The sequence below is a fragment of the Ammospiza caudacuta genome, chromosome 26, assembly GCF_027887145.1.
Source record: "Ammospiza caudacuta isolate bAmmCau1 chromosome 26, bAmmCau1.pri, whole genome shotgun sequence".
NCBI classification, from domain to species: Eukaryota; Metazoa; Chordata; class Aves; order Passeriformes; family Passerellidae; genus Ammospiza; species Ammospiza caudacuta.
In genome coordinates, this window is record NC_080618.1 from 6,796,459 (window position 1) to 6,931,800 (window position 135,342).

Here is a 135,342-nt window from a genome sequence, read left to right on the forward strand (position 1 = left end):
CCCTGTGACGGGGACACTCCCAATGTCCCCAATGCTGTCCCCAATGTCCCCTCTTCCCCCCGGTACGAGGCTTTTTGGGGGGTCCCGCTCTGAGCTCCCCCGGGATTGGGAACAACTCAGGGAAATCCCCAAAATCCCAAAAATTCCCAATTTCCCATTCCCAGAATTCCCCAAAATCCCAAAAATTCCCAATTTCCCATTCCCAGAATTCCCCAAAATCCCAAAAATTCCCAATTTCCCATTCCCAGAATTCCCCAAAATCCCAAGCCCAATTTCCCGTTCCCAAAAATCCCCAAATTCCCCGTTCCCAAAAATCCCCCATTCCCAAAAAACCCCAATCCCAAAAATCCCATTCCCAGAAGAATCTGGGGATAAATCTGGGATTTCTGGGGGGAATTTGGGATCCCCTCGCTGCGGTTGTGCAATAAAGGTTCAGAATTCCAGAATTTTGGAGAATTTTGGGAATTTTAGGGGTGGAAGAGGGAGGAATTTTGGGAAGAGAGAAAATCCCTGAGGGTGACGACCCCAAAATCCCAAAAAACCACCACAAAATTCCCTTTTTTTCCAGCCCCAAGTCCTGGGAAATCTGACCCCAATCCCAAAAATTCCAACCCCAATCCTGGGAATTCCAACCCCAATCCCAAAAATTATGACCCCAATTCTGGGAATTCCAGCCCCAAATTTGGGAATTCTGACCCCAAATCCCAAAAATTCCCAAAATCTTGGGAATTCCATTTTCATTCCCAATTTATTCCCGGGATTTCTGGGCCAATTCCCATTTATTTCTCCCATTTCATTCCCATTGCTTTTACAACAATTCCCAAATTTACTCCCAATATTCCCAGGACAATTTTTAGGATTTTTTTCCCAGTTTATTTCCAGTGCTTCTGGGACAACCCCCCAGAGTTTGTTTTTTTTTTTTCCCCCAGTTTATTGCTGGCATTTCCCCATCCATTCCCAAAGTTTTCCTGGGGATTTTCCAGGAATTTTTTTCCGCCATTTTCCTTCCATTTCCCCGCCATTTTGTGGCCGTTTTCCCGCCATTTTCCTTCTTCCTTTCCGCCATTTTGTGGCCGTTTTCCCGCCATTTTCTGATCGTTTTTCCGCCATTTTGTGGTCATTTCCCCTTTGTTTTCCCACCGTTTTCCAGATGTTTCCCTGCTGTTTTCCCACCATTTTCCAGATGTTTTCCAGCTGTTTTCCGGCCGTTCCCTCAGGCGTACTCCAGGTGCTGGGCGGCCCCGCGGGGCTCGGGGCCCTTGGCCGGGCTCAGGTAATCCCTCAGCTCCAGCTCCATCTTCTTGGCCTTCAGCGCCGCCGAGTGCAGCTTCTCCAGGAACTCCGGCATCCCTGGAGACCCCAGAGGGTGGGAAACCCTTCTCCCAAAATTTCCCCCTTTCCCCCCAATTTTCTCCTTTTTTTCCCCAACTTTTCTCAAATTTTTCTCCATCTTTCTCCCAATTTTTTACCCTTTTCCCCCAATTTTTCCCCTTTTTTTTGCCATTTTCCCCCCAATTTTTCCTCAATTTCTCCCACTTTTTCCTCCCAATTTTTATCTTTTTTCCTCTTTCTTTCCCCTAATTTTTCCCTTTTTCCCCACAATTTTTTCCTTTTGCCTCCCCATTTTCCCCTTTTCCCAAGTGCAGCTTCTCCAGGAACTCCGGCATCCCTGTAGACCCCAAAGGCTGGGAAACCCTTCTCCCAAATTTTCCCCCAGTTTTCTCCTTTTTTCCCCCAGTTTTTCCCATTTTTCTCACAATTTTTTCTCCATTTTTCCCCCAATTTTTTACTATTCCCCCCCATTTTTTTCTCAATTTTCCCCTTCTTTCCCCAATTGTTTTCCCAATATTTCCCTATTTTCTCCCCATTTTTTACCCTCTTCCCCCAATTTTTTCCCATTTTTTCACCCCAAATTTTCCTCCATTTCTCCCACTTTTTCTCCCAATTTTTATATTTTTCCCCCATCTTTCCCAGGTTTTCTGATTTTTCTCTTTTTCCCCAGTGGAGCTTCTCCAGGAACTCTGGCATCCCTGGAGACCCCAAAGGGTGGGAAACCCTTCTCCCAAATTTTCCCCCTTTTCCCCCAATTTTCTCCTTGTTTTCCCCAATTTTTTCTCCATTTTTCTCCCAATTTTTTACCATTTTTTCGCCATTTCCCCCCCAATTTTTCCTCAATTTCTCCCACTTTTTCCTCTAATTTTTTTCCCTTTCTCACCATTTTTCCCCCCAATTTTTCCCCCTTTTCTCCCCCAGTTTTTCCTTCTCTTCCTCCCCTCTTTTCCTCAAGATTTCCCTGGAATTTTGGGGGTTTTTTTGGGAATTCTCACCGCTGGACACCATCCAGCTGAGGCAGTAGCGCGGGAACACGGTCTGGGGGTTGTCGCTGTACGTCAGCAGGTAATCGAAGCCGTTCTGGAAAACACCAAAATCACCCAAAATTCCCCAAAATCCCAACAATCCCTGGCGGGAATTGCCCCAGAAACCACCCCCAGATCCCAAATTCTCCAAATTATTTGGGGGCTTCCCCAATTTTTGGGCATTTTCCACCCCCTTTTCCGAATCCCACTCCCAAACCTGATCCCAACCCCCCCAAAATCCTGGGATTTCCTCAGATTTCCCAGTTTTTCTGTGATTTTTCCCAGGATATTCCCAAGTTTTTCCTGGTATTTTCCCAGGATTTTCCCCAGTTTTTCCAGGATGTTTTCCCAGAATTTTCACAGATTTTCCCCAGTTTTTCCAAGATTTCCCAGAATTTTCCTGGGATTTCCCCCCAATTTTCCTGGGATTTTTCTGTGATTTTTCCAGGATTTTCCCCAGATTTTTTTCCAAATTTTCTGTGATTTTCCTGGATTTTCCCTCAATTTTCTCACTATTTCCCCCCAGTTTTCCCAGGATTTTTCTTGTGATTTTCCCAGGGTTTCTCCCCAATTTTTCCTGTGATTTTCCCACTATTTCCCCCCAGTTTTTCCCATGATTTTCCCCAATTTCCCCCTGGATTTTTCCCAGTTTTTCCAGGATTTTGGGCATTCCCACCTCGTCGAAGCCGCGGTGGGGCCGGATCACCATGTGGGATTCGTAGCTCCGAACCCGGACGTGCTCAGGGTCCTCGGGAATCCCGGGATGCTCCACAGCCCTGTGGGGATTATTTGGGAATTTTTCAGGAATTCGGGACCATCCCAAAAAGAATCTGGGGTGGGGGAGAGGGAAAACCCAAAAAATTCCTGGGAAAACGATGAGAATTGGGATTTTGGGGTGGGAATTCCATGGGGGATTTTAGGGTGGGAATTCCATAGGGGATTTTTTTGGGAATTCTATGGGGGATTTCCAGGGATTCAATGGGGTTTTTTTGGGAATTCCATGGGGTTTTTTTTTTTTGGGAATTCTGTGGGGTTTTTTGGGATTTCCAGGAAGGATTTTTTGGAAATTCCATGGGGGATTTTTGGGAATTCCATGAGGTTTTTTCTGGGATTTCCCCGTGGGTTTTTTGGGGAATTTTGTGGGGTTTTTTTGGGGAATTGCAGGGGACTTTTTGGGGGGAATTCTGTGGGGTTTTTTTTGGGAATTCCACAGGTTTATTTGGGAATTCTGTGGGGTTTTTTGGCGGGATGCCCCACCTGGAGACGAGCACCATGAGGTTGCGGTCGCTGTCGACGCTGTAGCGCCGGACGTAAACGTAATCCCGGGAGTACATCGGGTACTGCAACGGGGTCAGTGGGGTCAGGATCCCAAAATGGACCCCAGACCCCGTCCCAGATCCCAAGGAATGGAATCAGCCACCATCCCAGTTCTAGATCCCAAATCCCGGATCCCAAAGGGATTCCAAGGAATGGAGTCAGTCCCAAATCCCAAGCGGCTCACTGGGAACTGTGTGACCCAGTGGATTACCTTGGATCCCAAATCCCAATCCCAACCCCCAAATCTCAAATCCCAAATTCCCTTTGCTCACCAGGAACTGGGTGACCCCATGGATCACCTCGGACCCCATGGCTGGATCCCAATCCCAGATCCCAAATGCCCAATCCCAAATCTTTCACCAGGAACTGCATGACCCCATGGATCCCCTCTGAGCCCGTGGCTGGGTCCCAATCCCAAATCCTAAACCCCAAATCCCTCAGTGCTCACTGGCAACTGTGTGACCCAGTGGATCACCTCCGATCCCAAACCCCAAACCCCAAATCCCCAAATCTCTCACTGGGAACTGTGTGACCCAGTGGATCCCAAATCCCCAATCCCAGACCCCAAACCCCAATCCCAAATCTCTCACTGGGAACTGTGTGACCCAGTGGATCCCAAATCCCAGACCCCAAACCCCAATCCCAAATCTCTCACTGGGAACTGTGTGACCCAGTGGATCCCCTCAGATCCCAAATCCCCAATTCCAAACCCCAAATCCCCAAATCTCTCACCGGGAACTGTGTGACCCAGTGGATCCCAAATCCCCAATTCCAGACCCCAAATCCCAAATCTCTCACCGGGAACTGTGTGACCCAGTGGATCCCAAATCCCAAATTCCCAAATCTCTCACCGGGAACTGTGTGACCCAGTGGATCCCAAATCCCAAATTCCAGACCCCAAATTCCCAAATCTCTCACCGGGAACTGTGTGACCCAGTGGATCCCAAATCTCTCACTGGGAACTGTGTGACCCAGTGGATCCCAAATCCCAACTCTCTCACCGGGAACTGTGTGACCCACTGGATCACCTCAGATCCCAAATCCCCAATCCCAAATCCCAAATCCCAAATCTCTCACTGGGAACTGTGTGACCCACTGGATCCCAAATCCCAAATCCCAGACCCCAAATCCCAACTCTCTCACCGGGAACTGTGTGACCCAGTGGATCCCAAACCCCAAATCCCAAATCTCTCACCGGGAACTGTGTGACCCACTGGATCCCAAATCCCAAATCCCAGACCCCAAACCCCAAATCTCTCACCGGGAACTGTGTGACCCAGTGGATCCCAAATCCCAAATCTCTCACCGGGAACTGTGTGACCCAGTGGATCCCAAATCCCAAATCTCTCACCGGGAACTGTGTGACCCAGTGGATCCCAAATCCCAACTCTCTCACCGGGAACTGTGTGACCCACTGGATCACCTCAGATCCCAAATCCCCAATCCCAAATCCCAAACCCCAAATCTCTCACTGGGAACTGTGTAACCCAGTGGATCCCAAACCCCAAACCCCCAAATCTCTCACCGGGAACTGTGTGACCCAGTGGATCCCAAACCCCAAATCTCTCACCGGGAACTGTGTGACCCAGTGGATCCCAAATCCCAAATCTCTCACCGGGAACTGTGTGACCCAGTGGATCCCAAACCCCAAATCCCAAATCTCTCACTGGGAACTGTGTGACCCACTGGATCCCAAATCCCAAATCCCAGACCCCAAATCCCAAATCTCTCACCGGGAACTGTGTGACCCAGTGGATCCCAAATCCCAAATCTCTCACCGGGAACTGTGTGACCCAGTGGATCACCTCCGAGCCCGTGGCCGGGTCCCGCTCCACCACGTCGAGCTTCAGCACCAGCGAATCCCACTGCTTGCGGTACTCGGTGTCCAGCTGGGAAATATCCCAAAAAAACCAGGAATTCCAGGGAAATCCCGGAAAAATGGGGACAGGGAAACCCCAGAAATAAACCCGGGATAATGGGGAAATCCTGGAATTCTAGGGAAAAATGGGGACAGGGAAACCCCAGAAATAAACCCGGGACAATGGGGAAACCCTGGGAAATTGGGATTGGGGAAAAACCCGAAAATAAATCCTGGAATTCCAGGAGAAATGGGATCAGGAATGACTGAATGAAATCCTGGAATTCCAGGGAAATCCCAGAATTCCAGGGGGAAATCCCAGAAACAAACCCAGGATAACGGGAAATCCTGGGAAAATGGGATCAGGGACAAACCCAGGAATAAATCCCAGAATTCCAGGAGAAATGGGATCGTGAATGACTGAAAGAAATCCCAGAATTCCAGGGAAAATTGGAATGGGGAAATCCCAGAAAAAAACCTGGGATAACGGGGAAATCCCAGGATAACAGGACTGGGGAAAAACCAGGGATAAAGCCTGGAATTCCAGGAAAAACAACGATCAGGAATGCCAAGAAAACCTGGAATGCCAGGGAAAAATGGGATCTGGAAAATCCCAGAATTCCAGGAAAAATGGAATGGGGAAAATCTGGAATTATGGGGGAAAACGAGGGCAGGAAAATCCCAGAAACAAACCCGGGATAACAGAAAATCCCAGGAAAATGGGATCAGGGGAAAACAGAATTATGGGGGAAAACAGAATTAGGAAATTCTGGAATTATGGGGAAAAATGGGATCAGGGAAAAACCCGGGAATAAATCCCAGAATTCCAGGAAAAACAAGAACCAGGAATGCCAAGAAAACCTGGAATGCCAGAGAAAAACGGGATCTGGAAAATCCCAGAATTCCAGGAAAAATAGGATGGGGAAAACCTGGAATTATGAGGAAAAATCAAGAGGGAGAAACCCCAGAGTTCCAGGGAAAATCACGAGCAGGAATGGCAGGAAAAATCCTGGAATTGCAGAGAAAATTGGGATGGGTTGGGAAAATTGGGAAACCCCCAGAATTCCAGGAAAAAACAGGGAAAAAATCCCTCCCCTACCCTGATCCCAAAAAACCTTCAGGGGAGGATCCGGAATTCCCAAACATTCCCAGCCCTGGAGTCAAATCCTGGCAAGAATTCCAAGAATTTCCAAGGAATTTTTGGGAATTTTGGGGAATTTTTGGGAATTCTGCTCACCTGGACGTTGAAGAATTGCCTGGGAGTGACGTCGGTGTAGGAGCCAAAAACTGCAGGAAAATCCCAAAAATCAGCAAATCCCAAAACCCCAAAAATCCACAAATCCTGGGAATTGAGGGACCACGGGAATCCCAAAATTTGAGAATTTCTGGGATTTTGGGGAAGTTGGGAATTGGGCGAGTTGGGAATTGGGGAATTTGGGATCTTGGGAATTTGAGAATGGAGGAATTTGTGAATTTGGGATTTTGGGAATTGGGGAATTGAGGATTTAGGGGATCCAGGGATTTGGGATTTTGGGAATTTAAGGGATTTAGGAAATTTGGGATTTGGGGAATTTGGGAATTGGGAATTTCAGGGATTTTAGGGAATCTGACAGTTTGGGATTTTGGGAATTGAGGATTTAGGGGATTCAGGGATTTGGGATTTTGGGAATTTAAGGGATTTAGGAAATTTGGGATTTGGGGAATTTGGGAATTGGGAATTTCAGGGATTTTAGGGAATCTGACAGTTTGGGATTTTGGGAATTGAGGATTTAGGGGATTCAGGGATTTGGGATTTTGGGAATTTAAGGGATTTAGGAAATTTGGGATTTGGGGAATTTGGGAATTGGGAATTTCAGGGATTTTAGGGAATCTGACAGTTTGGGATTTTGGGAATTGAGGATTTAGGGGATTCAGGGATTTGGGATTTTGGGAATTTCAGGAATTCGGGATTTGGGATTTTTAAATTTTGGGAATCTGAGAATTTTGGGAACTCAGGGTTTTGGGAATTTGGGGATTCTGGGATCTGGGGGAATTTGGGATGTCAAGATTTTGGGAATCCGGGGATTTTGGGAGCCCAGGATTTTGGGAATTGGGGAATCAGGGATTTTGGGGAATTGGGGATTTCAGGAATTCCCCACCTCGGTACTGGAACAGGGCCGAGCCGGGGATGGGGCGGCGCCAGAGGCGGAACCGCTCCCGCTGCATCACCGGCTCCCAGCCCCGCTCCTGCTCCGGGAACGCCCCGGGATCCTCGAGCTGCTGCAGCGCCTGCGCCGACCTGCGGGATTCCGGTTTTATGGGATACCGGGAGCCAAATCCCTGATTTTTATCCCCAGCGTCCCCTCTGTCCCATTCCCGGTATCCCGTTATCCCCCCGTTCCTGTTATTCCCGGCATTCCCCCATCCCCGTTATTCCATCACCCCAATATTCCCGTTTTTCCCAGTGTTTATCCCGTTTCTGTTATCCCCCCATTCCCGCTATGACCCCGGTGCTATTGCCGCCGTTATTCCCGGTGTTATTCTCGTTATTCCCGGTACTATTCCCGGTATTTTTCTCGGTATTCTTCCACCATTCCCGCCGTGATTCCCGGTATTATTCCCGGTATTCCCGCCATTATCCCGGAGTTATTGCCGCCGTTATTCCTGTATTAGCCCAGTCACTCCCGGTGTGGTTCCCAGTGTTATTCCCGGTGTTATCCCCATTATCCCCAGTATTATTCCCGCCGTTAATCCCGATGTTATTCCCGTAATTCCCGGTATTATTCCCGTTGTTATCCCCATTATCCCCGCCGTTATTCCCGGTGTTATTCCAGTCATTCCCGGTGTTATTCCCGCCGTTATTCCCGGTATTATGCCCAGTGTTATTCCCGGTGTTATCCCCATTATCCCCGCCATTATTCCTGTTATCCCTAGTATTATTCCCGCCGTTATTCCCGGTGTTATCCCCATTATCCCCAGTATTATTCCCGCCGTTAATCCCGATGTTATTCCCGTAATTCCCGGTATTATTCCCGTTGTTATCCCCATTATCCCCGCCGTTATTCCCGGTGTTATCCCCGCCACTATTCCCACTGTTATTTCCGCCGTTATTCCCGGTGTTATTTCCATTATTCCCACTGTTATTCCTGCCGTTATTGCCGGTGTTATTTCCATTATGCCCGGTATTATCCCCGCCGTTATTCCCGCTGTTATCCCCGTAATTCCCGCCGTGATTCCCGGTGTGTCGCGCTCACCGCCTCAGCTCCTCCTCCTCGATGCGCTGCCCGTCCCACACGAAGGCTCCGGCACCGATCGCGGCCATCAGGGCGCCCCGCGGCGCTCCCAGCCCGCACCGGCCCCGGGAACCTCCCCAGCGGCCGCGCCCGGAGCCGCCGCTCCCGGAGCCGCCGCTCCCGGTTCCTCTCCCGGTGCCGCGGGCCGCGTCTCCGGGCCCGCCGCGCTGCCGGGCCCGGCGCGCCGTCCCGCAGGCGCAGTGGCGGGCGAGCAGCGCCAGCAGCAGCGGCAGCGGCGCGGGGCCGGGGGCGGCTCCGGGGGAGGCCCCGCCGGTGCCTCCGGTGGCGCCGCGGGCGGCGAGCGCGGCCAGCGGCCGCCACATGCCGGCCCCGCCGCGCCGCGCGTCGCGCTCCAGCGCGTCATCGCCGCGCGCCGCGCCGCTATTGGCCGGCGCTGCACCGCCCCGCGAGCTGATTGGTTGGAGGGGATGAAGCCACGCCCAGCAGCGCGTGATACCGGAAGGGGGTGTGAGGGCCAGAGGGAATCGGGGGCGAAGCGGTGGGCGGGGCTTGTGCGTGACCACGCCCCCGATCTGCTATGGCGTCGGGGGTGTTTTAGGGGATATTTGGGCGTTTTGGGGGGTTTTGAGGCGTTCTTTGAGCTTGTTATGGGGCGCTGTGAGCTCTGGGCCTTCCCTGCGATCCCATTGGTCCGAGCAGTGCCGCCCCGCGCGGTGATTGGCTGGAGGCTATGAGGCCACGCCCACCCCGCGGGCGATACCGGAAGTGGGAGCCGCCAGGGCGAAAGGAAAGGGGCGGGGCTTGAACGGGCCGTGCAAAAGTGGGCGGAGCTTGTGTGTGGCCACGCCCCCTGCGGAGGGTCGGGTTAAGGGGGATTTAGGGGAGTTTTGGGGGAATTATTGGGGGTTTTGGGGTCATATTTGGGGCTTTGGGGTCGGGGATCTATAGGGGATTATGGAGGGTTATGGGGGATTATTGTGGATTATAGAATCTGGGGGTTTATAGGGGATTATTTGAATTATGGGGGATTATTGTGAGTTATAGGTTTGGGGGGTTTTAGGGGATTATTGGGGGTTATGGGGTCGGACAATATTTGGGATTATAGGTGTTATTGACAGTTTTGGCTCAGGAGATTATAGGGCCCATGGTTTATGGCTGCTTTTTGGGATCCAGCCCTGTTCTATACGATCCAGCCCATTATTTTTAGGATCCATCCCCAATTTTATGGGATCCATCCCCATTTTTTTGGGATCCATCCCCATTTTTGTGGGATCCATCCCCATTTTTCAGGCTCCACCCTCCCCATTCCCAACCACGCCCCCCGGTCTCTTTCCCCCCTTTATTCCCCCAAAAATCCAATCCCAAATCCCAAAATCCCCGAGCAACCCCTCCCATCCCTGTGGGATTTTTTTGGGAATTCTCTCAGAAAATCCCATTTTCCACAGATTTATTGGCGCCCTTTTTGCATATCCAGGGGGAATCCCGAAGCTTTTCCCGGCGGATCCCAAATCCCGGGATTTTCCCCCGAGGGTTTTTGGGTTAATTTGGCTCCTCCCGAGCCTTTCTCGGGATTTTTAATTTTTTTTTGTGGAATTTTTTATTTTTCCAGGATTTTTCTGGGATTTCCATCCCGGGGGAGCTCTTGCATAGCCAGGGGGAAGAAAAAATGGGAAAAAAAGGGGAAAAAAAGAGCAGGAAAATGGGGATAAAAGCAGGAAATTTGGGATAAAAGCAGGAAAATCGGGATAAAAGCATCAGGACCTGCAAGGAGTCGGATCCTGTGGTTAGAATTCCCTAAAAATTCAGGAGATTCCCTAAAAAATCCCCTCTGAGCCGAAGCATTCCAGGAATGGGAATTTTGTTGGGAATTTCAATCCTGGCGGGATTTTTTTCCTATTTTTTTGTTGTTTTGGCCCCAAAAATTTCTGGGAAAAATCAGAGCGGGGAAAAAATTGGGAATTTTATGGGGGAAAATGGGATGGGAGTGGAGGGGTTTGCATAAAGGCTCCGGGTTTTTCCAGCAGGGCTCATCCCGATTTCCCAGGGAGGCCAAAATTCCCAAATTTTGTGGGATGATCCCAAAAAAAAGCCAAAAAAAAAAAACCCAAAGGCGATCCCGGAATTCCCAGAGCCTGGAATAAAGTGCAGAATGTCCATGGGGGGGAAAAAGGGGCGAGCGGGGATGGGAATTCCCAAATTTTTAAATAGGGGGAGAAATGTGGGGAAAGGGGGGAGAGCCGGGAGAGGGGATGGGGTGGGGAATGGGGGACCCCAAAGTCGGGGATCTGGTGGGAATTGGGGATCCCAGAGTTCTCATTCCACGGGGAATTCCAGATCCCAAAGTTCTGGAGCCGTTGGAAATTGGGGATCCCAAAGTTCTGGATCCATGGAGATCCCAAAGTTCTGCATCCACTGGAAATTGGGGATCCCAAAGTTCTCATTCCAGGGGGAAGTGGGGATCCCAGAGTTCTCAATCTATTGGGAATTGGGGATCTCAAAGTTTTTGGTCCATTGGGAATTCCTGATCCCAAAGTCCTCGACCCATGGAGATCCCAGAGTTCTCATTCCAGGAGGATCCTAAAGTTCTCGACCTGCTGGGAATTGGGGATCCCAAAGTTCTCAGTTCATGGAGATCCCAAAGTTCCTGATCCGTTGGGAATTGGGGATCCCAAAGTTCTCACTCCAGGGGAATCCCAAAGTTCTGTATCCATTGGGAATTCCAGATCCCAAAGTTCTCAGTCCACGGGGAATGGTGGATCCCAAAGTTCTCAATCCACAGGGAATTGGGGATCCCAAGGCTCTCAGTGCATGGAGATCCCAAAGTTCTCACTCCATGGGGAATTGGGCATCCCGAAGTTCTCGATTCATTGGGAATTGGGGATCCCAAAGTTCTGGATCCATGGAGATCCCAAGGTTCTCACTCCATTGGGAATTGTGGATCCCACTCCCCTCATTCCAAGGAAAACCCACCTGGAGCAGGAGAGCCACGGAACCAACTCCGGGATCGAGGTCCCTGGAAGATCTCCTGGGATCCACCTGGAGAAATCCTCCCCTGGAGGAACTTCCAGGCTCTGCTCCAACAAGTCCTTCCCTGGGAGAACTCCCAGGATCCACCTGCAGAAATCCTTTGCTGGAAGAACTTCCAGGACCTGTCCAAAACGTCCTTCACTGGAAGAGTTCCTGGGATCCAACCTGGACAAATCCTCTCCTGGAAGAACTTCCTGTCTCCATCCAGACCAATCCTTTGCTGGAACATCTCCCGGGATCCACCTGGACAGATCCTCCCCTGGAAGACCTCTTGACATCTCCCCAGCCAGCCCTCCCACACCACGTCCCCCACCCCAGTGACGATCCGGCCTCTCTGTCCACTCGATCCAACACCATCATGGTGGCCACCAATGCGATGACCAGGATCAAGGTGACCACGATCATGGTGACCAGGATCAAGGTGACCAGAATCATGGTGGCCACCACCATGATGACTGGGATCACGGTGATCAGGATCATGGTGGCCACCATCACAATGACCATGATCGTGGCGTCCGGAATCACAATGGCCACAAGCATAGTGACCATTGGGATAAAGGTGGACACCATCATGATGACCACCCATCACGATGACCAGGATCAAGGTGACCAAAATCAAGGTGACCACCCATCATGATGACCATTATCATGGTGGCCACCATCGCACTGACCAGGATCATGGTGATCATGGTGACCAGGATCATGGTGGCCTCCATCACACTGACCGCCATCTTGGTGGCCACCATCACGATGACCGCCATCGCAATGACTGTGATCATGGTGGCCACCACCACAATGACCATGATGATGGTGACCAAAATCAAGGTGACCACCCATCACGATGACTGCCATCTTGGTGGCCACCATCACAACGACCATGATCATGGCGACCAGGATCAAGGTGACCACCCATCACAATGACCAGGATCATGGTGATTGGGATCACGGTGGCCACCATCACAATGACCAGGATCACGGTGACCGGGATCACGGTGGCCACCCATCATAATGACCGCGATCATGGTGATCATGGTGACTGTGATAATGGTGGCCACCACCACAGTGACCATGATGATGGTGACCACAATCAAGGTGACCACCCATTACAATGACTGCCATCTTGGTGGCCACCATCACAAGGACCATGATCATGGCGACCGGGATCAAGGTCACCACCCATCACGATGACCGCCATCTTGGCGGCCACCATCCCAATGACCAGGATCACGATGACTGGGATCACGGGGGCCACCATCATGATGACCACCATCACAATGACTCTGATCATGGTGGCCACCATCTCTATGACCAGGATCATGGTGACTGGGATCATGGGGGCCACCACCACAATGACCATGATCATGGTAACCAGGACCAAGGTGACCACCCATCACGATGACCGCCATCATGGTGCCCACCATCACGCTGACCAGGCTCACGATGACCAGCATCACGGTGGCCACCATCACGCTGACCACAATCATGGTGATCATGGTGACCGGCATCACGGTGGCCACCATCTCTATGACCAGGCTCAGGGCGTGTACGCGGGCGGCGGCTGGAACTGGTTGACCACCTCGTAGTCGGGCCCGTAGGGCTCGGCCTCCTCCATCTCGGAGAGCAGCTCCAGGGCCTGCTCCTCCTCCTCGCTGGGGTAGTGCCGCAGCAGGTTGGCGGCCGTGGCCAGGATGGAGGCGCCGCCCGCGCCCGCCACCAGGTAGAAGCTGACGGCGAAGGTGACGAACACCTGCGAGCCGTGGTACTTCTTGTGCTGCTGCTGCTGCGCCAGGAGCAGCTCCGAGGCCCAGTAGCAGAAGCCGATCACCGTGGCGCACTGCAGGACTGGAAAAATGGGGAAAAACGGGTTAGATTTAGGAAAAGTTGGGAAAATTGGGTTAGATTGGGGAAAAAAACAGAAAAACTGGGTAAAAATGGGTTAGATTAGGGAAAATTTGGTCTGGGGTCGCCAGGAGCAGCTCCAAGGCCCAGTAGCAGAAGCCGATCACCGTGGCGCACTGCAGCACTGCAAAATGGGGAAAACCGGGTTAGATTTGGGAAAAGTTGGGAAAATTGGGTTGGATTTGGGAAAAAAACGGGGGAAAAAACCAAGAAAAACTGGGTAAAAATGGGTTAGATTGGGGAAAATTGGGTCTGGGGTCGCCAGGAGCAGCTCTGAGGCCCAGTAGCAGAAGCCGATCACCGTGGCGCACTGCAGCACTGCAAAATGGGGAAAAACAGGTTAGATTTGGGAAAAAATGGGAAAAAACAAAACAAAAAAAAGGGGGAAAAATAGGTTGGATTGGGATAGGTCTGGGCTCTTCAGGAGCAGCTCCGAGGCCCAGGAGCAGAACCCGATCACCATGGCACACTGCAGGACTGGAAAATGGGGAAAATTGGGTTAGATTGGGGAAAAAAATCATTAATTTTTTTTTAAAAATGGGTTAGATTTGGGAAAAATTGGAAAAACTGGGCAACACATCCAAAAATGGGTTAAATTGGGGTGGGTTTGGGGTCTGGGGTCTCCAGGAGGAGCTCTGAGGCCCAGCAGAAGAACCCAACTGCTGTGGCACACTGCACGACTGGGGAAAAAACATGGAAAAAAATGGGTTAGATTGAGAGAAAATGAAAAAAAAAAAAAATTTGGGGGGGGATTTTTAGGGAGAATTTCATCCCTTCCATTTAATTTTTGGTGTTTTTCTGGGTGAAATTTCATCAATTTTTTTTTAAATTTTTGGGGGATTTTTGGGGTGCATTTAATTGCTTTTTTAAAAAAAATCTTTGCGGGATTTTGGGGTGTTTTTGGGGTGCCCCCACCTGTGAGGATGTGGGCGAAGGCGTAGCGCCGGGTGATTTTCAGGGCCGGGTGTTTGGGCCCGAAGACGTCGAGCAGGAAAGCGCCGAGGCTGCACAGGATGCCCAGGAAGCAGAAAGCAGCGATGACCCGCAGCAGCAGCACTGTCTGTGGGTTCATGCAGAAATCTGGGGGAAAAAAAGGGAAAAAGTGGGAAAAAACAGGATAAGAGCAAAGAAAATCTGGATTTTTTAACAAAAAAACCTGATTTTTCAGCAAAAAAAATCCAAGTTTCTGCACAAAATATCTGAATTTTTTTTTGCCCTAAAAAATTTGAATTTTCTGCCCAAAATTTGGATTTTCTGTGAAAAAAAAAAACAGATATTCCGCCTAAAAAAATCAGTTTTTCCACCTAAAAAATTCTCCCCAAAAATCTGCTTTTCCAACCAAAATATTTGGATTTTATGCCCCAAAATAATTCACTGTTCTGGTAAAGGGACCCAGCCCAGCTAGAATTTGGGGAGGAAAAGTGGATTTTTGGGGGATTTTTTTGGGGATTTTTGGGGGGATTTTGAGCAGATTTTTGGGGAATTTTTGGGGATTTTCGGGGAACAAATCCAAATGTTATTCCTTTAAATGCCAACACCCCTTTGAGCCAATCCCTGTAATTAGGGACGGCTCATTAATTAGGGGTGAGTTGTTAATTAGGGACAGGTCATTAATTAGGGGTGACTCTTTAATTAGGGGTGAGTTCCTGTGCCCGAGGGGGAGGAGCAAGGCTGGAAAAATGGGAACGGGAAATTCCACGGGAATGGGGAGGGAGGAGGGAGGAAGAGGAGGGAGGGAGATGGAGAGGGATGAAGGGAGATGGGTTTGGACAAGGACACGGGAGAATGGACGAGGATGAAGAGGATGGAAGGGATGGAAGGTTCTGGAAGGGACAGAAGGCCACAGAAGGTTCCAGAAGGGGACAGAAGGACACAGAAGGCTCTGGAAGGGACAGATGGACACAGAAGGGTCTGGAAGGCTCTGGAACGCCACGGAAGGTTCTGGAAGGGTTTGGAAGGGGACAGAAGGACACAGAAGGTTCTGGAGGGGTCTAGAAGAGGACAGAATGCCACAGAAGGCCATGGAAGGTTCTGGAAGGGGACAGAAGGGGCAGAAGGTTTTGGAGGGGTCTGGGAGGGACAGAAGGCTCTGGAGTGGACAGAAGGCCACAGAAGGTTCTGGAAGGGGGCAGAAGGAACAGAAGGCCATGGAAGGTTCCAGAATAGGACAGAAGGACACAGAAGGCCACGGAAGGTTCCGGAAGGGGACAGAGGGACACAGAAGGCTCAGGAAGGGATGGACAGAAGGGCCACAGAAGGTTCTGGAGTGGACAGAAGGACACAGAAGGCCACAGAAGGTTCCAGAATAGGACAGAAGGACACAGAAGGCCATGGAAGGTTCCAGAATAGGACAGAAGGACACAGAAGGCCATGGAAGGTTCTGGAAGGGGACAGAAGGACACAGAAGGCTCAGGAAGGGATGAAATGGACAGAAGGGCCATAGAAGGTTCTGGAGCAGACAGAAGGACACAGAAGGCCACAGAAGGTTCCAGAAGGAACAGAACAGAAGGGACAGAAGGCCACGGAAGGTTCTGGAAGGGGACAGAAGGACACAGAATGCCACAGAAGACCACAGAAGGTTCCAGAAGGGGACAGAAGACAACGGAAGGTTTCAGAAGGGACAGGAGGACACAGAAGGCCATGGAATGCTCCAGAAGGGACAGGAGGACACAGAACGTTCCAGAAGGAACAGAAGGGGCAGAGTGTTCCGGAAGGGGACAGGAGGCCACAGAAGGCCATGGAATGTTCCAGAAGGGACAGGAGGACACAGAACGTTCCGGAAGGCGACAGAAGGACACAGAATGCCACGGAAGGGACAGAACGTTCCGGAATCCCGCCGCCCCGCTCACCTCTGAGCAGCTCGGGCTGCACGAAGCCCAGCACGTCGGCCACGCCCAGCTCCTGGCGGGCGCAGGTGCCGCCGTGGATGCGCAGCCAGGCGGGCTCGGCCAGCGCGGTGCAGAGCGCGGTGATGGCCAGGGCCCCCGGCAGCGCCGACGCCAGGCTGCGCTCCGGCTGCTTGGGCAGCGCCGCGCCACGGCGCCGCGACGGAACCGCGCCCGCCGCGCCCGCCGAGTACATGGCGGGGAGGGGACGGGGTTACGGACACCGGTACCGGGTCACCCGCACCAGAACTGGCACCGGGAACGGAACCGGGAATGGAACCGGCACCGGGGTTATGGACGCTGGCCCTGGGTCACCAGAACGAGGGCTGGGACCGGGATCACAAATGGAACCGGTACCGGGGTTACGGGCACCGGTACTGGGTCACCGGAATCGGCACCGTAACTGGGACTGGAACTGAAACTGGAACCTAGACCGGCACTGGGACTGGAACCGGTACCGGGTTATTTACACCGGCCCTGGGTCACTGGAACTGGGACTGGCACCAGGAATGGGACCGGGAACGGAACCGGGACCGGTACCAGGGTTACGGACACCGGCCCTGGGTCACCAGGACTGGCACCGGGAATGGGACCAGGACCGGAACCAGGACTGGAACCGGTACCGGCACTGGGGTAAGGGACACCTGCTCTGGGTTACCAGACACCTGCTCCGGGCCCCGGTACCGGTCACTGACACCCACTCCGGATCACCAGGACCGGCTCCGGGTTACCAGCACCGGCTCCAGGTTCCGGGATACGCTGTACCGGCCCTGGGATCTCCGGTACCGGTTCCCGACTCGCGGCACCCTCCCCGCGTCACCGACACCCGCTCCGGGTCACCGCTACCGGCTCCGGGACGCCCGACACCCGCCCCGGGATAACCGGTACCGGTTCCGGGACGCCTGGCACTGCCCCGGGATAACCGGCACCGGTTCCCGACTCCCGGCACCCTCCCTGCGTCACCGACACCCGCCCAGGGATAACCGGTACCGGCTCCTGGACCCTGACACCCCTCCGGGATAACCGGCACTGGCCCTGGGATCACCGGTACAGGCTCCGGGACCCCCGACACCCGCCCCGGGTTCACCGGCAGTGGTTTCCGACACCGGTCCCGGTCGCTCCGAACGCGCTGAGCCCGGCCCCGGGACAGGCGGCGCCGGTGCCGATCCCGGGACAGGCGGTGCCGGTGCCGGTGCCGATCCCGACCCCGCCGGGCCCCGGCAGCGGCTCCGGGCCCTCCTCACGGCCCCGCCCCGCCCGGCCGCGCTTCCGCTTCCGCTTCCGTTCCGCTTCCTGTCCGCTCCGGCGTCGGTTCCGGTTCCGGTCCCGGTGTCGGTTCCGGTGCCGCCATGCCCGAGGCGCTGTCGCTGCTGTGCCGGGTGTCGGCGCACCCCGAGTCCCGCTGCTGGGCCCTGGCCTGGAGCCCCAGCGGGGCCCTGCTGGCGTCCTGCGGCGGGGACCGGACCGTGCGGGTGTGGGGCCGGGAGGGTGAGCGGGGAACGGGAACGGGAACGGGAACGGGAACGGGAATGGGAACGGGAATGGGACCGGCCCGTGCGGGTGTGGGGCCGGGAGGGTGAGCGGGGAACGGGAACGGGAACGGGAACGGGATTGGACAGTGCGGGTGTGGGAGGGTGAGCGGGGAAACCGGGAATAGGAGCGGGACCGAACCGTAAGGATTTGGGGCTGGGAGGGTGAGTGGGGAAAACGGGACCGGGACCGCACCGGGAGGGTGTGGGGAAACCGGGAACGGGAACGGGGCCGTGCGGGGGGAGCGGGACGGACACGGGGCTGAGCGGGACCTGTCCCGTGTCCGTCCCGGTGTGTCCCCGTGTCCGTCCCGGTGTGTCCCCGTGTCCCCACGGCAGGCTCGGGCTGGGCGTGCCGGGCGGTGCTGGCGGACGGGCACCAGCGCACCGTGCGCCGCGTGGCCTGGTCACCGTGCGGGCAGTTCCTGGCCTCGGCCAGCTTCGATGGCACCACCTGCGTGTGGCGGCGGCACGAGCACGGCTTCGAGGTGCGGCGCTGACGCCGGTGTCACCCCTGTGTCACACCCCTGTGTGATCCGTGTCACCTCCCAGCGTCACCTGTGCCACCTGTGTCCCCGTCATTGTCTCCTGTGACCCCCAGACCCTTTCCCATCCTTCCAAATCTTCCCCCCAGACCTCCCCGATTCCCCCCAAATCTGCCCCAATCCCCCCCAGTTACCCCCCTGTGTCCCCCAGACCCATTCCCACCCCCGTGTCCCCCCCGTGTCACCGTGCCCTGTCCCCACAGGTGGTGGCCACGCTGGAGGGACACGAGAACGAGGTGAAGTCGGTGGCCTGGGCACCCTCGGGGTCACTGCTGGCCACCTGCAGCCGTGACAAGAGCGTCTGGGTCTGGGAGGGTGAGTGCTGACCACTGACCACACTGTCCCCCGTGTCCCCACACTGTCCCCCGTGTCCCCACACTGTCCCCCGTGTCCCCACACTGTCCCCCGTGTCCCCTCACTGTCCCCTGTCCCCGCAGTGGACGAGGAGGAGCAGGAGTTCGAGTGTGTCAGCGTGCTGAGCGCCCACACGCAGGACGTCAAACACGTGGTGTGGCACCCCAGCCAGGAGGTACCTGGGGACACACCTGGGGACACCCCAAACTCCCACAGGAACCCCAGAGACCCCCAAGCCCCCTAAAACCTGCCAGGGTCTCGTTCCTGCCCCCAGTATCCCCAATGTCCCCAACAATGTCCCCGTTGCTGTCCCCAGCTGCTGGCCAGCGCCAGCTACGATGACACGGTGCGATCCCTGTCCCCAGTGTCCCCAGTGTCCCCAACAATGTCCCCCTTGTCCCCAGCTGCTGGCCAGCGCCAGCTACGATGACTCGGTGCGATCCCTGTCCCCAGTGTCCCCAGTGTCCCCGATGATGTCCCCCTTGTCCCCAGCTGCTGGCCAGCGCCAGCTACGATGACACGGTGCGCCTGTACCGCGAGGACGAGGACGACTGGGTGTGCTGTGCCACCCTGGAGGGTCACACGTCCACCGTGTGGGCAGTGGCCTGGGAGCGCTCGGGCCGGCGCCTCGTGTCCTGCAGCGACGACCGCACCCTGCGCGTGTGGCAGCGCAGCGAGGGACAGGGTGAGGGACACGGGGACATTGGGAACATTGGGGACAGGGACACAGTGAGGGACATGGGGACATTGGGGACATTGGGGACAAGGACTGGCGTTCTGCAGTGATGGCTGCACCCTGCGCGTGTGGCAGCGCAGCGAGGGACAAGGTGAGGGACATGGGGACATGGATGGGGACTGGGGACATGGGGACAGGGACATGGGGACATGGCTGGGGTCACTGGGGACGTGGAGACAACAGGGACGGGGGGACAGCAGGGACAGGGATGGGGATGGGAACAGGAGACGGGGACAGGGATCAGGAGTTGGGGACGGGTGACAGGGATGGGGACAGGGGACTCGTGTCCTGCAGCGATGACAACACCGTGCGGGGGTGGACACCCCAATGTCCCCACTGTCTCTGCTGTCCCCAATGTCCCCGCTGTGTCCCCCTGTCCCCAGGCGGTGGCTCGGAGCACAGCTGGCAGTGCGTCTGCACCCTGTCCGGGTACCACGGGCGCAGCATCTACGACGTGGCCTGGTGAGCACCGGGGACATTGGGGACAGCTGGGGACACTGAGGGGACATTGGGGGCATCAGGGACACTGGGGACACCTCACCGGGTTCCCTTCCCATTACCCCCGTGCACCTCCAGATGCCACCACCCTTGTGATTCCTCCAGGTGCCACCTGACCCCTGTCCCTGTCCCCGCAGGTGCCACCTGACGGGCGCGGTGGCCACGGCGTGCGGTGACGACGCCGTGCGGGTGTTCGAGGAGGTGTCCCCGGTGTCCCTGGTGTCCCCGGTGACGTTCAGCCTGGCCGCCCACGTGCCGCGGGCGCACGCCCAGGACGCCAACGGGGTGGCGTGGCACCCGCGCGAGCCGGGGCTGCTGGCGTCCTGCGGGGACGACGGGGACATCGCCTTCTGGCAGTACCAGCGCCCCGAGGGGCTCTGAGCCACCACGGGGACACCACGGGGACCTGCAGGACAGCCCAGGTGGCTCCAGAACCTTCTGGGGCCTCCAGAACCTTCCCATGGCCTCCAGAATCACTCAACGTTCTCCAGAACATCCCCACGGCCTCCAGGACACCTTGAAAACCTCCAGGAGATCTCAGGGGCCTCCAGGAGCCTCCTGTGGCCTCCAGGAACATCCTGTGGCCTCCAGGATCACCCAGTGTTCTCCAGAACCTCCCCCATGGCCTTCAGAAGCTTCCTGTGGCCTCCAGGACACCGTGGGAACCTGCAGGAACCTCCTGTGGCCTCCAGGAGCGCCCAACATCCTCCAGGAGATCTCAGTGGCCTCCAGGATTCCCCAGTGTTCTCCAGAACCTCCCTTGTGGCCTTTAGGACCTTCCCAAGTCCTACAAGATCCCGTGTTCTACAGGACTCCATCCAGGACCTCCTGGTGTCCTCCAGGACATGTTCCAGGACTTTCCCAAGTTCTCTAGGACTTTCCCAGTGTCCTCCAAGATCCCCCAAGTTCTCCAAGACCAGTGGCCTCCAGAACCTTCTCAAGTTCTCCAGAACCTTGCCAAGTCCCCCCAGTGTCCCCAGCCCGTCCTCGTGTCCCTCCCCAGTTGGGTTTGTGGGGTCGGGGCGGGTTTGGGGTCTCAACAGCCAATAAACCCCAGGACGGCCCAAAATCGCCCCGATCCCACAAGGACCTGATGGGAGTTTGGGGTCTGGGGGTTCGGGATCGGGGAATTTGGGATCCAGGAGTTTGGGACTGGAGGATTTGGGATCTGGGAATTTGGGGTCCAGCACTGAGTCCTAGTCACATCCTGAAGTTTATTCCAACCTAAAAAAAAAAACTCTGTACAAAACATCCAAACCCTAAAAACCAACGGGAACGCAGGAGGGGGGCCTGGGGATTTCATGGGATTGTTGCTGGGATCCTGTGGGATTTTGATAGAATTTTCTGGTATTTTACAGTACCTGGGTGGGATTTCACTGGGATATTTTGGGATTTTGGGGATTCTGTGGGATTTTGCTGGGATTTTTTTGGTTACTACTGGGATGTTTTGGGATTCTGTGGGATTTCACTGGGATAATTTTGGGATCCTGAGGGCCATTTGGGATCCTGAGGAATTTTTTAGGATCCTGAAGGACTTTTTAGGATTCTCTGGGATATTTTGGAATTCTGAGGATTTTCTCAGGGCCATTTGGGATCCTGATGGGTTTTTAGGATCCCGATGGATTTTGGGGATCCCCGGGGCCGCGTGGGGCTCAGTCGGAGTCGGAGTCGCTCTCGGCCTCCTTGACGTCCACGCTGAATTTGTACTCCTGGTCGCAGCCCATGTAGGCGTCGCTCATGAAGAACAGCGTGTAGTGCTGGGTGCCCGCGGCCGGGGCCACGAAGTCCAGCTTCACCTGGGGACAGGGACACCACCACGGGGTCACCAAGTGTCACCTGGTGTGACCCAGCCTGCGGCACCACGGTGTGACCAAGCCTGGTGTCACCCGGGGCCACCCAGCCCATGGCACCCACCCTGTGACACCACCACGGTGTCACTCATGTCAGCCCCTCATTGTCACCCCAGTGTCACCCCAGTGTCACCTTGGCCTTCTGCTGCAGCGTCAGGCGTTTGATGGAGATGAGGCTGTTGGACTTGGAGTCGCCGATCACCACCCACCAGCCCTCCTCACGCTTCTGTGGGGATAGCAAGGGGACATCGGGGACATCAGGGACACTGTCACACCATCCACCACCCCCATCACCACCCACCAGCCCTCCTCACGCTCCTGTGGGGACATCAGGGGACATTATTGGGATGATGGGATGTATGGGATGGGTGGGATGGGGATGGATGGATGGGATTGGGATGGATGGATGGGATTGGGATGGATGGATGGGATGGGGATGGATGGATGGGATTGGGATGGATGGGATGGGGATGGATGGATGGGATCCCAACCCCACGGTACCTGTGGGAACAGGGGGGCGATGACCGGCCCGGTGACCTCCTCCTCACGCTCCAGCTGCACCAGCACCACCACAGGGCCACCACTGGGGACAGAGATGGGAACAGTGACCACAAACCCCAAACCCCATCCCAATCCCAAACCCCATCCCACGCACCTGGAGACACACAACAGGATCCAGATCCCAAACCCGATGACCCCAATGATCCCAATCCCAATGATCCCAATCCTGATCCCAATCCCATACAGACCTTTGGATGCTGTCCCTGTCCCCCACCTCATGGGACAGCTCCATGTTGGGGTAGCGGTTGAAGAACCATCCCCAACCCAATGATCGCAATAAACTTAATGATCCCAACAATCCCAATGACTCCAATGGCCCCAATCCCATCCTAATGACCCCAATCCCAACCCCAATGATCCCAATGACCCCAGTGACCCCGCTCTCACCTGCGGATGCTGTCCCTGTCGCCCACCTCGTAGGACAGCTCGATGTTGGGGTAGCGGTTGCAGAAGCGCGCCACGTCGGCGATCTGCGCCTCGGGCAGCTGCAGCAGCGCCGTGCGCTCCTCGTCCTCCATCTCCATGATGTCAAACACGCTCTCCACGCCCTGAAACGCCCACAGTCGGCCCGAGGTGTCCCCAAGGTGTCCCTTGGGTGCCCCTTGGATGTCCCTTGGGTATCCCCAAGGTGTCCCTCGGGTGCCCCCTGGATGTCCCCGAAGTGTCCCTCGGCTGCCTTTTGAGTGTCCCTAGGGTGCTCCTTGGATGTCCCTTGGGTATCCCCAAGATGTCCCCAAAGTGTCCCTTGGGTATCCCCAAAATGTCCCCAAAGTCTCCCTTGGGTGTCCCCTGGGTCCCAAGGTGTCCCCAAAGTGGCCCACAAGTGTCCCACAATTGTCCCCAAAGTGTCCCTTGGGTATCCCCAAGATGTCCCCAAAGTGTCCTCTGGGTGTCCCTTGGATATCCCCAAAGTGTCCTCATGGTGTCCCCAAGGTGTCTCTTGAATGTCCCTTGGATATCTTTAGAGTGTCCCCAAGGTGTCCCGGAAGTGTCCCCAGGTGTCCCCAGGCCATACCTTGTCCGTGCAGCGTTTGATGTGCTCGGAGGTGAAGTGGGGCAGCTGCTTCAGGTACGAGTCCTTGGACCACATGGCCTGGGTGACCATCTGGGCCAGCTCCATGGCGGCCAGCGCCGGGCTGAGCCACCCATTGCTGGACAGCACGTCCACGCAGGCCTGGATCAGCCGGATGGCCTGGACAGATGGACAGGGATGGTCAGGGATGGTCAAGGATGGACAGGGATGGACAGGGATGGGCAGTGACAAGGACAGGGACATGGACACGGCCACCCATTGCTGGACAGCACGTCCACGCAGGCCTGGATCAGCTGGATGGCCTGGACAGATGGTCAGGGATGGGCAGAGATGGGCAGTGGCAGCCAGGGATGGGGACCTCATGAGATGGACCCAGGCTGGAGCAGTTCCTGCAGAACTGACCCCATGGAAGAGTGACCACATGGGGCAATCCCTGGGGAACTGACCCCATGGGATGAAGCCAGGCTGGAATTCCTGCAGAATTGACCCCATAGATGGATCCAGGATGGAATTCCTGGAGAACTGCCCCCATGGGATGGAGCAATCCTGGAGAACCTCATTATCCCACCCAACTTTCCTCAGCCATCAATCCCACCCCACCCCAAATCCAGCCCGTTTTCCCATGACAGATGGGGGGTCTCTCCAGCTCCTCACCCCAAGAACCCTTTGCTGCGCTCCCCGTGCCCCGAGTGGGGTTTTGGGGTCCCACCTTGCTGAGGATCTCCTCGGTGTCCGACTGCAGCTCAGCACTCAGCTGCATGCGGGACAGGTGGGCCTGCAGCAGCAGGTTGGTCTTGACGTGGGGGTCGTTGAATTTGGGGTTGGTCAGCTTGTGAGGCACCTTCTGGGACAGCTGCGGGTGGAGGAGAAACCCTTTAGTGCCCAAACCCCAAATTGGGGCTTGACCCCAAAACCAGCTCCATCACCAGGGTGGAGGAGGGAGAGAGGTTTGCGATTGTGGAATTAATGGGGTTGGGATTGTTGAGTGGTCATCCTATTCCATCTCATCCCAATCCCATAGATACCATTCCATCCCATCATTCCCATTGATCCCATCCCATCCAATCGATCCTACTGATCCTATTCTCAACCCATCCCATTGATCCTGTTGATCCCATCCCATTGACCCCAATGATCCCATCCCAATGATCCCATCCCGATCCCAGACCTGGTGCAGCAGGTTGTCCTTGTGGTGCCAGATGGGGATGTTCCCATTGATCCCATCCCATGGATCCCATTGATCCCATCCCATTGATTCCATGGATCCCAATAATCCCATTGACCCCATCCCATGGATCCCAATGATCCCATTGACTCCATGGATCCCATCCCATCCCACTGATCCCATTCCATTGATCCCATGGATCCCATTGATCTCATGGATCCCACCCCAATCCCAGACCTGGTGCAGCAGGTTGTCCTCGTGCTGCCACATGGGGATGTTCCCATTGATCCCATCCCATGGATTCCACTGATCCCATTCCACGGATCCCATTGACCCCACTGATCTCATCCCATTAATGCCACAGATGCCAGACCTGGCGCAGCAGGTTGTCCTCGTGGTGCCGGATGGGGATGTTCTCGTACTCAGCAGCGTTGGAGATGATCTCCAGCAGCCCCCGCACCTTGGTCTTGGCGTTGAGGGACATGCTGAACAGTTCTGGGGGAAAACATACAAAAATCAGGGGTTCTGGAGAGAAAACACATGAAAACTGGGAATTTTGAGAAGAAAATACAAAAAAATTGAGAATGTGGGGGGGAAACCCAAAGCCAGGGATTTTTCTGGAAGGAAAATCAACAAAACCAGAGATTTTTTGGGACAAGACCCCAAAATTGGGAGTTTTTAAGGGTAACACCCAAACCCATGGATTTTTTTGTGAAACCCCAAACCCCATATATTTTTTTGAGGGAAATTCCCAACCCCGTGGATTTTTTAGGTTCAAACCCCCAGCCCCATGGATTTTTTTGGGGAAAAGGGCGGAATCCCGGGGTTTTGGGCACCTATGGTGGTGTAGTTGATGTAGTAGTAGGCGGCGATCATGCCCAGGTTGAGGGGGGCCACGTCCATCTCGTCCTCGATGCTGATGCACTTGGACTGCTCCAGGTCGCTGAGGGTCTGCTCCACCAGCTCCGACAGGTGATCCGACAGGTGCCGGTGGGACACGCCTGCGGTGGGATTGGAGGGTCATGGGAATGATGGGATTGGCATGGGAGTGATGGGATTGGGATAGATGGGATGGAATGGGAATGATGGGATGGGATAGGATGGGAATGATGGGGTTGGGATGGATGGGGTAGGGTGGGATGGGAATGATGGGATTGGGATGGGAGTGATGGGATTGGGATAGATGGGATGGAATGGGAATGATGGGATGGGATGGGAATGATGGGATGGGATGGGAATGATGGGATGGGATGGGATGGGATGGGAATGATGGGGATGGGAATGATGGGACTGGCATGGATGGGAATGATGGGATGGGATTGGAATGGGATGGGAATGATGGGATTGGGATGGATGGCATGGGATGGGAATGATGGGATTGATGGGATTGGGATGGATGGGGTGGGGTGAGAAGCAATGGGATAATGGGATGGGAGGGATTATGGGATAATGGGGTAATGGGATGAAATAATGGGATGGGATGGGGTAATGCAATGGGGTAACAGGATAATGGGGTAATTGGAAAATGGGATGGGGTAATGGGATAACGAGAATATGGGATAATGGAATAATGGAGGGATGGGATAGGATGGGATCCAGGGGATGGGAACATGGATGGGATGGGAAATGGTGGGACAGGATGGGATGGCCAGCACCATTTCCACCCCAGGACACTCCCAAGGACCATTCCCAGGCTGCAGGAGCTCCCTGCTGGCACGCAGAGCCCATTCCCACCTTGCAGGTTGTAGTAGTTGGGGTTCTGGGTCATCCTGCGGTACAGGAAGGTCCAGGTCAGGTAGTCCACAGCGTCCTGCTTGTTCTCGATGGTCTTGGTGACGATCTCGGCGTTGAAGTGGTCATGCATGCAGTGGTCCAGGTGGGACTCCACCGGCAGAGGCTCGTACAGGAACTTCTTGAAGAAATCCTGTCGCAGGATGGGGCAGGAAAAGGGAAAGAATTCAAGATTTCATCCCAAAAATAGTCTGGGAACACCCAGTGCTGGGAGGGTTTGGATTGTCCTCATGGTGATCCCAACCATGGGTTGATGGGGATGAGTGAGGGTTTGGATCCTGTCCCATTCCATTCCATTCCATCCCATCGATCCCACCCTAACCCTGGTGAGGCTCATCCACCATCTGGAGGAGGCCAGCCCCGGCTGGAATCCCAGGAACACCCCCAGATCCATGTCCCACCTTCTTGGAGCCCTGGCACATGATGACGCAGCGCCCCTCGTCGTCCTGCAGCGGGCGGTTGGCGTGGCCGACCATCTGCAGCACGTCGTAGATGGGGTAATCCACATACCTGCAGGGCCAGGGCATCAGCAGCGCCCCAGGGACCCCAATCCCAATCCCAATCCCATCCATCCTATCCTACCTGGGATCCTGATCCCATCCTGTTCCCAATCCCATTCATCCCATCTCACTGATCCCCGTGATCCCTTTGATTCCACCCCATCCCATGGATCCCATCCCACCCCATCCCATGGATCCCATCCCAATCCAATCCAATCCCATCCTATGGATCCCATCCCATCCCATCCCACCCCATGGATCCCATCCCAATCCCAAACCCATCCCACGCCGCGGGGCCGGGGCCGCGCTCACGCGTGGATCTTGCCGTTGTAGTACTGCGTGTCCATGATGATCACCAGGTGTGCCGAGATGTTCATGCCCCAGCAGAGGCTGCGCGAGGCCACCATCACCTGCACAGCTCCTGGGGGTGGGAAGGCACCCGGGGTCAGGGGGACAGAGACCCCAGGATCAGGGTACGCGGAGAGAGGGATGGGGAAGAGCCTGGAATTTCTGGGATGGGAGGTGGAGATCCATCCAATCCCAGTCTCTGTCCCAGCCATCGCAATCCCATCCTTTCCATCCCAATCCTGATCCCATTTTATCCCATCCATCCCAACCCCAAAATCAATCTCATCCCATCCCAATCCTGATTCCAATCCCAATCTCTATCCCATCCCATCCTATCCCATCAATGCCAACCTTAAAATCAATCTCATCTAATCCCAATCCTGATCCCAATCCCAATCTCTATTCCATCCCATTCATCCCATCAATCCCAACCCTAAAATCAATCCCATTCCAATCCCAATCTCTATCCCATCCTATCCCATCCATCCTATCAATCCCAACCCCAAAAATCAATCTCATCCCATCCCAATTCCAATCCTGATTACAAACACAATCTCTATCCCATCTCCAAAATGAGTCTCATCCCATCCCGATTCCAATCCCAATTTTTATCCTATCCCATCCTCTCCATCCCATTCCATCTCACCAATCCCAACACCAAGATCAACCTCATCCCATCCCAATCTCTATCCCTTCCCATCTATCCCCAAGATCAATCCCACCCCACGCCACCGCCCCCGCTGTGCCCTGACCAGAGCTGAAGAGCTGCTCCACCACGCGCCGCTCCATGGCCGTGAGCCCCTCGTGCAGGTACCCGACCCCGTTCACCAGCGTCTCCTTCAGCGTGGGGTCGCTCAGCTTCTCCAGGTACGGCACCAGGTCCTTCTCGGCGCAGTGCAGGAACCTGGGGGGCATCCGGGAGTTGGGAAAGGCCTTTGGGATCACCCATCCCATCCCATTCTAGACTCAATCCTATCCCATCCCATCGACCCACTGACCCCTTTGATCCCATCCCCTTAATCCCACTGATTCAAATCTCAGTCCCAATCCCATCCCATCCAATCCCACCCCATGATCCCCCTTCTTCTCCAAGCCAAGTCCCCTCAGCTCCCTCAGGAATTCCCCATCTCCACCTCCAACCCCATAATCCTACCCTGGATGTTCTCCAACCCTATAAACCTACCCTGGATATTCTCCAACCCCATATCCCACCCCTGGACATTCTCCAACCCCATAACCCATTCCAGATCCCTCAGGAATTCCCCATCTCCACCTCCAACCCCATAACCCAACCCTGGACATCCTCCAACCCCACAGCCCATCCTGTGGTGCCCTCAGGTGTCCCTGGGCAGCTCCGTGGTGTCCTCCAGGTGTCCCCTGTTCCCATCTCCCTCAGGAATTCCCCATCACAGATGTTCTCCAACTCCATAACCCATCCCAGATCCCTCAGGAATTCCCCATCTCCACTGCCAACCCCATATCCCACCCCTGGATGTTCTCCAACCCCATAACTCATCCCAGATCCCTCAGGAATTCCCCATCTCCACCTCCAACCCCATATCCCAATCCTGGACCTTCTCTAGCCCCACAACCCATCCCGTGGGGTCCCCAGGTGTCCCCCAGGTGCCACCTGTGGCGCTGGACGTCGGAGGCGCAGGTGGTCAGGATGTTGATGGCTGTGAGCCGGGTCTGTTTGCGGGACGGGACGAAGACCAGGACGGGTTTTTTGGGCGAGTGCTTCATCACGGCGTGGTACACGGGCTTGGCCATGGACAGCAGCCGCGTCTGCGTGTGGCTGATGTTGAAACCCTGCCAAAAACCCCAAAGCCAGATGGATCACAAAGGATTCCCTGCCAAACTGGTGGGAAATCCTGGAAAATTCGTATAATTCCAGCATGGTAATGATTGATCCTTGGATTGGTGATCAATGGCCTAACCCAATCTCAGTCCCAAGGGATCATGGCCAAGAATGACCAACAATCCCAAGGGATCATGGCCAAGAATAACCAATCATCCCAATGGATCATGGCCAAGAATTCCCAACGATCTCAAGGGATTTTCCCAAGAATCCCGTCCCTACCTGGATGTGCAGCTCCAGGGGCACGGGGCGCACGTTGGGGTGGAAGTTGAAGGTGGCGGTGGCGCTGCAGCCCAGCCAGTGCGCCACGTCCTTGGCGTTGGACAGCGACGAGCTCAGCGCCACGATGCGGATCGGCCGCTCGATCTGCGACGAGATGTAGCGCATGCGCGAGCAGATCACCTCCAGCACGGGCTGTGGGGGATAAACGGGATTGGAAACGGGATTGGGAATGGGATCCACGAGCAGATCATCTCTAGCATGGGCTGTGAGGGAATAAATGGGATTGGGAATGGGATTGGGATGAGATCCAGCCAGGAGAACCCGTAGAAACTCCTCCTGAGCTTCCTGAGAGACAAATGGAACAGGATCAGGACCTGGATCAGAAGCAGGATCAAGAGTGGGATCAGAAGCAAGATCAGGAATGGGATCAGGAGCAGGATCAGGATCAGAAATGGAATCAGGAGCAGGATCAGAAGCAGGATCAGGAGTGGGATCAGGAGCAGGATCAGGACTGTTCCTGGCTGAGATCCATCCAGGACATGCCATGGAAACCCCTTCTGACCCTCCCATCCCATTCCCATCCCATCAGATCAATTCCCACCAGCAAAACCTTCTCCAAAACAACTCAAAACCCCACTGGGAACCTCCCATTCCAGTGGACCCATCCTCACCCCACTGCCAGGACTCTCACCCCGTTCTCGCCCCCGATCAGGTGCACTTCATCCACGATGAACAGGTTGACGTTCTGGACATTCTTGCGCTGCTTCCAGCGGCGGGAGAGGATGTCCCACTTCTCCGGGGTGCTGATGATGATGTTCCCTTTGCCCAGCAGCTTCAGGTCCGTGCTGGTCTCCCCCGTGAGCAGCACCACCTTCTTGTTGAGGCGCTCCTGGAACTTCTCGTACCAATCCATGAAAACCTGGGGAAACGGGGATTGGCCTTGAATTCGGGAGGTTCCCAATGGATTTATCCAGAATTCATACAGGGGAGGTGGTGTTACCCCTGAAATTCCCACCAAATTCCTTTCAAATTCCCAGCAAATTCCCTTTGAAATGGAGCAATTCCCACCAAATTTCTCAGCAATTCACACAGGAGTGGTGGTGTTCTCCTCAAACTGGGGCAATTCCTACCCAATTCCTCTCAAACTGGGGCCATTCCAAACAAATTCCCCTCAAACTGGGGCAATTCCTACCAAATTCCTGGGGAATTCCCACCGGACCAGTCTTATCCCAAAACTGGGGCAAGTCCCTCCAAATTGGGCAATTCCCACCAAATTCCTCTCAAACTGGGGCAATTCCCTCCAAATTCCTCTCAAAATTGGGCAATTCCCTCCAAATTCCTCTCAAAATGGGGAAATTCCCACCAAATTGGTGCAGTTCCCATCGAATTCCCCTCAAATTTGAGCAATTCCCTCCAAATTCCTCTCAAACTGGGGTAATTCCCAACAAATTCCCCTCAAAACTGGACAATCCCCTCCAAACTCCCCGCAAACTGAAGCAATTCCCAAATCCCCCCGTAACCCACCCCCGTAACCCGCCGGACGGTCAAACCCCGAGCAGATCCCGAAGAATCGAGGGGTGAAGACGGTGGGAATTCCTTCTCCAGGGAATTCCTGGTGCCCACCTGCTCGGCCAGGGCCTCCATGGGGGTGATGTAGACGCAGCGGCCCTCGGAGTTCTGCAGGAGCATGCGCAGGATGGCGAACTCGGCGCAGATGGTTTTGCCGCTGCCCGTGGGCGCGCCCACGAAGACATTGTCGTCGCTGTTGTACACCGTGTTGAACACTGGGCAAACGGGAAATTCTCAGGGGTTTAGAGGGAAAAAAAAAATTTGGGAATGGGGTGACGATCCAGCTGGAGGGAGAGATCTGGGGAATGTCTTTAGGGATAAATCACTGATCACAAAATTTTGGGAGAGCAGATAATCCATGGATCCAAACCTTTGGGACAGGATAAACCACAGATCTGAAAACTCGGGGAATAGGGGATAATCCATAGATCCCAACCATGGATCCCAAAACTCTGGGAACAGAGACAAACCACAGATCCCAAAATTTTGGGAGAGGGAATAATTGCAGATCCCAGAACTCTGAGTGGATAAACCTTGGATCCCAAAAGTCTGGGAATGGGGATAAACCACAGATCCAAAAATTCTGGGACAGGATAAACCACACATCCAAAATCTTTGGGAATAAGGGATAAACCATGGATCCCAAAACTCTGGGAACAGAGGATTAACCACAGATCCCAACATTTGGAATAGAGAATAATCCATGGATCCCAAAAGTCTGGGAGAGATGAAATTCATGTGGAACAAGCAGAAGGACCAATCACAACCTCCAGAACCCGCTGTCCCCATCAAAAACCCCAAACCGTCAATCCGCCACGCAATTCCCCATCCCCCCAAAAAATTCCTCCCAAAACCACCAAATCCTGGTAAATCCCATCAGGATGAGGGCCTGGAAGCCCCACCTTGAGTCTGGATGGGGTTGAAGAAGGGGAACTTGTCCTGGTAGAGGCTCTCAAAGGCGCTGTTGCGCAGCGCCGACACCGGCAGCGGCTGCAGGTCCAGCAGCTCCGTGGGCGGCGGGTATTTCTCCGGAAGAATCAGGTGCCGGAAGGAAACGGGGAGCTGGGTCTCACAGGCTGGAGGAGGGAAAGAATTCCTGGAATTTTCCATGTGGATGGATCCAGGGGGTCTGGATTTGCCATGGGGGTGAGGTTGGAAAGAGGGGAAGGGGATGGGAAATGGATGGCGGAGGTTTGGGGTGAGGGGATAAACCCAGAATTCCAAAGGTTTGGGAATAGGGAAAAAACCCAGATTCCAAAGGTTTGGGAATAGGAATAAAAAACAGATCCCAAAGCTCTGGGAGAAGGGATAAAAAACCCCAGGAAAAACCAGGAATAAACCCGAGGAAAAACTCCAGAATAAACCCCAATAAAGAGGCACTCACAGAGCCATAAAACCTGGGATAAAAACCAGGAATAAAACCAGTAAAATCCAGAAATAAAGCCCAGGAAAAAACAGCAATAAATCCCAAGAAAAAATGGGGGGAAAAGCAGGAAAAACCCAGGAATAAAAGCAGAAAAAAGCAGGAATAAAAGCAGGAATAAACCCAGGAAAAGGGGCACTTACAAAGCCAGCGGTCGGACACCACCCGGATGAAATACTGAGGTGGCAGGGGCTCGAAGACGGGCACAAAAAATGTCACCAGGTGCTCGTCCTGGGCATATTTGGCCTTGAGCAGGAAATATTCGTGGTGCAGGATCACCTCGCTGTCCACGTCTTCCACCAGGATCCAGAAGGCCTCAGAGGAGCCGTGAACCTGGAAAAAAAAAAGGGGAAATTCTCAATTCCCTGTCCCAGCCCTCACAATTCCAAGTGTTCCGTCCGCAAAATAGCTCCTTTTCATCCCAGAATTGTGTTTTTAAACCTGAATCCCAGATTTTCTGGTTTTGCACAATCAGGGCATTTTCCCTTGATGATTTTCACAATCCTGCCCCATAAATCCCATTATTCCCCCCAATCAGGGCATTTTCCCCTCATGATTTCCACATCCTAGCTCCAGAATTCCCCCTTTTCCCTCATGATTTCCACATCCTAGCCGCAGAATTCCCCATTTTCCCCTTATGATTTCCACATCCCAGCCCCAAAATTGCCCATTTTCCCTTAGGATTTCCACATCCCAATCCCATAAACCCCCTTTTTCCTCCCAATCAGATAATTTTCTCCTCATGATTTCCACACCACAGCCCCAGAATCCCCAATTTTCCCTCACATTTTCCCTCACAATTTCCACCTCCCAACCCCAAATCCCCCCTTTCCCACCCCAAATCCCCCCTTGCCCACCCCATAAACCACTTTTCCCACCCCAAATCCCCACTTTCCCACCTTTTCGTCCCACTGGAAGTCGGGCGCGATGGTGAGCTCCACCTTGAGTGTGGAGCGCGTGATGGGCTGCAGGTGCACAGACAGCTCCAGCTTCGGGAACAGGTGCACGTATTTATGGATGGTTTTCCCCATTTTCGGCATCCGGATCAGCTCTCCTGTGAGGGAGAAAAAAATAATAAGGGATGGGGTCAGGGAGGATCCCCAAAAGAGCGGGATTCGGAGGGTGAGGCCTTTGCGGCTGGTCCAGACAACCAGTGAAATTCCTGGAGAAATTTCCCAATTTCTGAGGGAAATTCCCCCATTTATGAGTAAAACTCTCCCATTTCTGAAGGAAATTTCCCAATTTCTAACGGAAAATTCCCCATTTCTGAGAGAAAAACATGGAGGAATTTCCCCATTTCTGAGGGGATACGCTGCAGAAATTCCCCATTTCTGAGGGAAATTGCCCCATTTCTGAAGGAAATTCCCTCATTTCTGAGGGAAAATCCTGGAGAAAATCCCCTATTTCTGAGTCAAACTCCTTAATTTCTGAGGAGAAATTCTTGGAGAAATTCCCACCCTCATAACAAAGATTTTTTTTCTCAAAATCCCATCTAAACCAGGATTTGGGGGATTTTAACCCAGATTTGGGGGATTTTTGCCCAGATTTGGGGGATTTTCCCATGCCACAACCCCAAACCCCTCCCCAGCCTGGACTTGGGGGATTTTAGCCTGAATTTTGGAGATTTTAACCAGAATTCAGGGGATTTTAATCCAGATTCAGGAGATTTTAGCCCAGATTCAGGGATTTCTCCCATGCCACAATCCCAAACTCCTCCCCATCCCCGATTTGTGTGATTTCCCCCCCATTTCAGCACCGATCTCATTGTGGTTGAGGTCGTAGAGGCGCTCGAAGGGAAAATTCTTCTTCTCGATCTTCTTCACCACCTCCTCGGGCAGCTTCTTGAACTGGCGCAGGGGACACATGGACTGCCACCTGTGGGGACAACTCAGGGACTCAGGGAACTGCAGGAATTTGGGGGAATTTTGGGGAATTCGGCGGGGTCAGGACTCACATGCGCTTGTCGATCATCTTGCAGAGGTTGAGGGTCTTGTCGGTGAGCTGGGCCCAGCCGCGGTTCAGGACGATCTCAAAGATGGCTCTCATCAGCCTCCCGGCCGACTGCGGGGCAGGGAAAGGTTTTGGGGTCACATCCTGGGCATTCCCAAATTCCCATCCCACCCTGTGTGCCAGCTCGGAGGGGTTTGGGTGGGAATGACCAAAAATCTCAATTGGTGCCACCACAACCGGTGCCATCGCACAGCGTCGGCCTTGGACACCTCCAGGGGTCCCAGGTGCTCTGGGAATTCCATCCCAACCCCTCACCAATCCCACTGGGAATTCTGAGGGAATTCCTGGCTCACCTGGGTGACATAGACCATGTCGGCCATGAGGGCGAACCCCTCCAGCTTCAGCTGCGAGATGAAGGCCTGGAGCAGGACGTTGATCTGGGAACGGTGATGGAAAAACCCTCAGGGAATATCCCAAGAAAGCTGCTTTGCCTGGAGCTTCATTCCCAAGGAAACCTTTCCCTGTTCCCCAATTTCCCAAAAAAACTGCTTTTCCTGGTTCCAAATTTCCAAGGAAACCTCCTTTTCCTGGTCCCAAATTTTCCAGGCAATCTGCTTTTCCTGCCACCCAATTCCCTTCTCCCACCTCCGTTTCCATCCTCCCCCAACACCACAGATCTCCTGGATCTCTCTGAGCTTCCCAGGCCCATCCAGGACATCCCAGAGAGGGTAGGGAGCAGAATTCCTGCTGGGAATTCCCAGCAGGGCTCACCTTGGCACTGGGCTCCTCGATGCTCTCCTTCACCGGGATCGGGACTCGCTCCAGAAGCTTCTGCAGCTCCAGCTTCTCCTCCTGGGGAAAACAGGGATGGATGGTGGGTGATGGCTGTTGAGTGTTGTTGGGTGATAGTTTTTGGGTGCTGTTGGGTGATGTTCATTGGGTGTTGGGTGACAGTTGTTGGGTGCTCTTGAGTGATGGTTGGTGGCTGTTGGGTGATGGCTGTTTGATGTTGGGTGTTGAGCAATGGGTGTTGTTGGATGCTGTTGGCTGTTGTTGGGTCATGGCTGTTGGCTGTTAATCAATGGCAGTTGTGTATTGTTAGGTAATGGTTGTTGGGTGGGGTTGGGTGGTGTTGGGTGTTGGCTGTTGTTGGGTGACAGCTGTTGGGTGTTTGATGTTGGACATTGGGTGTTGGGTGACGGCTCTTGGGTGTTTGATGTCGGCTGTTGGGTGCTGTCTGTTCCCGTACCTCGCGCACGGTGATGTTGCGGAACTCCGAGGACAGGGAGAAGACGCGGAACAGCTCGATCTCGCTCAGGGTGGGTTTCAGCAGCTGGTTGTACGTCTGCACCGTCTCGTTGGTGATGTAGTAATGGCTGGCGATGCGGCCCAGCTCTGTCACCTGCCGGGACAGTCAGGATAAACCACAGGAACAGTCAGGATAAACCATGGGAACAGTCAGGATAACCCATGGGAACCGCTGGGATAAACCACAGGAACAGTCAGATAAACCACGGGAGTAGTCAGGATAAACCAGGCGAGCAGTCAGGATAAACCACAGGAACAGTCAGATAAACCACAGGAACAGTCAGGAAAAACCATGGGAACAGTCAGGATAAAACACGGGAATGGTGAGGAGAAAAATGGCCAGGAGAACAGCGGGAATAGCCGGGAAAAACCTATGGGAACAGTCAGGATAAACCATGGGCATGTCTGGGATAAACCAGAGGAACAGTCAGGATAAACCATGGGAATGGCTGGGACACACCATGGGAATGGCTGGGATAAACCACAGGGTCAGGATAAACCACAAGAATGGCCAGGATAAACCACGGGAATGGCCAGGAGTACAGCCAGAACAACTGGGAGGAACCACAGGAATGGTGAGGAGAAAAATGGCCAGGAGAACAATGGGAATGGCCAGGAGAAACCCACAAGAACCTCCCACCTAAAAATCCCCATTTTTTTTCCCCCCTCCCACCCAGAAATCCCCATTTTTTTTGCCATCCCACCTGGAAATTCCCGGTTTTCTTGTCGTACTTGACCAGGTTGTTCTTGTCGAGCATCAGGGCCGCGGTGTGGACGAGGTCGAGGCGCCGCTGCTCCAGGAGCGGATCCGCCTTCAGGTCGTCGTGGGAGATGCCATAAAGGGTCGGCGACCGCAGCATCCGGATGTACAGGTAGGTGTAGCCCAGCCAGTTCACCGCATCCTACAGAATTCCCAAATCCTCAGTGATCCCTGGGATTCCTGGCATGCCCAGGGAGCTCCAGAGCGGAGCTGAGCCCAGGAAAATCCCACAAAACAGAGCCGGGAAATCCAGGGAAATCTGCTTTTATTGGTGTTCAAGTTTCCCAGAAAAGTTGGTTTTCCTTGCCCCTAATTTCTCAGAAATTGGGAATTTCAGGAATTTTACAGGGAAAATCCCTGGTGCACCATTTTCCTGAAAAGCTGCTTTTCCTGGTTCCTAATTTCCCAGAAAATCTGCTTTTCCTGGTGTCCAATTTCCCTGCAAAGCTGCTTTTCCTTGCCATAAATTTCCAAGGAAATCTGCTTTTCCTGGTGCCTGATTCCCTTTACCCACATCTCCTGGAAAATATTCTGGCATTAACCCTAAAACACCCTCAGATTTTCCATTCCCACCCTAAAAACCCTTTCAAGAACACCCCAAACACCCCAATCCCAAAAATCCCCACCTGGGATTGGGCATGGAATTCTTGAGGGATTATCTCAGGTGGGTTTGGGCATGGAATTATCTCAGGTGGGTTTGGGCATGCAATTCTTGAGGGATTATCTCAGGTGGGTTTGGGCACAGAATTCTTGAGGAATTATCTCAGGTAGGTTTGGACAAGGAATTATCTCAGGGGGCAGAACCACGGCCACAAATCCCTGCAGAAAATTGGGAATTTCACCCAACCTTGGCATTCTGGACATTCCCGAGCACGGCCTCGGCGTTGAGCATGTCCGGGAGCTTGGCCACCATCTGGCTCTCAATGGGCAGCTGCTGGTTGAGCAGGGAGAGGTAATACTGGAGCTCTCCGTGGGAAGTGATGAGAATTCCTTCTCCTTTTGTGTCGTACTGGGGCCTCCCGGCACGGCCCAGCATCTGAAACCAGGAGAAACAGCTCAGGGAACTTGGAATTCTTGAGAGATCATCTCAGGTGGGTTTGGGCATGGAGTTATCTGAGGTGGATCTGGGCATGGAATTCTTGAGGAAATATCTCAGGTGGGTTTGGGTGTGGAATTCTTGAGGGATTATCTCAGGGGGATCTGGGCATGGAATTCTTGAGGAAACATCTCAGGAGGATCTGGGCAAGGAATTCTTGAGGGATTATCTCAGGTAGGTTTGGACATGGAATTATCTCAAGTGGAACTGGGCATGGAGTTCTTGAGGAATTATCTGGAATGATCTGGACATGGAATTCTTGAGGAACTTTTCCCCCTCCTCTCCAACCTCACACCACCATGAAGATCGAGGAGGAACTCCAAAACCAGGATGTTGGATGGGATTTGAGGCCAGGAAGGTCCTTCTGGAGGTCCCACCTGGAGAATGTCCAGTGCTCCCAGCTCTGTCCAGCGCCCCTTCTCCGGGCTGTACACCTGTGTGCCTTTGATGATCACCGTGTGCGCCGGCAGGTTCACGCCCCAGGCCAGTGTGGCCGTGGACACCAGGACCTGCAGGGAAACTGGGGTCAGATCCAGGAGGAACCTCCAAATCCATCAAATAACTAGGGTCAGATCCAGGAGGAACCTTCAAATCCACTCAGAACTCTTCAAATCCAGCCAGGAACCTCCAAATCCACCCCAAACCCTTCAAATCCATACCAAACCAGGGATCAGATCCAGCAGAAACCTCCAAATCCACCCAAAATCTAGGATCAGATACAGCAGGAGCCTTCAAATCCACCCAGGAACTTCCAAATCCACACAAAAATCTCCAAATACACCCAAAAACCAGGGATCAGATTCACCAGGAACCTTCAAATACAACCAGGAACTTCCAAATCCATCCTGGAACCTCCAGATCCAACGAGGAACTTCCAAATCCATCCTGGAACTTTCAGATCCAACCAGGAACTTCCAAATTCACCCAAACCCTCCATTAAAAACCTCCTTTTCCACCCAAACAACTCCATTTTCATCTCCCATTTCATCCTTGAGGCAAATCCCTTTTTTTCCACATCAGAGCAGGATCCCAAATGAAATTTTTTTGGGATTTAAATCTGGAATTGGGGTCCCACCTGGATGTGTTTGTCGGCAAACAGATCCTCCACCAAGGTGCGGTCGACGCGCGTCATGCCGGCGTGGTGGATGGCGAAGCCGTAGGGGAGGAGATCCTTCAGCTCCAGGTTCTGGGGGAAAGCAAATCCCAATAAATTCCAGGGAAAAATTGGGAAAAATATTCCAAGGGAGAAGTTTGGGATCACCACAGGGTGGGGTTGGACAGGGTGGAGAAGTCGTCACGGCGTGTACGGCATAAAACCTCTTGGGAATGGGGGATCCACCAACTTTTCCTTGAGGGAACTTTCCCAAATTTCTCCACTTCCTCCATGGATAAAAGGCCAGAAATCACCTTTTCCCCACCAGATTTTCCCAATTTTTCCTGCTTTTTCCATGCTGGATTTTCGTGCTTTTCCCCATTTTTTCCCTGCCACATTTTCCTGATTTTTCCCAATTTTCCTGCATTTCCCCTGACAGATTTTCCCAATTTTTCCCTCCTGGATTTTCCTGCTTTTTCCCTGCCACATTTTCCTGATTTTACCCAATTTTTCCTGCTTTTTTCCCCTGCTGGATTTTCCTGCATTTTCCATACCAGATCTTCCCAATTTTTCCCTGCTTTTTCCCAACTTTCCTACATTTTCCCTGTCAGATTTTCATGATTTTTCCCAATTTTTCCTGGGTTTTTTCCCTGCTGGATTTTCCCTACCAGATTTTCCCAATTTTTCCGTGCTGGATTTTCCTGTGTTTTCCCTGCCAGATTTTCCCAATTTTTCCCTGCTGGATTTTCCTGCTTTTTCCCATTTTTTCCCTGCCACATTTTCCTGATTTTTCCCAGTTATCCTGCATTTTCCCTACCAGATTTTCCCAATTTTCCCCTGGATTTTCCTGCATTTCCCCTGCCAGATTTTCCCGCTTTTTCTGAATTTTCCTGCGTTTTCCCTGCCACATTTTCCTGACTTTCCCCAATTCTTCCCGCTTTTCCCCTGCCACATTTTCCCATTTTCCCCCATTTTTCCCCAGGCTCACCTTGCACTGCTCGGCCTCCGTCCGCAGCACCTCGGTGGAGGCCGAGCCCTCCCTGAGGAACAGCCCCAGCGTGTCCTTCTCCAGGCACATGTCCCGGATGGCCCGCGCCGTCTTGCCGGTCTCCTTCCGCGAGTGCACGAACACCAGCACCTGCAAAAACCGGGATCAGCTGGAGAAAACCTGGGATCAGCCTGGGAAAAAACAGGATCAGTCTGGAAAAGGAGCTGGGATCAGCCTGGGATCACTCTGGGAAAAACTGGGATCACTCTGGGATCAGCCTGGGAAAAACCAGGATCAGCCTGGGAAAACCTGGGATCACAGCTGGAGAAAACCTGGGATCAGGCTGGGAAAAGAGCTGGTATCAGCCAGGGAAAAACTGGGATCAGCCTGGGAAAAGAGCTGGGATCAGCCCAGGATCAGTCTGGGAAAACCAGGATCAGTCTGAGATAAGCCTGGGATAAACCGGGATCAGCTCCAGGGATTAGCCTTGGATTCCTGGGAAAAGGGCTGGAACTAGCCTGGGAAAATCCAGGATCAGCCTGGGAAAACCTGGAATCAGCCTGGGATCAGCCTAGGAAAAAACGGGATCAGCTCCTGGGATTAGCCTGGGATCAGCCTGGGAAAAACCAGGATCAGTCTGGCAAAAAATGGGATCAGCTCCTGGGATCAGTCTTGGATTCCTGGGAAAAGAGCTGGGATCAGCCTGGGATCAGCCTAGGAAGAACTGGGATCAGACTGGGAAAAGTGGGAAAAGGGTGGGAGACTGAGGAAAGAGCTGGGATTTATCCAGGTGGAAATCCCTTTATCCCAAAAGGAAAATTCCAAATGAATCGCCCCAAAAATGGGAAATCCCAAAAGCTCCACTCCACCAAACTCCTCTGCAGGATCAGCATCACAAAATGGGGTAAAAAAGGGAAAAAAATCCCATTTCTTTCAATAGGATTAAGGTGGAATTTTTGGGAATAATGGGGAAAAAATGGGAAAAAAGGTGGGATTTTTGGGAATGAGGTGGGACCTGGTTCTTGCCGGCGTGCTCCATGATCTTCTCGTAGACGATCTCGTTCATGATCTGGAAGCGTTTGATGGCTTTCTTCTCCGTGATGCCCACGTAGGTCTGCTCCAGGGGCACGGGCCGGAAGCTGGGAGGGAAAAATCCGTGGGATTTGTGGGAAAAAATCCATGGAATTTATGGAAAAAAAATCCATGGAAAAGGGGGGAAATGTCAGTGGGATTTGTGGGAAAATATCTGTGGAAAACGGGAGATTTATGGGGAAAAAAATCAGTGGAATTTAGGGGGAAAAAAAATCCATGGAAAAATGGAATTTATGGAAAAAAATATGTGGGATTTATGGGAAAATATCCATGGAAAAGGGGGATTTATGGAAAAAAAAATCAATGGAGTTAGTGGGAAAATATCCATGGAAAAATGAAATTTATGGAGAAAATGTGGTAAAAGAAATCCATGGAAAAGGAAATTTATGGAGAAATTGTGATCAAAAATCTATGGAAAATGGAATTACTGGATAAAGTGCCATACAAAATATCCATAGAAAAAAGGAATTTATGGAAAAAGCACCATGAAAAAAAATCCATGGAAAAGGGAATTTATGAGAAAACATGACCAAAAAAATCCATGGAAAAGGGAATTCATGGAGAAAATGTAACCAAAAAAAATCCATGGAAAAGGGAATTTACGGAGAAACCACCACCAAAAAAATCCACAGAAAAGGGAATTTATGGAGAAACCACCACCAAAAAATCCATGGAAAAGGGAATTTATGGAGAAATTGTGACCAAAAAAATCCACAGAAAATGGAATTTATGGAGAATCTGTGACCAAGAACCCACAGAAAATGGAATTTCTGGAGAATCTGTGACCAAGAATCCATGGAAAATGGAATTTCTGGAGAATCTGTGACCAAGAACCCACAGAAAATGGAAATTTCTGGAGAAACTGTGACCAAGAACCCACAGAAAATGGAATTTCTGGAGAATCTGTGACCAAGAATCCATGGAAAATGGAATTTCTGGAGAATCTGTGACCAAGAACCCACAGAAAATGGAATTTCTGGAGAAACTGTGACCAAGAACCCACAGAAAATGGAATTTCCCCGTTCCCCATACCTGTTGTCGAAGTAGAAGAGGCCCTTGGCCGGGTCCACGCGCAGGAAGGTGGCCACGTCCTCGTAGTTGGGCAGCGTGGCGCTGAGCCCCACCAGCCGCACGTCCTCCTGCGTCATCTCGATGTTGCGGATGGCCCTGGCCACCAGCGACTCCAGCACGGGCCCGCGGTCGTCGTGCAGGAGGTGGATCTCGTCCTGGAACAAGGGAGAACTCAGGGATTGTCCTCCCTCATTTGATCACAAAGTTTGTCTGGTTCCACTGTGGGTGTCAGGGTTGGGCGGGCCCAAGGTTCTTCACCCCCAAAGCCCGGATCCACCTTGAGGAACATCAAAACTTCTCCACCTCCAAACCCAGATTGAGGTTCTCCAGCCCCAAACCCCAGATCCACCTTGAGGAACACCTGAGGTTCTTCATCTCCAGACCCCAGATCCACCTGGAGAAACCCTTTAAGGTTGTCCACCCCAAACCCCAGATCCACCTTGAGGAACATCTGAGCTTCTCCACCTCCTGACCCCAGATCCATCTGGAGAAACCCTTTGAGGTTCTCCACCCCAAACCCAAGATCAACCCTGGGGTTCTCCACCCCAAACCCATATCCACCTTGAGGAACCCTTTGAGCTTCTCCACCCCAAACCTCAGATCCATCCTGAGGTTCTCCAGCCCCAAATCCATATCCACCTTGAGGAACACCTCGAGGAGCCCCAGACCCAAGCTGCACCTTGAGGAGCCCCCTCCGTGCCCTCTCGAGGCGCTCACCAGGATGACCAGGCGCACCAGCTGGGTGTAGGTGCGCTCGCCGCCCTTGCGGGTGATGATGTCCCACTTCTCGGGCGTGCACACGATGATCTGCGTGGCGCTGATCTCCTCCTTGCACAGCTGGTGGTCCCCGGTCAGCTCGGCCACCGTGATCCCGTAGGTGGCCAAACGCTGGGAAAGACACATGGGATGAGCATGGAGAGACCTTTCCATGGAGGAACAACCCCAAAATCCCACCCAAATTCCTCCTGGTGTGGTTTGAGGGTGTTCCCTGAGATCCCAAATCCCACCTGGATATCCTCTCCTGCCAGGGAGGTGTGCAAAACCCCATGATCCACTTTTCTCCAGGCTCAGCTCCTTTCCCAGATCCCTCAGAAATTCTCCATCCCTGAAGTTCTTCAATCCCATAACCCATTCCAGATCCCCCAGGAATTCTCCATCCCTGGACCTTCTCCTACCCCATATCCCATCCCAGACCCTCTTCTTCTCCCACCTGAGCTCCTTTCCCAGATCCCTCAGAAATTCTCCATCCCTGAAGTTCTCCAAGCCCATAACCCATCCCAGATCCCTCAGGAGTTCTCCATCCCTGGATGTTCTCCAAGCCCACAACCCATCCCAGATCCCTCAGGAGTTCTCCATCCCTGAAGTTCTCCAACCCCATAACCCATCCCAGATCCCTCAGAAATTCTCCATCCCTGAAGTTCTCCAAGCCCATAACCCATCCCAGATCCCTCAGGAGTTCTCCATCCCTGGATGTTCTCCAAGCCCACAACCCATCCCAGATCCCTCAGGAGTTCTCCATCCCTGAAGTTCTCCAACCCCATAACCCATCCCAGATCCCTCAGAAATTCTCCATCCCTGAAGTTCTCCAACCCCATAACCCATCCCAGATCCCTCAGAAATTCTCCATCTCTGGATGTTCTCCAACCCCATAACCCATCCCAGATCCCTCAGGAGTTCTCCAGAGCCTTCTCCTTGTTCTCCAGCCCCTTCCCCACCTCTGTTCCCAACCCCTCCGTGATCCCAAACCTCTTCTTAGATCTGATCCAACTCATCTCCAACCCCAAACCTCCTCTGGGACCTGATCCCAGGCCTCCCTTTGGACCTGATCCCAAACCTGGAGCTCCGACCCCGCTGGTCCCTCACCTTGCTGAAGCTCCCGACCATCTCCTGCACCAGGGACCTCATGGGTGCGATGTAGATGATCTTGAAGTCGTCCACGTTGATGGTGCCGTCCATGTTGATGTGTTTGCCGATCTCCCTCAGCATGCACATCAGCGCCACATTGGTCTTCCCCGCGCCCTGCCACCGAGACATTCCGTCCCAAAAAAATCCCTAAAAGTCCTGGAGCTATCCCGGACAGGTCCAAGGTTCTCCACACCAGACCCCAGATACACCTTGAGGAACCCTGAGGTTCTCCAACATCAAAACCAAGATCCACCTGGAGGAACCCCCTGAGCTTCTCTAACCCCAAACCCCAGATCCACCTTGGGGAACCCTGAGGTTCTCCAGCCCCAAACCCCAGATCCATCCTGAGGAACACCTCGAGGAACTCCCTGAGCTTCTCTAACCAAACCCTAGATCCACCTTGAGGAACCCTGGAGGTTCTTCATCCCCAAACCCCAGATCCATCTTGAGGAACACCTTGAGGAAACCCCTGAACTTCTCCACCTCAAACCCAAGATCCACCTTGAGGAACCCTGGAGGTTCTCCACCCCCAAAAAGGGTCATCCATGTTCATCTTCCCCATGCCCTGAAATGGAGAAATTCCATCCCAAAAAATCTGGGAGTTCTCCACAAAAAGGGTCCACAACTCAATATTGGTCTTCTGAATGTGTCCATCCCAAAAAAATCCTGGAATTCTCTTGAACAGGTCCAAGGTTTTTTACCCCAAGCCCCAGATCCACTTTGAGGAACCCTGAAGTTCTCCAGCCCCAAATCCCAGATCCACCTTAAGGAGCACCTTGAAGAACCCCCTGAGCTTCTTCAACCCTAAACCCCAGATCCACCTTGAGGAACCCTGAGCTTCTCCACCCTCAAACCCCAGATCCACGCTGGGGAACACCTCGAGGAACTCCCTGAGCTTCTCCATGCCAAACTCCAGATCCACCTTGAGGAACACCATGAGAAACCCTGAAGTTCTCCACCCTAAACCCCAGATCCACCTTGAGGAACCTCTGAGCTTCTCCACCCCCAAAACATGTACCACATTCATCTTCCCCATGCCCTGAAATGGAGACATTTCACCCCCAAAAACCCCAAAAAATCCCAGAATTCTTCCCAAAAGCCCCAGAACCCCAAATCTCACCGTGGGGGCGCAGAGCAGCAGGTTCTCATCAGACTCCAGCGCTGCCCGGAACAGTTTGCTCTGGATCCTGTTGAGGGTTTTGAAGCCCTCAAAACCAGCCTGAGCATATTTGGGGAGTTTTTCCACAGAAACCAATTGCTGGGAAGAGGGAAAATGTGGAAAAAAATTAATTTAGGGAATTTTCCAGGTCAGAAAATAAAAATTTAGGGGTGGGAATGAGGGAAAATTCAATTTTTATCATCTTAGATTCCATGGAAAAGTTCAAATCCTTAAATCTCAAACTGAAACCAGTGTTAGGGAAAATATTTGGGATTAATCCCAACGTGGACACAAAAAAAAAAAGGAAAAAATAAAAATAAATCTTTTTTTTTCAATTATTTTGGGGACAAACCTCGTCAGCTCCAAAGGGTTTGGGTTTTCATGGAAAAAATGAAAATAAATCAAATTTTCCCCATTTTTTTGGAGGGACAAACTTAGTCAGCTCTGAAGGGTTTGGGTTTTCATGGGAAAAAATGAAAAGAAATCAATTTTTGGGGTTTTTTTGGGGGAACAAACCTCGTCAGCCCCAAAGGGTTTGGGTTTTAGGGCAGGAACGTGAACTTCCTCGTATCCCTTGCGCTGTCTCCGGAAGGATCCGTCCGGGAGCTGGCACCTCTTGTTGGCCATGAAGTGACTGCCCTGGGCAAACACCAGGTCCTCCAAATCCAGCACCTGCCTGGGAGCCAGAGCCTGGAAAATAATGGGGAAAATGAGAGAAATGGGGGGAAAAAAAGTTTTAAAAAATGGGGAAAATGGGGGAAAAAGGGGGGGAAAATGATGGGAAAAGAAATAGGAAAAGAAATGGGAAAAATGAGAGGAAAAATGAGGGGGAAAAAGAGGGGGAAATGAGGGGAAAAGGGAAAGAAATGGGGAAGCAATGGAGGAAAAGGGGAAAAAAGGGAAACAATGGGGGGAAATATGGGGGGGAAATGGGGGGAAAAGTAAAAATAGGAATTGTTTCTCCTCATGTTTGAAAGAAAAGCTGCAGATTCCAAGTGGGACTCCATCTTCCCTGTGGGATCAAATGTTTTTTGGGATAGCTGGGGGTGTTGTGGGAGCAAATCCCAGGATTTTACCTCTCCTCCCTGGTCCAGGTCCATGGATTCCAGGTCGGTGTCCATGCGGGACTGGCGCACGCGTTCCCGCCGGGAGCGTTCCTCCTGAGGGGAAAAATCAGGATTCAACTCAGGTAAGAGGCTCAGAGTCCTCCAAAGTGCTCCTGTTCCCTCAAGTTTTTAGAAATAAAACAGGAATAACCATTTTTATAAACCAGGAATAATAATTTTTGGCGGGAAAACCAAATTTCCCCTCACAAAAATGGCTCCTACCAGGAGTGTTACTCCTGAGGGGAAAAATCAGGATTCGCCTCAGGTAAGAAGCTCAGACTCCTCTAAGGTGCTTCTATTCCCTCAAATCCTCTGGGAATCCATCCAAAAACAAGGAATAACTATTTTTATAAACCAGGAATAACCACTTTGATAAACTGGGAATAATAATAATTTTTGGCAGGAAAACCAAATTTCCCCTCACAAAAATGGCTCCCGCCAGGAGCGATCCTCCTAAAAAGAATTGGGATTGGCACTCACCCTTCTCTAAGATGCTCCTATTCCCTCAATTCCCACAAATTCTTTGGGAAAAGCCATCCAAAAAACAGGAATAACTATTTTAATAAACCAGTAATAATCTTTTTAGGTGGGATAACCAAATATCCCCTCAGAAAAATGGCTTCCACACCTGAGGGGAAAAATTGGGATTCAGCCTCTTAAAGTGCTCCTGTTCCCTCAATTTCTTTGGAAAACTCATCCAAAAACCAGGAATAACCATTTTTATAAACCAGGAATTACCATGTGGGATATTTTGTGGGATTTGGAGTATTTCAGGGTGATTTTTTGTGGGATTTTGATGGAAAAGCTGATCCTGAGAAAGCAGAAATGGACATGGCAGTGTCGCTTCCCCACAGATTTTTGCAGGATTCCAGCCTCGTTTCCAGCCCCAAACCCAAATCCCACAACAAACCAGGAACCATTTGGGATATTTTGTGGGATTTGGGGCATTTCAGGGTGATTTTTTGTGGAATTTTGACAGAAAAACAAACCCTGAGAAGGCTGAAGCAGCCACGGCAGCATCGCTTCCTCACAGATTTTTTGGGATTCCAGCCCCCATTCCCAACCCCAAACCCAAATCCCACAAATCCTATAAATCCCATAAAATTCCTGACCCGGATCAGATCCTCTTTTTCTGTTTCATGGAGCTGGTAGAGGAATTTGGAGAGCTCGGGGTCGGCCTCCATCTTGCCCATGATGCGTTCCTTCTCCGCCTCGCTCTGCGCGCTGGCCAGCAGGGTACAGTACAGAACTAGGAAAAAAATCAACATTTTTGAGATTTTTATGGGTTTTTTTGGGGACTTTGACAACATTTGTATGGGAATTTTATGGGATTTATTGGTATTTTTTATAATGGGATTTTCAAGATAATTTTTTGGGATTTGTTGCGATTTCTATGGGATTTTTTAATGGGACTTTATCTTAAATTTTTGGGATTTCTATAGGTTTTTATCTGAATTTTTTTTAATGGGATTTTATCTGAATTTTTTGGGACTTTAATGGGAATTTTTGGGATTTTTAAAATGGGATTTTTAATGGGAGTTTTGGGGACTTTTATGGGATTTGCTGTGAATTTTTGGGATTTTATGAAATTTAATGGCATTTTTGGGATTTTGATGGATTTGATGGGTTTTTTTTGGGATTTCATGGCCAGAATTCCATTGGAAAAGGAAAACCAAACTCACTCATCATCCTGTGCTGCCTGAGGACCTTGATGAAGTCGAAGGTGTTGAAGCCCAGCAGCAGCACCAGCTGGTTCTCACATTCCCGGTCATCGCTGGCAGTCTGAGGGGAAAAAACATGGAATTCTCAAACCCAGGGAATCCAGATCCCTGATTTCCATGGGATGGAGGTGAGGAGAGGTTGGGAAAAGAGAGGAAAAAATCCTAGAAGCTAAAAAATTATCTTAAAAGCTAAAAAACAAGCCCAAAATTCCCATTTTCCCTCAAAAATATGGAAATCGGGAAGGAAAAGACCCCATGGACAATTTCCAAGGGAAAACCACCCCAAAATCCCATAAAGTCCCAAGGAATTAATTTTAACCCAAATTCCCAATTTTTAGAGGCAAAATTCTCCCAAATCTCAAAGATTTGGTGACCACAGACCTCGAAGATCTCAAAAATTCCCATTTTACCAGAAATCAGGAAGGAACAAAGTCATGGACAGCGATTTCCAAGGAAAAACCACCCCAAAATCCCAAGCAATGAATTTTCAACCAAAATCTCAATTTTTAGAGGGAAAATTCTCCCAAATGCCAAGGATTTGGAGAGCACAGACCTTGAGGATCTCCAGGACCTCGTCTGCCTTTTTCTGGGACACGATGGCGTCGTCGTAGAAGCGGCTGAGCTGGCGCTGCAGCCAGAAGGCGTCGATGTCCCGCGGGTGCAGATCCTTCTTCTTGGAGCTCATCAGCTCCCCCGAGGCCACCAGCTGCAAAATCCCCAAAATTCACATTATTCCTGGGATTTGAGGAAGTTTAGGGCCATGAAATCCCAAAAAATCTCATAAAATCCCATCATTCTCAAATTTTCAATGTCCTGTGGGCGGCAGGTTCTTCTTGTTGGAGCTCACCAGCTCCCCTGAGGCCACCAGCTGGAAAATCCCAAACATTCCCATCAAAAGTCCATAAAATCCAAACAAATCAAATAAAAATCCTGAAAAATTCCAAAAATTCCCACAAAAATCCCATCAAAATAAAAAAAATTACCATCAAAAAAATTCCCAAATTCCCATAAAAATCCAATTTAAAACATCCCATTAAAATCCCAAAATCCCCATAAAAATCCCCAAAAATCCCACTTAAAAAATCCCAACAAAAAATCCCATTAAAATCCCAAAATTCCCATTAAAATCTCATTTTTAAAATCCAATTTTAAAACACCTCATTTTAAAAAGTCCAATAAAAAAATCCCCAAAAATCCCATTAAAAAACCCATCAAAACCTATCAAAACCCATCAAAAAATCCTATTTACAAATTCCCATTAAAACCCTATTTAAAAAAATCCCATTTAAAATCCAAAAAAATTCCCATTAAAACCTCATAAATACCCCAAAAACCCAAAAAAAAAAAACCCAAAAATACCATTGAAAACCCAAAAAAACCCCAAAAACATCCCATAAAAACCCCAAAAACATCCCATAAAAACCCCAAAAACATCCCATAAAAACCCCAAAAATTCCATAAAAAACCCAAAAATCCCATTTCCCAGCAATCCCACACTCACGTTGGCCGACAGCGTGCAGCGCACCACGGCCTCGTCCCCCTCCAGGTCATCGTCCGACGCCTCGTCCCGAACCTCCCCGTAGATGTCCTCGTCCCCCTCCTGTGGGGACAGCCCTGATTTTATCCCTTTATTCCTCAAAAATCCCTTTATTCCTCAAAAATCCCTTTATTCCTCAAAAATCCCATTTTTACCCTTCTTTTTCCCTCAAAATCCCTTTTTTCCCCCTCAGAAATCCCTTTTTTTTTGCCTCTTTTCCCCCCCAAATTCCATTTTATTCATTTCCTCCCAAAACATGGGATAAAGGGAAATGGGACAAAGGGAAATGGAAAAAGGATAAAGCAAAATGGGATAAAGGGAAATGGGAATGGGATCAAGGGAAAAGGGATAAAGAGGTAAAAGGAAAAGGGATAAATGGAAATGGGATAAAAGTGGTCCCACAAGGAAAATGGACACAGGGAAATGGGATCAAGGGAAATGGGATCAAGGTGGTGCCATGAAAAGAACTGGATAAAGGAAAATAAATGGGATAAAGGAAAATGGAAATGGGATGGAGGGAAATGGAAACGGGACAAAGGAAAATGGAAACGGGATCAAGGAAAATGGGATCAATGGGGAACCAGGAGGAAAATGGGACACAAGAAAATGTGGGGAACCAGGAGGAAAAGGGGATAAAGTGAAATGGATTTAAGGGAAATGGAAATGGGATTTAAGGGAAATGGGATAAAAGTGGTTCCATGAAAAAAATGGAATAAAGGGAAACGGAATAAAGGGAAATGGAAATGGGATGGAGGGAAACGGGATAAAGGAAAATGGAAATGGGATGAAGGAAATAGGATAAGAAAATGGAAATGGGATAAAGGAAAATGGGATCAATGGGGAACCAGGAGGAAAATGGGATAAAGTGAAATGGATTTAAGGGTAATGGGATCAAGGGAAATGGGATCAAGGAACGTGAAATAAAGAAAATTGGGTAAAGCAAAACGGGACACAGGAAAATGGGATAAAGGGAAATGGGATTAAGGGAAATGGAAATGGGATAGAATAAAATGGGATAAAAGTGGTTCCATGAAAAGAATGGGATAACGGAAAATGGGATCAAGGAAAAAGCAAATGGGATCAAGGAAAATGGGACACAAGAAAATGTGGGGAACCAGGAGGAAAATGGGATAAAGTGAAATGGATTTAAGGGAAATGGAAATGGGATTTAAGGGAAATCGGATAAAGGTGGTTCCCTGAAAAAAATGGAATAAAGGGAAACGGGATAAAGGGAAACGGGATAAAAGAAATAGGATGGAGAGAAATGGGATTAAAGTAAATGGAAACAGGATAAAGGAAAATGGGATCAATAGGAAACCAGGAAGAAAATGGGACACAGGAAAACGGGATTAAGGAATGTGGGATAAAGAAAATTGGGTGAAGCCAAATGGGACACAGGAAAATGGGAATGGGATTTAAGGAAAATGGGATTTAAGGCAATGGGACAGGGGTGACCCCACAGGAGCCAGGCTGACGGAGCCGTCCCCACCTCCTCGTCGGACTCGAACTGCACGTTCACCCCGTAGGTCTCATCGATGTTGTCATCTGCAAGGAACAGGGCATGGAATGGCTGGGAATGGCTGGAATTCCACATGGGATCCACCCAGAATGCACCCAAAACGCACCCGGAATCCCACGTGGAATTCACTGGGAATGCCTGGAATTCTGACTGGGATCCACATGGAATCCACCCAGAATTCATCTGGAATCCAACCAAAATGTACCCAGAATTCACCCAGAATTCACTGGGAATTCCCTCAGAATCCACTTGGAATTCCGCATGGGATCCACCCACAAATCACCCGGAATCCCAAAAAAATCTCCAAAAAATAAATAATAATCCTGACAAGATAAAAAAACAAATCCTGAAAAAAAACAATAAAACTGATAATATAATAATATATATGTATATAGTAATATTGAAAAAAATAAAAAAAAAACTTCAAAATTCCTCCCAAAATCACAGAAAAAATTGCAAAAAAGTTACCAAAAAAATCCTAAAAAAAATCCCCTAAAAAATAAAAAATGTTAAAAATATACATAAAGTAATAGAGGAAAAAAAATTTTTAAAATTCTGAAAAAATCCTCCAAAATGAAAATAAAAATTGTGAAAAAAAATTGCAAAAAATCCCTAAAAAATCCCCCCCAAAAAAATAAAAAAAATCCCCAAAATTCCCAAATTTGTCCTACCCATGTTCTGGATGTCCTTGTCCCCGCCGTAGTCGGTGATCTTCTTGCCCAGGTTGACCAGCACGTGGTAGCGCGTGTCGTCGGTGGGGCCCAGCAGCAGCTCCACCTCCTTGCGCCGCTCCTTGTCCCGCAGCTTCTCGTTCTTCAGCACGGCCAGGACCTCGTCTGCGGCCCCACACAGGATGTCCCGGGGCTGGGGAGGGACAGGACACCGGCAACGCTCAGCTGGGACCAGGCTGGAGCCACCTGGGACACTGGGAGATGTCCCAGCTTGTGGTGGGGCCAGGTGAGCTTTGGTGTTCCTCAAACCCAAACCATTCCATGGTTCCACGGGCAGGTTTAGGTGGAATTTTGGGAAATAATATTGGGTGAGGAGCTGGGATCCTTAGAAGTGTCCAAGGCCAAGTTGGAGCCACCTGGGACACTGGGAGATGTCCCAGCTCATGGTGGGACCAGGTGAGCTTTGGTGCTCCTCAAACCCAAACCATCCATGGTTCCTTCTGGAGATTTGGGTGGGATTTTGGAAAGGAGCTCTTCCTTTTGGGAGTGATGAGAAGCTGGGATCCCTGGAAGTGTCCAAGACCAAGCTGGAGCCATCTGGGACACTGGGAAATGTCCCAACTCATGGTGGGACCTGATGAGCTTTAAGGTTCTTTCCAACCCAACCTATTCCATGGTTCCATGTGGAGATTTGGGTGGGATTTTGGGAGGAAATACTGGGTGAGGAGCTGGGATCCTCAGAACTGTCCAAGACCATTCTGGAGTCACCTGGGACAGTAGAAAGTGTGGGACCCATGGTGGGACCAGATGAGCTTTGGTGTTCCTCAAACCCAAACCGTCCATGGTTCCACGGGCAGGTTTAGGTGGGATTTTGAGTGAGGAGCTGGCATGGAATCACCAGAGAAGCTGGAATCCCTGGGAGTGTCCAAACCCAGGTTGATCCAGCAGAAAACATCTCAACCCATGGTAGAACTTCATAACTTCTACAAACCCTTCTAATCCAACCTATTCCATGGTTCCATGTGCAGATTTGGGTGGGATTTTGGGAAGAAATATTGGGTGAGGAGTTGGGATCCTTAGAAGTGTCCAAGACCAGGTTGGAGCTACCTGGATCTATGCAAAGTGCAGGACCCATGGTGGGACCAGATGAACTTTGCTGTCCCTCAAACACAAACCATTCCATGGCTCCATGCGGAGATTTGGGCGGGATTTTGGGAAGAATTGTTGGGTATGGGGCTGGGATGGATTCCCAGAGCAGCTGGGATCCCTGGGAGTGTCCAAACCCAGGTTCATCCAGTAGAAAACATCCCAACCCATGGTAGAACTTCACAACCCCTTCCAACCCAACCCATTCCATGGTTCCATGTGGAGATTTGGGTGGGATTTTGGGAAGGTGGTGGGATGGACTCTCCAGAGCAGCTGGGATCCCTGGGAGTGTCCAACCCAAGCTGATCCAGCAGAAAACATCTCAACCCATGGTAGAACTCCACAACGCCTTCCAACCCAACCCATCCCACACCTCCCAACCTCATCCCACGGGGCCACCAGAGCTGGACGCCCAATCCCAAACCCCAGAGGTGCCCCCAAACCTCACCTGGTCGCCCAGGGCAGCCTGGATGAAGCTCAGGAGAACCTCGTAGGTCTCTCGTGTCTCCTTGGTCTTGGGCTTGTAGATGATGCCCACCATCTCGTCGATGCCCTCGGACAGCAGCGTGTAGCCCTTCATCTTGTTGATGTCGTGCCTGTCCTCGTCCCTCTTCCTCCTCCTGGGAAAATCGGGGAAAACTGGGAATTAGGGGTGCTCAGGGAGCAATTCCTGCTTTTCCTGACCCATTTTTTCCCAAAAAAACATGGTAAAAAATTGATTTGTTTTCATTTTTTTTGTGATGATTTTGGTGGCTTCCAGTTGGGGTTGGTTTGGAGTTTTGGGTTTTCCAACCCTAAAAATTCCCTCAGGGCCAAATCCTGCTTTTTCCAGATTGATTTACTCCAAAAAATTGAAAAAAAATGGATTTATTTTCATTTTTTTTTTAGATGATTGTGGTGACTCGTAGTTGGGATTTGTTTGTGGTTTTGGGTTTCCCAACCCCAAAAGTTCCTTCATGGCCAAATCCTGCTTTTTCCAGATTAATTTATTCCAAAAATTTGAGAAAAAAATTATTTATTTTTCTTTTTTTTTTTTTTTAGATGATTTTGGTGGCTCACAGTTGGGTTGGTTTGGAGTTTTGGGTTTCCCAATCCCTCATGGCCAAATCCTGCTTTTTCCAAAAAATTTACTCCAAAAAATTGAGAAAAAGTTGATTTATTTTCATTTTTTTGTGATAATTTTGGTGGCTCTCAGTTGGGTTTGTTTGGGATTTTGGGTTTTCCACCCCAAAAATCCCCAAAAATGTTGAGTTGGAAAAGGGGAAGCTCCAAAACAAAGAGATTTTATTGGGATATTTAGCACCAGAAAAAGCAAATTTTTTGGGTATTTTACACCAAAAAATGCAAATTTTTTTTTATATTTGGCACCAAGAAAAGCAGCATTTTTTGGGATATTTAGCACCAAGAAGAGAAGATTTTTTTGGGATATTTAGCACCAAAAAAAAACTTTTTTTGAAAAATTTGGCACCAAAATATGAGATTTTTTTTGGAAATTGGGCACCAGGAAAAGCAGGTTTTTGGGATATTTAGCACCAAGAAAAACAGATTTTTTTAAATATTTACTACCAAAAAGCCCAAATATTTTGGGATACTTAGCACCGGAAAAAAATCCAATTTTTTGAGAAATCGACCACCAGCAAAAATCAACTTTTCCGAACCCAAACCAGAACCTCTCCCATAATTTCTCCCATGATCCCAGGATGAAAATTCCCTGAAAATTCCCAATTTTTCCTGCTCACTTGGCTCTCCTCTCCTCCTGCATTTGGGGTTTGGTTCTCTGGGCCTTGTCCCCCATGCGGGTGCCCTCGAGCTTCCCCACCAGGGACAGAACCTCCCCCGTGGGCTCGTCCCGGCGCGTGCGGTCGATCAGCGAGCGGTCGGCCTGGAGCACCAGGTTGGAGTTCTGGAGGAAAATGGGAAAAATGGCGTTAAAATGGGGTAAAATGGCGTCAAAACGGGGTAAAATGGCGTCAAAATGGGGCAAAATGGCGTCAAAACGGGATAAAATGGCGTCAAAATGGGATTTAAATGGAGTAAAATGGGATAAAATGGCGTCAAATTGGGGTAAAATGGCGTCACAATGGGGTAAAATGGCGTCAAAACGGGGTAAAATGGCGTCAAAATGGGATTTAAATGGAGTAAAATGGGATAAAATGGCGTCAAATTGGGGTAAAATGGCGTCACAATGGGGTAAAATGGCGTCAAAATGGGATTTAAATGGGGTAAAATGGGATTTAAATGGGGTAAAATGGGATTTAAATGGGGTAAAATGGGATTTCCCATTTGATCAGCGAGCGGTCGGCTTGGAGTACCAGGTTGGAGTTCTGGGGGAAAAAACGGGAAAAATGGGATTAAAATGATGTTAAAATGGGGTAAAATGGGATTGAAATGGGATTCCCCATTTGATCGGGGAGCTGTCGGCCTGGAGCACCAGGTTGGAGTTCTGGGGGAAAATGGGATTAAAATGGGATTAATAGAGGGTAAAATGGGGTAAAATGAGATTAAAATGGGGTTAAATGGGGTAAAAGGGGAGTGAAATGGAATTGAAATGGGATTCCCCATTTGATCGGGGAGCGGTCGGCCTGGAGCACCAGGTTGGAGTTCTGGGGGAAAATGGGATTAAAATGAGGTTAAAATGGGGTTAAATGGGATAGAATGGGATTTAAATGGGGTTAATACGGGGTAACATGGGACTGAAATGGGATTTGGGGTGACGGGAATGGGGTTGAGGGGATGAACCGGGGCTGGAAGAAATCGAGGGGGTCCCAAAATGGGATTGGGGGTCTCCAAATGGGGTTGAGAGGGGTCCCAAACTGGGACAGGAGATCCCAAAATGGGGCTGAGGAACCCCAAACCGGGACAAGGGAATCCCAAACTGGGGTCCGAGGACCCAGTACGAGGCTGAGGGTCCCATACCGAGTCCCAATTGGGGTGGAGGGAGCTCACGGTAACGTGATGGGCTCACCGTACCGGGGTGCGCCCATGATAACGGGACGGGCTCATAGTACCGGGGTGCGCTCAAGGTAACGGGACGGGGTTCAGGGCACCGAGCGCGCACTCACCGCCTTGTACTCATACTGCAGGCTACGGGCGGTCACGTCCGCCATGGCTGCGCCGGGAGCGGGGCCCCGAACGGGGCCGGGACCGGGAGCGGAGCCGGGAACGGGAGCGGGCCCTGATGAAGCCGCACGGCCGCCGCACCGGAAGCGCCTTCAGCAGAACTTCCGGGTTAGGCGGAAACGCGCCTGGGCACGCGAGAACTAGGCTCCGCCCATTACTCATTTTTATTGGTTGATAACCGCTAAATCCCGCCCCCACACCGGGAGCTGCCTGTGATTGGTCAGACGGCCACCCGCCATGATTTTGATTGACGTTCAAACGCCTGAAGTTGGCTGGGCGGGGCAGGGGGCGCGGTCAGTTCGAAGTTCGCCACTTCCTATTGGTCGATATGTGAAAACCACGCCCCCTGATGGGACCACGCCCCTTTTCGGTGTGAGGGCACATGTGGTGCCCGCGGAGGGGGGAGGCGACACCCCCGAATTGTCCCCGAGGAGGGCACTGAGGGGCATTTGGGGGGCCCCTGGGCATTGAGGCGTTTCTGGGTACTGGGGTGGTCCCTGGGCATTGAGGGGTCTGTGAGCATTTGGGGGGTCCGGGCAGTGTGGGGTCTCTGGCATTGAGGGTCCCTGGGCATTTGGGGGTCTCTGGGCACTGCGGGTTCCTTGAGCATTTGGGGGTCCCCAGGCATTGAGGGGTCTCTGGCCATTTTGGGGTCCTTGACTGCCCACCAGGGTTGTGTCCCCGTTCATTTTGGGGTGCCAGGGGACGCGGGCAGCGCCTCCCTCTCCCCATTCCCCTCCCTTGCTGGCTTTGGGGTCACAGCTCAGTGCCCGCTGCGGTGCCCTCATTACCTCGGCCCTGTTAATTAGTGGAGCGCGGTGCCAGCCCCTGGAGAGGTGCCCGGCGGCCGTGCCAGCTCGGCCGTGTCCCAGCAGGGGTGGCACCATGTGGCACTTGTCCTGTCCCTGGAGGTGACCTGGCTGTGCTGCCACACGTGGTGCCCACCTGGGCTTTGTCCTTGTCCTCTCTGGGAAGGGATTCTGGGCACTGGGATGGCACCAAGGTGGCACCAGGATGGGACTGGGGATGGCACTGGGATGGCACCCGGGTGGCATTGGGATGGCACCGGGATGGCACTGGTCAAACTGGGATGGATTGGGATGAGCTGAGCTCAACTGGGATTGGCCTAACTGGGCTGAGCTGAGCCGAACTGGGATAGGCCGAGCTCAGTGAAGCTGGGCTGAACTGCGCCAAACTGGAGGTGGTAAAACCAGGCTGAGCTGAGCCGAGCCAGGCCAGTAAAGCCAGGCTGGACTGACCCGGGTCAAACCAGACTGGGCTGAGTCCAACTGGGTTGAGCTGAGCCTGGTAAAGTGGCCTGAACTGGGCTGAGCCCAACTGGGATACTCTGAACTGGGCCGAGCCGGGCTGAGCCAAGCCTGGCCAGTGGGCTGAACTGGGCCGAGTGGTTCTGGATGCGACCCAATCCGAGCAGAGCTGGTCTGGGCCAAGCCTGGTTGAGCCAACTGGTCCCGGTAAGACCCGACTGGTTCCGAGCGGACGCGGTTCCGACTGGACCGGGGTCCGATTAGAACCGAACGGTTCCGATTATACCCGAGCGGTTCCGATCCGATCAGACCCTCCCCGAGCGATTCCGATCTGACCCGAGCGGTTCCGATCTGACCCGACCCGACCCGAGCCCCCTCCTCTGAGGGGGTCCGTGACGTCACGGGCGGGGCGGGGCCGCTCGGGGCCGCGCCGCGCGCTCCCCTCAGCGCCGCTGCCGCCTCCCGCGCCCCGGCCGGGCCCCCCCGCGCCCCCCGGAACCCCCGCCCCGCTCCGCCGCCTCCCTCCGCCGCCCCGCCCGGGCCCCCGCCCCGCTCCGTTCCGCCGCCCGCCTCCCGCCGCCCCGGCCGGGCCCCCCCAAACCCCCCCCCCGCCCGCCCCGCTCCGCCGCCGCCCGCCCCGCCGCCGCCGCCGCCGCCGCCGCGCCCTGAGGTGAGTGCGGGCCCCCCCCCCCGCTCCGCCCCGGTATTGTTGTGGCGGAGCCGCGGGGGCGGGAGGAGGAGGGGGAGGCGCTTTGTTCCTCCCGGTACCGGGAATCGCCGCCGGCTCCCCCCCCGCCCCCGTCCCCACCGCGATCCGCCCGTGGATGGGGGGGCCGGAATCGCCCCCTCCGCCGCTCGGAGCCGTCGGTGCCGCGGGAAATCCCCCCCACGGTAACGGCGGCGGGGAGCGGGGGGTGCCGGGGGCGCGTGGCTTGGGCGGGCAGCGCCGTGGGGAGCCGGGGGGGCACCGCCGTGGTGGCACCGTGTGGGGACCGGGGGTGGCACCGCGTGGGGAGCCGGGGTGGCACCGTGTGGGGACCCCCCCGGCCGGGCCCCTCAGGGCGCTCCCGGAGCGTCCAGCGCCAATCTCGGGGTTTGGCTTTGGCCGTGGCACCCCGAGGGTGGTGTCCCCGCTTTGGGCACCCGGCCCTGCCCCTGGCACCCCGGCCGTGCCCCGTGGCCTGTGGCACCGTGGCCGTGCTTTGTCCCTGTCGCCGTGCCTGTTGCAAGCCCAGCTGTGCCTGTTGAACCCCGGCCGTGCCCGCGGCGGCTTGGCCGATCCTGTGGCACCCCAGCTGTGCCCAGGGCACCCCAGACTGGCCCAGGGCACCCCGCATTTGTCTCTTGTGCCCCGGCTGTGCTCGTGGCACCCCGATTTCTGCCCGTGGTACCCTGGCCAGGCCTGTGACACCCCCCCCCCATCTTTGCCTGTGGGACCCCAATTCTCCATGTGGCACCTCAGCTGGCACCCCAAATGCGCCCGTGACACCCCAAATGTGCCTGTGGCACCCCAGCTGTGCCCCTGATGACCTAAATGTACCTATGGCACCCAGATGTGCCCGTGACATCCCAAACGTGGCTGTCACACCCCAGATGTGGCTGTGACACCCCAGCCATGCCCTTGGCACCCGAGATGTCCCTGGTGACACCCCAGATGTTCCTGTGACACCCCAGACATGGCTGTCACACCCCAGCTGTGCCCATCACACCCCAGATATGTCCCTGGCACCCCAGCTGTGCCCATGCCACCCCAGCTGTGGCTGTCACACCCCAGATGTGGCCATCACACCCCAGATATGTCCCTGGCACCCCAGCTGTGCGAATGCCAACCCAGATGTGGCTGTCACACCCCAGATGTGGCCGTCACACCCCAGATGTGGCTGTCACACCCCAGAGGTTCCTGTGACACCCCAGCTGTGGCTTTCACACCCCAGCTGTGCCCATCACACCCCAGCTGTGCCCGTGCCACCCCAGCTGTGCCCATGCCACCCTCCCCCGCCGCAGGAAGCCCGCCCGGGGGTGTCCCCCATTCCCACGGCCCTTCCCGTCCCCCGCCCTCCCGGAAATCCTTCCCGAGCCGTCACCGGGGCCCCCCCGGGCCCCCCCGGTTTCCTGCTTCCCGCCGGGCCGGCCGAACAATCCCCGCCGCATCCTGCCCGCCCCGGGCACCATCCAGGGCACCCCGGGGGCACCGGGCAGGACGTGGGGGGCGGGCAGTGCCCGGTCCGGCCCCCCCTCCCCATTTCCTCGCTGTCCCCAGGGCGTGGGGTGCCCCGGCCTCGTGACGGCGCGCTCAATGCCGCCTTGTGCCCGCGCCGCCCGCGTGACGCCGCCCGCGCCGCTGCCCCGTGGCACCGACGGGGCCCCGTGTCCCCCCGCAGGGACCCCGCGGTGTCCCCAGCGCCGCCCCGGGGCCATGGCCGCTGTCACCGTGCTGCTGCTCCTTGTCACCACTGCCGCCGGCGCTGCTGGCACGCCGGGCGCGTCGTGGAGCGCTGTGCCCAGGAGGACGGTGCCCTACGAGGGTGAGTGCCAGGGGATCGGGGACAGGGTGTGGGGTGTTGTCACCACCCCGGGTGGCTTTTGTCCCGTCCCTTCCCAGACAGTGTCGGGTGGGTGTCCCCAAAACTGGGGTGCAGAGGACACGCAGGGATGTGCCAGATGTGCCATCCCCAGTCCTGTGGCAGCACGTGGGGGCCCCTGCCCCGTGCTGTGTCCCTTGTCCCCATCCCTGTGCTGTGTCCCCTGTCCCATTCCTGTCCCCATCCCTGTGCCCTGTCCCCATCCCTCTGCCAGGTCCTTTGTCCTGTCCCTCCTCCATGTCCCCCGCGTCCACGCCCTGCCACCATCCTGTCCCATCCGTCCCATCTGTCTGCGTGTCCCTTGTCCCATCCCTCTGCCATTTCCTGTCCCCACGCCCTCCCATCATCCTGTCCTGTCCCTCGGCCATGTCCCCTGTCGTGTCCCTCTGCCATGTCCAGTGCCCTGCCAGCACCCCGAGGTTCTGTCCTTGTCCCGTGCCAGCAGCCTCTGTCCCTGCCCTGTGCTGTCACCCTGTGTCCCCGTGCTGTGCCAGCTCCAGTGGCCCCGTCCCCGTGCCATGCCCTGTGTCCCCGTGCCGTGCTGCATTCCCCTGTCCCCATGTGGTGGCAGTGCCCTCTGTCCCGTGCCACTGTCCCCGTGCCCTCTGCTATGCCACTGTCCCTGTGCCTGAGACTTCAGTCCCTTCACTGTGTCACTGTCCCTATGCTGTCTTCAGGCCATGTCCCTTGTCCCTACACCTGGAGCTGTCCCTGTGCAGTGTCCCTTGTCCCCACGCCTTTACTGTGTCCCTGTTCCTGTGCCATGTCCCTTGTCCCCACTCCTTCGCTGTGTCCCTGTCCCTGTGCAGTGTCCCTTGTCCCCACGCCTTTACTGTGTCCCTGTTCCTGTGCCATGTCCCTTGTCCCCACTCCTTTGCTGTGTCCCTGTCCCTTGTCCCCATGGCCAGGCCCCCACCCTCAGCCGTGCCAGCCCGGTGTCCCTGTCCCCGCCCGGGGCCGTGGCGCTGTCCCCTCAATGGTTCCTTTCTGCAGAGCCCGGGGGGCGCGGGGGGGTCCCTGCAAAGGCCACTGTGTTTGGTGACAAAGGGACCTTTGTGTGCCACGGGGCCGGGGGTGGCCGGCGGGGGCGGGAGTGCCCTCGGGGGTCCCTGCCCTGCGTCCCCTTGTCCCCAGAGAGCTGCGGGGCGGGGGGTGTCCCAGCTTGGTGTCCCCACAGAGCTGCAGGGGAGGGTCCCCGAGTTCCCACAGAGGTGCAGGGGGGTCCCAGCCCGGTGTCCCCACACTCTGCAGTGTCCCATCTCGCTGTCCCTGTCCCCACAGAGCTGCAGGGGGGTCCCAGCCCGGTGTCCCCACACTCTGCAATGTCCCATCTCGCTGTCCCTGTCCCCACAGAGCTGCAGGACACTGCCAAGCGTTTCTCCCAGGGCGGGGTCTCTCACTACCTGACGCTGACGCTGGACGAGGCCGAGGCGCTGCTCTATGTGGGTGCCCGCGAGGCCGTGTTCGCCCTGGCCACGGGCACCGTGGAGCTCAAGGCGGCGGTGAGGCCCCGGGGCACCCCAAACCAGGGTGGCATTCGGGGTGGGGGTGCCCTGCCGGCCCCTGACCCCTGTGCCACCCCCAGATCTCCTGGGAGGCGCCCGTGGAGAAGAAGGCGGAGTGCGTGCAGAAGGGCAAGAACAACCAGGTGGGCACGAGGGCATGGGGGAGTTTGGGGCACAGTGCCAGTGCCAGGGGCTGTGTCCTGGTGCCATGTGCTGTCTCTGTGTTGTGCCAGCTCCAGGGGCTGTGTCCTTGTGCCATGTCCTATGTCTCTGTGCTGTGCCAGCTCCAGACGTCCTGTCCCTGTATCCTTGTGCCATGCTCTGTGTTCCTGTGCTGTGCCAGCTCCAGAGGTCCTGTCCCTGTGTCCCCATGCCATGCCCTGTGCCGCTGTGCCATGCCAGCTCCAGCATCCCTGTCCCTGTGTCTCCGTGTCATGCCCTGTGTCCCCATGCCGTGCCACACTCATTCCCCTTGTCCCCATGTGGTGGCAGTGCCCCCTGTCCTCTATCCCTGTCCCGTGCCAGTGTCCTCGTGCCATGTCCCCACTCCTTTTCTGTGCCACTGTCCCTGTGCCATGTCCCTTGTCCCCACTCCTTTACTGTGCCACTGTCCCTCTGCAGTGTCCCTTGTCCCCAGCCCTTCACGGTGCCACCTCCCCAGTGCCCCATCCCTTGTCCCCTGTCCCCATTGATGTCCCCGTGTCCCCTCGCAGACCGACTGCTTCAACTACGTGCGCTTCCTGCAGAGCTACAACAGCTCCCACCTGTACGCGTGTGGCACCTACGCCTTCCAGCCCAAGTGCACCTACATCGTGAGTGGCTCCCCAGAGCCCTGTCCCCAACGTCCCCTGCGCTCCCCAGGGGTGGCCCTGTCACCTGGGGTGGCGTTTTGGGTGGTTTTGTGGCGGTGAGAGCAGCTTGGGGGCGTCTTTGTGCACTTGAGGTGTCCCAGATGGGTCACCTGAGTCAGGGACAGCCCTGGGTGAGGGACAGGGACAGTCCCAGATGGGTCATCTTGGAGGGCCCCTGTCCCCAAGAGGATCATCCAGGGGTGTCTCTGTCCCCAGGAGGGTGGCCCAGGGCTGTCCCTGTCCTCAGCAGGGTCATCCAAGACTGTCCCTATCCCAGAACGACCATCAAGGGGCATCTCCATCGCTCATCAAAGGGTGTCTCTGTCCCCAGGAGGGTGGCCCCAGGCTGTCCCCGTCCCCAAGAGGGTCACCTGGAGGGTGTCCATGTCCCTGGGCCTGTGTGGGTGGCACAGACGTGACCCAGTGCCCCCCACCCCACCCTGTGCCCCTCAGGAGCTCTCCGGCTTCACCCTGGACCCGGTGGCATTCGAGGACGGCAAAGGCAAATGTCCCTACGACCCCACCAAGGGCCACACCGGCCTCATTGTGGGTAGGTGACACCTCTGGGGACACGGGGGGTGCCACCCGTGCCCGCCACCCCCCTTAAACACCTCCCTCACAGACGGGGAGCTCTACTCTGCCACCTTCAACAACTTCCTGGGCACGGAGCCCGTCATCCTGCGCAACCTGGGCCCGCACTACTCCATGAAGACGGAGTACCTGACCTCGTGGCTCAACGGTGGGGACACCGGGGGACAGGGGACACGGGAGGGGACAGGGGGCAGGGCACAGGTGTGACAAGGAGCTTTTGCAGAGCCTCACTTCGTGGCGTCGGCCTTCGTGCCCGAGAGCGCGGGCAGCGGCAGCGGCGACGACGACAAGGTTTACTTCTTCTTCAGCGAGCGCGCCGTGGAGTACGACTGCTACGCCGAGCAGGTGGTGGCACGGGTGGCACGGGTCTGCAAGGTACGCCTGGGCACACCTGGGGACACGCCCTGAGCTGTCTGAGGGTTGGGAAGTTGGCATGAGGTTTGGCAGTTGGGTATGATTGCTACACTGAGCAGGTGGTGGCAGGGTGGCGCGGGTCTGCAAGGTACCTTGTCCTGGTGCCCATGGTCACAATGGTGGCCCTGTCCTGTTGCCCATGGTGGCCTTGTCCCAGTGCCAGTGGTCAGTGTGGTGGTCTTGTCCTGGATGCCCATGGTGGCCTTGCTCATGGTCACCATGGTGGCCTTGTCCTGAAGCCTGTGGTCACCATGATGGCCTTGTCCCAGTGACCATGGTGGCCTTGTCCCAGTGCCACTGGTCAGCATGGTGGCCTTGTCCTGGATGCCCATGGTGGCCTTGTCCTGGTGCCCGTGGTCACATGGTGGCCGTGTCCTGTTGCCCATGGTGGCCTTGTCCCAGTGCCAGTGGTCAGTGTGGTGGTCTTGTCCTGGATGCCCATGGTGGCCTTGCTCATGGTCACCATGGTGGCCTTGTCCTGAAGCCTGTGGTCACCATGATGGCCTTGTCCCAGTGACCATGGTGGCCTTGTCCCAGTGCCACTGGTCAGCATGGTGGCCTTGTCCTGGATGCCCATGGTGGCCTTGTCCTGGTGCCCGTGGTCACATGGTGGCCGTGTCCTGTTGCCCATGGTGGCCTTGTCCCAATGCCACTGGTCAGCATGGTGGCTTTGTCATGGATACCCATGGTGGCCTTTTCCTGGTGCCCATGGTCACCGTGGTGGTCTTTTCCTGGTGGCCTTATCCTGGTGCCTATGGTGCCATGCTGCCCATGGTGGCCTTGTCCTAGTGCCCAGGGTGGCCTTTTCCTGGTGCCCGTGGTGGCCTTGTCCTGGTGCCTGTGGTGTTCATGGTGGCCATGTCTATGGTGTCCCCTGGTGGCCGCGTCCCAGTGCCCGCGGTGCCCACAGTGGCCGTGTCCCGGTGCCCGCAGTGCCCGTGTCCCCGCAGGGTGACGTGGGCGGCGCGCGCACGCTGCAGAAGAAGTGGACGTCGTTCCTGAAGGCGCGCCTGGTGTGCTCGGCCCCCGAGCAGCAGCTGCACTTCAACCGCCTGCAGGCCGTGTTCACCCTGCCCGGCGCCCGCTGGCAGGACACCGCCTTCTTCGGCGTCTTCCAGGCCCGCTGGTGAGTGCCGGTGACCAAGATGGTCTTGTCCTGGTGACCATGGTGGCCTTGTCCTGGTGGCCATGGTGGCCTTGTCCCGGTGACCGTGGTGGTCTTGTCCCTGTACACTTGGTGGTCTTGCCTTGGTCCCCATGGTCACTATGGTGGCCTTGTCTTGGTGCCCATGGTGCTCCTGTCCTGGTGACCATGGTGGTCTAGTCTCAGTGCCCATGGTCACCACGTTGGCCTTGTCCCGGTGATCATGGTGGCCTTGTCCTGATGACCATGGTGGCCTTGTCCTGATGACCATGATGGTCTTGTCCCTCTGCATGTGGTGGCCTTGTCCCAGTGACCGTGGTGCTCTTGTCCCGGTGACCATGATGGTCTTGTCCTGGTGCCCATGGTCACTATGGTGGCCTTGTCCCAATGACCATGGTGCTCTTGTCCCAATGACCATGGTGCTCTTGTCCCAGTGACCATGGTGGTCTTGTCCTGGTACCCATGGTCACTGTGCTGGCCTTGTCCTTGTCCATGTGGTGGCCTTATGCCAGTGACCATGATGGTCTTGTGCCTGTGCATGAGTGGTCTTGCCTTGGTGCCCCTGGTGGCCCTGTCCCAGTTCCCATGGTGCCCATGGTGGCCTTGTCCTGGTGCCCATGGTGGCCCTGTCCCAGTTCCCATAGTGCCCATGGTGGCTCTGTCCCAGTTCCCATGGTGCCCATGGTGGCCTTGTCCTGGTGCCCATGGTGGCCTTGTCCCAGTTCCCATGTTGGTCCTGTCCTGGCGCCCATGGTGGCCCTGTCCCAGTTCCCGTGGTGCCCACGGTGCCCCTGTCCCTTTGCCCACTCCCGGTGTGCCCGCAGGGGTGACGTGGACGTCTCTGCCATCTGCCGCTACCCCATCCTGGAGGTGAAGAAGGCCTTCGAGGGGCCCTACAAGGAGTACCGGGAGCAGGCGCAGAAATGGGGGCGCTACTCGGGCGAGGTGCCCACGCCCCGGCCTGGCGCGGTGAGAGCGGGCACGGCAACAGGCTGGGGAAGCTGGGGCCAGCTGGGGGCCTGGGGGTGCCCTCTGAGGGGTTGGCATCCATTGGTGCCCCCTGAAGGGTTGGGATCCATCTGTGCCCCCTCAGATGAATTGGGATCCATCTGTGCCACCCTGAGATGGATTAGGATCCGTCTGTGGCATCCTGAGAGGGATTGGGACCCACCCCAGTGCCCCCGTGCCCTCATGTGCCCTGATGTTCCCCTGTGCCCTCCCCCACGCCCAGACAATCCCCCCATGTCCTCCCCCATGCCCTGACGGTGCCCCCTGTGCCCCTTGCAGTGCATCACGGACTGGCACCGGCAGAACGGCTTTGCCAGTTCCCTGGAGCTGCCCGACAACACGCTCAACTTCGCCAAGAAGCACCCGCTGATGGATGAGCCGGTGCCACCCCAGCGCGGGCGCCCGCTGCTGCTCAAGAGGGATGCCAACTTCACCCAGCTCGTGGTGGATCGCGTGGCAGGGCTGGACGGGGCCACCTACGAGGTGCTCTTCATTGGCACAGGTAATGCCAGGGGACAGGGAATGCCAGGGACAGGGAATGCCAGGAGACAGGGGGCACAGGACAGGGGCCACCTATGAGGTGCATTAGCATTGGTACTGGTAATGCCAGGGGACAGGGAATGCCAGGGGACAGGGAGCACCTATGAGGTGCTCTTCATTGGCACAGGTAATGCCAGGGGACAGGGAATGCCAGGGGACAGAGACAGCAGGACAGGGGGCACAGAGGGGACAGGGCATTAAGGAGGCGTGGCACCGAGGGACAGGGCACAGCAGGGACAGGGCACCATGGGGACAGGGCACCACGTGTCCAGCCCCGGGGTGCCCCATGGCTGATGCCCGCCGTGCCAACCCGCAGCTGATGGCTGGGTGCACAAGGCGCTGGATCTGGGCACCCGCATCCACCTGGTGGAGGAGCTGCAGGTGTTCGAGCCCGCCCAGCCCGTGGAGAGCCTGGTCCTGGCGGGCACCAAGGTGAGCGTGCCAGGGGTGGGGGCGGCAGCGTCACCGCGGTGCCACCCGGCAGCGCCACCTCACCGCTGTGCCCCCCCCGCCCTGGCAGAAGCTGCTGTTCGCCGGGTCCCGCCTGCAGGTGGCACAGCTGCCCCTGGCAGAGTGCGGGCGCTACCAGTCCTGCACCGACTGCGTGCTGGCACGGGACCCCTACTGCGCCTGGAGCCGCAACGGCAGCGCCTGCGTCCGCACCGACGGGCACAACGGGTACCAGGGCACCGGGGCACGGGCACCGTGGGCACCGGGGGCATGGGGATGGCACTGAGGTCACAGGGATGCCACCCAGGGCATGGAGGTGGCACCCAGGGCATGGGCAGGGTGGAGTTGGGGAAGGGTTCTGTCCCCAGAAGGGGCTGGCACTGCCCAGGGAATGGGCACAGCCCCAAGGAGCTCCAGGAGCCTTTGGATTTTGGGGTGTCTGTGCAGGGGTGCCAGGGGGGGATCAGTGATCCCTGGGGTCCCTGGGGAGGTGGCACCGTGGGTACCCTCCTCATGGTGCCATCCTCCCGCAGCTCCCACCTGGTGCAGGACGTGCTGAGCTCCGACACCGGCGCCTGCTCCGTGCCACAGGTGGCCAAGCAAGGTGAGACCCTACTGGTGCCACACGGGTGTGCCCATGCCATCCCCTGCCAACCCATGGATCCCATCCCATGGATCCCATCCCATCCCATGGATCTCATTTCATCCCATCTCATCCCATTCCATGGATCCCATCCTATCCCACGTGATCCCATGGACTCCATCCCATCCCATGGATCTCATCAAATCCCATCCCATCCCACCCCATGGATCCCACCCCATGGATCCCATCCCATCCCATGGATCCCATCCCACCCCATGGATCCCATCTCATCCCACACCATGGACCCCATGGATTCCCATCCCATCTCACCCCACCCCATGGATCCCACCCCATGGATCCCATCTCATCCCATGGATCCCATCCCACCCCATGGATCTCATTTCATCCCATCTCATCCCATTCCGTGGATCTCATCCCATGAATCCCATCTCATTCCATGGATCTCATCCCATGGATCCCATCCCATGGATCCCATCCCATGGATCCCATCCCTTAGATCCCATCCCACCCCATGGATCCCATCTCATCCATGGATCCACTCCCATCCCATCTATGGATCCCATCCCATCCCACACCATGGACCCCATGGATTCCCATCCCATCCCATCCCACCCCATGGATCCCATCCCATGGATCCCATCTCATCCCATAGATCCATTCCCATCCCATCTCATTGACCTCACCCCATCCCACCCCATGGATCCCATCCCACCCCATGGATCCCATCCCACCCCACCCCATGGATCCCACCCCACCCCATGGATCCCATCCCACCCCATGGATCCCATCCCACCCCACCCCATGGATCCCACCTCACCCCATGGATCCCATCCCACCCCACCCCATGGACCCCCCCGCATGACGCCCCTGTCCCGCCGTGTCCCCGCAGGCTCCCTGACGCCCAAGAACGTGACGGTGGTGGCGGGCACCGACCTGGTGCTCACGTGCCGCCTGGCCTCCAACCTGGCGCGCGCCCTCTGGACCTTCGAGGGCCGGGCGCTGGCGGCGCAGCAGGTGCTGGTGCTGGGCGAGGCGCGGCTGCGGGCGCTGGTGGTGCCCGGCGCGGGCGCCCAGCACAGCGGCACCTACCGCTGCCTGGCCGAGGAGCAGGGCGCCCGCCTGCCCGCCCAGGAGTACCGCGTGGCCGTGCTGGCGGGCGCGGGGGCGCCCCTGGAGACGCGGGCGCCGCTGGAGAGCCTGGGCGTGGTGTGGGTGCTGGCCGTGTGCCTGGGCGCCCTGTGCCTGCTGCTGCTGCTGGCCGTGCTGTCGCTGTGGCGCCGCCTGCGCCACGAGCTGGGCAAGGGCGCCAAGGCCATCGAGAGCACGCTGGTGTACCCCATCGAGCTGCCCAAGGAGATGCCCAGCCCGCGCTTCGTGCCCAGCGCCGCCTCCGACTCGGACGAGAAGCTCTGGGACCCGTCCAGTTATTACTACTCGGACGGCTCGCTGAAAATCGTGCCCGGGCACGCCGGCGCGGCGGGCACGGCCTGCTGCCGCAACGGCGGCCCCGGCGCGGCCTCGCCGCCCGCCGCCATCCCCGGGCAGCCGCTGCACTCGCCCACCCGCATCCACCTGGGCCCCCTGCGCGGCTCGGCCTCCAACGGGTACATCCGCCTGGCGCTGGGCGCCGAGGAGCGCCCGGCCTGCGCCGACCTGGCCGAGGAGCTGCGGCGCAAGCTGCAGCAGCGCCAGCCCCTGCCCGACTCCAACCCCGAGGAGTCGTCGGTGTGAGCCGTGCCCGCCTCCGCTCCGGGGGCTGCTGTGGGCACCGCGGAGCGGGCACGGCGGAGCTGATCCGGCTGGGGGTGGGTGCCTGGCATCGGAACCCGGCTGGGGACGAGCGCCTGGCATCGGAACCCGGCTGGGGACGAGCGCCTGGCATCGGAACCCGGCTGGGGATGAGTGCCTGGCATCGGAACCTGGCTGGGGACGGGCACCTGGCATCGGAACCCGGCTGGGGATGAGCGTCTGGCATCAGAACCCGGCTGGGGACAGGCACCTGGCATCAGGATCCAGCTGGGGATGAGCATCTGGCATCAGAACCAGGCTGGGCATAGGTGCCTGGCATCAGGACCTAGCTTGGGATGGGTGCCTGGCACCAGGATCCAGCTGGAGATGGGCACCTGGCACCAGGATCCAGCTGAGGACAAGCATCTGGCATCAAGACCCAGCTGGGTACAAGCGTCTGGCACTGGCACCCAGCTTGGGACGGGCGCCTGGCACCAGGATTCAGCTGGCAACGCACACTAGGCACTGGCACCCACCTTGGGGACAGGATTGCCACACTGATACCCGCCCTGGGGACAGCGGGGTGACCCCAGTGCCCGGCTTGGGGACAGCAGTGTCACCACAGGATCCATCCTGTGCCACCCCAGTGCCAGTGCCCACCTTGGGGACTGATGTGTTGGCATTGGTGCCCACCTTGGGGACAGGATGGTCACCCATTGCCCACCTGGAAACGGGAGTGTCACCTCAATGCCACTGACACGCTGGCATTGGTGCCCACCTTGGCGACAGGATTGGCACCCCGGCACCCAGCATTGTCACTTGGGCACCTCCCTTGGGGACAGGGCTGCCACCCTGGCACCGCTGCCACCCTGGGCTCGCGGTGCCACCCCCTTCGGTACGGTGTCCCCACGGAGGGACAGACGTGGGGACACCCCTTGTGCCCACCTTGTGCCCGCTGCCCTCGGGACGATTTTTTTGGGCCGATTTCGGGTTTTTCTCCCTGACATTTTTCTATCTCCACCCCCTCCCTCCGTGCCCTCCTTGCCAGGGCTCTGTGCCCACCCTGCCCTGGCCTTTGTCCCCTTTGTCCCCTCCTGTCCCCAACCCCTGCACGCCCCCCACCCCTTTTGTATAACCCCCCCCAGTGTAATTTATTTGTTACCGAAATTATATTTATTTGCTGTAAATACCTGAGTATTTTTATATTCATAATAAAAGGACTTCCAAAAAAAGCCAAAAACAAACCCTGGATTTTTTTTTCTATTTCTCTTTTTTCTTGAGGAGTTTTGGGGGAATTTTTTGGGAGGTTTTGGGGGAGATTTTGGGGAGATTTTAGTGGAGATTTTGGGGGAATTTTGGGGAGGCTTGGGGGGAGTTTGGGGGAGGTTTTTGGGGGAGATTTTTTGGAGATTTTGAGGGAGATTTGGGGAAGTTTTTGGGGATTTTTTGGGAGGTTTTGGGGGAATATTGGGGAGGTTTTAGGGGAGATTTTGGGAAGGTTTATTTGAGATTTTGGCTGAGGTTTTGAGGGAGGTTTGGGGAAGGTTTTGGGGATTTTTTGGGAGGTTTTGGGGGAGTTTTTGGGGAATTTTCGTGAGGTTTTGGGAAAGTTTTGGTGGAGGTTTTGGGGAGGTTTTGGGGGAGATTTTTGGGAGGTTTCTTGGAGATTTTGGCTGAGATTTTGGGGGAGATTTGGGGAAGTTTTTAGGGATTTTTTGGGGAGCTTTTTGGGAATTTTGGGGAGGTTTTGGGCAAGTTTTCGTCGAGGTTTTGGCGAGTTTTTGGGGGAGATTTGGGGGAGGATTTGGGGAAGATTTTGGGGTAGATTTTGGGGAGGTTTCTTGGAGATTTTGGCTGAGATTTTGGGGGAGGTTTGGGGAAGTTGTTAGGGATTTTTTGGGGGGTTTTTGGGGAAGTTTTTGGGGAGGTTTTGGGCAAGTTTCGTTGAGGTTTTGGGGAGGATTTGCGGGAGGTTTCGGTTCTCTCCCCCCCCCGTGCTGAGCTCATGGAAAAAGCTCCAGCGGGGCTAAAAAAGGACAAACCCGGAGCCGTTCCCAGGCGGGGGGGCCGGGCCGGGCTCCCCCCCCATGCCCGGGGAGGCTCCGCTGGGAACGGCGCAGGAAATGGGGGAGGGGGCTGGGAACGGGCCCGGGCCGTGGGAAATGGGGCTGGGGGCGGGATGGGAGTGCCGGGGGGGAGGGGAGCCCAGGGACACCCCAGTACAGGGGAGGGGGACCCCAAGGATAGCCCAGAATAGCGGAGGGGCCTCTGGGACACCCCAATACTGGGGAGGGGGAGCCCAAGGATACCCCAAAATAGGGGAGGGGGAGCCCAGGGACACCCCAATATAGAGGAGAGGGACCCCCATTACTGCTGTGGGACCCCAATTACTTCTGTGGGACCCCCATTATTGCTGTGGGACCCCCATTACTGCTGTGGGACCCCAATTACTTCTGTGGGACCCCCATTATTGCTGTGGGACCCCCATTACTGCTGTGGGACCCCCCATTACTGCTGTGGGACCCCAATTACTGCTGTGGGACCCCCATTATTGCCGTGGGACCCCCATTACTGCTGTGGGACCCCAATTACTTCTGTGGGACCCCCATTATTGCCGTGGGACCCCCATTACTGCTGTGGGACCCCAATTACTTCTGTGGGACCCCCATTATTGCTGTGGGACCCCCATTACTGCTGTGGGACCCCCCATTACTGCTGTGGGACCCCCCATTACTGCTGTGGGACCCCAATTACTGCTGTGGGACCCCCATTATTGCCGTGGGACCCCCATTACTGCTGTGGGACCCCCATTACTGCTGTGGGACCCCAATTATTGCCGTGGGACCCCCATTACTGCTGTGGGACCCCAATTACTTCTGTGGGACCCCCATTACTGCTGTGGGACCCCCATTATTGCTGTGGGACCCCCCATTACTGCTGTGGGACCCCAATTATTGCCGTGGGACCCCCATTATTGCTGTGGGACCCCCATTACTGCTGTGGGACCCCCATCATTGCCGTGGGACCCCCATTACTGCTGTGGGACCCCCATTATTGCTGTGGGACCCCCATTACTGCTGTGGGACCCCAATTACTGCTGTGGGACCCCCATTATTGCTGTGGGACCCCCATTACTGCTGTGGGACCCCAATTACTGCTGTGGGACCCCCATTTCTGCTGTGGGACCCCCATTTCTGCTGTGGGACCCCCATTATTGCCGTGGGACCCCCATTTCTGCTGTGGGACCCCCATTTCTGCGCACAGAGGAGCTCAGGGACCCCATAAAGGTTTGGAAGGGACCCCTGGCAGTCCCCAGCGGGGGAAGATGGGATCCTTGGGACCGCCCTAATGGGGAGTGGGAGCCCTGTTGATGATGGGGGGGACTTGGGAACACCAAAATTGGGGGGGGGACGAACCTCGAGTCCCAAAGGGGGCTTTGAGCGGCCCTTGGCGCCCCCTGGCGGCGGCAGCGGGTGTGGAAAGTGCGCATGCCCCGCAACGGTTCGGAAGCGGGGTCATTCGGCTGCATTCGGCCCTTCCCGGATTCCTTCGGCATTTTCCGGCCCTTTCTCTTTCGGCTTTTTCCGCCTGCACTCGGCCCCTCCCGACCTCGCTCGACTCTTTCCGCTCTCCTCGTTCCTTTCCGCCTTCCTTCGGTTCTTTCCGTCCCTCCTCGGCCCTCTCCGCCTTCACTCGGCCCTTCCCGGTCTCGCTCGGCTCTTTCCGCCGTCCCTCGGCTGTCTCCGCCCGTCCCTCAGCGCCGCCGCTGCCATGGCCGGTGGTCGCCGCTCGCCGCCCTCTCCGTGCTGCCCGGGCCGGGCGGCGCTGCCCTCTCCGTGCTGCCAGGGCCGCGTGGCCGTGCCCAGCGTGCACCAGAGCCTGTCCGAGATGGACTTCGAGCGGGGTCCGGGGGGCTCCGGGGCCGGGAGGGCCGGGTCAGCGGTACCGGGGCAGCTCCGTGTGGGGTATCGGGTACCGGAGGGGCACGGGGGTGTCCCTGTGTGGGGTACCCGGTACCGGAGCGGCACGGGGGGCTCTGGGCAGGGGTTGGAGTAGCGGTACCGGGGCCTCTGGGTGGGGGTACCGGAGGGGCACCGGGGGGCTCTGGGCACCGGTACCGGGCCCGTGGCTGAGGCGGCCCCGCTGCCCGCAGGGATCTGGGCGGCGGCGCGGGACGGGGACGAGGCGCGGGTGCTGCAGCTGCTGGAGCGGAGAGGGGACCCTGCGGAGCCCGACCTGGCGGGGTACACGGCACTGGTACACCGGGGGCACCGGGAGGGCACGGGGGGCACCGGAGCACGGTCCTCGCAGGGGGGTACCGGGGGTCCTGACGGGGTACATGGCCCTGCTACGAGGGGCACGGGGGGCACCGGGGGTCCTGACGGGGTACATGGCCCTGCGACGAGGGGCACGGAGGGCACCGGGGTCTTCGGGGTCGGTCCTGCCCTGGCACCGGGGATCCCGGGGGTCTTTGGGGTCCATCCTCACCGGGCACACGGCCCTGGCACCGGGGGTCCCGGGGTTCGAGCCCTGAGGCCGCCCGTGCCGTGCCCGCAGCACTATGCCAGCCGGAACGGGCACCTCGGCGTCTGCCGGCTGCTGCTGGAGCGCGGTGCCCCGTGCGATGCCCGCACGCCCGGCGGTGCCACCCCGCTGCACCGCGCCTGCTACTGCGGGCACCGCGCCGTCACCGAGCTGCTGCTGGCACACGGAGCCGACCCCGCCGCCACCGACGGCGACGGCAGAACCGGCCTGCACAAGGTGGGCACCGGGAGGGCACCGGGGGGATCCCAATGCCAGGTAGGGGCACGGGGGATGCCAAAGTGAGTGGGGGGCACGGGAGGGCTCGGGGAGGGGGGGTCCAATGCCCAAATTAGAGGGGGCATAGGGGCATCCCCCTGCCCAAATTAAAGGGGGCACAGGGGGCATCACTTGCCCAAATCTGAGGAGGCACAGGGAACAAACCTTGCCGAATTAGGGGGGGCACAGAGGGGTCCTTTGCCCAAAATAAAGGGGGCACAGGGGGACCCCAATGTCCAAATTAGAGGGGGGCACAGGGGGCACCCCCTGCCCCAAGTGGGTGGGGGGCACAGGGGGACCCCAATGTCCAAATTAGAGGGGGGCATAGGGGGCACCCCCTGCCAAAACCGGGTGGGGGGCACGGGGCTCCTCCTCTGCCAGGGTGCCCGTGGGTGCCTCTCGGGTGCCCGTGGGTGACACCGGTGCCCGCCAGGCCGCCGAGCAGGGGCACCGCGAGCTCTGCGCCCTCCTCCTGCGCCAGCGCCCGGCCCTCGCCGCCCTCCGCGATGCCCGGGGCCGCAGCCCGCGGGACGGGGCGCACCCGGCCGTGTGGGACCTGCTGGACACCTGAGCGGACACAGCGGCGACAGCCGGGACCGGGCACTGTCACAGGCCCGGTGTCCGTCCCGGTACCGGCGCTGCCACTTCCGGGTTCCGCCAGCACGCCCTGCCCACTACCCGCCATCTCAACCAATCACCTCCCGCCATTCCCTGCAGTCCCGCCTCTCCTCCCCTGTAGCCAATCAGCACCTCGGTGCAGTTAGGGGGCGGGGTTTAGCGGCGTAAACTGCCCCCGCGGGTGGGGGGGATTTAAAGGCGCCGCGTCCTTTTTAAGCGGGACCCCCCCCCCCCCCCCCCCTCCCGCGGCACCGAGCACAGCCAGGTACAGATATAGAATTTTTATTAACCCATCTGACAAAAAAATAACCCGAAAAAAAAATCCCTCCGTGAAATGAAAATTCCACGGTCGGTTCGACAACCGGGGCGCGGGGGGAGGGGCAGAACCGGGAGGGGGAGGCCCGGCCCCCCCCGCCCCTCCCCCCATCCCCCCGCGGCCCGAGCTCCCCGAAAATACAAATCAAAACCTGAACAATAAATAGGAATTCCCAGGGGGAAGGAAAAGGAGGGGTTTGCATAGAGGAAGATTTAATAAAAAAGTTTTTTTTGTTGTTTTTTTTTCTTTTTTTTTTTTTCCTGGCTTATTATTAATTATTAATTATTATTATTAATTAATTAATATTATTTCTAAAATCTCCCCGCAGAAGGAGCTAGGAACTGATCGTCGAGATGTGATTAACAAAAATAATTCAACCTTCTCCCAATAACTTACAGGAGTTCACCCAGGGGGAACTTTTGTGCTTATTTTTGTGGTTTTGGGGTCAAGCTCTGACCCCAAAAAAACCCAGGGGGGTTTTGGGGGGACCCTCAGCCCCCTCCTGCCTGTACAACTTTGGTCACTAGCGCTGTGTCACCCCAAAATCCAAACTCTAAAAATCCAGACCCTGAAGTCCAAACCCCAAAAGTCCAGACCTCAAAATCCAGACCCTAAAATCCCTGGGCCAGCAGGGAAGGGGCTGGGATTGATCCAGGAGACCCCAAAATCACCGGAGAGGGGTCGGGATTCCCATCCCAGGAGATCCCAAAATGGTGGACGAGACCCCAAAGGGCCGAGGAGACCCCAAAGGGCCGAGGAGACCCCAAAGGTTTGGAATTCCCATCCCAGGATGGGGGAAAGACCCCAAATGTTTGGAATTCCCATCCCAGGATGGGAAGGAGAACTTAAAGTGATGGAAATCCCACCCCAAGGATCCCAAAGGTTTGGGGTGTCCATCCCGAGGTTCTGGAAGGTTTGGGGTGTCCATCCTGGGGTTCCTGGCAGGGTTTGGGGTGTCCATCCTGGGGTTCCTGGCAGGGTTTGGGGTGTCCATCCCGGGGTTCCTGGCAGGGTTTGGGATGGAGCCTGGAAGGTTTTGGGGTTCCCACAAGGTTTGGGATGGACCCTGAAAGGATTGAGATGTCCACCCTGGGGTTTCTGGAAGGGTTGGGATGTCCATCCCAAGGGTCCTGGAGGGGTTGGCCTGTCCATCCCAGGGTTCCTGAAAGGTTTGGATGGACCTGGAAGGGCTGGGATGTCCATGTCCATTCCAGATCTAGAAGGGTTGGGGTGTCCATCCCAGGTTTCCTGAAGGATTGGGATGTCCATCCCAGATCTCCTGGAAGGGTTGGGGTGTCCCTCCTGGCAGGGTTGGGATGTCCATCCCAGATCTCCTGCAGGGTTGGGGTGTCCACGTCCCTCCCAGATCTCCAGGAGGGTTGGCCTGTCCATCCTGGGATTCCTGAAAGATTTGGATGGATCCGGAAAGGTTGGGATGTCCATGTCCATCCCATGTCTCCTGCAGGGTTAGGATGTCTATCCTGGGATTCCTGGCAGGATCAGGATGTCCATGTCCATCCCAGATCTCCTGAAAGGCTGGGATGTCCATCCCAGATCTAGAAGAGTTGGGACGTCCATGTCCATCCCAGGTTTCCTGGCAGGGTTGGGGTGCCCATGTCCATCCCAGGTTTCCTGGCAGGGTTGGGGTGTCCATGTCCATCCCAGATCCCCTGGCAGGGTTGGGGTGCCCATGTCCATCCCAGGTTTCCTGGCAGGGATGGGGTGTCCATGTCCATCCCAGGTCCCCTGCCAGGGTTGGGGTGCCCACCCCAGGGTCCCCACGGTGGCGCCCCCACCCCACCCCCGGAGCTCCCTGAGCCGTCGGCGCCGTGCCCGCGCCGTGCCCGCGCCGTGCCCGCGCCGCTCCGTCCGTCCCACACCGAGCCGGGCTGGAACAGCAGCAGCGATCCCAGCTCCTCCATCCCCTCCAGCTCCTCCTCCTCCTCCTCCTGCCACCGGGAAGGTCCGTGCACGCCGGGCTCGCCGAGGCGGCCGGCGCGGCCGGGGTCAGATGTCCTCGGTGCCGCTGTGGTTGCCGCGCCGGCTCAGGCAGTTCCTCTCGTTCAGCAGGCTCGTGGTCTCGTCGGCCGGCGCCGGCGCCTCCGTCCTCTCCGTCCTCTCCGCCGCGCCCGGCTCGGCCCTGGGGGCGCCGCCGTCGGGGGACTGGGGACAGCTGTCCATGCGCGACGCCAGCAGCCCGTTCTGGTACTCCTGCCGCGTGATCTGCGCGGGACAGCGCGTGGGACGGGGCGGGGGAGCCCGCAGGGATGGAACTGCCATCCCAAAATGGGGCAGGAGACCCCAAAGGGATGGAATTCCCATCACAGAGTGGGGCACCAATGGAATTCCCACCCCAAAATGGGGCACCAATGGAATTCCCACCCCAAAATGGGGTATTGATGGAATTCCCATCCCAGAGTGGGGCACCAATGGAATTCCCACCCCAAAATGGGGTATTGATGGAATTCCCATCCCAGAGTGGGGCATCAATGGAATTCCCACCCCAAAACGGGGTTGGAGACCCCAAAGGTTTGGAATTCCCATCCAAAAATTGGGCATCAATGGAATTCCCATCCCAAAATGGGGCACTGATGGAATTCCCACCCTAAAATGGGGTAGGAGAACCCAGAGGTTTGCAATTCCCATCCCAAAATGGGGCACTGATGAATTTCCATCCCAAAATGGGGTAGTAGACTTCAAAGTGTTGGAATTCCCATCCCACAACGGGGCATCAATGGAATTCCCATCCTAAAATGGGGCATGGATGGAATTCCCATCCTAAAATGGGGTGGGAGAGGGCAAAGGGGGAAATTCCCATCCCAAAGAGTTTTCCAGGCCCTGAGGGGGCGGGAAGGGGGTGATGGGTCGGGAATCCCATCCCAAAGGGTTCCTCCCATCCCAAAGGGCTCTCCCACCCCAGATGGGTCAGGAATCCCATCCCAAAGGGATTTCCCAGCCATGATTGGTCAGGAATCCCATCCCAAAGGGTTCCTCCCATCCCAAAGGGTTCTCCCAGCCCCGATGGCTCAGGAATCCCATCCCAAAGGGTTCTCCCAGCCCCGATGGCTCAGGAATCCCATCTCCAAGGGCTCTCCCAGCCCTGACGGCTCAGGAATCCCATCTCCAAGGGCTCTCCCAGCTCTGATGGGTCAGGAATCCCATCCCAAAGGGTTCCTCCCATCCCAGAGGGTTTTCCCAGCCCAGATGGCTCAGGAATCCCAACTCAAAGGATTCTCCCACCCCAGCTGGGTCAGGAATCCCATCCCACAGGGTTCCTCCCGTCCCCAAGGCCTCTCCCAGCCCCGTTCCGTCCAGGATCGCTCACCTTGACGAACTGCAGGTCGGTGAGGGCGCGCACGCTGAAGTCGGCCACGTACTGCGCGCCGCCCGCGTTGAGCTGGTTGTTGCTGCCGCTCACCGGCGACGAGATGGAGTCCGAGCGCTCGTGGTAGCTCAGCGAGGCCGAGCGGTTCAGGCCGCTCATGTGGGACGGGGATCGGATCTCTGGGGGGGCACGAGGGGCTGGGATCGTCCTCTGGTCCTTCCCAACATTCCCAATTCCAACTGTTCTACCCATTCCCAAGAGCTCGTCCCCTTAATTTGGGTTTTGGGTTTTTCACCCCGTTCTGAAGGCAGAACTCTTTGGGTTTCTGGAATTGCCTCGTGGAGGTTTAGGTTTAAGTTTAGGTTTAGTAAAATAAATTTCAAGTTTTTTGGGTGGGATTCTAAAACTTAAACTCTTCCTAACAGGGCAGGTTTAACAAGAATCCCATTTTCTACCTGTTCTAAAGCCAGAATGGGTTTCTGGAATTCCCTCATGGAGGTTAAGCTTTAGGTTTAAGATGTGATTGTGGAAGTTAAACTCTTCCTAGCAGTAGAGGTTTAACAAGAATCCCATTTTCAGCCCCATTCTAAAGGCAGAAAGGGTTCCTGGAATTGTCTTTTGGAAGTTTAGGTTTAAGGTGGGATTGTGAAAATTAAGCTCTTCCTAACAGGGCAGGTTTAACAAGAATCCCATTTTCCACCCTGTTTTAAATCTAGAATGGGTTTCTGGAATTCCCTCATGGAGGTTCAGATTTAGGTTTAAGTTTAGGCTTAGGATGGGATTGTGGAAGTTAAACTCTTCCTAACAGGGCAGGTTTAACAAGAATCCAATTTTCTGCACCATTCTAAATCCAGAATGTGTTTCTGGAATTCCCTCTTGGAGGTTTAGATTTGGGTTTAGGTTTAAGGTAGGATTCCAGAACTCTTCATAACAATGGAGATTTAGCAAGAATCCCATTCTCCGCAGGGGATAGGAGTTTAACTTCTGGAATCCCACCCTAAACCTAAACCTCTGTTAAACCTAAACCCCAGGACACTGATGGGGTTTGGAACCTCTGGAATCTCCCGTTCCCAGCTCCAGCTCCAACCTGGGGATCCCGGGAAGGTTCTGGAGATGCTCACCAGATCCTGGAGGAGGACTCAGGGCCATCACCCCATAGTAGGAAAAGGCTCCTGCCTCGAACTTCATGCACTCCTTGCCGGCCTCCACCTCCACCTTGCCCTGCAGGGAGAAACAACGAAGGTCCACGTCCAGATCCCAAGGGATGGGATCCCATGGGAATGGTCCAGATCCCAAGGGACGAGATCCCATGGGAATTGTAAAAACCTCAAGGGATGAGATCCCATGGGAATTGTCCAAACCCTAAGGGATGAAATCCCATGAGAACTGTCAAAATCCCAAGGGAAGAGATGCCATGGTAATTGTCCAAAACCCAAGGGATGAGATCCCATGGGAATTGTCCAAATCCCACAGGAATTGTCCAAATCCTATGGGATGAGATCCCATGAGAATTGTCCAAATCCCAAGGAATGAGATCCCACAGGAACTGTCCAAATCCCATGGGAATTGTCCAAACCTCAAGGTCTGAGGTCCCTCAGGAATTGTTGCAAACCCTGAGGCTGAGGTCCCTCAGGAACTCCCCAAATCCCTCAGGAACTCCCCAAACCCCTGGGGCTGAGATCCCTCAGGAACTCCCCAAATCCCTCAGAACCTCCCCAAATCCCTCAGAACCTCCCCAAATCCCTCAGGAACTCCCCAAACCCCTCAGGAACCCCCCAAACCCCATGGTCTGAGGTCCCTCAGGAACCCCCCAAACCCCATGGTCTGAGGTCCCTCAGGAACTCCCCAAACCCCATGGTCTGAGGTCCCTCAGGAATTGTCCCAAACCCCATGGTCTGAGGTCCCTCAGGAACTCCCCAAACCCCATGGTCTGAGGTCCCTCAGGAACTCCCCAAACCCCATGGTCTGAGGTCCCTCAGGAATTGTCCCAAACCCCATGGTCTGAGGTCCCTCAGGAACTCCCCAAACCCCATGGTCTGAGGTCCCTCAGGAATTGTCCCAAACCCCATGGTCTGAGGTCCCTCAGGAATTGTCCCAAACCCCATTGTCTGAGGTCCCTCAGGAATTGTCCCAAACCCCATGGGATGAGGTCCCTCAGGAACTCCCCAAACCCCAGAGCCCGAGGTCCCTCGGAGGTGCCTCACCTGCAGGATGAGGATGAAGTAGTCGGCCGGTTTGTTCTTGCAGTACAGGAAGTGCCGCGGGGATTTCTTGTTCTCCTCGTCGAACTTCAGCTCCTGGATGACGTCGGAGTACTTGAGGAGCCGCAGCAGGATCTTCTCCGAGATGAAGTTGGGGGTGAAGAGAGTCACCTCTGGAGAGGGGAGAAGGTCAGGGATGGTTTTAATCCCTCCAGGTGGAAGTGAATCTCCATCCTGGGATGGCTGGGAGACCCTTGGGGCTGCAATTCCCATCCTGGAGGACTCCAAAGAGCCAGGATGGCCATCCCAGATGTCCCAAAGAATCCATCAAGACCCAAGGCACCAGGACACCTATCCTCAACCTTGTCCTCTCCCATTTTGGGTGGGATGGACACAACAAAAAATGGGACAAGAGCCAAAATTTCTGCTTGGAGTGACCAGAGGGGACACGAGGACTTTGTGAGCTCCTCCAGCTCCAAGAGCCTCCAGTCCCCAAGGTCTCTCAACCTTGGGATGTGCCCAGGATGTCCCAAACCCTGGGATGTCCAAGCCATGGGATGTCTCCAGCATGTCCCAGACATGGGATGTCCCCAAGATGTCCCATCCATGGGATGTCCCCAGGACATGCTGAGCCCTGAGATGTCCCATCCATGGGATGTCCCCAGATGTCCCAAACCCTGGGATATCCAAGCCACAGAGTGTCCCCAGCATGTCCCAAACCCTGAGATGTCCCAACCCTGAGATGTCCCAGCCATGGGATGCCCCGAGAACATCCTGAGCCCTGAGATGTCCCAGCCATGGGATGTCCCCAAGATGTCCCAACCATGGGATGTCCCCAGGATGTCCAGCCCTGGGACAGCCACACTGACCGGTGGACAGGAAGCGGTGGGCGGCCAGCAGGAGCTGAGGTGACACCTTGACCTTCAGCTCGTTGTCGGGGTCCTTGAAGGCCGAGAAGTCCCGCCGGTTCTTGTGGTTGCACACCTTCTTCCTGCTGCGGTTGTCAACTGTGGGGAACAGCGGGGTCACCTCCAGGAGACCACCAGGAACCCCCAAAATGGGATTGTGGGGAGGGGGAGCCCCAAACCTACTGTAGGTGTCAGACTCATCCAGGATCTCCGACTTGATGATCTCCTCGATGACGTCCTCGAGCGTCACCAGCCCCAGCACCTCATAGAAGGGGTCACCCTCACCCTCGTTGTTCACCTTCTGCACGATGGCCAGGTGGGACTTCCCTGTGGACACGGGGGGTTGGAATGGGACAGCCCTGAGATGTTCCAGGGTGTCCCCAGGATGTCCCAGCCCTGAGATGTCCCCAGGGTGTCCCCAGGATGTCCCAACCATGGGACACCCCCAGGATGTCCCACCCATGGGATGCCCATAGGAGGTCTCAGCCATGGGAGGACCCCCATGATGTTCCAGCCCATGGGATGTCCCCAAGATGTCTCAGCCATGGGATGTCCTCAGGATGTCCCCAGGATGTCCCAGCCATGGATGTCCACAGGATGTCTCAGCCACGGGATGTCCCCAAAATGTTCCAGCCCTGGGATGTCCCCCAGGATGTCCCAACCATGGGATGTCTCCAGCCCTGGGATGTCCCCAAGATGTCCCAGCCATGGGATGTTCCCACCCTTCCATGTCCCCACTCTGTCCCAGCCCTGGGATGTCCCCAAGATGTCCCAGCCATGGGATGTCCCCACCCTTTCCATGTCCCCAGCATGTCCCAGCCCTGGGATGTCCCCAAGATGTCCCAGCCATGGGATGTCCCCACCCTTTCCATGTCCCCACCCTGTCCCAGCCCGTCACATCTCTCCCTGGAGCAATAAACTCATTAAAACCTGAACGAGCCGTTGGGCTGGGCTCCCTCCCAGAGTAATGACACTAATTAAACCTCCAATGTAATGACACTAATTAACCCCGTTAAAGCTGGGGAAGAGGTGCCCGTGAGGCTGAAGGCACCTTGGGGTGTGGGATCAGCCTGGGGTTCCTGGGATGTCACCGTCACCACCAGGGATTCCCTTTCCCCACCTGGGTGTCCCCACCTCATCCTGCTCCATCTCCATCCCAAACCTGCCCTGATCCCAAATAAATCCCAAATCCCAAAACAAATCCCAAACTGTCCTCACCTGGGTGTCCCCAACTTGTCCTGCTCCATCTCCACCCCAAACCTTCCCTGATCCCAAAATAAATCCCCTCTTTGTCCCCACTGTGTCCCCCTCCATCCCCACCCCAAACCTCCCCTCCCTGACCTTCCCCACCCTTTAATTCCATTCCCCACCAGCTCCTGGGCACTGGGGAAAAGCTGATTTTAGGGGAATTTTAGCTGATTAGGAAAATCTGGGATTTTAGGGGATCCCAGATCCCATTTTCGCTCCTCCCTCGCCTGCAGGGCCAGGAAAAGTTGGTGCCTGCAGGGCTGGAGAAACGATTTCACCATTTGTGATGGGGCCACCTGGGTGGGGACAGCTGGGGACAGCTGGGGTGGGACAGGTGGGGTGGGACAGGTGAGTCAGGATGAGCAGCCTGGGAGTGGCTGTGGCACAGCAAACACGGCCAAAGGGCACCAGGGAGGGCAGGCTGGGGTCACCAAGGGGGGGACAAACCCCAGGAACCCCAAATGGGCTGGGGGAGGAACAGGGAGGTCCCTGGAGGGGTTTGGGAATCCCTAAATGTCCTGGAGGGGTTCATGGAATGCTGGAGTGGCTGGGAGGGACCTCAGGGCTCATCCAGTCCCTCTGTCCCCGGTGGCTCCAACCTGGCCTTGGAATTCCATCCCAACCAGGAATTCCTTCCCAAAATCCCATTAGAATCCCCATTCTTCCATTTGGGAGCCATTCCCTGTGTCCTGTCCCTCCATCCCTTGTCCCCAGTCCCTCTCCAGCTCTCCTGGAGGGTTCTGAGCTCTCCTTGGAGCCTTCCCTTCTCCAGGAGAACACTCCCAGCTCCAGGTGACCATTCCCAGCTCTCCCTTCTCCAGGTGACCATTCCCATCTCCAGGAGAACATTCCCATCTCCAGGTGACCATTCCCAGCTCCAGGAGAACATTCCCAGCTCTCCCATCCCATCTCCAGAGGGAAATTCCCCACTCAAACCCCGGAGATGGGAAGGAATTGTCCCCCTGAGGGCAGCAGCACCAGTGACATCCCCACCGCCCCAGGGCACAGCTCCAACCCCACAATTAACGCAAACACTTTAATTACTCCTCTCCTGCCTCTGATCCAGGCCCTGAGCAGGTCAAGGAGCTCCTGAACCCAGCAGGAATTTGTGGGGTCACCTCCAAAACCCCAACACCACAAATTCCCAGCCCCGCAAATTCCCAGCCCCGCCAATTCCCGGCTCCTGAGCCGGGCTGGGATTTGTGCCCGGAAGGAAGGAAGGGAGCAAAGAGGGAGCCTAAATCCCTTAATCAGGATTGGGGCAGGGAAAGCCTCTGCCAGCAGCCACGAGAACCCTGAGCCCAGCAGCCCTCAGCACTCACTGGTGTGGGAACTGGGCTGGACTGGGAATGCACGTCCCAAATGTTCCTCCACACCTGGAGGGGTTTGGGAACCCCTAAATGTCCCTGGAGGGATCAAAATCACCCCTGGAAGAGTTTAGGAATCCCTAAATCACCCCTAGAGGGGTTTAGGAATCCCTCAATCATCCCTGGAGGGGTTTGGGAATCCCTAAATCACCTCAGGAAGGGTTTTGGAACCCCTAAATGTCCCTAGAGGGGTTTGGGAGTCCCTAAATGTCCCTGGAAGGGTTCAGGAACCCCTAAATGTCCCTGGAGGGGTTTAGGAATTCCTCAATCACCCCTGGAGGGGTTTAGGAATCCCTAAATGTCCCTGGAGGGGTTTGGGAATCCTTCATTCATCCCTGGAGGGATTTGGGAATCCCTAAATCCCTCTGGAGGGATTTGGGAGTCCCTAAATGTCCCTCACCAGCCCCAAAAGGAAGGATTTCTTCCCAAAATCCCACCTAAACCAGAACATGGATTTATGGAATGGTTTGGGTAGGATGGAACCTTAAATTTGGTGACCTCCTGTCTGTCCCTGAGCTGTCGCTCGTCCCCTTGTGTCTGTGGCCACTCTGGCCTGGCCAGCTCCAACCCTGGAGACCAAACCCCCCGGGATCCCCCTCCCAGCCCCTCCTCACCCTTTTTGAACTCCTCCAGCATGGCGTCCAGCTTGGTGTCGTGGAACACCACGTGCACGGGGTGGTTGTAGAACTTGGTGATGGTCTTGAGGGGCGTGCAGTCGTCGGGATCCACGAAGGCCAGGTCCTTGACGTAGAGGATGTCCATGATGTTGGACCTCTCGTCCTCGTAGACCGGGATGCGCGTGTAGCCGCTCTCCATGATCTCCGACATGGTGTTGAAGTCCAGGATGGCGTCGCTGTTGATCATGAAGCAGTTCTGCAGCGGGGTCATCACGTCCTCCACCGTCTTGGTGCGCAGCTCCAGCGCGCCCTGGATCATGTTGAGCTCCTCCCTCACCAGGTCGTTGTAGGGCTCCGTCACCTTCAGCATCTCCACCAGCTTCTCGCGGTTGTACACGGTGCCGATCTCCTGGCCCAGGATGCAGTCCAGCAGCTTGCTGATGGGGTAGGACAGCGGGAAGGTGACCAGCATGAAGAACTTGGTGACCACGATGGTGTTGGCGCCCACGGCCAGCCCGTGGCGCGAGCACAGCGCCTGCGGCACGATCTCGCCGAAGATGACGATGCCGATGGTGGAGGCCACCACGGCGCCGATGCCGGAGCCGATCAGGTCGTCCAGCAGGATGGTCAGCGTGGTGTTCACCAGCACGTTGCCCAGCAGCAGCGAGCACAGCAGGTAGTTCCCTTTCCTGCGGATGGGCTCGATCTTGCGGGCGTAACGCTTCTCCTTGTCGGTGCCGCAGTTCTGCACGATCCTCAGCTCCATGGGGTCCAGCGCCATCAAGCCCAGGTTGAGCCCGCTGAACATCCCCGAGAGCACCAACAAGCCCGCGATCAGAATCACCTGCAGCCACAGCGGCAGCAGCGACTTCTTCTCCTCCAGCACCAGCACGTGCCCGTCGGGGCCCTGGTGCGGCAGCCAGGGCTGCCCGGGCCGCCGCTGCGAGCACAGCACGTACGTCTTGGCCCGCTCGTCCTTGCGCAGCGGCTGCACCCGCACCCGCAGCAGGGCCGAGGTGTCGCGGGGCTCGGCGGGGCCCGGCCGCACCACCAGGTCCTGCGAGCGCTCCTGGCACGTGGCGTTGCCGCTCGAGGCGTTGCCGCCCGGCCGCAGCTCGGCGAAGGCCACGCGCTCGGCGGCGCCGGGGCCCAGCCCCAGCCCGTAGAGGCGCAGCAAGGCCTCGCTGCCTTCCGTGAGGCGGATGGGCCCGCGCTCGGCCGCCCCCGCCGGTGCCACCGCGGCCGCCGCCGCCGGTTTGGTGCTCTCCTCCAGGCGCAGCCCCAGCACCACGGTGTCGGCCGCGGGCACGGCGCCGCCGGGCAGCGCCAGCAGCAGCAGCAGCGGCGGCAGGAACGGGCCCGGCGAGAGCGGGGTCCCCCCACAGCCGCCGCCGCCGCCGCCCGCCGCCATGTTGGGCACTGGCGGGAGCGTCACGCACGGGCGGACGCGGCCGCGCGGTGACGTCACGCGCAGAGGGCACGCCCCCTCTAGGGTGACGTCACCAAGGGCACGCCCCCTCGGGGAACGGCGGCCGGTTGGGCACGCCCCCTCTAGGGTGACGTCACCTAGGACACGCCCCCTCGGGGAACGGCGGCCGGTTGGACACGCCCCCTCTAGGGTGACGTCACTCCGGGCGCGCTCTAGATGGTTCAATGAGGTCACTCCCGGTGTGACGTCATACGTGGAACACCACCCAGAGGAGGGGAAGGACGCTCTGGCCACGCCCTGAGCGGTTACGTCACACACGGGACAGGACCCAGCAGGGGGAGGGACGCTCTGGCCGCGCCCCAGAGGTAAAAGACCACGCCCTCGGCAATGACGTCACGCAGAGACACGGCCCCGCCTCACGGGGTGTAGCGAAACTCTTAAAGAGACATGCCCCTGCTGTGACGTCACACACAGGACCACGCCCCCGGTCACTCCTGTGGCCGCGCCCTCTCGGTGACACCTTTGATGTGACGTCACACCCCGCAAGAGGGAGAAGCGACTCTGGGGGCACCCGCGCGGTGACGTCACCTGGCGAGCCACGCCCACGCTGAGGGAGTCACGCTCCTGGGGGCACAAGGACACGCCCCGTGTGACGTCACTCGCCCCGGGGGGGCACCAGGACCTCGGGGGTGGCACTAGGACCCGGGAGAAGGGAGGTCACTCAGCTCCATGTGGGCTGCCATCACCCGGCGCCGGAACTACATTACCCATCACCCCCTCGCACATCCAGCTGACTGACAGGTCATTTACCCAATCATCTTTGGTGTTTCCCCTAGTAGGCGGGGACAGAGGTGCGTGCCAGCCAATGGGCTCGCGGGGCGGGCCGCGGCGCGGCGGGGGAAGATGGCGGCGGCGGGCCGGTGGCGGGCCGGGCTGGTCCTGCTGGCCGTGCTGCTGGGGCTCGGCGGGACGGCGGCCGAGCAGACCGAGGAGCACCTCAAACGCGAGCACTCGCTGTCCAAGCCGTACCAGGGTGAGCGGGGAGGGCGGGCGGCGCCGGCGGACGGCGGCGGGTACCCGGTGCCGATGGCCGGTACCGACGGTTTGTGTGGGCCGCAGGTGTGGGCTCGGCCAGCTCGGGGCTCTGGGACCTGCTGGGCAACGCCATGGTCATGACCCAGTTCATCCGCCTCACCCCCGACGTGCAGAGCAAGCAGGGAGCCGTGTGGAACCGGGTGGTGAGCGGGGGCACCGGGACCGGGGCGGGAGAGGAGGGACCGGGATGGGATCTGTGGGATCGATGGGATGGGATGGGATCGATGGGGTGGGATGTGATGGGATCTGTGGGATCGATGGGGTGGGATGTGATGGGATCTGTGGGATGGGATGGGGGATCCATAGGGTGGGATGGGATGGGGGATCCATAGGGTGGGATGGGATGGGATGGGGTCCATGGGATGGGGGAGAGGGTCAGGATTGGGATTGGGATCAAAACTGGGACTGGGGCAGCGTTAGGAGAGGGAGAAGATCAGGATCAGAATTGGGATTGGGATCGGGACAGGAGAGGCTCAGGATCGGGATCAGGATTGGGACTGGGGCAGGGTTAGCAAAGGGAGAGGATCAGGAGAGGGATTCCCAGAGAATAGGATTCCCAGAGTGGGAATTGGGTTCCCAAAGCAGGAATCAGATTTTTCCTTGGAATTATGTATCCCAAAAACTTCCAGGGCTCCCTCAGAGCACGGAATTAATTGGCAGCTAATTAATAACTGCAATTAGCAGCTGCTCCTGAGCTTTTCCTGCTGCTTTCCCAGATTTTGTGGGAGTCGCTCCCTCGGTGTTCAACCCTTGGGTGACAACCAATTTCCTGGGATTAACGATGTTTTTTTGGGATTAACAATGGTTCCTTTGGGATTAATCATCGAGGATTCAGTGAAGGGAGCCCTGGGGAAGGTGGGTGTGGATTTAGGGAATGAGGAATTCCCAAATTTCCCCCTTTTTCCCCCTCCCTGCCAGCCCTGCTACCTGCGGGACTGGGAGATGCAGGTGCACTTCAAGATCCACGGGCAGGGCAAGAAGAACCTCAACGGAGATGGATTCGCCATCTGGTACACCAAGGACAGGATGCAGCCGGGTCAGCACCGTCCCTGCCTGGGGACAGGGGCTTGGGGACACCTGGGACACCTTGGAGAGGGCTTGGGGACACCTGGGACACCTTGGAGAGGGCTTGGGGACACCTTGAATAGGGCTTGGACAGGTCTTGGGGACACCTGGGACACCTTGGACAGGGTTTGGAGCAACCTGGACTTGGGGGAGAGCTTGGGCAGGGCGTTGGGGACACCTTGGAGAGGGTTAGGGGACACCTTGGACATCTTGGATAGGGCTTTGAGAACACCTGGGACACCTTGGAGAAGGTCTAGGGACACGTGGGACACCTTTCAGAGGCTTTGGGGACACCTTGGACAGGACTTAGAGCAACCTGGAATTGGGGAGACACCTTGGTCAGGTCTTGGGGACACCTTGGATGCCTTGGAACAGGGTCTGGGGACACCTGGGACACCTTGGAGAGGGTTTGGGGCAACCTGGACTTGGGGGACACCTTGGACAGGTCTTTGGGGACACCTGGGACCCCTTGGATAGGGCTTGGGGACACCTTGGATGCTTTGGAATAGGGTTTGGGGACACCTTGGAGAGGGTTTGGAGCAACCTGGACTCATGGAAAACATCCACGGGATGGGACTGGGTGGTCCTTGGTCCTTGAGGACTTTCCCAGACCAGTGACCAACTTCTTCCCTGAGCTTCCCAACGTTTCTTTTCCCCTTCCAGGACCCGTTTTTGGGAGCAAGGACAACTTCCTGGGGCTGGGAGTGTTCGTGGACACGTATCCCAACGAGGAGAAGCAGCAGGAGGTGAGAGCCACCAGTGTCACACGCAGCTCTTCATCCTCTGAGCTCCTTCCTCCTCCTCCTCCTCCTCCTCCTCCTCCTCTTCCCATTCCTTTTCCATTTTTTTTTTTTGTTTTGGTCAGGGAAATTGGGAGAGGATTTTCGAGCTGAGCTCCAAAAAAATAAAAAAGATATTTCCAAAAAGGTCCAAAAGAGCTCCAAAAAAGGTCCAAAAGAGCTCTAAAAAATCAAAAAGAGCTCCAAAAAATTAAGAAGAGATCTAAAAGATCAAAAAGAGATTAAAAGGTCATAAAGATCTCCAAAAAGATCAAAAAGAGCCCCAGAAGGACAAAAAAAGCTCCAAAAAAATCAAAAAGACCTCCAAAAGGACAAAAAGATCTCTAGAAGGTCATAAAGAGCTCCAAAAAAATCAAAGAGTTCCATAAGATCAAAAAGAGCTCCAGAAACACCAAAAGAGCTCCAAAAAGTCCAAAAGAGTTCCAAAAGGAGCCTCCACAAGGACAAAAAGACCTCTAGAAGGTCACAAAGATCTCCAGAAAGGACAAAAGGAGCTCCAGAAAGGAGGAGAAGCGAATTTTCCGTGGTTTTGGGCCCTGCTGGACTCTGTGACTGTGTTGCTCTCTCTTGCTTTGTGCTAATCCTGGAGGGCAGGCTCAGAAGAGGAGGTACAGCCCTGGAAACCAGGTACTGCCTCCTGCTGTCCCACCTGGAGCTCCTGGAAGCCCTGGGGGAGCCGGGAGAGGCTGCATGGACATGGGGGCTCGGTGCTGGATTGGTGGGAGACGATCCTGAGGGATGGACCTTGGGTCATCCCGGTGGTTTCTGAGGAGATTTCTGGGGTCTGGGATCCACAGGGATGGACTTTGGGGTCATCTTGGTGGTTTCTGAGATTTTTGGGGTTTGGGATCATTCCAGTGTTGGTTGGAGGACTTTGGGATCATTCCCATGTTGTGTTGAGCAGATCTCTGTGGGGTGGAGGACTTTGGGATCATTTCCATGTTAGTTGGAGAACTTTGGGGTCATTCCAGTTTTGTGTTGAGATCTCTGTGGGTGAAGGACTTTGGGATCATTCCCACATTGGCTGTAGGACTTTGGGATCACGGTTGGAGAACTTTGGGATCACTCTGGTCTTGCGCTGAGCTGATTCCTGTGGGGTGAAGGACTTTGGGATCGTTCCAGTGTAGGTTGGAGAACTTGGGGATCATTCCCATGTTGTGTTGAGCAGATCTTAGTGGGCTGGAGGACCTTGGGATCATTCTCACATTGCTTGAAGGACTTTGGGGTCATGGTTGGAGAACTTTGGGATCACTCTGCTCTTCCACTGAGCTGACTTCTGTTAGGTGAAGAACTTTGGGATCATTCCAGTGTTGGTAGGAGAACTTTGGGATCATGGAAGGACTTTAGGGTCACGGTTGGAGAACTTTGTGATCACTCTGCTCTTCCACTGACATGACTTCTGTGGGATGAGAACTTTGAGATTGTTCCCATGTTGTGTTGAGCACATCTCTGTGGGGTGGAGAACTTTGGGATCATTTCCATGTTAGCTGGAGAACTTTGGGATCGTTCCAGTGTTGTGTTGAGCAGATCTCTGGGGTGAAGGACTTTGGGCTCGCTGTTGGAGAACTTTGGGATCACTCTGGTCTTGCACTGAGCTGGCACCTGTTGGGTGAAGGACTTTGGGGTCATTCCAGTGTAGGCTGGAGAATTTTGGGATCATTCCAGTGTTGGTTGAAGGAGTTTGGCATCATGGAAGGACTTTGGGGTTGTGGTTGGAGAACTTTGGGATCGCTCTGCTCTTCCACTGAGCTGACTCCTGTGGGGTGAAGAACTTTGGGATCATTCCAGTGTCAGTTGAAAGACTTCGGGGTCATTCCCACATTGGTTGTAGAACTTTGGGATCGCGGTTGTAGAACTTTGGGATCACTCTGCTCTTCCACCAAACAGCTCCATCCCCACCCCACATCCCTCCCCGCGATCCCAAACCTCCTGCAGGATCCCAATCCCGTTTTTTCCCCCCGGGCAGCGCGTGTTCCCCTACATCTCGGCCATGGTGAACAACGGCTCGCTGACCTACGACCACGACCGCGACGGGCGCCCCACCGAGCTGGGCGGCTGCACCGCCATGGTGCGCAACCTGCACCACGACACCTTCCTGGTCATCCGCTACGTCAAGAGGAGACTCACGGTCAGTGTCAGGGGTCTTCAGGTGGATTTGGGGGCTCCAGGAGGGATCTGGGTGGGTTTGGATGTTCCAGGTGGGATCTGGGTGAGTTTGGGGGCTCCAGGAGGGATCTGGGTGGGTTTGGAGGTTCCTGGTGGGATTCCAAGGTGCTGCACCGCCGTAGTGTGCAGCCTGCGCCACGACACCTTCCTACGTCAAGAGGAGGCTCATGGTCAGTGTGGGGGCTCCAGGTGGGGTTCCCCAGTGGATTTGGGGGTTCCAGGTGGGATCTGGGTGGGTTTGGAGGTTCCAGATGGGGTTCCCGAGTGGATTTGGGGTTCCACCGCCATGGTGCGCAACCTGCACCACGACACCTTCCTGGTCATCCGCTACATCAAGAGGAGACTCACGGTCAGTGTGAGGGGTCTTCAGGTGGATTTGGGGGTTCCAGGTGGGGTTCCCAAGTGGATTTGGGATTCTAGAGTAGATTTGGAGGCTCCCAGTGGGATTTGACGGTTCCAGGTGGGATTCCCTAGAGGATTTGGGACTCCCAAGTGGATTTGGAGGCTCTAGGTGGGATTCCAAAGAGGATTTGGGATTCCCAAGTGGATTTGGGATTCCCTAGAGGATTTGGGGCTCCAGGTGGGATCTGAGTAGGTTTGGAGGTTCCAGGTAGGATTCCCAAGTGGATTTGAGGGTTCCAGATGGGATTTACCAGTTGTATTTGGGATTCCTGAGTGGATTTGGAGATTTCAGGTGGGATTCCAGAGTGGATCTGGAGGCTCCAGGTTGGATTCCTAAGTAGATTTGGTGGTTCCAGGTGGGATTCCCAAGTAGATTTGGAGGCTCCGGATCCGATTTGAGGATTCTAGGTGGGATTCCCAAGTGGATTTGGGATTCCTGAGTGGATTTGGGGTCTCCAGGTGGGATCTGAGTAGGTTTGGAGCTTCCAGGTAGGATTCCTGAGTGGATTTGAGATTCCCAAGTGGATTTGGAGGCTCCAGGTGGGATTCCTGAGTGGGTTTAGGATTCTCCAGTAGATTTGGAGGCTCCAGGTGGGATTCCTGAGTGGATTTGAGATTCCCAAGTGGATTTGAGGGTTCCAGGAGGGATTCCCAGGTGGATGTGGGAGAGGCTCAGGTGGTTCCCTGGCAGGTGCTGATCGACATCGACGGCAAGCACGAGTGGCGGGACTGCATCGACGTGCCCGGCGTGCGCCTGCCCCGGGGCTACTACTTTGGGACATCCTCGGTCACTGGGGACCTCTCAGGTACGGCCAGGGGGGCTCCCAAGGGGATTTGGGGGGTCCAGGTGGGGTTCACAAGGGGATTTGAGGGTTTTTTTTGCAGACAACCACGACATCATCTCGCTGAAGCTGTACCAGCTGACGGTGGAGCGGACGCCAGAGGAGGAGAAACGGGATCGGGAGGTTTTCCTGCCCGTGGTGGACAACCTGAGGCTGCCGGGAAGTGAGTGGGGTTTGGGGAATGTCCCATCCCAAAATCCAAAATCCCATCCCAAAATCCAAAATCCCATCCTCCCAAACTCCCGTGTGGGAATTTGGATCCCATCCCAAACTCCATATTTGGATCCCAGCCCAAAATCCCACACTCCTATCCCAAAATCCCAAACTCCCAGCCCAAAATGCCAGTCCCATCCCAAAATGCCATCCAAAACTCTCAAACTCCCAAAACCCCAAACCCCTGTGTCCCATAGTGGAGGCACCACTGGAGCCCATGAGTGGCCTGGCCCTGTTCCTCATCTCCAAATCCCAAACTCCCCAAATCCCAAACTCCTGTCCCAAAACCCTAAACTTGCACACTCTCATCCCGAAATCCCAAAATTCTAAACTCCCATCCTAAACTCCCAAACCCCAAAATCCCAAATCCCTGTGTCCCGCAGTGGAGGCGCCCCTGGAGCCCATGAGTGGCCTGGCCTTGTTCCTTATCCCCAAATCCCAAACCCCAAATCCCATCCCAGATCCCATCCCAAACCCCAAATCCCATCCCGAATCCCATCCCAAACCCCAAATCCCATCCTGAATCCCATCCCAAACCCCAAACCCCATCACAAACCCCAAATCCCATCCCAAACCCCTGTGTCCCGCAGTGGAGGCGCCCCTGGAGCCCATGAGTGGCCTGGCCCTGTTCCTCATCGTCTTCTTCTCGCTGGTGGCCCTCGTCTTCGCCATCGTCATCGGCATCATCCTCTACAACAAGTGGCAGGAGCAGAGCCGCAAGCACTTCTACTGACCCCAAACCCCTGGGGGGGCCACATCCCCATTGCCAGCTGTGCCAGGGTGCCAGGGACCCCAAATCCCTGGCACGGGGACAGTGCCAACCTGGCTGAGGTGTGCAGAGACTTCCCAGAGCTTCTCCTGTTGCTGTGGCCACCAGGAATCCACCAGATGAGCTCCCTCCTGGGCTAGTGGTGGCCACATCCTCATTGCCACCAGTGCCAGGGTGCCAGGGACCCCAAATCCCTGGCACAGGGACAATGCCAGCCTGACTGAGGGGTACAGAGACTTCCCAGAGCTTCTCCTGTTGCTGTGGCCACCAGAACCCCTCCAGAGGAGCCCCACCCTGGGAAGAACTGGTCAAACCCACCTAGCCACCAGTGCCAGGGCATCAAGGACCCCCCAAATCCTTGGCATGGGCACGGTGCCAACCCAACTGAGGGGTGCAGAGACTTCCCAGTGCTTCTCCATTGTTGTGGCCACCAGAGACCTCCCAGTTGTCACCATCCGGCTGTGGCCACCAGAGCCACACCCAGGCTAGTGGTGCCACATCCCCATTGCCAGCTGTGCCAGGGACCCCCAAATCCCTGGCATGGGGACAGTGCCAACCCAGCTGAGGGGTGCAGAGACTTCCCATTGCCACCATCCAGCTGTGGCCACCAGAATGAGCCCCCAGGACCAGGACGAGCCCCTCTGGGTTCTGCTGCTGCTGCTTTTCCCAGCTGGATGAACTGGAAGCGCCCCCTCCTCAATTTTGGGGGATCCCCACCCCGTTTCCCAGCATGTGGCCACCCCTGCATGTCGTGTCCTGGGGCCGCTCCTACCTCAGGCACTGCCACCCACAGCGGGTGCCCGTGGGCACTCGGGGGTTGGCATCGCCCTCCTGGCCAGGATCCACCAGGATGCCAACCCTGAACCTCTCCAGGATGTGCCCACCCAGGTCAGGTGGCCCCAGGGGGGTTTTGGTGGTCCCAGGGTGGGTTTTGGATGGGTTTTGGTGGCCCCTGGGCGAGGAAAGGACTGGGGGCATTGTCCTTGCTGGCATTGGAGAGCTGGGAGCTGTTTCCAAGGAGAGTTTTCCTGGAGTTTTGTGTCTTTTTGTCATTCCTGGGCCCATGAGGAGGGGTCTCTGGGGGTCCCAGCCCCATTTCTGGGGTGCTCAGGTTTATGGGGAGGGGTCTCTGGGGGTCCCAGCCCCATTTCTGGGGTGCTCAGGTTTATGGGGAGGGGTCTCTGGGGATCCCAGCCCCACTTTTGGGGGGATTTGTGATTTGTGTGGGTGACAAGTGACACGTGGGGACAGCAGAGATCAGCCACACCATTTGTGACATTTTTGCCTATTTTATTTTATTTTGTCCCTTACCTTGGGCACACACCGGGGGATTCCCCCGCCGGTGTCCGTCTGTCTCTCCCTCCTTCCGGGCCAGTCGCGGGGCGAGGGTGGTCCCGGGGCTCCGGTACCGGGCTGGGGGGACTCCAGGGCGATCCCGGGGCTCCGATACCGGGCTGAGGGGGACACCGGGGCTCCGGTACCGGGCTGGGGGGACTCCAGGACATTCCCGGGGCTCCGGTACCGGGCTGAGGGTGACTCCGGGCCGACCGCCGCTCCCATCGCTGGAACCGCACTAACCGGGGCACCTCTGGGGTCATCCCAGCCTCTCATCACCCACACCGTGCCCACTGCCGGACTGCGGAGGTGACACTAATTATACCAAATAACCAATCTCACGGTTCTTATGTTGATTTTCACCCCCTTTGGAGCTGCCGCGGTCGCTCTCGGTCCGGCATCGCAGCCCGGCCTCAGCGCCTCTCCCGCCAGTCAACGTGAGAACCTCCATCAATCATTTTTGGGGCTGAATCCCATTGGTTATTGCCGGGTGGGGCGGGGCTTACCGCTATATAAGGCACAGGAAGCACGCTCTCCTCAATGCTGTTCCTGCCGCCTGTCAGTCCAAGCCACGCCATGGCCGCCGCGCTCCAGCCCCTCCGCGCCCTCAGCCGCGCCGCGATGGAGCCCCGCGCCCGCCGCCTGCACCTCAGCGCCGCTCGGTACGGCCGGGACACCGGGGGATCTGCGGGGATGCTTGGGAGGGAGGTGGGAGCAGCGCCCGCCGCGCTCCGCCGAGGCCGGGTACACTGAAGGCTGTGAGAGGGGGAAGCCCAGCCTGGCCCGGCCCGGCCCGGTTCGATTCGGTTCGGGCGGTCCCCGGGCTGGGGTCGCGGCTCGTTTGGCCCCGGCGGTTCCGGGGGCGGCGGGCGGGCCCCCAGCGGCTGCGGCGGGAGCTGCAGGCTGATGAAATCCCGCGGCCGCCTTGCGTGGGAGTGCGGGGCTGCCCCGGCACGGGGGGTGAGACCGCCTCAGAGCGGGGCTGGCCTCGGGTGAGGGGGACAGAGATCGCCTCAGAGCGGGGCTCGCCTCGGGTAAGGGGAGATGGAAATACTCCTGAGCAATCCCTGGGGTGAGGGGGATGGATAGAGACACCTCTATCATCCCCCAGAATAAGAGGGACCGCCTCACAGCGGGGCTGCCCCGGCGTGAGGGGAACGGAGACACCCCGGGCTGAGGGGGACAGAGATCACCTCACACCGGGGCTCCTCCGAGGCCATGGGGACAGAGATCCCCCGATCATCCCCCAGAATGAGGGGCACAGAGACCCCCTGAGTGATAAAGAAGGAGATCACCACTCCCTCTTTTTAATTATTTCTTCGCATGAGGGGGATAGAGAGCTCAGAACATTCTGTGAGGTGACAGGGACAGAGACCACCCTGAGCACTCACTGGTGTGACAGGGACAGAGACCCCCGAACATCCCACCCTGCTCCAGACAACGTTTGCACAACATCCTCAGGCTTGCACAGAGCAGGATTTTGGGATGTAATCAATGATCCTGGTGGGTCCCTTCCAGCTCGGGTTCTGCCCCATTTGGCCCCAGCGTTGATGCTGGAACCGAGCCTAAAACGTGACCGAGCACAAAGGTGCTAAAGGCGCTGATAAAGCACAAGGGAGGGAGCTTTTTTTCCCCTGGTTTTCTGCCCCATCCTGCCTGGGACTGGCAGCAGGGCTGTGCTGACCCTTTCCCATTTTTCCCTTGGTTTCCTGCCCCATCCTGCCCGGTGCCCGGGGCTGTTCTGACCCTGTTCCCCGTGGTTTCCTGCCCGGTTCCCGGGGCTGTTCTGACCCTGTTCCCCGTGGTTTCCTGCCCGGTTCCCGGGGCTGTGCTGACCCTGTTCCCGTGCAGCGGGGACGCCGTGGTGATCTCGGGCAGGAAGCTGGCGCGGCAGATCCGGCAGGAGGCGCGGCACGAGGTGCAGCAGTGGGTGGCTGCCGGCAACAGGAGGCCGCACCTGAGCGTGGTGCTGGTGGGCGAGAACCCGGCCAGCCACTCCTACGTGCTCAACAAAACCAAAGCGGCGGCTGATGTGGGTGAGTGGGAGCTTTCCTGCCCTAAAAACGCACTTTGGTTGGGAATACTCGATGCTGGGAGCTTTTTTTTGGGATGCTCCCACCTGTTGGTTTCTTGGCTTCATCCAGAATTTATGCTCTGGGGTGTGGTTGAATGTGATCAATTGGATCCTTCAGGGCGGGATTGGGGTTTTTCAGCCTTCCTAAAACCATAAAAAGCACAAGAGGGCATTTTTGGCCTCCTTTTCCCATCTATCTGGGACACAGCCCCTGTTCAGCAGCTCTCTGGCTCCATCCTGCAGTCCAAGGTCCTGCTCGGGGTCAGGGCAATAAATGGTGTCATTTAACTTGGGTCTGAGCAGCTGAAGCTGCTTTTGGAGCTGGGATTTTGAGGCAAACTTCCCTTTTTTACTGTGCCCATGTGGTTTTATTTTCATGGCAGCAGCCCTTGCTTGGGTTTCTCCCTGCCCTGGCAGGGTCCCAAACCCCCTTTCCCAGGCCACCAGCCCCATAAAATCATCCCAAACAACAAATCCCAAGGTTTGTGAAGGTCTCTCCAGCCTGGGAGCTGCACAAGCCCTTCCATGCTCTGCGTGCACCTCCCACATTTAACCAGGCAACAAAACAGGGTGGAAAATGCACAAAATGTGGGAAATTCACTCTTTTGTGACTCTGTGTATTTGGTGATTGCAGGGATCAGCAGCGAGACCATCCTCAGGCCAGCCTCCATCAGCGAGGAGGAGCTGCTGGAGCTGATTGCCAAACTCAACAGTGACACGGCCGTGGACGGGCTCCTGGTGCAGCTCCCCCTGCCTGGTGAGCAGCTCAGCTCCCCTCCTGCATTGCCAGAAAGCTGCCAAGGCTGGGGCAGCACTGCCCTGATCTCCCCTCAGCAGCTCTGCAGGGCTCACTGTCGGTATCAGCTTCCCCAGCGGGGCGTGGGCGGCCTTGGGCTGCTGATAAATCCCCTCAGGGTGGGCAGGGCTGGCACTGCAGAGTGTTCGGTGCCCGTGCTGGGAGCTGCCAGCTGCACTGGCAGGGATGGGGACAGGCACGTCCCGCACGCTGGAGGGGCTGAGCTCAGGGTCAGAATTGCAGCTCGGGGTCACAGCTCCAGTTTGGGGGTATAATTCCAGCTTGGGGCTGGGGATTGAAATTCCAGCTCAAGATGTATGGTCATAGCTCCAGTTTGGAGTTGCAGTTCCAGTTTGGGGCTCAGGGTTGAAATTCCAGCTCAGGGTTTGGGGTGACAATTCCAGCTCAAGGTCACAGCTCCAGTTTGGGGCTGCAATTCCAAGTTCAAGGTTTAAGGTTACAGCTCTAGTTTGGGGTGGCAATTCCATTTCAAGGCTCAGGATCAGAGTTCAGGGCTTGGGATCATAATTCCAGCTCAGGGTTGCAATTCCAACTCAGGACCTGGAATCAGAGCTCCAGTTTGGGGTGCCAATTCCAGCTCAGGGTCACAATTTCAGTTTGGGGTAACAATTGCAGCTCAAGGCTTGGGGTCAGAGCTCTAGCTTGGGGTCACAATTCCAGCTCAGGGTCACAATTTCAGTTTGGGGTCACAATTCCAGCTCAAGGCTCAGGGTCAGAGCTCCAGTTTAGGGTTGCAATTCCAGCTTGGAGCTGGGGGTTGAAATTCCAGCCTAGGGTTCAAGGTCACAGCTCCAGTTTGGGGTCACAATTCTAGCTCAAGGCTTGGGGTCAGACCTCCAGTTTGGGGTCACAATTTCAGCTGAAGGCTAAGGGTCCTAATTTCAATTTGGGGTCACAATTCCAGCTCAGGGTCACAATTTCACTTTGGGGGCACAATTCCAGCTCAAGGCTCAGGGTCACAATTCCAGTTTGGGGTCACAATTCCAGTTTGGGGGCACAATTCCGGCTCAAGGCTTGGGGTTGCAATTCTAGTTTGGGGTCACAATTGCAGCTCAAGGCTCATGGTCAGAGCTCCAGCTCAGGGTCACAGTTTGAGTTTGGGGTCACAATTCCAGCTCGGGGTCACAATTCCAGCTCAAGGCTTGGGGTTACAATTCTAGTTTGGGGTCACAATTGCAGCTCAAGGTTTGGGGTCAGAATTCCAGTTTGTGTTGAAATTCCAGTTTGGGGTCACAGTTCCAGCTCAAGGTTTGGGGTCAGGGCTCCATGCCAGGGCTCGGGCTCACACCTGGCAGCACATCTGGCAGCACATCTGGCAGCCCAGCCCAGCTGTGTCCCTGCCCTGTGCAGAGCACATCGACGAGCGCCGCGTGTGCAACGCCGTGAGCCCGCACAAGGACGTGGACGGGTTCCACGTGCTCAACGTGGGCAGGATGTGCCTGGACCAGGACTCCATGCTGCCTGCCACGCCCAGGGGGGTCTGGGAGATCATCCAGAGGACAGGTGGGGCATGGGGACATGGGGGTTCCTGCTGGGATTCCTGCTGAGTGGGATTTGGGGACATGGGGATTGGGAATTCCTGCTGGGGTGGGAGCTGCTGATCTGGGGATTTGGGAATTCCTGCTGGGTGGGACATGGGGATTGGGGGTTTGGGAATTCCTGCTGGGTAGGACATGGGGATTGGGAATTCCTGCTGGGTGGGACATGGGGACATGGGGATTGGGAATTCCTGCTGGGTGGGACATGGGGATTGGGAATTCCTGCTGGGGTGGGAGCTGCTGATCTGGGGATTTGGGAATTCCTGCTGGGTGGGACATGGGGATTGGGGGTTTGGGAATTCCTGCTGGGTAGGACATGGGGATTGGGAATTCCTGCTGGGTGGGACATGGGGACATGGGGATTGGGAATTCCTGCTGGGTGGGACATGGGGATTGGGAATTCCTGCTGGGGTGGGAGCTGCTGATCTGGGGATTTGGGAATTCCTGCTGGGTGGGACATGGGGATTTGGGGATTTGGGAATTCCAGCTGGGTGGGACATGGGGGTTCCTGCTGGGTGGGACATAGGGACATGGGGATTGGGGAATTCCTGCTGGGTGGGACATGGGAATTCCTGCTGGGGTGGGACATGGGCATCTAGGGATTTGGGAATTCCTGCTGGGTGGGAGCTGCTGCTGCAGCTTTTGGGGATTTCTGGGAATTCCAGCTGGGGTGGGAGCTGCAGCTTTTGGGGATTTGGGAATTCCAGCTGGGTGGGAACTGCTGCTGGTGCAGGTTTTGGGGATTCTGGGAATTCCAGCTCAGGACACCAGGGACAGTGTGGCCAGGGAGGGATTGTTCTGTACTGGGAGGGACATCAGGGATAGAGAGGGATTGTCCTGTCCTGAGGACATCAAGGACAGGGAGAGATTGTTCTGTCCTGGGAACATCAAGGACAGGGAGGGATTGTCCTGCTCTGCTCTGGCCTAAGGGGGCCTGAGCTCAAAACTTACCCAGTTTTGGGGTGCTGTGCAGGGCTCCCAAGGGTGATTTTGGGGTGCTGTGCAGGGCTCTCAGGGTGGATTTTGGGGTGCTGTGCAGGGATGCCCAGGCTGGATTTTGGGGTGCTGTGCCGGGCCCCAGCTGGGCTCAGCCGTGCCCCCCAGCCCAGGGCAGCGTGCCAGGCTGTGCTCTGTGCCCTGCAGGGATCCCCACGCTGGGCAGGAACGTGGTGGTGGCGGGCAGGTCCAAGAACGTGGGCATGCCCATCGCCATGCTGCTGCACACCGACGGCAGCCACGAGCGCCCCGGAGGTAGGGCTGGGAAACACTCGGGGGAAACACCTCACAAAGCTGCCCTGGAGCCTCCCAGAGCTCTCCCTGCTGAAATAATCCCCAGTGTGGCCTTGGAATGCCAGAATTGTGCAGGGAAATGGTCTGGAAAGGTGTCCGAGGTGGTGAAACGCAGCCATGGGCACCACAGCCCCAGTGCCACCTCCACGTGTGTGCTGAACAATTCCAGGGGTGGTGACTCCTCCCTTTCCCTGAGTGGCCTCATCCAATATTTTACAACCTCTCCATGATGGATTTTTTCCTGATAACCAGCCCTAACCCCCTCCTGGCACAGCCTGAGCCTGTTCTATCCCATGCTGTCCCTTGAGGCTGTTTTATCCCATCCTGTCCCTATTTCACAACCTCTCCATGATGGATTTTTTCCCAATATCCAGCCCTAAACTTCTCCTCCACAGTTTGAGACTGTTTTGTTTCCTGACCCTGCCCTGGCTGCCCCCTCCTGTCCCCATGGAGTTGTGGAGAGCCAGAAGGTCCCTCCTGACCCTCCTTCAGCATCTCCATCTTCTGTTCCACCCCAAATCCCTTCCTGTCCCTCGAGGCTGATTTTGGGGTTCACCAGCAGGCCCTGATGTTCCTGAGGAACACCTTGGAGGAGAAGAGCCCTGGCTGGGTTTGGGTGCTGGGTGGGAATTCCTGACCTGTGGGAATGTCAGTGACCAAATTATTCTTTGTCTGCTTAAAAAGGCAAAAAAAGCCCAGAAGTTTCTCTCCTAAACTTAATACAAAGACCTTTAGGACTTCACTTCAAACCTGGGGCTGCCAGTTGGGCAGAGGCCAAGAGGTCTGGCCTGGGTAATTCACTAGAAAAGGAACAGAACAAAGGAAATCGTCCCTTTTTTGGGGTATAACAAAGGAAATAATCCCTTTTTTGGGGTATAACAAAGGAAATAATCCCTTTTTTGGGTATAACAAAGGAAATAATCCCTTTTTTGGGGTATAACAAAGGAAATAATCCCTCTTTTGGGTATAACAAAGGAAATAATCCCTTTTTTGGGTATAACAAAGGCAATCCTCCCTTTTGTGGGGTGTTTTAGCAGGAGCAAAAACCTTGCCCTTAGCTCAGTTTTTCTCTGTAAGAAAGAGAAAATTTTTTGTTTTTTATGAAAACTTTCCTGTTTCCAGCCCCACCTCAGAAGCCATGGTGCTGATCTGCTGCCATGCAGGGTGCTGGGCTGTCTCAGAGCTGGCCCAGGTCACCCCGGTGTCCCTTGTCCCCGCAGGTGACGCCACGGTGACGATCTCGCACCGCTACACGCCCAAGGAGCAGCTGAAGCAGCACACCATCCGTGCTGACATCGTGGTGGCTGCTGCAGGTCAGGCTGGGCTGGGGCTGCTGGGGACCCTGGCCGTGGAATGGGCTGGGGGGGTCCTGGGGTTGGGGCAAAAAGCAGCCTCAGGTTTTGGGGTTCTGCCCTTGGGGAGTCGTGGAGTGGCTTGGGGTGGGAGGGAACTCAGCAGGATTGTGGGTGCAGCTCCTGGCTCTGCACAGACACCCCAAAATCCCACCCTGGGACCCTGCACAGACACCCCAAAATCCACCCTGGGACCCCGCACAGACACCCCAAAATCCACCCTGGGCATCCCTGCAGAGTCACCCCAAAATCCTCCCCTGGGAACATTGGGATGAGGGGGATCAGGGGGTAGATTTGCATTTCTTAGGATGGTTTAGATTGGGAAAAACCCTTAAAATTCCTGAATCCAATAATTCTGGTGAGGCAGGAAATCCCAGATGGGTTGGAACATCCTGGGAGCATTGGGATGTAGGGGATCAGATTTGCATTTGTTCGGATGTTTTACATTGGAAAAAACCCTTAAAACTCCTGAATCCAATAATTCTGGTGAGGCAGGAAATCCCAGATGGGTTGGGACATTCTGGGAATGTTGGGATCAGGGGATGTGGAGCCCCCCTGAGGGTGAGGTTGTTTTCCTGAGGTTGTGGCTGTGCTTCCCTGAGGTTGTGGCTGTGTTTTCCTGAAGGTCGGGTTGTGTTTTCCAGGCATCCCCAACCTGATCACGGCTGACATGATCAAGGAGGGCGCGGCCGTGATCGACGTTGGCATCACCCGCGTGCAGGACCCGCTCACGGCCCGGCCCCGCCTCGTGGGGGACGTGGACTTCGAAGGTGAGGAGGGCTCAGGATGGGCTCCTTGGGCTCAGGATCAGCTGTTTGGGGCACTGGGGAGGGGACAATCCTGGTTTGTGTCCCTGAGCTCAGGGATATCCCATGGGGACGCTCCAGAGGAGCCTCCTGAGCCTCAGCAGTTGGGTCTCTGCCTCTGCTCCAACCCCAGGCTTGGATTTGGCATTGCTGTGCTAAAAATCACCTTTAGGGCCTGGCTTTTTGGCACTTTTGGGCCTGGCTTTTTGGCACTTTTGGGCCTGGCTTTTTGGCACTTTTAGGCGTGGCTTTTTGGCACTTCTGGGCCTGGCTTTTTGGCACTTTTGGGCCTGGCTTTTTGGCACTTTTGGGCCTGGCTTTTTGGCACTTTTGGGCCTGGCTTTTTGGCACTTTTGGGCCTGGCTTTTTGGCACTTTTAGGCCTGGCTTTTTGGCACTTCTGGGCCTGGCTTTTTGCTTGTTTGGACCTTTGTGCTTCCAGGCCTGGCTTGGTGCTTTTAAGCCTGGCTCGGCGCTTTTCCCCACCTTGTCCTTCCCACCCAGGCCGGGCCTTGCCTCGCTGTCCAGCAGGATAAACCCACCCAGAGCCCGTTCCTAAAGCCTCAATCCCGACAGAACCTGCCTGGCTTTAGGCTGGGCAGCCTGGCCTGGCCCTTAAGCCCAGCTTTTCCCTCAGGGGTGAAGAAGAAGGCGAGTTACATCACACCCGTGCCCGGCGGCGTGGGGCCCATGACGGTGGCCATGCTGATGAAGAACACCATCATCGCTGCCAAGAAACTGCTGAAAACCTGTGAGCTGCAGGCTGTGCCTGCCTAAACACGCTGGGCTTAACCAGGGGCACCTCAGAGCTGGGTTTAACCAGGGATCCCTCTGAACACCATCATCGCTGCCAAGAAACTGCTGAAAACCTGTGAGCTGCAGGCTGTGCCTGCCTAAATAGGGCTGGGCTTAACCAGGGGTCCTTCAGAGCTGGGTTTAATGAGGGGTCCCTCAGAACCAGGCTTAACAAGGGGTCCCTCAGAACACCACCACTGCTGCCAAGAAACTGCTGAGACCCTGGGAGCTCCAGGCTCTGCCTGCCTAAACAGAGCTGGGCTTAATGAGGGGTGCTCCAAGCCAGGTTTAATGGGGCCCCTCAGAGCCAGGCCTAACCTCGCCATTCCAGCCTGCCAGGCCCACAGCAAATGCAATATTGCAGTATTTGTTATTTATTGTCCTGCACGTGGGGCTTTCCCCAGCCTGAGCTCACAGGGATTGGCTGAGCTGGGATTTTCCACACTCCTCCTGCTTTGGTTTTGGGCTGGGATTATCCAAACTCCAGTTTTGTATCCACACTCCAGTTTTGTGTTTGAGCTGGGATTACCTGCCCTGCTCCTGTTTGCATCCTGGCTCTCCCAGTTCCCCCTCAGGGCTGGATCTGTAGTTTAAGCTCTTCTCTAGAGGAATTACTTGAAAAAACAAATGAAAATTAAAGCCATACTTTAGTCCTGGGCCTGTGCAGGCCTGGGCTGGTGTAGCCTGTTCTAGAGTGCAGCTAGGCTGAGCTTTTCTTGCTCTCTGGATCAATGGTGAGTTCTCAAAGCCTGTTCTAGGCTGGGCTTTTCCTGCTTCTTGGATTAAAGGTGAATTTTTAAAGCCTGTTCTAGGCTGAGCTTTTCGTGCTCTCTGGATTAAAGGTGAATTTTTAAAGCCTGTTCTAGGCTGAGCTTTTCTTGCTCTCTGGATCAATGGTGAGTTCTCAAAGCCTGTTCTAGGCTGGGCTTTTCCTGCTCTCTGGATTAAAGGTGAATTTTTCAAACCCTTTTTTGTAACCAAAGACCAGCTGGGCGTGGGGGAGCTCCTGCACCGTGTGTAACGTGTGAGTAGCTCAGGCTGCCTCAATAAAGTGTGAGAAGACCAAAAATTTGCTTTTTGTGCCGTGGAATGATGAATATTTTTATAATAATTGGGTTTTCTAATAATTTATAATATTTAAATAATTTGATTCTTGCACTTCTGGAAAGGGGCAGGGCTTGGGTTTAAAGCTTGGTTTTTTAATGTCTATATATAATGATGTAGTTTAATATTTATATATAATAATATATATTTCTATTTCTATAATTATATAATATTAATTATCAATAAATAGGTATTATAATAGTTATACTAAATAGATAAATATATATTCTATTTCTATATAGTTATCTATAATTTATCTATATAGAATTATATTTATATTTAAATATAATATAGACTTTATATATAATTATGTAGATCTTATATATTTATATATAATTTTATATATTATGTTTATATATATAATTATATACTTAATATCTCTAATTATATATTCTATCTATTTTATATAATTCAATTTTACATTTTATATATAATTCTATATATTATATTTATATGATATCTTATATATAATTATATATAATTTTATATATACATTTTATATATAGATACATTATATATATATCCACATTTATATATATTTTTTTTTTTTTTAATATATATATATATTTTTTTTAATAGAATTATTTATCCTTTTTAGGGTTCCCAAAGGTTCGTGCCCCACCCCCGGGAGGGAATTTGGGGTTCCCAATGAAGCACAGGAGAGCTCAGGCTGTGGGAAGCTTTTATTGGGTTTTGTTGAGAGAAATCCAACCTGGTTCAGTGGGGCCGTGCTGGAGGCTGAGCCTGGGTACCAAAACCCCAAAAGGGACAAACTGAACCCAAAAGCGACAAACTGAGCCCAAAACCGAGCTCTGCCCCAGGGCACAGCTCCCAGAGCCCTGGGCAGCAGGGAGAGAATTAAACCAGGATTAAAACCTTGAACCTGTCCAGAGCCCTGGGCAGCAGGGGAAAAGTTAAACCAGGATTAAAACCTTAAACCTGCCCAGAGCACTCTGCAGCTGGCACAGGGTGGGCACAGGAGCTACAGGAGCAGTTTGGGCAGTGCCAGGGCAGGGTTTGGGCTCTGCCTCGAGTCCCTGGGGCTGTGCCAGAACCAGAACGAGCAATGCCATAAACAGGAAACGGCCTTGGAGTCGCAGAGGATTGGGGTATTTACAGGGGTCAGGAACAGACCAGTTACAGGGTCTAACTGGTGTCACTGGTGCCCAGTTACAGGGTTTAACTGGTGTCACTGGTGCCCAGTTACAGGATTTAACTGGTGTCACTGGTGCCCAGTTACAGGGTCTAACTGGTGTCACTGGTGCCCAGTTAACTGGTGTCACTGGTGTCCTGTTTGCAGTGTTTGACTGGTGTCCTATGTACAGTGTTTAACTGGTGTCCCAGTTAAAATGTGTGACTGGTGCCCAGTTCCAGTGTTGAACTGGTGTCCCAGTGTTGAACTGGTGTCCTATGTACAGTGTAAAACTGGGGTCCCAGTTCCAGTAATGTTGAACTGGTGTCCAGTTGCAATAATGTGTCACTGGTGTCCCAGTGTGTCACTGGTGTCCCATTTACAGTGTTGAACTGGTGTCCCAGTGTCAGTGGTGTCCCAGTTGCAATGTTTAACTGGTGTCCCATTTACAGTGTTTGTGTCACTGGTGTTCCAGAAGAGCCCCAGTGCTGCTGGTGTCAGTGTCAGGTCAGTTCTGCTCAGGGAAGGGCCTGGGAGCTCTGGGAGGGAGAAACCTGAAGGATTCATCCAGGAAAAATGAGAAAAAATCAATTCCAGGGGTGCTGGGAGCAGCGTTCCTAAACCAGGGCTGGGAGAAGAAGAAAATTCCTTTAAACCCTCACCATAGCTGGGAGGACCTGGACGGAGCCTGGATCCCCACCCGGTGGAAAGAGCCCCTTGGGACCCCAAAACGCTGCTGGGCACTGGGAGGAGCTGCTGGGTGGAACTGGGAGCACTGGGGGCAGGGGCTGCTCTCCCCTCCGGGTGGGAACGGAGCCCCTGGGCAGCAGAGCCAGAGGGAATCCTGGATTCCTCCAGGGAGGATCCTCCAGGGAAAATCCTTGGATTCCTCCAGGGAGGATCCTCAGATTCCCCCAGTCAGGGGATTCCTCCAGGGAGGAACCTTGGATTGCCCTGGGGCTGGTCCCAGGCCTGGCAGAGGTTACAGGTGAGGACGTGGGGTGGGTGACCAAAGGACCTCGCTACAGCCACCGTTGCCATTTCCCTGTGGAAACTGCCTGCATTCCATCAGGAGCCATCCCTGACTCCTTCCTCCTCTTCATCCCCATCTCACTGTGTTTCCTTCTCCTCCTCATCCCCATCCCAGCTGCCTTCTCTTCCTCAGGCCCAACCCAGGAGCCTCCTCCATCCCCATTCCAGGCGCTTCCTCCTTTCTGGGTCCAAAATCACCCATCCTACTTTCCTGTGCCAAAACCACCAATCCCACCTTTCTTTTGCCAAAACCACCAATTCCAACTTTCCCTTTCTGGGTCCAAAATCACCCATCCCACTTTCTTTGCCAAAACCACGCATCCCACCCTTCCTGTGCCAGAATCACCAATCCCGCCTTTCTGGCCCCGTTTCGCCGCCAGCGGCGTTGCTTTCACCCAGTGGGAAGAGAGGGGAATTATGGAGCACACGACCCTAAAATCCACCAGGGCACGTGACCCTAAATCCACTGGGTTGTGGGACCCTAAAACCCACCGGGGCATGGGACCCTAAAATCTGCTGGGGCTTGGGGCCGCCAGGGCCGCCTCTCCGGCAGAGAGGAACGCCCCCCGTTTCCTTTATCCGTCCGTGACCGCGGTGCTATCTCTACCTATCCTAGATATAAATTAAATTAATTTGGGGTCCCGGCGGGCGGGGCTATAGCGTGGTCTCGCTGCCCATGTCCCGCGGGGCCTTCTCAGTGTCGCTGTCCTCGTAGTCCGACTCCATCTCGATCTTCACCTGGGGCACGGCACAGATGGGGTTGCGGGAGTAGTTAAAGGCGGGAGACGACGGGCACGAGATCTTCAGGTGCAGGGTGATACTGGGGGGGAGAGGGGGGTGAGCAGGGGGGCTGCCCCAAACCTGCCCCAAACCCACCCTGGAGGTGCTGCCCCCGCCCCAAACCCGCCTGGAAGTTTTGAGCTGAGGGGATCCCAAATTCCCGCCCAGGGATGGGGAGGGGTCCCGGTTACCTGCGGTCCATGTCGGAGCCGTTCGGGGACGAGTCGGAACGCAGAGCTCCAGGGGGAGGCCCTCTTTCCTGGGGGGACACAGAGCTGAGACGCTGCCCAGGTGACCCCAGACCTTCATCCCAATTCCTGGTGGGAATTGTCCCTGCCCAGCTCTGGGGTGTCTCCCTGTCCTCGGGTGACCCCGTGCCCACCTCCTCGTCGCTGCTGCTGTCGCCTTTGTTGCCTTTCTTCTTCTTCTTCTTGTCGTCCTCCTTCTTCTTCTCCTTCTCGGGGATGATGTTGTCGATCCAGGCCAGGTCGTGCTGGGAGAAGACGAAATCCAGGAGCCTTCTCACCAGGATCAGGGCCAAGATCTGACAGGGGAGAGGTCCAGGAGCAGCTCAACCCTAGATATGGGCTGACCACTAAGCCAAAAATCCCTTAAATCCCAAAAAACCATTGGGAGCGAGGATGGGATTACCATGACTGGGTACATGGTGACGGCCATGGTGGGACCATGCCAAAAATCCCAAAAAACCCTTCCAAGGTAGGATGGGGTCACCATGACAGGGAAGATGATGGGACCACGCCAGAAATCCCAAAAACCCTCTTTGGATCAAGGATGGGATTACCATGATGGGGAAGATGATGATGGTGGGACCACACCAAAAATTCCATAAAACCCTTCCAATGTAGGATGGGATCACCATGACAGGGAAGATGATGGCAGCCATGGTGGAACCATGCAAAAAATTCCATTAAATCCCAAAAAAACCCCTTTGGATCAAGGATGGGATTACCATGACGAGGAGGATGATGGCAGCCATGATGGAACCATGCCAAAAATTCCATTAAATCCCAACAAACCCCCTTTGGATGGAGGATGGGATTACCACGATGGAGAAGATGATGATGGTGGGACCACACCAAAAATCCCAAAAAAACCCTTTGGATCAAGGACGGGATTACCATGACGGGGAAGATGATGGCGGCCACGGTGGATTTGAGGATCCAGAGCACGGCCAGGCAGACGATCTGCACCAGCGTGAAGAGGTGGATGCGGCGCAGCGGGACGTGCCGCAGGAACACGTAGTCGGGCTGGTGCTTGGCCGGCATCAGGAAGAGCTTGCAGCGATCCCAGAACTGCCCGGGAGGAAGGCCTGGGGTTAATCCTCAGCCCCACCCCACAGGCTGCCCAGGAAAACCCTGTTTTGATCCCCCCCAAATGGGGAATTTGTGGGGTTTTGGTGTTTCTCCGAGGGTTTTGGGTGTCTGCTGTCCCATACATGGAAATTTTGGAGTAAAAATCCTCCTTTTGGAGACAGTGTGGGACAGTCTGTGGTCAGTGAGGAGGAGGAGGAGGATGAAGAGAAGGAGGAGGAGAACAACAAGGATGAGGAGGAGAAGGAGGATGAGGATGATGAGAAGGAGGAGAATGGCAAGGATGAAGAGTAGGAGGACGGGCATAAGGAGGATGAGGATGAAGACAGAGGATGAGGAGAATGAGGACAACCTTGAAGAAGATGAAGAGGATGAGGAGAATGATGAGAAGGAGGACGAGGATGAGGAGGATGCTGAGGAGGAAGGGCACTCACCTGGATGCCGTTGAGCGACGCCACGCCCATGTAGAGGAAGACCCCGTAGAGCACCGGCATGGGGATGTACTGGGAACAGGGAACAGCACAAGCTGACCCGGGGAAGGCAGCGGCTCCTCCCCAGGGACAGGGACAGCGCTGGAGGTCACCAGGACGGGACAGGACCCAGCTTTTTTCCCCATGTCCCCAAACCTCTGCAGGGAGGGGGAATGGGAATTTTACCTTCAGGATAGGAGCCAGGAAAACCGAAATGCCCGTGAGCACGAAGACGATGATGCCGGTGACCCTCTGCTCCCTGGAGAGGGGACAGGAGCAGGGTCAGCCCGAGGAACCCCCGAGGAACCGAGAACCACCAGTGGGAATGGGACAATTGACAACTCCTGCCAGGCCCTGGTGTCCTCAGGACAAGACAAACCTTCCCTGTCCTTGGTGTCCCCATGAAGGACAATCCCTGCTGTCCCCTCCCAGGACAGGGAGGTCCCCCCAGCCCAGGACCCCTGTCAGACCCACCTGACCCCCAGGAACTGGGGCTGCTCCCCCGGCGCGCTGGTCTCGGTCTCCATCTTGAGGCTGTCGATGTGGGCGATGGAGATGACGGTGGCGGCCACGTACCAGGGCAGCCCCATGAAGGAGCACACGGCCATCAGGATGCCCACCCAGAAGAGGTCCAGGTGGTACCCGGCTGCCTTCTGCAACACAGCACGGGGGGCTCTGCACGGGGGGCTCTGCACTGGGGGTGTCCCACAGGCAGGGCCTTGGGGCACCTGGTGTCACCCCAAACACCTGGTGTCACCCTGATATACCCCACATGGACCCAGTGTCACCATGGTGTGCCCCACACTGATATGGGGCACCTTGTGTCACCCCATATCACCCCACATCTCCCTGTGTCACCCTGTATCACCCACCTGCACCCCGTTACCCACAGAACTTCACCCCCAGGCTCTCCATCACCCCAAACCCACAGCTGGCTGAGGACAGGGGCAGCCCCCAAAAACCACCCCAAACCTGGGTGCTTTGGGGGATCCCTGGGTACCCTGGGTGCTGATGGGGATCCTAGGGTGCCCTGGGTCATGTGGAAGACCCATGGGGTGCTGTGGCGGATCCTGGGGTGCCCTGGGTGCTGTGGGGGATCCCTGGGGCTCTCACCCTCAGCTTGTGCTCCTTCCTGTTGACGATGACGGCCGTGATCTGCTGGTCCATGAAGATGAGGATGGTGACCAGCAGGGCGGGCAGGGCGCTGGCCAGGTACACCCACCACGGGTTCTTGCCGAAGGGGAACACGAACCAGCCCCGGTCCACGCGTGTGGGCTGGAGACGACAGCGGGGTCGGAACCTCGGCAACGGGGCACGGGTTGGGAGAACCCAAGGGGTGGCATTTGGGGACAGCCCCATCCCAGATCCATCCTAAATCCCGTGCTCCAAACCACCCCCAAATCCTCATTGGGATCCTCGTTGGGAGGGATCCTTGCTGGGATTTCCATTGGGATCCCCATTGGGATCTTCATGGGGATCATCCCTGGGATCCTCCTTGGGGTTTCTATTGGGATCCCCATTGGGATTTCTATTGGGATCTTGACTGGGATCCTTGCTGGGATTTCCATTGCGATCCCCATTGGGGTCTTCACTGGGATTCTTGCTGGGATCCCCATTGAGATCTTCATGGGGATTGTTATTGGGATCCTCACTGGGGTTTCTATTGGGATCTTCACTGGGATCCTTGTTGGGAATTCCTTTGGGATTCTTGTTGGGATCTCCATTGGGATCTTCATGGGGATCCTCACTGGGACCCCTATTGGGATCCTCCTTGGGGTTTCTATTGGAATCCTCATTGGGATCCTCACTGGGGTCCTCATTGGGATTTCCATTTGGGTTCCCCACTGGGATCCCCATTGGGATCTCCATTGGAATTCTCACTGGGATCTGTATTGGGATCCTCACTGGGGTCCTCATTGGGATTTCCATTTGGGTTCCACATTGGGATCCCCATCGGGGTCCCTATTGGAATCCTCACTGGGATCCATATTGGGATTTTCATTTGCGTTCTCCATTGGGATCCCCATTGGGGTCCCCACTGGGATCCATATTGGGTTCCTCACTGGGGTTTCCATTGGCATCCTCACTGGGATCCTCATTGGGATTTTCATTGGGATCACCATTGGGGTTCTCACTGGGATCTTCACTGGGATCCTCAGGTCACCCCCTGGCTGGAGAGGAGAAATCCTTCTGGAATGGGGTTTTGTGGAATTTTGGGTTTTTACCTTGAAGTCTGTAGGCACTTGGAGCTTTGGGGTGTTGAGTCCAAAAAGCACATCCAGCCCCACAAACATTAGTATGGACATAAAGATGGAGAAATCGCTAATGAGCTTACGGAGCTACCGGCCAGGGGGGAGAGAGAAAGAAAAGGGAGGAAAAATGGCAAAAAGGAGGAAGAAGAACAAAAAAGGAGGAAAAACAACAAAAAAAGAGAGGAACGAAAGTCAGAAAATTAGAATATTGTTAGAAAGATTGAAGTAGCTTTTAAGACAGTGCCTGGAGCTGCAAGATTCCCAAAAGAACCTGGAATAAAAGCGTGGGAGAGGAGAGGAGACCCAACCTTGATGATACTGGGGATGTGGAGTTTGGGGGTGTCCAGTCCAAAGCAGGCATCCACTCCACAGAAGAGCAGGATGGAGAAGACATTGGAAAAATCAGCAATGAAAGCCCTGACCTGGAGGCAAGACAGGGAAATGGGGTTGGAAAGGGAATTAATGGGGTGGAAAGGGGAATTAATGGAGTGGGAAGGGAATTAATGGGGTGGGAAGGGAGCTTGTCCAGGTCTCTGTGGATGTCCCCATCCTTCGGAATTGTCCCTTGGTGTCACCTGCAAACCCCTTTGTTTCCATCATTAATGAGAACATTAATTAATGCTGGCCCTGATGGGAGCCCTGGTCACTACTGGTCACTGATGTCCATCAGACTCTGGGCTGGTGACCACTTCCCTGTGGGTGGGATCCCACAAATCCCTCATCCATGATCCCACAAATCCCTCATCCATGATCCCACAAGTTCCTCATCCATTCTTCATTCATGATCCCATCCATTCTTCACCCATGATCCCACAAATTCTTGTTCATTAATTGTCCACCAATTAATTGTCCACCCATTAACCCAACTCCAGTTCAGAGAGGAAGCTGCCACAAAAACATCACAAAATTCCAAAAATCAGGGTCTAAAACCTCGGGGATGACCCAATCATGGCCAAACCCTCCTAAAAACAGAGATTTATTTTCCTGGAGGTCTCTGCCTCCAACCTTCCCAAACCTCCTGGCAGCTCCCGCTTCCCTTCGTTTTTGGGACAGGATCTGCAGGATTTGGTTCTCTCCTTACCTTGGTGGGGAAGTAGCGACTGAATTTGAATTTTTTCAGGGTCAGGGTCATGGAGTAGGTGCCAAAGAAGAGGATGAAGGACATGAGGGCCAGGTCAGGCACGAATTTGCAGGATTTTCCCACTAAGCTGCCGCCGTATTTGAGGCATTCCTTCTTACTCAGCTGGGTCCAGTCCAGAGCTGTGAGGTTGAGAGCATTGGACTGGCAAGAAACCCGAAAAAAGCAAAATTAGTGAAATTAGGAATTATTGTGGTGTGCAGGGAAAGGGGGGATTTCAGCCCAAATCCAGCACAGGTGGCATTTTTATGGCGCAGCATGGAAATAAAGGAAATGTTCCTGTCCAAAACCCCAAATTTGTACTTTAGGAGATAATGTGCAGGAAAAGGGAAATTTCCTGTCCAAACCCCAGATTTGTACTTTTAGGATCACGCTGTGCAAGAAAAATGGGATTTCACAACTGAACTGAGCAAAACCAGTGTTTTTGCAAAAATGGGAAATTTCCTGCTCAAATCCCAAAAAGAGCAGTTGGAGCACACAAGGAAAGGTGAATTTCCAGAGTTCTGGGGATACCCAAAACTGCAGACCTGATACAAATTTGGGGGGAAAAACCCCAATTTGAGTTCCCCTCGCTCCGAGCTGGCCCATCCCTCTCCTGGGTGCTGGAATTGCCCATTTCCCCTCCCTGATCCCAAATTTCCCCAGGGCTGAGCAGCTCCCAGTCCTTACCAGAGACACGTTAGTGCTGTTGGGTGCCACTGGCGCTGAAGCATCGAACAGGGTGGCGTTGGCTGCAGGAAAGGAGTCGGTTATTGAGGCTTTGGGGCTAAACCCGAGCTCTGGGGGTTAAACCCCAGCTGGGCTTGGCCTGCTGAGCCCGCCAGGGATCGCCATCCCTGCATTTTGGGGGCAAATCCCCCTTTTTCTAAATTCTCCCTGATTAATCCCACGCGCTGGGGAGGACGCGGCGGCTCCTCCCTGTAGGGCTGGCGAGGGCTGGGCCAGAGGGGAATTTTAGGAGTTCCCAGTTCCTAAAATTTCTGGGAGCTTCCCAGTTCCTAAAATTTCCCAGTTCCTAAAATTTCCAGGAGCTTCCCAGTTCCTAAAATTCCCAGAAGTTTCCCAGTTCCTAAAATTTCTGGGAGCTTCCCAGTTCATAAAATTTCCCAAGAGCTTCCCAAGGAAGCCGCCAGGAATGAGGTAGACTTAAAACCATGGTGGAAAGCTGGGAAAGCACCCTCGTGTGGTTTTATTTTTTTTTTTTTTTTTTTTGAGAGACGACACCCAATTCACCCCAAATCACACTTGATTTGCCTTTTTAAAATTATCATTAATTTTTTAAAAAAATAGTTTGGGGGTGTTTTGGTGTCTTTGGTGCAAAATTCCGTCTTTCCGAGCCCCCGGCACCTTCTCCTCCTTGGCTCTTCAGCGACGCGGCTCCGCGGCTCCGGGAGCACCCCCGGGATGTCTCGGGGTGCCCCTAAAAGAGGGAATTCGGGAATTCGGGAATTCTGGGATGGCTCGGCCACCCCCTCTTCCATCCTCTTCGGCCGCCGCCTCCAGCCCTGGCGCCGGGGTTAATGAGGGAGAGCTGGGTCAGGACAGAGAGCCCAGGGCTGCCAGGACCGAGCTCTGGGGGCAAACTCAGCCCTAAAAACATCGGGTTTGTTCTCATTTCTCTCCTCCACAACCTTTTCTTTTTCCACAAACCCTATTTTGGGGGTTTTATGCCTCTAAAGGGCAGCACGGCACCGGTGGGTTAGAGAGAGGAGCCCTAAGGGCTCCACACAAACCTTTTTTAGAGAGAGAGAAAAGTCAAATACATGAAAAAAAAAATAACAATGGAACCCCCCCGTGGGGGGAGAGTATCAAATATTAAAATAGTTTTAATATTTAGAAGGTGATACTCACTTGAGATTGAAATCAGCCCCAATTGATGTGTGCAGCAGAGACAAATATGGGACAAATCAGTTATAATAATCAAAAATCAGCAGGGATGGAAAAAAAAGGGAATTAAAAAAAAAATTAAGGATGGAGAGAGGAATAAACATAATTTCTAGAGGGATTTTAAATCCAGCCTGGACACGGCAGCCTCGGACAGCCGGGGGAGGAGCGGGATCGGGGATTGGGGTGCAGATGCCTCTGGGCTGCTCGGGGTGGGGGCTTGGGGGAGACCTCCCTGGAGGCTGAAGGCTCCTCCCGGGGGTGCTCACGGCTCCGTCCCGGAATTCCGGCTCTGGGGGCTCCGGCTTCGCTCTCTGCGGGTCGGGATGGGGGCAGGAATTGGTTCTGGTGCTGCTCTGGGGTCCCGGCTCCCAGTGGGGTCGCGGTGCCCACGAGGGGTGGATGAGCAGGAGTTGAGGAAAAATGTGAAATTCAACCCAAAGGCTGCGAGTGCCACGGGGCGAGAGTGCCAGATGTGTTGGGAATGCCTTGGGTGGAGGGGCTTGGGTGCTGCTCTTGAAGGAAGGAGATGGGCAGAACTTCACCATCATCTTCATCTACTGTGACCTTCATCCATCATAATTTCATCCATTGACATTTTCATCCACCATCGTCTTCATCCATCGTCGTCTTCATCCACTCTGACCTTCATCCATCGTCATCCTCCTTCACTATCATCTTCATCCACCATGACCTTCATCCACCTTCACCTCCACCCACTGTCAGTCTCCTCTGGCTGCAGCTGGTGCTCCCCCAAATTTGGATTTTTGATGTAATTCAGCTCCTGGGGGAGCAGCTGCTTGCTGCCGTGAGCCTGAAGCTGTCTCTGCTCCCTTCCAGGAGCTCCAAGTTCAGATCTGGGATCATCCAGGACATCTCCCCAAGAGCAAAACCATGGAAGGACCTTCAGCTCAGAGCCCGATAGCCTCTCCTTTTGGATAAGGAGTGGAAAAAGGAGGGAAATGGTCCATGGAGGTTTCCACACCCAGCTGGGACATCCAGGGTGTCCCAGACACCGCAGAGCACAGAACCACTCCAGGTGTGTTCTGGAGACTCAGTTTCCATCAGCAGCAGGCTGGAATCACCCAAAATGTCCTTTTCTTTCTTCCATAATTCCTCTTTGTCCATCCAGGTCTGGCTGCTCCAGGCTGAGATCCCAGCTCTCCATCTGCTGTGTCCCAGAAGTTCATCCAAGGGGGACAAGGCTCTTCCTCCATCTCCACAGCCCCCTCAGGGGAGGATGATGAGTTCCAGGTGTCTCCAGCCCAGCTGCCTCCTCCTCCCACGTCCTGGGCCGGGACTGATCCACGCCAGGACCCTCCCACCCCCGGCTGCTGCCCGGGCGGCCCCGGGGTGAACTCACCTGGGTCGGGGGCCACGCACTCGCACTTGTACATGGTCACGTAGTCGGGCTTGAAGTCCGAGTTGATGGGGTAGTACTTGAAGGCCCCGATCATCTTCTTGATGGCGTCGTAGATGAAGATGAAGCTGATGAGGGTGGAGAAGCCCTCCTCGGTGAAGCGCGTGATGTACTTTATGATGAAGCTGGCGTCGGTGGCCACCAGGATAAGGCACTGCAGGGCCGAGTGCAGCCCGATCCACAGGCGGAATTCCATGTAGTCGATCCCGTTGCCTCTGGAAGAGGGGACAGGCGGCCCTGTGAGAGCGGCTGGGGGCTGGGGACACGTCCCAGCCCCGTGGGGACAGGCCCTGGTGTCCCCTGGCGTGGGCCAGCACTCACTTGCTGAAGTCGAAGAGCAGCTTCTCGAAGATGAGGATGGGGCCGGTGCTGCTGAGGATGATGAGGGGCTGCCCGGCGAAGAGGCAGAACATGGAGCCGGCCATGGCCGTGCCCAGGAAGCTCTCCATGACCCCCTGGGGATGGAGCAGAGGTGGCATCACGGGGGTGCCAGGCCATGCCACGTCCCCATGGACCCCCCGATGGAGATGGGGCTGAGGGATGGTTGGGACTGTGTCCCATTGCTCCTGGCATTGCCATGGAGGGATTACAGGGCTCCAGGGCTGCCAGTCCCACCTGGCGGAGATGTCCATCCCCAGAAGCTTGGCATGGCACAAGTAGGGTAAAATCCATCCCATAGATTGTCCATCCCATCCCAATCCCATGGATCCCAATCCCATGGATCCCATTCCATCCCACTGATCCCATCACAATCCCAGGATCCCATCCCATGGATCCCATCAATTCCATCCCATCCCACCGATCCCGTCCCTGCCCGTCCCCAGGCCGGTGACACCTGGGCCACACCTGGTAGTTGTCAGTGGCGTCCCCCAGCAGCCCCCCGAAGGTGATGGCGTTGGTGATGCAGCCCAGGTAGATGAAGAGGATGGCGGAGATGGACTGGATATGGAAACCTTCGTAGAAGTCGCTGGGGAACCAGGGCAGCTTCCTCTTGATATCCAGGTAGAGGCCACCACAAAACCTGCGGAGACACCGCCGAGGTGACACCGACACCTGGTGACTTCCACCAAAAGAGAATCGTGGAGTCCTGGAGTGGTTTGGGTTGGAGGGACCTTAAATCCCGTCCCATCCCACCCCTGCCATGGCAGGGACACCTTCCACTGTCCCCATCCAACCTGGCCTTGGACACTTCTGGGGATGCACAGCTTCTCTGGCCACTTGGGAGATTTATAAATATTGATACATAAATATAATTTATATATAGACACATAAATAGATCTGGTGCTGACCAAAACCCCTTCCCACCAGGGTTTCACCCCAGGGTGAGCCCACAGGAGACGTCAATGACGATGGATTCTGGCACCTTCTGGAGGTGTCTGGGGGTGGTTCCTGGCTCACCTGCCGGTCCAGGCCAGCTCCTCCCCGATCTCGTGGACTTCGGGCATCTCCCCATCGTCGCTGCCGCCGCCGCCGCCCCCAGCGCCCGCCCCGCCGGCCGCGCCATTCATCTGCCCCACCTCGTTCAGCGAGAACACCGACTTCCTGTGCAACACATTGGCACCGACACACTGGCACCGGCGGATGGGCACCACTGGCTCAGCACCAGCGGACTGGCACCACCTCGCACCCGCTCTGGCACTGCCAGATGGGCACCACTGGATTGGCGCCACTGGATCAGCACTGCCACATTGGCACTGCTGGATGGGCACCACTGGATTGGTGCCATTGGATCAGCACCACCAGATTGGCACTGCCACATCAGCACTGCCACACTGGTGCCACCGGATCAACACTGTCGGATCGACACCACTGGATCAACACTGCCGTATTGGCACTGCCAGGTTGGCACCGCTGGATGGGCACATGGCCCCGGTGTGAGGACCATGGCCGTGGTGCAGCTCTGAGCCTGCACTGAGTGTGGGTTTTGGGGTGAATTTGGCCAGAGTCAGAGGTGGGTTTGGTCAGTTTGTGGAGCAATGGGTTGGGTTGGGTTGGGTTGGGTTGGGAGGGACTCAAGGATGATCCAGCTCAACTCCTGCCCAGGGCAGGGTCACCTCCCCCTGTCCCAGGAGGGTGGAAACGGCTCTGAGCCGAGCTGGGATCAAACCCTGCTGCAAACCCAGCGTGTCTGGAACATCTGGAGGGGTCACTTCCAGGGATGCAGCCAAGTGAGGCCCTCACCCCCCAGAACTGGACACGGGTGTGGCCGCGGGCTGGTGCAGCCCCACCCACCTCTTCTCAGCCGAGGGCACTTTTTTGGGGGGCTCGATGCGGATGTTGGGGTCCCACTCGCCGGGCGGGAGGACGATGACCTCGTCCAGGAACTCGTCGATGCCGGCGATCAGGTCCTCCCTGTCCCGGGCTTTGTAGGCAACGTCGCTGAAGAGCTGGGGGTGGACATGGGACAGGGTCACCTCCAGCCCCACGTCCTCCCTGGGGTTTCAATCTCAGCTTTTGGGGTGATAAGGTGGAAATTGCTTTCTTGGCTGGGTTCTGGGTCCCACACGAGGGCTGGGGTGGCCTCCACTCACATCGTCCACCATGAGCGTGGCGATGGCCCTGCCGATCTCGTTGTACGATTTGGCTTTTCCCGCCGGGCCGAGGAGAATGAAGAGGAACCTGGGGAGGAAGAGGAGCCGTGTTGGCCACCTGGGAGCCCTGGTGCCACCAGACCCTTCAAAGGACAGTGCTCACCTGGTGGGGACGGGCACCTCAGTCACCCCGCCCAGCATGGTGGCCTGGAGCAGCCGCACGAAGGCCACAAAGGGCTTCTCCAGGAACTCCACCTCCCCCACCAGCACGTTGGAGGCCTCGGCGTCCTTGGGGATCTTCTTGATGAACTTGTTCTTCAGCTGTCGGCAAAGACGAGACCGAGGAAGGGAGCAGTTGCCAAAATTTGGATTTTCCCCCCTTTTTTTCCCCACCAAAGTTGGAGCTTCAGGCTCCAAGATTTCACCTCTTGTTGTCCCAGGACTCCCAGAGGTGGGGACTGAGGAGCCAGGAAAAAAAAGCCAAATTTCTTCAGAAACGTGGCAAAAACTGAAACTAAACTGCACCCTCAGGGCTCCACAACCCAACCAGCAACGTTTGCTTTTGCTCTCCTGGATTCTCTGCAAGGAAAACTCCCTGAAATGCCCTGTGGAAAACCTGAGCCAACCCCAGGGGTGCTGCAGTGAGCCAGGAACATTTTTAGAGTTTATTTCCAGCTCCTCATGGCACAGAACCCCCCCAAGCCCTGCACGGGGGAGGTTTTTGTGCCTCCCCAACCCCATTCTGGGAGCTGGAACAATAATGGGAGGAGGAAAACCTCATCCATGGATTTATTCCCCAGGTCTCTTCTTCCCTGCAGCTCTTTTCATTGCAGCCTAAAAGGGTTCAATAGGCAGCCAGGCAGGGAGTTATGATAATCTATATGGCAGCATGAGGGCAGGCATGTGAGCCGGGCAGCCGCCTCGCCCCGGCCTAATCTTCTAAATCCAAATGGAAAAAAAAAATCATAATAATAATAAAGCAACTCCTCCAGTTCTGCTCGGAATAAGAGCAGGAGTTACCAGTGGCCACTAAGCTTCGTGTAACACTTAAAAAGTCCCTTTGTAGTGGGCCTAATAGGGTGATTAAACCTAAATGCTTTGCATATTTTGGGATTAACCCTCCGAACCCCATTGCTGGAGGGGATATTTGGGGTTCCTGACTGGGCAATGGGATGGAGTCATTTCAGGTGGTGTCCCTGTCCCGTGGATCCCTGCAGAACGTGGATTTCCATCCATGAAATCCAAGGGAATCAAACATTGTTTATTGTGTTTGGGCTTGCCCTAAAGTGCATCACCCCAGGTAAAACCAGTGAGGACATCCCAGGGGAAAAGCAAGTGGTTATTCCATCCCATTCCCTAAAAACCCATTCTGCCTTTGGTTTATGATGAAATCAGGAACAGAAACAAAGCAAAGCTCATAAAGGGAACCAGCCATTCTCAGAAAAATCTGGTATGGGAAGGGGACAAAAATCCCACTGATCCATCCCCAGCTCCTCCTAAAAGCAACCCCAGAAGGAAAAGCCCCCCAAGGCCTCTGGGATGAGCTTTGCATTGGGAAACCTCAGAAAAAGCAAATCCCACCCCAAATTCCAGGCCCTCACCCTCAGAGCTGCATCCCAAGAGCTCCAATGGGATTTGCCGCCCTCTCCCTTTAGGATTCCCACACTTCCAAGCGGCTCCCAGCAGATCTGGAGGGAATTTTGCCCCACCCTGGTGGATTTGGGCTCCTGGCTCGTCCCTCACTCCGTGCTGAGAGCTCGGGTGTCACCTCTGGGGCAGCTTCCCCACGGGGATCAATACAGCAATTAACTGCCCTAATTAGGAATTTGTGTGGGCATCGACCCAGCCTCGGCTCACATGGACCCGACACCCAGCAGGGATCGTGCCGGGGTTTGGGATTTGGGAATTTGGGATTTTGGGTACCTGGTCAGTGCTCGGGGTGTCCGAGATGTCGTTCATGCTCCGGCTCTGGGCGTGACCTGGAGGGAAGGGAGGGAAGGTGAGGAAAAGGGAAAAGCCACCCCAGGTGCCAGGAGAAAACCCAGTGAGGGGAGTTTGTGACAAGAAATAAAATATTGGTGATGGTGTCTGGGCTTGCAAAGCAGCAGCAGTGCCGTGAAAACCTGGGAAATAGGGGAAATTCCTCCTGTGAAAGGGTGGGAAGGGGGCAGTGATGGAGTCCCCATCCCTGGAAGGGTCCAGAAACCCTCTGGATGTGGCACCCGGGGACACCATGGTGCTCCAGATCTCAGGGGGCTTTTCTACCCCTAATGATCCCAAAGCTCCATAGATGGGACCATTTCCAGTCTCGGCCACACAAACCAGGGTTCCTTTGGGATGTCCCAGCTGCCCTCTCCCAGCCCAGCAATCTTTCAGGCTTCCCTCCCTCTTCCAGCACCGTTCCTTCCCTCCCTAAGGACTCCAAGGAATCTTTTCCTGCACCCCACGCCAGCTCATCCCAAATTCCTGCTGCACTTCTGTGGTGGGACCTCATTGCAACCTCCCACTCTGCCCCTGGGGCTGGGAATTTGGTGTTCCAGGGAATTATTCGGTTTTCCAGGGAACCATTTGGTGTCCCAGGGAATCATTTGGTGTTCTAGGGAACTATTTGGGTGTCCAGGGAAAGATATGGTGTCACAGGGAATAATGTGGTGTCCTGGGGAATAATTTGGTGTTACAGGGAATCGTTTGGTGTCTCAAGGAAGGCTGTGGTATCCCAGTGAATTATTTGGTGTTCTAGAGAACTATTTGCTTTTCAGAGAATTATTTGGTGTTCCAGGGAATCATTTAGTGTCTTATTGAATTATTTGGTGTCCCAGAGAAGCCTCTGGTATCTCACTGAATTATTTGGTGCCCCAATAAATTATTTGGTGTCCCAGGGAAGGCTGTGGTGCCCCGGCGAATTATTTGGTGTCCCATTAAATTATTTGGTGTCCCATTGAATTATATGGTGTCCCAGGGAATTATTTGGTGTCCCATTAAATTATTTGGTGTCCCATTGAATTATTTGGTGTCCCATTGAATTATTTGGTGTCCCAGGGAATTATTTGGTGTCCCATTAAATTATTTGGTGTCCCATTGAATTATTTGGTGTCCCAGGGAATTATTTGGTGTCCCATTGAATTATTTGGTGCTCCAGGGCAGTCTGTGGTGCCCGGGGCAGGCTGTGGTGCCCCAGGGCAGGCTGTGGTGCCCCAGGGCAGTCTGTGGTGCCCGGGGCAGTCTGTGATGCCCCAGGGCAGTCTGTGGTGCCCGGGGCAGTCTGTGGTGCCCCAGGGCAGTCTGTGGTGCCCCGGGCAGGCTGTGATGCCCCAGGGCAGTCTGTGGTGCCCCGGGCAGGCTGTGGTGCCCGGGGCAGTGCCGGTGCCCTGCCCCACTCACGCAGGCGGCCGTAGCTGGCGCTCTGCCGCAGCCGCAGGTCCTCGGTGGAGCGGTGGAAGGCGGCGCCGGCGGCCGGGCCCCGCACGGGGCTGCGGGCTGGGGAGAGAGAGGGGAGAGGGTGAGATGGGGAGGGGATCCTGTGGGAACGTGGGGACAGGATCCTCTGAGGAATGTCAGGGCAGGATCCCGTTAGAATGTGGGGCAGGATTCCATTGGAAATGTGGGGACAGGGTTCTGTGGGGAATATCAGGAGAACGATCCCACGGGGAACATCAGGAGCAGGATCCTGTTGGGAATGCGGGGACAGGATCCCAGTGGAAATGTCACAGCAGGATCCCACGGGGAATGTCAGGCAGAATCCCATTGGAAATGCTGAGGCTGGACCCCATTCAGAACACCAGGATGCTCCAGGGGCTGCTGGCGACCAAGCCCAGCCTGCAGCAGCGAGTGACCTCCCGCTAAACCCGAGGGAACGATCGGGAACGGGCCCAAATCCCCTTTTGTAAGGGCAGGGACAGCGGGATCAGCCGCGGCCAGACCGGATTTGTCTGCGGCCGCCGCGCCAGCAAAGCCCAGCGGCACCGAGCCCGGCGCCCGCGGTGCCGCCGTCCTTGTGTGGCGCCAGCGCGCGGTGACGTCATCAACGTGCGGTGACGCCATCAACACGTGGTGACGTCATTGGCACATGGTGACATCAGCAGCATACTGTGATGTCATTGGCACACGGTAATGTCATCATCACCTATTACCCCCACAGTGACATCATCACACAGTCATTGTCACCACTGTGATGTCATCACACACAGTCATTGTCCCCATTGTGATGTCATCACACAGTGACACTGATGCCACACAGTGACCTTGACCCCATGGTGGCATCATCACACAGTGCCATTGTTTCCACAGTGATGTCATCACATGGTGGCACTGTCCCCACAGTGACATCATCACAGATTGCCATTGTCATCACATCGATGCCATCACAGTGCCATTGTCCTCACATGGTGATGTCACAATACAGTGGCATTGTCACCACACAGTGATGTCATCACACAATGATGTCATCACACTATGACATCACCACACACTGACATTACCATCACACTGTGATCTTGCCCCTCACACAACGATGCCATCACTCAATGACGTCACCATACGGTGGCATTGTCCCTGCCGCAGCCACGTCCCTCACACAACACGGTCCTTGTCACACAACACAGTCCTTGTCACACACTGTCCCTGTCCCACACTGTCCCTGTCCCCAACACCTCCTTGTCCCCAGCTCCCACTGACCCCCACCCCCAACCTCACCAGGGCAGAGCTTTGGGCCCCTTCCCGCCGCCCTCCCGGGTGTGTCCCAGCCCCGGTTCCCCGTCCCTGCCCGGCGCTCACCGGTGTTGGAGGACACGGATTTGCCGATGTCGGCCAGCGAGCGGTGGATCGGCTTCTTGGTCTGGTGCCGGTGCTTGCGCAGGAGGACGAAGCTGAGCTTCTCCCGCAGCTCCGGCTTCAGCAGCCCGTCCTCGATCTGCTTCTCGATGACATCGTCTGCAAAACACGGCTGTGGTGACCCAGGGGTGACCCCAAAACCCCCCCAAAATCTGCTCCTTGAGCAGCCCATCCTCAATCTGCTTCTCGATGACATCGTCTGCAAAGCACAGCCATGGTGACCCCCAAAACTTCCCCAAAATGTCCCCAAAACCTCCCCAAAATGCCCCATCCTCAGTCTGCTTCTCAATGACATTATCTACAACACATGGCCATGGTGACCCCCAAGAACCTCCCAAAAATGTCCCCAAAATGTCTTCAATCTGCTCCTTGATGACATCATCTGCAAACACGGCCATGGTGACCCCAAGAACATCCCCAAAATGTCCCACCATCAATCTGCTCCTCAGTGACATCCTCTGCAACACCCAGAGGTGGTGACTGCCAAAACCCCCCAAAATGTCCTCAGTTTGCTCCTCGATGACATCACCTGCACACACCCATCCATGGTGATCCAGGGGCAACCCCAAAACCACCCCAAAATCTGCTGCTTCAGCAGAGGCCCCCAGACCCCCCAAAACCTCAACACAACACGCAAGGGAACACCTGATGGCTCCCAACTCCTCCTTTTGCTCATTCCTGGACAAATTCAGGGAAAAAAATGAATTTAAATCCATTCCCACCATTTTAGGGCATGGGGGAAAAAACCTCCAGGGGCTCCTACCAATAATTTGGGGCAAGGAGTATCCATCGAGGTCCAGGAGCACCGTTCCTGTCTGGAGACACGTCCGCAGCTCAAAGAGGCTGTGCAGGGACAGCGTGGACACGTGGGGTTTGCTCCACCTCTCGCCGCCTTCCTCCACCTTCTCCTCGAACTTGATCCACCTGGAACGGGAGCAGGATGGGGCAGGTGTGAGGAGCTGGGAATGGCTTTTCCTTCCTGGGGGGTTTCCCTGCTTGGAGGGCCTGGATTGATTCACGTCACAGAGTTCTCGCTCGTTATCCGGGCTGGGAAGGGAGGATGTGGTGGAGCATTCCCAAAAGTGCTGCCTGTGGGGTTGTGGAGGGAGGGAATGCTCCCAATCCCACCAGGAAACACAAATCCATGGATTTATCCATCTTCAAATTGTATCTGTGGGATTTGGGAGCTGTGGGGTGGAGGAAAAGTTTCCAGTCCCACCAGGAAACCCAAATCCATGGATTTCCCCATCCTCAAATCGCTCCTGTGGGATTTGGGAACATTGGGGTGGAGGAAAAGCCCTGACAGAGCCCCAAACCACAACACCCATCCCTGATTTCTCCGGAGAATCCCGATTTCCAACCCTTCCTCTTTCCTGGGATGGAATTCAAACTCCCCGCCCAGCACCGCCGCCGCTCCCCCAAAGCCGATTAGGGCGCTGCTCCTCTCCCTTCTGCCCCGTTTTCCAAGGAATTTGGGTCATTATGGAGAGTGGGATTGGGGCAGGAATCCCAGTGGGATTGAGGCAGGAATCCCTGTGGGATTGAGGCAGGAATCCCTGCGGAATTGGGGGCAGGAATCCCTGTGGGATTGGGTGGGATTGGGGCAGGAATCCCTGTGGGATTGGGGACAGGAATCCCTGTGGGATTGGGGACAGGAATCCCTGCGGGATTGGGTGGGATTGGGGCAGGAATCCCTGTGGGATTGGGACAGGAATCCCTGCGGGATTGGGGCAGGAATCCCTGTGGGATTGGGTGGGATTGGGGCAGGAATCCCTGTGGGATTGGGACAGGAATCCCTGTGGGATTGGGGACAGGAATCCCTGTGGGATTGGGGCAGGAATCCCTGTGGGATTGGGACAGGAATCCCTGCGGGATTGGGGACAGGAATCCCTGTGGGATTGGGTGGGATTGGGGCAGGAATCCCTGTGGGATTGGGGACAGGAATCCCTGTGAGATTGGGGACAGGAATCCCTGTGAGATTGGGACAGGAATCCCTGTGGGATTGGGTGGGATTGGGACAGGAATCCCTGTGGGATTGGGGACAGGAATCCCTGTGGGATTGGGGACAGGAATCCCTGTGAGATTGGGACAGGAATCCCTGTGGGATTGGGTGGGATTGGGGCAGGAATCCCTGTGGGATTGGGACAGGAATCCCTGTGGGATTGGGGCAGGAATCCCTGTGGGATTGGGACACAGCTCCAGCGGTGCCTTTGTGCCGCCATCGGCACCCTTGGATTCCTTTGCTGAGGATTCCACTTTCAAACCCTCCCAAAATCCCATTTTCCAGCATTTTCCCCATTCAGAAATGCCCTCTTCTAACATCCTTATAAAAAATGTCCACACTCTGATATTCCATTTTCAAAATCCCATTTTTCCTGAATTTCCCCGATTCAGGAATATCTTTTTCTAACATTCCTCAATCTGACACTCATTCTTTGATATTCCAGCTTCAAAATCCCATTTTCCCCCATTTCCCCCATTCAGAAATGCCCTTTTCTAAGCCCCACAAATCCCACACCCCTTCCCTGACCCCGTTATCCTGCGGGGACATTTTGGGATGGGATTTCTCCCATTCCCCATTCCCGGATCCCCGACCTGGCCGATTCCTTCCACTCCATGTCGTCGCCGTCGCGCTGCAGCGTGTCCATCTCGGTGAACAGCGTGGGGTTGGGCGCCTCGTCCTCCTCGCCCAGGATGTACCGGAGCCGTTCCGCGGCCGGGGACACTGCCGGGAAAATCCGATGGAATTCGGGGGGGAAACGGGATGGGAACGGACCCAGAGGGGCAAAAACGGGGATGGAAATGGAGGGAAATGTTTGAGGGGATGGGGGAACTCCATCCCGAATTCCCTGTGGGAAAAAGAGCTGGAATTCCATGGGAAACGAGATGATCACAAAAACGGGGATGGAAATGGAGGGAAATGTTTGAGGGGATGGGAGAACTCCATCCCGAATTCCCTGTGGGAAAAACTGCTGGAATTCCATTGGAAACAAGATGGTCCCACAGGGAATGGCCCCGAATGGGGTTTGGGATCAGGGAAAAAGGGATAAAAATGGAGGGAAATGTTTGAGGGAATGGGGGAACCGCAAATGATCCGATCCTGAATTCTCTGCGAGAAAAAGAGCTGGAATTCCATGGAAAACGGGATGATCACAAAAAAAAAAAAGGGATAGAAATGGAAGGAAATGTTTTGAGGGAATGGGGGAACTCCAAGTGATCCCATCCTGAATTCCCTGTGCTGGAATTCCATGAGAAACAGGATGATCCTACAGGGAATGGCCCCAAATGGGGTTTGGGATCAGGGAAAAAGGGATGAAAATGGAGGGAAATGTTTGAGGGAATGGGAGAACCCCAAATGATCCCATCCCGAATTTCCTGTGGGGAAAAAAGAGCTGGAATTCCATAGAAAATGAGATGGTCCTACAGGGAACAGCCTCAAAGGGGGTTTGGGATCAGGGAAAAAGGGATAAAAATGGAGGGAAATGTTGAAGGGAATGGGGGAACTCCAAGTGATCCCATCCCAAATTCCCTGTGCTGGAATTCCATGGAAAATCCCACTTCATCCTGCAGGGAAAGGCCCTGAGGGGGACTTGGGATGGCAAAAAAAGGGAAAACGGGAATTTTGGGGCAAAATCTGGGAATAACAAAGTTGGGTAATGCAGCACTTAAAAAATCAGGGAATTAAATTGCTGTGGATAAATGGGAATTTTGGGGCAAAATCTTCCTTTTCCCCAAGTTGGGAATACCAAAGTTGGGTAATGCAGCACTTAAAAAAATCAGGGAATGAAATTAAACGGATAAATGAGGGGAAAATGGGAATTGTGCCCCTTTTCCTGCCCAAAGCAGACGAGCCCATGGCCCAAAAGGAGAGGATGTCCCTTTAGGCTGAGCCTGCTTAAACCTCTTAAGCCCCTCTGAGCCGAGCCCAAAGGCTGCCAAGGTCCAGCCCTGCTGCCATTCCCACAAATCCCTTCCTGTGATTCCGAATATTCCCGGGAATTCTGGGGCTGGGCTCCGTGCCTGGAGGGTTTCAGGCTCCCTAAGCCTGGGCTTGTTCTCGGAAAAGGGATGAAACGGGTGAAATTCTGGTCAATCCTTCAGCCAACCCTAAAATCACCAAAAAACCTCCAAATTTCACGAAAAAAAAAAAATCGGGATTTTGCTGGAAATTGAGGTCTCTGGTGGAAAAATTGGGATTTGGGATTCCTGTCCTGGATTTTGGGGTTGCTGCTCCCAGCTCTGCCCAAATTCCCTCTCTGAAATTGGATCTGTCCTTCCTCGCCCTCCCCAGGGCCTCATTTTGGGGTCTCTGCCACCCCTGAAACCCCAAAAACTGAAAGAATTCTCCTACAGAAGGAGCTTTTTTAGCTTCTTTTCCTCATCCTTACAGATTTTAGGGAATTATTCCAACCTCCCAGCTCCTCCTGTCTGGGGTTTTTGCATTGCTGGGAATTCCACCCAGCTCAGAAAACCCCAGGGAGCTGCAGGTGTTGGTTGGAGAGGGGAAAAGTGACACAAACCCCATAAAACACCCCAAAATCAGCTCAGATCTCCTTAAATCAGGTTTTAGGATGGGAAAACTCTGGGATTTCAGCCACTGTGGATTCCCAGGGAATATTTAGGATCATTTCCTTGGGGAACAGGACAGGAATGATTTAAATCCCATTTATCCGAGGTGCAGCCTCACCCTCACATCCCAACCCCGACCCCACAACGAAACCTCGCCTGGGGATCCTTTTCCAAACCAAAATTCCCACTAAATTGGGATAAAATCGGGAAATCAGGGAATGTGGCCCTGCTGGGGCTCTGCAATTGAGCCAGGACTGAGCCTGGTTTAAAGTCCAGCCTTATCCAGGGGCTGCCGTGGGTTCTCCACAGCTTTTCCCTGGATTTTCCTGTGGATTTTCCAAAGCTTTTCCCAGATTTTCCTGTGGGTTCTCCACAGCTTTTCCCTGAATATTCCTGTTGGTTCTCCACAGCTTTTCTCTGCATTTTCCTGCCTCAGAAAAGCCCCCACTGCCCCAAAAATCAGGAAAGCAGGATGCACATCCCATGGGATGAATTTGCTCAAAATCCCCCAGGTTTGGGATATTTCTGACGCTTCCAAAAACTGACTTTTCCCCCGAGGAGCAGCAGGAGCTGCCCTGTTGATTTTTGAGATGAGCTTTGGATCTGTGCACTTTTACAAGCCCCAAAGTTGCTTTTCTGAGGGAAAAACCACAAAAAAAACCCCAAGAATCTTTTCCCCCTCCCACCACAGTGCTGGGAAATAAAAACCCCAAACCCTACCTGGAGTTGTTTCCATTTCTCCCTGCTTTAACCCCAAAGTTTCACCACAGGATCCCAAGTGAAAAATAAAAAATAAAAGCCCCAAACCCTACCTGGAGTTGTTTCCATTTCTTCCCCCATTTCTCCCCGTTTTGACCCCAAAGTTTCACCGCAGGATCCCAAACCGCCGCCGAGGGCCGGAGTTTCCCCGTTCTCCTTTTTCTCCTTTCTCCTTTATGCACTGCAGCTCGCTAAACTCCCGGCTTAGGGAGCAGATTACGGCACGAAAATCCTGCCCTGCTCGGCTCCCATGACGGGAAGTTACCAAAGCGCCGGGATGCGCTCGGGAAGGCGGCGGGAAGAGCCCAAAATCCCGAAATTCACAGTGGGAAGAGCCCAAAATCCCCAAATCTGTGACTTGGGGCCACTCTCCACGGGGTTTTCCTGCCCCAGACACCTCAAAATTGGGGGTTTGGTTTTCAGGGAGGAAAAAAAAAAAAATATACAGGGTGAGGGAGATTTGGTGGTTGTGGGGTTGAGGGTTTGGTTTTGGGGTGTTTTGTTTTTAATATGGAAAGTGAGGGGTTTGGTCCAAGCCACCAAAGTGGGGTGGAGTTGGTGAGGGCGGTTTGGTGGTTGTGGGGAGGAGGGAAAGGGGGGAAAAGGGGGAAAAGAGGGGCAAAAAAGGGAAATAGGGAAAAGGAGGGGGAAAGGAGAGGGAAAGGAGAGGCAAAAGGGGAAAAAGAGGAGAACAGGAAAAGGAAGGGAAATTGGGGAAAATTAGAGGAAAAGAGGGGAAATAGGGGAAAAGGAGGGGGAAAGGAGGGGAAAAGGAGGGGAAAAGGAAGGGAAAAGGGAAAAGGAGGGGAAAAGGAGGGGAAAAGGAAGGGAAAAGGAAGGGAAAAGGAGGGAAAAAGGAGGGGAAAAGGAGGGGAAAAGGAGGGGAAAGGAAGGAAGGGATGTGCCCCTGCTCCCGCCTCCGCCGAGGGCACGAAGGAGCTGCCAGCAAATCAGAAACCTCATCCCATGCAAAAAAAAGGGAAAACTTCGGCTGGGCCTGAACCCGAATGCACATTTCCAGCAGGGGGGTGGAAAATCCCAGCCCCTGGAAGGGCTCGGCTGCCGCCTGTGTTCGCTCCCCTGTGAGATGTTAATCTGCCCGAAGGAGCGGCAGAACCCGGCGGGAACTCGCTGTGATTCCTCAGGGCTGTCTGGAACCCCAATCCTAATGGGGAAACTCCATCTGAGTCACATTTCATTGGGTAAAACCTATTTGGAATAAGGTGTGGTTCCTGGAGCTGGTCTGGAACCCCAATCCCAGCAGGAAAACTCCATCCAAATCCCATTTCAATGGGAAAAACCCATCGGGAACAAGGTGAAATGTCTAAAAGTTTTCTGGAACCCCAATTCCAGCCAGGAAAACCTCTCCAAATCCCATTTCAATGGGAAAAACCCATCAAGAACAAGGTGTGAAGGTTGTGGAGAACTCCAATCCCAGCAGGAAACCCCTCCAACCCCATTTTAATGGGAAAGACCCATTGGGAACAGGGTGTGGTGTCCAAAAGTTTTCTGGAACCCCAATTCCAGCCAGGAAAACCTCTCCAAATCCCATTTCAATGGGAAAAACCCATCAGGAACAAGGTGTGAAGGTTTGTGGAGAACCCCAGTCCCAGCAGGAAAGACTCAACACAATGGAAAACTCTCCAACCCCAACTCAATGGGAAAAACCCATCAGGAACATGGTGAGATGTCTGAAAGTTTTCGGGATCCCCAATTCCAGCAGGAAACTCCCTCCAACCCCAACCCAAACCCCATTTCATTGGGAAAAACCCATTGGGAACATGGTGAGATGTCCAAAAGTTTTCTGGATCCCCAACCCCATCAGGGAACGCCCTCCAACCCCATTTCAATGGGAAAGACCCATCGGGAACACGGTGTGAAGCTTGTGCGGAACCCCAATCCCATCAGGGGCCCCCTCCAACCCCATTTCAATGGGAAAAACCCATCGGGAACACGGTGTGAAGGGTGTGGGGAACCCCAATCCCATCAGGGAACCCCCTCCAACCCCATTTTAATGGGAAAGACCCATCGGGAACACGGTGTGAAGCTTGTGCAGAACCCCAATCCCATCAGGGGCCCCCTCCAACCCCATCCCAACGGCCCCACCAAACGCAGGACGGGCGGGTCAGCGTCACCACACCGCGACCCCAATCCAACCCCAACCCCAGCCCCAACCCCAACCCCAACCCCAACCCCAACCCCTCCCCGTATTTCGGCCGCCCCGGCACTCACTGGTCCTGCTGGCGTTGTCGTTGGCGCTCTCGGGCCAGCCCTGCCCCTCGTCCGTGTCCGAGGGCTCGCGGGGCCCGAAGTGGCGCTCGCTGCCGCTGCGGTCGCGGCTGGAGCCCGGCGAGCGCCGGCGGCGCCGCTTCCTGCGGAACCCCCGCGGCACCGGCACCCCGATGTAGATGGAGTGGTAGTCTGGGAACCGGACAGGAAGGGGTTAAAAAATTCCGGTTTGAAATGATGTGGGTGGGGGGGGGATAATTGCAGTGAAAAGTTCATTTTTGTGGGAGAAAAATTCCTGGTGAAAATGATGTGGATGGAGTGATAATTGGAATAAAAAAATCATTTTCCTGAAAAAAAATATCATTTTTCTGGGAGAAAAATTCCTGCTGAAAATTATCTAGATGAAAAGAAAATTGGAATAAAATATTCACTTTACAAGGAGAGAAAAATTCCAGGTGAAAATGATGTGGATGGAGTGATAATTGGAATAAAAAATTCTTTTTCCTGAAAAAAGATGTCATTTTTCTGCGAGAAAAATTCCTGGTGAAAATGAGGTGGATGGGGTGATAATTGCAGTGAAAAGTTGATTTTCCAGGGAGAAAAATTCCTGGTGAAAATTATCTAGATGATTAGAAAATTGAAATAAAAACCTCATATTTCTGGGAGAAAAATTCCTGGTGAAAATGATGTGGATGGTGCAATAATTGGAATAAAAAATTGCTGGTGAAAAAAATAATGTGGATAGAAAGAAAATTGGAATAAAAAATTCATATTTCTGGGACAAAAATTCCTGGTGAAAATGATGTGGATGGTGCAATAATTGGAATAAAAAATTGCTGGTGAAAAAAATAATGTGGATAGAAAGAAAATTGGAATAAAAAATTCATATTTCTGGGACAAAAATTCCTGGTGAAAATGATGTGGATGGAGCCATAATTGGAATAAAAAATTCTAAAAAATCTCCTCCAGGACCTTCCTGGGATTTCTCTCACCTTCCTCATCCTCGAATCTCCTCCGGGTGCCGCCGAGGCCGCGCTCGCTCATCCCATCCTCATCCTCCAGCATGGTCCGGCTGCTCGGGGAGCTGGCAAGGGTTGGGAGCGGGATCAGAGATTATGGGATCTGGGATTTTACGGGATCTGGGATTTTACGGGATCTGGGATTTTACTGGATTTGGGATTTTACGGAATCTGGGATTTTATGGGATTTGGGAGGGGAAGGAGCTCTCTGCACACCTGCCAGGAGCTCCCTGCTCTGGGACCCTTCCCAATGGGATTCCCAATGGGATCCGTGGGGACCCTCGGGCACCTCCTGTGCCACCCCCACTCTCCTCTCCCCACAATCCCAAAATTTCCCCGGGATCCCATCCCCATCCTCCAATTCCTGCTGGGCAGAGGCTCCAGAACATTCCAGAGATTTCCCAGCGCAATTCCGGACACGAATTTCCCCAAATTCCAGAGCCTGGCACAGTTCCTGACCACAGTACCAATTCCCAGGAATTCCAGAGCCCCCCGTTATTCTGGGGTGAGCCCACACATCCCAAAGGGATTTTCCCCATCCCTGATCCCACATTTCCCTGGAATTTCCCCATAATAATTTCCATTATTCTGGGGTGACCCCACACATCCCAAAGGGCTTTCCCACCCCAAATTTCCCTTTCCCACCCCCGATCCCACATTTCCTTTCCACTCCCCGCAGTTTCCCCTTTGATCCCGGCGGGGCCTGCCCGGACGCTGCTGCTGAGTTAATTAACGGCTCCCTAATTAGCCGAGCCCCAGCGATTGCCTTTCACACTCGGCTGCCCCGGCTGTTTCCATTCCCACCCGGTCGATGCTCCCAAAGTCACTCGGAGGGCGATTCCCGCAGGTTCCAGCTCTTTCGGGGACAAAAACCCCAAATCCGGCCAAAAACCTCAAAAATGGGAATGGCCGGGGCTGCTGGGGCTGGCAGGGCGGGAATTCCTGACCCTTTTACCCGGGAAAATCCAGGTTATCCCAGTCCAAATTAAATCCAGGTTATCCCAGTCCAAATTAAATCAAATTTATCCCAGTCCAAATTAAATCCAGGTTATCCCAGTGGGGATATTCCCTTTTACCTGGGAAAATCCAATTTATCCCAGTCCAAATTAAATCCAGTTTATCCCAGTGCAGTTCAAATCCAGTTGATCCCAGTCCAAATTAAATCCAGTTTATCCCAGTCCAGCTCAAGTCTGGCTTACCCCAAGCTAATTTAAATCCAGTTCATCCCAGTCCAGCTCCAGTCCCATCCCAGTTGAGATTTAAATTAAATTTCCAAGATTTGGGATTTTTTCCATCAACCTCACGCTTTTGGCAGGATTGATTTAATTTAAGGGGAAACAAATTCAGGGTTTTTCCTCAGGAGGGAAACCCCAAACTGGGCAGTTTTAGGGATAACATTGAGCCTTGGCTTCCCAAGAACATTCTGGGGTGAACCTGAGGATTTCAGGAAGCTGGAAAAGCACAAAAAGCAGCAAAACGCCCCCAGGAATAGCTTTACTCTAAAAATTATCTTTTAAAAAATAAAAAATCCCAATCCCCAGGAAATCTCGGCAGATTGGGGTTCCTGGGTGATGGATTGGGGTACAAATCCTTTAAACTGAGATAAAATGGGATTTTGGGGGATCTGGATGAGCTGGAAGCACAAAGAGCCCCCGGGTAAAGCCAGGCTTTGTTAGGCACGGTTAAATGGAGGCTCCCGATCGATCCCGGGCTCGGACATCTGGGATTTTTCCCACATGGAGATTTTCCCCCCTAAATCCCCAAAACCCAGCCAGGAGGAGGAACTGGAGCTGGAAAACCCAACGGGAATTCCAGGGAAATCTGGGCAGGGAAAGCAAACCCAGTGCTGCCCCCGATCCTGGGAGACCCCAAAAGGAGATTTCCCCAAAAGGAGATTTCCCCAAAAGGGAGATTTCCCCTTCCAAACTCACCTGGAACTCCCCAAAAAGAGATTTGGGATCGGGTTGTGAGGTCAGGGAAAAGTGGGGTTGATGGGAGTCAGAGCTGCTCTGCCAGCGACCCCAAAGTGCCAACCCCAATCCCACAAAATCCCAAAAAGGAAATTTCCCCAAAAATCAGATTTCCCCTTCCAAACTCACCTGGAGCTCCCCAAACAGAGATTTGGGATCAGGCTGTGGGGTCAGGGAAACGTGCGATTGCCAGGAGTCAGAGCTGCTCTGCCAGCGACCCCAAAGCGCCAGCCCCGATCCCGTGAAATCCCAAAAACACAATTTCCCAATTTTCCAAACTCACCCGAGGCTCCCCAGGGACAGCTTTGGGATCGGGCTGCGGGGTCGGCGAAGTCGGGACTGGCAGGAGTCAGAGCTGCCCTCGCAGCATCCCAGCGATCCCGATGCCGACGGATCGATGGCGGCCGGAGCATCACGGGAGCTCCGGGGGAGGCAAAGGGGGGAACCCACGGGATCGGCCCCACACGGGGATGGGGATTCCGTGTGGGATCGCTGGGATGGGGGAAATCCAGCCCAGGCTGCAGGGTTTGGGTTTGTGGGGTTTGGGGGATTTATTTCTGTGGGGTTTGGGGGATTCGGGAGGGAACTGCTCTGGAGTTTAGGGAACGGCAGGGAGCTCCAGCTGTGGGATGATCCCAGATCCCCTCAGTAGGATGATCCCAAACCCCATCCATGGGATGATCCCAGATCCCCTCAGTAGGATGATCCCAAACCCCATCCATGGGATGATCCCAAATCCCCTCAGTGGGGTGATCCCAAATACAGCACAGGGATGATGCCAAATCCAGCACTGAGATGATCCCAAATCCCCATCCGTGGGATGATCCCAAATCCCCTGGAGAGCCAAGCTCAGCCCCCAAGGGATCCCTCCCAGGTTTAGGGTCAGGATTTCCCCATGGCAGGTTTGGGGTCAGGATTTCCCCATGGCAGGTTTGGGGTCAGGATTTCCATTGGGAGGGTTTGGGGTCAGGATTTCCCCATGGCAGGTTTGGGGTCAGGATTTCCCCTGGAATTGTTCCCAATTCCACGTTTTCCCTTCCACCCCATGATTTCACGGTCGGCCCCGCTCCCTGCAGCCTTTTATGGGAACATCAATAAATCCCATCCCATTTCATCCTAGTTTGCCCAAAGGAAATACAGGACCTGAGAGGAAAAATCCCTTTTTTTTTACATTTTTCCCAACAGGAGCTGAGAGGAAAAAAATCCCAATTTTCTCCCAGTTTTACCAAAGGAAATCCACAACCTGAGAGAAAAAAATCCCATTTTTTCCAATTTTCTCAATGGGAGATGAGAGTAAAAATCCCATTTTTTTACAATTTTCCCAACATGAGCTAAGAATAAAAAACCACAAATTTTTCCCCAATTTTCCCAAAGGAAATCCACGACCTGAGAGGAAAAATCCTATTTTTACCCATTTTCTCAATGGGAGCTGAGAATAAAAAACCCCAATTTTTTCCCAATTTTCCCACAGGAAATCCACGAAATTTTCCTATTTCCAAAATATGAAAAATTCCTGTTTTTTCACAAAGAAAATTCGGGACCTGAGAGGAAAAATCCCATTTTTTTCCGTGTTCTGCTATGAGTCCGAGTCCGAGCGCTCCTCACACTTTGCGGAGGAAGGCGGCTCCTTCATCCAACTCCTCCTCCTCCTCCTCCCAGCCGCCATTGCCGGTGCTCCCGTTATTCCTGATGCTTCCGGTGTCCCCGCCATTCCAGCTGTTCCCGTTGTTCCCGATGATCCCGGTGTCCCCACTGTTCCAGCTGTCCCCACCGTTCCCGTTATTCCCGGTGCTCCCGGTGTCCCGGTCATTCCCATTATTCCTGGTGCTCCCGCCATTCCCGTTATTCCCGGTACTCCCAATGCTCCCGGCACTCCCGGTGTCTCCATTGTCCCCGTCCATCCCGTTATTCCCGGTGCTCCTGCAGCTCCCGGTGCTCCCAGCGCTCTCCATGTTCCCGGTGTCCCCGTCATTCCCGGTGCTCTCGTAGTCCCCATTATTCCCGTTTTTCCTGGTGCTCTCATCATTCCCGTTATTCCCGGTGTCTCCGGTGTCCCTGTTATTCCCGTAGTCCCCGTCATTCCCGTTACTCCCGGTGTTCCCGGTGCTGCCGTAGCCGCCGTCCCGGGGCAGGCACCAGCAGCAGCCGGCTCCGCTCAGATCCAGCGCGGCCGCGCCCGGGCCCGGCCGGGAATCCACGAAATCCCAGCGGGAACGGAGC

The 135,342-nt window shown here is 55.1% G+C and overlaps 11 protein-coding genes across 12 annotated transcripts in view; 5 read left to right on the forward strand and 6 right to left on the reverse strand.

Annotated features, from left to right (window-relative positions):
* Nucleotides 1–792: 792 nt before the first annotated feature.
* Nucleotides 793–12,197, reverse strand: STARD7 (StAR related lipid transfer domain containing 7). The gene is made up of 10 exons (XM_058820084.1): nt 12,106–12,197; nt 11,736–11,856; nt 8,766–9,337; nt 7,671–7,810; nt 6,770–6,819; nt 5,453–5,563; nt 3,615–3,697; nt 3,034–3,133; nt 2,328–2,412; nt 793–1,350 (listed from the first exon to the last, which is right to left on the reverse strand). Exons 1-10 carry the CDS (start codon nt 12,195–12,197, stop codon nt 1,214–1,216), a joined length of 1,491 nt encoding a protein of 496 aa, XP_058676067.1. The 3' UTR covers nt 793–1,213.
* A 1,036-nt stretch (nt 12,198–13,233) lies between these two features.
* On the reverse strand, nt 13,234–17,795 carry TMEM127 (transmembrane protein 127). The gene is made up of 3 exons (XM_058820298.1): nt 16,541–17,795; nt 14,607–14,771; nt 13,234–13,634 (listed from the first exon to the last, which is right to left on the reverse strand). The coding sequence occupies exons 1-3, from the start codon at nt 16,770–16,772 to the stop codon at nt 13,327–13,329; spliced, it is 705 nt and encodes a 234-aa protein (XP_058676281.1). The 5' UTR covers nt 16,773–17,795; the 3' UTR covers nt 13,234–13,326.
* Nucleotides 17,796–17,911: 116 nt separating this feature from the next.
* Nucleotides 17,912–21,307, forward strand: CIAO1 (cytosolic iron-sulfur assembly component 1). Its single transcript, XM_058820177.1, has 7 exons — nt 17,912–18,064; nt 18,445–18,593; nt 18,854–18,965; nt 19,088–19,179; nt 19,497–19,689; nt 20,124–20,202; nt 20,376–21,307. Exons 1-7 carry the CDS (start codon nt 17,926–17,928, stop codon nt 20,617–20,619), a joined length of 1,008 nt encoding a protein of 335 aa, XP_058676160.1. The 5' UTR covers nt 17,912–17,925; the 3' UTR covers nt 20,620–21,307.
* Nucleotides 21,308–21,432: 125 nt separating this feature from the next.
* SNRNP200 (small nuclear ribonucleoprotein U5 subunit 200) lies at nt 21,433–55,870 on the reverse strand. The gene is made up of 45 exons (XM_058820346.1): nt 55,743–55,870; nt 54,420–54,583; nt 53,129–53,300; nt 51,535–51,727; nt 50,834–50,889; nt 49,309–49,407; nt 48,361–48,513; nt 47,769–47,868; nt 47,199–47,335; nt 46,057–46,140; nt 45,497–45,670; nt 44,942–45,079; nt 43,780–43,935; nt 42,634–42,804; nt 41,878–42,071; nt 40,769–40,892; nt 39,754–39,903; nt 38,748–38,858; nt 38,050–38,181; nt 37,424–37,612; nt 36,521–36,718; nt 35,758–35,910; nt 35,280–35,360; nt 34,862–34,945; nt 34,513–34,619; nt 34,315–34,433; nt 33,458–33,612; nt 32,702–32,891; nt 32,038–32,211; nt 31,190–31,350; nt 30,258–30,485; nt 29,567–29,758; nt 29,117–29,295; nt 28,239–28,390; nt 27,451–27,559; nt 27,040–27,148; nt 26,582–26,771; nt 25,684–25,848; nt 25,221–25,342; nt 24,392–24,535; nt 23,665–23,841; nt 23,037–23,197; nt 22,590–22,671; nt 22,222–22,314; nt 21,433–22,034 (listed from the first exon to the last, which is right to left on the reverse strand). The coding sequence occupies exons 1-45, from the start codon at nt 55,785–55,787 to the stop codon at nt 21,891–21,893; spliced, it is 6,411 nt and encodes a 2,136-aa protein (XP_058676329.1). The 5' UTR covers nt 55,788–55,870; the 3' UTR covers nt 21,433–21,890.
* Nucleotides 55,871–59,274: 3,404 nt separating this feature from the next.
* SEMA4C (semaphorin 4C) lies at nt 59,275–68,488 on the forward strand. The gene is made up of 14 exons (XM_058820242.1): nt 59,275–59,593; nt 61,004–61,152; nt 61,236–61,298; nt 61,869–61,967; nt 62,460–62,556; nt 62,629–62,745; nt 62,821–62,972; nt 63,962–64,137; nt 64,980–65,124; nt 65,443–65,665; nt 66,020–66,135; nt 66,224–66,381; nt 66,687–66,757; nt 67,647–68,488. Exons 1-14 carry the CDS (start codon nt 59,365–59,367, stop codon nt 68,486–68,488), a joined length of 2,637 nt encoding a protein of 878 aa, XP_058676225.1. The 5' UTR covers nt 59,275–59,364.
* Nucleotides 68,489–72,256: 3,768 nt separating this feature from the next.
* Nucleotides 72,257–74,445, forward strand: ANKRD39 (ankyrin repeat domain 39). The gene is made up of 4 exons (XM_058820152.1): nt 72,257–72,389; nt 72,639–72,742; nt 73,043–73,246; nt 73,719–74,445. The coding sequence occupies exons 1-4, from the start codon at nt 72,257–72,259 to the stop codon at nt 73,854–73,856; spliced, it is 579 nt and encodes a 192-aa protein (XP_058676135.1). The 3' UTR covers nt 73,857–74,445.
* Nucleotides 74,421–85,296, reverse strand: CNNM4 (cyclin and CBS domain divalent metal cation transport mediator 4). Its single transcript, XM_058820085.1, has 7 exons — nt 83,883–85,296; nt 80,837–80,980; nt 80,615–80,752; nt 79,749–79,918; nt 78,666–78,765; nt 77,545–77,723; nt 74,421–76,442 (listed from the first exon to the last, which is right to left on the reverse strand). The coding sequence occupies exons 1-7, from the start codon at nt 85,294–85,296 to the stop codon at nt 76,227–76,229; spliced, it is 2,361 nt and encodes a 786-aa protein (XP_058676068.1). The 3' UTR covers nt 74,421–76,226.
* A 921-nt stretch (nt 85,297–86,217) lies between these two features.
* LMAN2L (lectin, mannose binding 2 like) lies at nt 86,218–93,680 on the forward strand. Its single transcript, XM_058820185.1, has 8 exons — nt 86,218–86,347; nt 86,434–86,552; nt 87,328–87,445; nt 88,138–88,220; nt 90,241–90,402; nt 91,534–91,648; nt 91,728–91,847; nt 92,488–93,680. The coding sequence occupies exons 1-8, from the start codon at nt 86,218–86,220 to the stop codon at nt 92,628–92,630; spliced, it is 990 nt and encodes a 329-aa protein (XP_058676168.1). The 3' UTR covers nt 92,631–93,680.
* An 881-nt stretch (nt 93,681–94,561) lies between these two features.
* On the forward strand, nt 94,562–103,729 carry MTHFD2 (methylenetetrahydrofolate dehydrogenase (NADP+ dependent) 2, methenyltetrahydrofolate cyclohydrolase). Of its 2 annotated transcripts, XM_058820186.1 has the most exons (8): nt 94,562–94,663; nt 95,853–96,037; nt 96,710–96,832; nt 98,243–98,395; nt 99,574–99,681; nt 100,941–101,033; nt 101,717–101,842; nt 102,515–103,729. In XM_058820186.1, the coding sequence occupies exons 1-8, from the start codon at nt 94,578–94,580 to the stop codon at nt 102,652–102,654; spliced, it is 1,014 nt and encodes a 337-aa protein (XP_058676169.1). In that variant the 5' UTR covers nt 94,562–94,577; the 3' UTR covers nt 102,655–103,729. The 2 variants fall into 2 exon arrangements, with proteins under 2 accessions (XP_058676169.1, XP_058676170.1); XM_058820187.1 differs by lacking the exon at nt 99,574–99,681.
* A 2,865-nt stretch (nt 103,730–106,594) lies between these two features.
* On the reverse strand, nt 106,595–125,239 carry SLC4A5 (solute carrier family 4 member 5). Its single transcript, XM_058820321.1, has 23 exons — nt 125,172–125,239; nt 123,340–123,500; nt 122,520–122,675; nt 121,128–121,223; nt 119,670–119,725; nt 117,910–118,067; nt 117,747–117,834; nt 117,448–117,602; nt 116,614–116,757; nt 116,062–116,236; nt 115,537–115,670; nt 115,159–115,430; nt 112,581–112,642; nt 111,855–112,055; nt 111,082–111,195; nt 109,635–109,796; nt 108,996–109,174; nt 108,708–108,780; nt 108,486–108,554; nt 107,860–108,033; nt 107,103–107,264; nt 106,912–106,979; nt 106,595–106,760 (listed from the first exon to the last, which is right to left on the reverse strand). The coding sequence occupies exons 1-23, from the start codon at nt 125,222–125,224 to the stop codon at nt 106,595–106,597; spliced, it is 3,078 nt and encodes a 1,025-aa protein (XP_058676304.1). The 5' UTR covers nt 125,225–125,239.
* Nucleotides 125,240–134,389: 9,150 nt separating this feature from the next.
* LOC131568299 (tetraspanin-15-like) overlaps nt 134,390–135,342 on the reverse strand; it is a 17,571-nt gene continuing 16,618 nt past the window's right edge. The window contains exon 8 of the mRNA XM_058820302.1: nt 134,390–135,342. This exon is cut by the window's right edge and continues 47 nt beyond it. Within this exon, the coding sequence (XP_058676285.1) occupies nt 134,724–135,342 (619 nt within the window). The 3' untranslated portion in view covers nt 134,390–134,723.

What these genes read in the sequence shown, in the direction of transcription:
- STARD7 (XM_058820084.1), bottom strand. Translation starts at nt 12,197, where the DNA reads ATGATCGTGGTCACCTTGATCCTGGTCATCGCATTGGTGGCCACCATG. An exon ending in GAGGAGGAGGAGCTGAGGCG is followed by an intron (nt 7,811 to 8,765) that starts GTGAGCGCGACA and finishes GGAATCCCGCAG; the next exon opens with GTCGGCGCAGGCGCTGCAGC. An exon ending in CCCACCGCGGCTTCGACGAG is followed by an intron (nt 2,413 to 3,033) that starts GTGGGAATGCCC and finishes GGTGTTTTCCAG; the next exon opens with AACGGCTTCGATTACCTGCT.
- TMEM127 (XM_058820298.1), bottom strand. Translation starts at nt 16,772, where the DNA reads ATGTACTCGGCGGGCGCGGCGGGCGCGGTTCCGTCGCGGCGCCGTGGC. An exon ending in GCAGCCCGAGCTGCTCAGAG is followed by an intron (nt 14,772 to 16,540) that starts GTGAGCGGGGCG and finishes TTTTTCCCCCAG; the next exon opens with ATTTCTGCATGAACCCACAG. An exon ending in CTTCGCCCACATCCTCACAG is followed by an intron (nt 13,635 to 14,606) that starts GTGGGGGCACCC and finishes CCATTTTTCCAG; the next exon opens with TCCTGCAGTGCGCCACGGTG.
- CIAO1 (XM_058820177.1), top strand. Translation starts at nt 17,926, where the DNA reads ATGCCCGAGGCGCTGTCGCTGCTGTGCCGGGTGTCGGCGCACCCCGAG. An exon ending in GGCACGAGCACGGCTTCGAG is followed by an intron (nt 18,594 to 18,853) that starts GTGCGGCGCTGA and finishes CTGTCCCCACAG; the next exon opens with GTGGTGGCCACGCTGGAGGG. An exon ending in GAGCGTCTGGGTCTGGGAGG is followed by an intron (nt 18,966 to 19,087) that starts GTGAGTGCTGAC and finishes CTGTCCCCGCAG; the next exon opens with TGGACGAGGAGGAGCAGGAG.
- SNRNP200 (XM_058820346.1), bottom strand. Translation starts at nt 55,787, where the DNA reads ATGGCGGACGTGACCGCCCGTAGCCTGCAGTATGAGTACAAGGCG. An exon ending in AAAAAGAGGATCTGATCCGG is followed by an intron (nt 46,141 to 47,198) that starts GTCAGGAATTTT and finishes TTTTCCCCTCAG; the next exon opens with GAGGAACGCTCCCGGCGGGA. An exon ending in GACAGGGACAGCATCCGCAG is followed by an intron (nt 22,672 to 23,036) that starts GTGAGAGCGGGG and finishes CTCTGTCCCCAG; the next exon opens with TGGTGGCCCTGTGGTGGTGC.
- SEMA4C (XM_058820242.1), top strand. Translation starts at nt 59,365, where the DNA reads ATGCCGCCTTGTGCCCGCGCCGCCCGCGTGACGCCGCCCGCGCCGCTG. An exon ending in CCACGCCCCGGCCTGGCGCG is followed by an intron (nt 65,125 to 65,442) that starts GTGAGAGCGGGC and finishes TGCCCCTTGCAG; the next exon opens with TGCATCACGGACTGGCACCG. An exon ending in TGGTCCTGGCGGGCACCAAG is followed by an intron (nt 66,136 to 66,223) that starts GTGAGCGTGCCA and finishes CCGCCCTGGCAG; the next exon opens with AAGCTGCTGTTCGCCGGGTC.
- ANKRD39 (XM_058820152.1), top strand. Translation starts at nt 72,257, where the DNA reads ATGGCCGGTGGTCGCCGCTCGCCGCCCTCTCCGTGCTGCCCGGGCCGG. An exon ending in CGAGATGGACTTCGAGCGGG is followed by an intron (nt 72,390 to 72,638) that starts GTCCGGGGGGCT and finishes CGCTGCCCGCAG; the next exon opens with GGATCTGGGCGGCGGCGCGG. An exon ending in TGGCGGGGTACACGGCACTG is followed by an intron (nt 72,743 to 73,042) that starts GTACACCGGGGG and finishes CCGTGCCCGCAG; the next exon opens with CACTATGCCAGCCGGAACGG.
- CNNM4 (XM_058820085.1), bottom strand. Translation starts at nt 85,296, where the DNA reads ATGGCGGCGGGCGGCGGCGGCGGCGGCTGTGGGGGGACCCCGCTCTCG. An exon ending in GGATGAGTCTGACACCTACA is followed by an intron (nt 80,753 to 80,836) that starts GTAGGTTTGGGG and finishes TGTTCCCCACAG; the next exon opens with TTGACAACCGCAGCAGGAAG. An exon ending in CCACCGCTTCCTGTCCACCG is followed by an intron (nt 79,919 to 80,614) that starts GTCAGTGTGGCT and finishes TCCCCTCTCCAG; the next exon opens with AGGTGACTCTCTTCACCCCC.
- LMAN2L (XM_058820185.1), top strand. Translation starts at nt 86,218, where the DNA reads ATGGCGGCGGCGGGCCGGTGGCGGGCCGGGCTGGTCCTGCTGGCCGTG. An exon ending in ACGTCAAGAGGAGACTCACG is followed by an intron (nt 90,403 to 91,533) that starts GTCAGTGTCAGG and finishes GTTCCCTGGCAG; the next exon opens with GTGCTGATCGACATCGACGG. An exon ending in CAACCTGAGGCTGCCGGGAA is followed by an intron (nt 91,848 to 92,487) that starts GTGAGTGGGGTT and finishes TGTGTCCCGCAG; the next exon opens with TGGAGGCGCCCCTGGAGCCC.
- MTHFD2 (XM_058820186.1), top strand. Translation starts at nt 94,578, where the DNA reads ATGGCCGCCGCGCTCCAGCCCCTCCGCGCCCTCAGCCGCGCCGCGATG. An exon ending in GGAGATCATCCAGAGGACAG is followed by an intron (nt 98,396 to 99,573) that starts GTGGGGCATGGG and finishes TGTGCCCTGCAG; the next exon opens with GGATCCCCACGCTGGGCAGG. An exon ending in CATCGTGGTGGCTGCTGCAG is followed by an intron (nt 101,034 to 101,716) that starts GTCAGGCTGGGC and finishes TGTGTTTTCCAG; the next exon opens with GCATCCCCAACCTGATCACG.
- SLC4A5 (XM_058820321.1), bottom strand. Translation starts at nt 125,224, where the DNA reads ATGGACACGCTGCAGCGCGACGGCGACGACATGGAGTGGAAGGAATCG. An exon ending in ACGCCACTGACAACTACCAG is followed by an intron (nt 115,671 to 116,061) that starts GTGTGGCCCAGG and finishes CTCCATCCCCAG; the next exon opens with GGGGTCATGGAGAGCTTCCT. An exon ending in GTCGCTACTTCCCCACCAAG is followed by an intron (nt 111,196 to 111,854) that starts GTAAGGAGAGAA and finishes TCTTGCCTCCAG; the next exon opens with GTCAGGGCTTTCATTGCTGA.